Genomic DNA, 144,179 nt, shown 5'->3' on the forward strand with positions numbered 1-144,179 from the left:
TGCAAGAAAAACCTTAGCACAAGATGCTTGCGAGGGGTTTAAGCAACGACGATGTAAGCATAGAAACTGTCAGAAAAGATCCTGCCTTCTCCCGGGACGGCCCCTTCATCAGCAGCATTCACTGTGCGAGGACCCATTTCACCTCTCTGAGAGGGGGTAATTATTTCTTGTCAGTTAGACTCAATCACTGAACTCTAAACAGCTGGTGGTAGAGAACCATTTAGCCTCATTTACCACCGTGATAGCCTTTTAGCTCTTCCACATTTCACACGGTCTCTGCCATTTCGCCCATAAATTCTCCTTTAAAAAAAATCATAAAAATTTATGAGGGGGGAAAAAAAAAGGCATAAAATGGAGGCGGCTAAGAGAAAAGGTACTAAAATTTTCAAATGAAGATGAGGTTACGTACCCCCAGCTGTTTGAAGTGCAGTGATTGAGGGTCTCGCTGATGAGGGATGATTACATTCCTCCTGCTCCTCACCCCCATTAAAGGCGACGTGCATCCTCCCTTTGGATACGGCTGATTAACAGTAACGCAGGGAAGACCTGGGAACAATTGCACCTTCCCTGTTTTGATGCAATCCATGAATTTTCCTGACCTTAGTGAATGAAAACAAGCCCTTTCGAATAAGCTAGCACCTTTAAACAGTCTGAAAGGTTTACAGCGATAGGAGCTGTAGGTATCACTTTGCAGAGGCCAGTTTGTGGCTGCCTTTAAGATGGAGAATATACAAAGAAATGATCTCCTCATTCAGTTAAATGGGGTTTGGCTTCCAGGACTGGGTTTAACACACAAGAATCCAGGCTAGAAATAGAAACAGACACATTTGCAGTGCAGGGGTTCTCAAACAGCACCCTGGCCTCCATTGACCACATCCCAGTTATTTCCCTGGGACCCAGATTTTGCATCCAGCTATGTTTGCAAAAGCCTCAGTTTCAATAACAAGGTTAATAATAATAATAAAAAAGCAAGTGCTAGGAAGTGACAAAGAATAGGCAGATATCAGGGCCACTGAATATCTGCAAAGAAGTCTAAAATCCAACCCAGAGCAAACTCACAGCAGCCCCTGTGTTTTATGAAAGACCTATCTAAGCACAAAGTAGTAAGGATTCAGATGAAAAGTGTTCAGAGTGTTATCTGTAATTTGATTTGCTATCAATTTGTCTTAAAGTGTTAAATTTCAAAAAGATATTACAATTTTTTAACAATTGGGCCACGTTAGTGAACTAGATTTTGCCTGTGTGCAAAATACTCAATGCCAGCCTCCACTGCTAACGCAAGTACTACCCAGAGAGTGCCCTACGCTCACGAGTACCGGACCCAGGACCATTTGCTCTATACAGCGCTAAACAGACACTTCACACTTGAGAAGGTGCCCCAAATCCCTGTGATCTGCCTTGGAAAAACCAGCTTGGAGCCCCCAGCCTCCCCTGTGATAAGGGCTGTAGGGGTAGCCAGGCATCCCAACCCCTGGATACCTTTTGACCGCTATCAAAACAAATGGAACTGCTGCCTTTTACCTTTTATTTTTTGAAGTTTTTGGCTATTTCTCCAGCCCCCAAGCCCTGCAGAATGGGATCCATGCTGACTAAGGCACAGAGCATGGTGTCGTGCACCTGATTCACTGCATAGATGCACGAAGGAAAACACCTGCAAAAAAGCTCTCCCTCCATTCTTACTAGCTTTGCTGCAAGGAAAAAATGTGTGAGGCTGTACAGGAATATCTCAGTTTCAGAATACGCAACCTAATTTGTTAGTGACTCAAGAAACAGGACTGGAAAAGGCTGCTGGAGCTATTCAGTCCATCCTCTGCTGTTGACTTAAAATCCTTCTTATAGAAGTAAAATCCTCTCATCAGTAATTTAATGAAAAGTGGTTAATTAGCTAATGACGAGCGGAATGCAGGACCAGAATCAGAAGAAATGCAAACGCTCAGCTCCCAGGTCCTTTCTGAAGCATCCCCAAGGCTGACCACACGCACGGACTGATTTTCCCGGGTCAGCATCTTTACCTTTTCACCAGTTGAAAGAGTTCCTTCCCCTGGGATCTTTTCAGAACAGCACGGATGGGTGAAAATATTTAATGTATATTCAGTAGTTACCAAAACTGACATTTGCAACCAAGGAGCAGTGGCACCGTGTGACCAGTCAATTCTCACTGAACCCATCTAAGGATGTTTTCTGTAGCTTAAGCCCTGGTTTTTCAAAGGCTGAATGTGTAGAGCAAAAGCAGAGGAAATCTTTGATAGCTGAAGCATTAAAAAAAACCAACAAACCCAACTCCCTAAAATAGATATTCACAAAGGGGTTTCTACCTAGGGCAGTAGGGAGGTGGATGATTGGGTTGCTATTTTGAAGTCCAGCACTAAATCTTCATACTACACATATTCATAGTTCAATTCGGGAAGTGCCTGACCCATCCGCCCTAGAAAGGCAGTAATCTTTTTTCTCATAGTTCACCACATCCATAGATCAGCTATCTGCAATTAATTCACTAGTCTTTCTCTTTTCCCAGTGAGTCTTACAGCAAAAATCCTTATTTATTAATAGCAGAGCGCATGCTCTTGCACTTTGCAAGATTAAATTTAATCTCTCCTCCATTATTCTAATTCTCCAGCTCATCCAATTCCTCTAAGATGCCCCGATCCTCCTCCGCATCTGAGCCCTCCCTCGCACGTCTCCCAACACGCTTGGTGAGCACGCTCCAACTCTTCCTGCCCAAATCATTACAAATTAATTAAGGTCAATCAAGTCCAATTTTTGAAGCGCTCCACTAGTCATCTCAAAATTTGATTTTAAAGGTTTATTTGTACGTCCCTTGGTCACTCCCTTTCCATCCTTTCAATAACTAGTTTTTAGCCCCATTGATTTCCTCCATCACTTTGCAGTTGTCAGCCTTCTAATTCTCAAAAATCTAATTCTCTTACACATTTTATCAGCTCGTCAGCTGGAGACTTTACCTTCTATAGACCACGTGGACTCTTATGCCTGATCCCAACCTGTGCTCTTGGAGAGGAAGATTGCTTTTCCCCGCTGCTGTGCAATGGTTAATCTGTTCAGTTTATTGCAAGAGTGGATGTTGCACTCAGTGGTGCATCAACTTCACTAAAATACAACTCGTGCCCCAAGACTGCAGATCCACAGAGGCAGGGAAAGGTACAAAGAAGCAAGGAGAGGTAACGCATCAGGTTGGGGTTTTGAAGATTTTTGTGAGGTTTATTTCTGCTCAGAGCTTTCTGTAGAGGAGGAGGTGTGGGAGAGGTGATGCTGCAGCCGGACGGATATTTACAGTGTGCTCCTATTGTTAATTCAAAACAAAATCACAAGTTGAAAACCAAGTTGGAACTTTGTAAGCAAAGATGGTTATTCTTACATTGCTCACTATAAACAAAGCCTCTGATGCAGTGATTTTTTTTACCTCAGTGAGCTTTCAAAGGTCACTAACATGTCCTCTGTTGGGGTGCAAGCAGAAACAAAGAACTTGGATCTATCATCAGTCTGCTCAAGGTAACGATGTTCTCTTGAGAGCTACCCCCAGTAATGATGCGACACGCTCCAATGCTTCACTGAAAATGTATGTGCTGGATCACAGGTGGCCACTTCAGGTGATACCAGGGCAATAGTGGGAATTTTTTACATTTAACTTTGCGAATAATTTTAACAAACTATTAAAAAAAACCCCTACGAAGTGCAAGGCAGCTGATTCTGACCTCTTTTCTTGATGCATAATACACCAGTGGAATTAGCCTTCGTTTATGTTGACATAATTGTGTTCAGAACACAATTGATGGTGACCATACCGAGCTTGCTGAGAGCTCCTCTTTGTGTCGTAAATTAAGATAGGCAATATTTGAAAGTAGAGATCTTTTATTAGACGTGTCAGTACGGCTGAAGAGCAGCCAAAAGCTTTTACGCTCACAAGTTTTCCTCCTATATGTGTATTGGGAGATCCTTGTTAGCCTCCAGACCCTCTGAACACACCAGCACAAGCCCCTTTTACCATCCCCTATCCTCGGTCCCTTGTTTTTCCATCTGGGGCACCTCTGCACAGCTCTGAAAGAGCCCCACGCTACGATGCTGATACAGAAGTAGGGGCCTAGAGATGCTGCCATAGCATTAATGGTAGAATAATATGGCATGAGAAGGTTTTTCTGACAAGTTTGACGTTCAAGTTGTACATCAAGCAACAACAGAAGAAACATGATGGAGATCAAGTTTTATTAACATGTTTTAGGTACAATAAATATATTTACATGTTGACATTTTAAACATGGAATTACATTTAAAAAACTTGTACATGAGATCGTCTTTGTGTTTCAATTTTTACATTCACTTAAATAGGTACGACAAAGATCTCTTATGTAAGCGGAGGGTTTGGTATAGTTCAGTATTACATTCAAGAAATCGGTAGCGAACACCTTGTGCAGATGATGCTGTAGAAAACATGACGCAGACGAACTCCCAGTGGAGTCAGTATGATACAGTCGGCTGTTGAATTTACATCCTGAACTGCTAATAAACAAACTCTGTAATCCAGATTAGAGCAACACATTTGAAGTGATTCTCAGAACACCCAAATATATACAGTGTTTAAGACTTTACAGGTTAGGAAGGATCACATTCAGTAATAGTAATAGGAGCTAGATTCGTGTCGTCAGTGTTCCTATTTCTACGTGGCAATAAAAAAAAAGTGCTATTACTATCACTGAATTCAAGAACAGAACTCCTGAAAAAGTGAAAAGGATAAAAGAGCTGTTAATCCTGTTTTGCCTGGCTTGCCACAAGTGCTAGAGCACGTAAACAAAATGTTTTACTTCTCCAACACAGGTAAAACTGCAAAGCAAAACCATTAAGTGATGCCTCTCCAGCACTTCGGGATGGGCAGCATCTCCTAAGGTGTGATACCTGTAAAAAGAACCTCAACTTTATGTACCCAAGTCTGCAAAGAAAAAGTACTTTCTGCAAGAAAAGAATGATGTGCTTTCAGGGTGGGAGATCTAGGCTTCAGGTATCCTCAGAAGAGCTCTAAGAACAGAAAACAGAGCAAAAGACTGAATGCAGTGCACTCAGGGAAAAGTCCAGAGAGACGAACAGAGAGTGAAAAGAGCAGGAATGTAACAAGGATACAAATATCCTTGTGGGAATGGAAAAATGGGGGCACATGAGATGGAAATGAGGTAAAGCAGAGGATAGAGGCAAAGGGTACCGCAGGAAAAAACGAAGTCGACTTATTCTAAGGGCCCTTTGTATCAATAAAAATTCTGCGCAATGGTACGGAAGATCAGCTGTGAATGAATGAGCGTTAGCATCTTGTCTTTGCTGTATCTGTAAGCGAAAATGTGTATTAATTAGAAGTTAGATCACTGAAAGATGTTTCACCACCTGAAAAAGAAATCCTGCAAAAAAATGGTTTTGTTATTGCATATATAGAAATAAAACTGTAAGGTTCCAAAGTCAGCCTGACAGACCCTAGGACAAAATACAATGCATATTAAAAACCATTAGATGCACACAAAGAAAATCCTGAACCACTGAACAAACATAACATTAATACAGCAGCGCTTTAAATTGTGATCTTGCAAGTGACTACACACAACATTACAATACAGCTATGTTTAACTGTACACAGGTTCTTTTACAAAAAATATTCTTAATCTGTATCACTGTGTAAAATTATTTAGATGGTAAAAAAATCGCTTAACCCAAGTGCTGTTACATTAAATAAAAGCAGTGTAACCTGTTGAAACACAGTGGGTATATATAAAGCCCATTTCCAGTTAGTCCGAAAAATCAGTGCATCCAACCAAGAAATGAGAAAGCAACACAGGCACCTGAAAGACCCAGTGAGAATAACTTTCCCCTGGAGGTTTCCTTTAGTGCAATAAGGACCATACTTTCCACCAAAATAAGCACAGAAGTAGAAAATGGAAGTTGGTTTTTTTTTTTTGTTTAAATAAAAAACCCAACCCTGCAAAAAGCAGCATTATAAAGAACAAAATGATCCTTCCCAACCATATTATACCAGAAGATGGTATACGTGAGGATCCAATATGAATCAGTGTTTTTGTACACAAGACCCTGTGCTCATGCGCATAATAAGTCATCTCCATGATTAAAAATCAGGTTACAAAAAAACCTTACATAAAATCCTTAGGATTTGATACTAATTGAATATAAAATACTTTCAAGTATTATATTTATGAATTAATTAGAGGTTAAGGCATGATTTAAGGTAACATTGAAACAAAAGCCTTATGTTACCCTAAATGACCTTTATAACATAGCTAACTTTCTGCAATCTGTTCAGTATTTGTTTCCTTCACATTTAATTTCTCATCTGACATGCTGCTAAAAAAATAAATAAAAGCACAAAAAAATAATATAAAAAAAGTTTTGTGTCTCATTGAACAAAAATGCCTTTTGACAGTGAACAGGTGAAGCCAGATTTCTACCTTTGAGTATCACGACTCACATAACAGACACAGCACTACGCGAAGGACCAGAGCACAACAGTAGGCCAGAGAACAAATCCAGGGTATCTCCCGACTTAGACAAAAAACAGGCAAAAAACACCCAAAAAAACCAAACCCCAAGAAATGACACTCCGCACCCTCCCGCCCACCCTCTCACGCCAGCTAAGGGCAACGCACCCACACACACATACAGACACGCAGGTATCGTGTGCAACGATAGGAAGCGCCTACAGCAGCTTCCAGGAAAATGGCACAATTTCAAGCTAAACAGATAAAAGATACGTTTAAAAAAACATACTAAAAAATTAGCATCAAGTAAAAGGTTTTTTCTTATTCCGAGTAGCTAGATAATGTTAAGAAAAAATTATGAAGACCTTTAAAGGTTATTTTGAAATAACCTACAGGTTTATGAAAAAAAATCTCGTCTATATCCTTGCAGTGAAAACCTAACATCAAAGAACTAAAACGCTCAGTCCGCTTGGCATTTTAATGGCTAGAAGGACTTTTTTAGCAGAAATTTGGAAATCTGAAGTGCATCTTCAGATTTAAACTGGGAGGAAGTACAACACTAGGTATCTGAAGATGCTTTACAGAGTGGGTGCCAGTATTTACTCTTCTTTACCAAAGCCATATCGGAGATGTATGTGGGCCAAGAATAATATCCTTATCTAAATTTATTCTCTACCACTACTTAGAGATAAACATTTGCATGGCAGCTCCTCCAGCAAGGACGATGCCTCGGACCTGCCCTCCTGCCTGGCACCAATCATACCGAGCTTTTCGAACACCGCACATCGTTCCATCATACAGTATATGTGCCACATCAGTTGCTAACATTGTGATGAACCAATGCGTTACACGACCAACCTGAATTACGTGTAAAACCAAAATATCCCAAACTTTTGAGAACAATATTACACGACAGACCTAATTTGTACTTGTACAGCACAACGGAACAAACCTAGAAACCCCATCCCTTGGTCTGACAGTGCGCTGTATTTCCCCATAAAAGTTAAAGGACAAAGATTTATTTTTTTAAATTAAAAAAAGTAGAACATTCTACTAAAATATGACAGATCATATGGCCAATCCAATCTTTTAGTCAAGGCAAAATATGATTTGTTATAAAGTGAATTCATCAGATGAAAACAAACTAATTTGAAAAAAAAAAGTTGGCTCCATATAATCACCTACTGGAGTTTCCTATGAAAATCATTATAAAATTACGCTAATAAAAACTGTGAACAAATAATACACAGATCAGGATATATGTATTGACTTACTAGCATCTTTATAAAAATTTGAAGATATACACAAAAACACATCAACATTTATGGAACTGTATCCATTAAACTTAGATAAGACAACACAAAAAAACTAACAAATAGCTAAGATGTGGTTGACTGTAAAGCACTTTGAATAACATTTTAATTTTAAAAGGTCAATATTTACATACTACATTAAATGCTTTTTTTTTCTCTCGCATTTTGCTTCGTATTTTGAATGCATGACAAAGAAAGAACAAGATAATGGTTGCAACAGATCTTCCAAGAAAATTAACTTGATGCTCAGATTTAACTACGTGCTGAAAGAGAACATGGCAAGGACACGACCGCCTAGCTTTACCTCTAATTCCTTTAGGTTTTTTGGGGAGGAGACAACAAACGGATCTAAAAGAGCTGTATCGTCCAAACTGGTAATTGCCATGAGATCCACTTTTAAGTTAGGATTTGAGAACTTACAAAACACAAACATTTTAGGAAATGACTCACCTAATTGCTACTTTTGCTACTGAGTTTTTTACGATATTAGAGAGAGATGGTGACAACACAGGGTGTGATTATGTATGTATGTCTATAATAAAATGCATATAGACATACATACATATAGTAAGTTTACACACAGTGATAGCCAGGTACTGCAATAAGCAGCTAAAATCACCATCAGCGATCCGCCCGTACTCTGTCTATGCACAAGCAATAGTCTACTGCAACCGCTTTTAAAGAGGATGCATCTAGTCATTAAACAGGCATTGCTTACGTTGCCTCCTACATTTAAATAGATCTGAGGCGATTTCATGTCTTTATTCCAAAGCCACACATTTGTCTCAAAAAAAGTTTTTTTTAAATAAAAATTGTTAAAACTTAAGTTGGCCGAACCTCAGCCTCTTTGGGATGGATTCAAAACCCAAAGCAGGAGCATTTCTACAAACTTCTTTGACTTTTGAATCAAACCCATATTCTTAGGCTCCAAGAAACCCTCTAACCCCAATAATGTTTGCTTCTGACAGGACAGCTGATCAACTGCAGATGTTCCTACTGCTGAACTCAGCTGCTGGCCTGTCTGGCATTTGCATCTAACCCAGATTTCCAGACACGCACTATTATCGCTCCACTCCGAGATGCCTTCCCATCCTTCTCGTTACAGAGGAGCTGCTCCCTAACAGTGGGGTAAATAACTGTTTAATGACTTGTTTTAAAGATAAGCATTTCTTTCTTAAAAATAAAAATGCCATAACCTGAGGAGGCAGCATAGGGGTCCCGCTGCTCACGGTGTGAGGGGTTAACCAGCACGTGGCAGAGCCAGTCACCGCGATCAGCTCGCGCGAGTCTTCAGGGTTGGCTCCCACTGGGCACTTCCTACCTGCGGCTCATCCTCTGTCCTGGGCTTGGGTCTACCTGAAGCACTAACCGCACTTTATGTACAGCAATTGTGCTGGATGTTATTAAGCAAAATGCATAAATGGGGAACTACACAGACGGGTGTAAAACTCACTTCCACGCAAAAATTCTCATGATGTTACTGCGTCTCATCACTAAGCTGTAAATGGGCTTAGAGTATTCTTTAAATTGCTTCTCCCCCAGTGCAATATTTCCAAAGTACCACATTATTGTCTACTATTTCAATGAACAAAGAGCTGTTTTATCTAGAAAACTTTTGACACTATTTATTATTCAATCATTATTTATAATAACTTCTACTTAATTGAAAATCTGGACCAAAACTGTAAGAAAGCCAATTAGGTCTTTGTGACTTGGTTACCACTAAATCTTCCAAAAAACCCCCCAAAACCAAAAACCAACCCAAAAAACCACACATCTATGCTACTATAAGCTTGCTTAGTTCATCCTTCCACGCTTGGCATGCCTATTTTGGACCCCATTCACAGCTGCTGCATTACATACCAATAGTGTTCTTCTGCGGTCACTCAGGCAACAAACCTATAAGGTTTCTGTAAGTCCCCCCATTCAAACGTAGGTGGAGTGCTTAAGAGTACTCCTGAAAGAAGTGGTGAAGCAAAAGCTCACAGTCTAAAAATTAAGGAAATGTTCATAAAAACTGGAATCCAATATAAAGATGACATTTTAATAAGTTTATTCAGAAGTAACTGAAAAAAATTGTTCCTTTGGCAACACCATCTAGATGGTTCTAACCAAAAGGAAATATTACGGAATTTACTTTAATGAAATATAAGCTCCTTAAGGTTTGCAGGTAATTTTTCGGAACTGCCACATTCACCAGCAGATTCACAATGTCCTTACAGTCCTGTATTTATCGGGAACAACACAAACCAAGTCCTTTTGGTTACGGGTTTCTTATGGTTCAGCATTAGTCACAAAATAAATCTCAAAGAAAAAAACTAATCAAAATAAAGCATAAGGCAATCATGAAACGCTACCCCAAGAGAACTGTTAGGAATGTGCCACTCTTCCTGTGTAACATTTCTGAAGTGAGCCACCAAATATTTCTTTTTCCTTGTATCTGGCAACATCATTTAAAACAACCTAGTTACAACTCAGAGTTCACTACCCACGATGCTACTGAAGGGCAAAGATCCTTGTTTTTAAAAACCAAGGGAAAATACAGCGATGTTATTCCTACCCCGGGTTTTATGAAATAAGTGGAGCTGGAAGGAGAAGATGGAAGTCTAATGTTGGAATAAAAAAAAATATGCAAAGACAGACTTCACTTATTTACAAAGATTGAAACTACAATTTTCCAGTGTCACCTCCAAAGCTTCTCAGCGTACTGCTATTCCGTGAAGTAGACCACATTTAAATCTATGCAAGAATACCTTCTGTGCTCCCAGATATACAATGTAACTAACGTGTTTTGTTTAGAAAAGTGAGTTTTCATTCCAATACCTCGCACTGAAGATAAGAGCAACCATTATCAAATATTCTTTGCTATGAAGAAAGTTTTTAAATCTTTCGATGTAAACGTTCTCTCTCAAGTCACTGCGGTCACACAGTAGGATCCTGAAGAACAGTGTCTACATGCATTGAAAGCATTTTGAAAAAAATCTGTAGTTCCACGTGGTTGCAAGAGAACGTGAACAAACTGAACAGAAATTCCACCTTTGCAGATCCTCTCAAGTTCAGCTCTTCTGGAGGACATCTTGCTGCTTTCTGTAGCTCAACACAGCAATTAAAGACTAAGCTGAAAGGTTTCACAGACCGATGGTTTTGCCACTGCATCTTGTGTAGCTCCACAGTACGCTTCTGTTAGTGTCAGGGTTTCTCTCAGCAGACATCACTCAACTATCAGTGCCACATTGATGTGGGACAGATCTATCATGTGCCTGTTAAAAGTTAAAAGAAGTTTAAACCTGGTACTCAGACTGATTCTAGGCATGGGGAACAGACAAGGAGGTTCTATGAAGGTCACTAGTGAACAGATGCTTGATTGGCTTAACAGAAATATTGAGCAGATGAGACTGGTTTAATCTTTTGAAGGGAAGGGAGGAACCGAGGCAGCAGCAGCGCTTAATTATTTACCTGTGGAATTTCTGTTGAAACGCTAAAGCATGTGCTGGCTCCTTAAATTTTGCTATGGCTTTCCGTTGTTGAGGAAGCATCTGTAAACTCTGCAGAGACAAAAAACCAAAACATATTTTTAGATTCACTTAACGGTCCCTTTAAAATAATTTTACATCAAACCCATTGAAATTTTGTCATATTTCTTTTCTCAGAAACACTTATTAGTATCTGGAGAATGGAAAGAGACCTTTGAGATCGCAGTCAGGGACCCAGCTCAAGGTGTTTGAGCTGGTTCATTAAGCAACTGTACTAACTGGAAAATCCAGACCATCATGGGTTAAGCAAAAGCAACAGCTCTTCAATTCAATCCATACAGATGAACCAAACCCTGCAGCCAAACTCCCACCAACTGAATGAGAAACATTCAACTGGGCAGAGCTCAACTTCACACACAAGTGCCTGGGAGTCATTCACCTGATGTACATTAAGGGATCAGGGCTTTCCACAGGTTAAACAGGACAGAAACAGGGAAAAAAAGAGTTAGGTTTTGATCTCTAGACTGTATATCCTCACGCTATTTTAACAAAAACAGGCGGCTCGCTTTCGACAGACACTAACAACCACATGACCCCATTTCATAATGGCTTAGGTCACCACTTCCAAGTCCTCCCAGTAATGGGAAACCATGCAACACACATCTACCCAGACAAGTCCATGGGATACATGCTTCCCACACCATGAGAGCAGCATTTCACAATGCTGTAATTATCAAAAAAACCCCAACAACCTGTGTAGTATTGAGGTCTCCAAAACTATAGCGTGCCTCAGCCAGGGCTTTGGAGAACTCATGTCCTTGCTCCCTGTTGCAGCAGAAAAAGTCCAGGCAATGCCTAGATGATCATGGAGAGTGGTCCTATGATTCCAGTATCTCACAGCACGTTTTGGATGTTTAACGGCCTACCCTGCAGCACATTCAAGGCAGAGTTGTTCTGATTCAGCATCCAGTTTCCAACTGTTCTTATGGCTTTGGATGCAGAATTTAAAAACTCCTATCATCTCTTTTCTGTGCATAAGCTTCTACATAAAGCCAATCCAATTTTGTACTGAGCTTTATATCTATATGTACATATATATGTACACATACACAAATATATAGGAGCCTTAAAACTTCTACGTTTCATTATAACGTCCTGGTGGTTATGTAAAAACATAATTCTCTGCTCCTGCACCTCACCTGGGACTCAACAGCACCCCCCCCATTTGGATGATTCCAGCACACTGATGGTCAGTCTCCAGGATTTTAAATTTCACCTGCAAAAACTCTGTATCATCATCTGCATTATTGAAAAAGGTACCACATATCTTTACACAAACAACTGTTCCTTGGGAAACTATGTACAACTCCACTCATCGATACACTTTAAGGGTGCCATACTTTGAGATCTCTCAGTAAAAGAATTTAATTCAATGAATGTGTTCCCTGTTCATTCAATCTAATGCAGCATTTCGAGAAATATGTCAAATGCCTAGATGAAATTTGCTATTAAAAGTACCTACTTACATATTTTTTGAACAGGTAAGACTTTTGTTGATAAGATGCTTATCATGGAGCCATGGTACCCGATAGTCATACTTCTTCATTTCTAAGCCTGACAGTTCAGCTCTAGGCTCCTTCTGTAACTTATCCATCCGTGATTTTGAAATCATTAGTTTTGGTGGTAGCTACCTTGCACCTTCTTGTAATTGACAGGAAACTTCCCTCTTGCCAGGAAAATCACCAAAGTTTAATACTTCCATCACTCCTGTGGTTTCAAAGTGAAAGCTGAGGAAAAGTTGAAGGATTCAGCAAACTTGATAAGCCTCAGTGGGTTATCTGCACTATATAGTTTTTGGAAAGCCGCTACGAGGGAAAGGTTTAGCTAAGTCACTGCAACTTCTTAGTTTCTGAGCTTGTAGGAATGGGATTTGTCTTTAAAAAAACAACACTTGGCAGATTATTTTGTTTTTTAATCAGAAAGCTCTTGACAAGGTTAAGTACATTTTACCAACAGGAGAATATGGTCATGCTGCACAAAGCACCAATGAAAGACCTTGGACAAAGCTCAGTTCTGGAGATTATCTGCTGGAGCGGGTGAAGGAGGTGTTGAAGTTTGTATTCTCCTCCTTGACTGATGTCTACGATTTATAGAACTGTATCTAATACGCATTCTCTTGACGCCACTTTTCTGGCTAGAAAAGTACTAAAGACTAAGTAAGTCCTAGCACTAAGGACTAACTTTTGAAGACTAAGAATTAATCACAGCCATTAAATAATGAGATTTAGAAACAAGAGACTTGTAAGAGTTAAAAAAAATCCTGAACTTCAATTAAAAAAAAAAAAAAAGTGAAGAGAAGTAAATCTGGCTCTTGTTCCTTTCAAAGAACTTGAAACTTTTAGTATGAGAAAAACCTGTTTGAATCACTGAAAGGATCAATATTTCAGAGAACAGTGGGACAAAAGGAGCTCGAAAATGTGAAGGCACATCCCTTCGGCTGTACCCTGCACATCCTGCTATCACCTGCTTCTCTCCCCTCCTGAACCACCACTAGCCCTCCTGCGGACAACCTATCCTCCCAACAACGTCAGATCTCGCTCAGCTACCACAGGAGAGTCTCACAATGCTTTATGCTCCAGTCCCCTGTTGTGCTCAACTGAAGACGAGGAGCTGTGTAACTTTTTCCACAATGATTGAGCTATTATTGTAGTAATATTCTTGAGATGCACAAAAGCAAAGTGTGATTTTGTAGTTTATACACAATAATGATAAATTATTAAGCAGCTGCTTGGTAATTAGCCTATTAAAAAATTGACTAGAGGAAGAATTCTCGTAGAGTGCAGACATTAGCGAAATTAGGCAAAATATCTAAATCTTATCATAGACAACTTATACTTTCAGATGAATTAATAAAGTTATTGACTGACTAGTTTGGATATTATGTCACAGCCTGTTCTTACATTGTATTACTGCCTTATTTTCCAACAGAAAAAAAAAAAGCAAAACACTAAATACATTTTAATAATTGCTTTGGCAACAAGGCATCAATTCTTGGTTAAGTCTACTGGAAAGCATCTTTATCAGATTTAAGTTCACTTGTCAATACAGACAACTGTGGAAACAAAAAGCCAACCTAACTGATCCTTTGCTGAACTGCCCGAACACCACCCATCACACAGCCCAGGGCTGAGGCAGTAACTTCTAGCATCAGGATCTTCTCAACCACTGCAGTTACACATGCCTATGCTTTAACAAGAGAGAGTTGAGGACTGCAAAACGAAAGGGTAAACTAACACTACACAAAGGACACTTCTCCAGTTGGAAACTGTCCAAAAATTTTAATTCAAACAAATTCTCAGCCTCCACTGTGCTCAAACTATGGTAGTGAAAATGATGCAGAATCACATCATGTTTGTTTAGGTATATTAAGTACACACACCCTATTTAGGTATAAAATAAATCTGGTTTTGCTTTAACAAGAACAAAAGACAATCACTACGCTAAGTGATTTTGTTGATATGACCACCATAAATCTTTGCTGACAAAGATTTTTAATATCTTAACATAAATGCTGGGTCCAGTCCTGTTCAACGTCTTCATCAATTACCTGGATGAAGGGACAGAGTGTGCCCTCAGCAAGTTCGGTGACGATACCAAGCTGGGAGGAGCGGCTGATACACCAGAAGGCCGTGCTGCCATCCAGCAAGGCCTGGACAGGCTGGAGAGCTGGGCCGAGGGGAACCTCATGAAATTCAACAAGAGCACGTGCAAGGTCCTGCCTCTGGGGAGGAACAACCCCATTCACCAGCACAGGCTGGGGGTGACCTGCTGGAAAGTGGCTCTGTTGAGAAGGACCTGGCAGTGCTGGTGGGCAGCGAGGTGACCCTGAGCCAGCAACGTGCCCTTGTGGCCAAGGGGGCCAGCGGTGTCCTGGGGTGCATTAAAAGGAGTGTGGCCAGCAGGTCGAGAGAGGTTATCATCCCCCTCTGCTCTGCCCTAGTGAGGCCACATTTGGAGTCCTGTGTCCAGTTTTGGGCCCACCAGTTTAAGAAGGATGTGGAACTGCTTGAGCAAGTCCAGCGGAGAGCTACCAAGATGATCAGGGGACTGGAGCATCTCCCTTATGAGGAAAGGCTGAGAGACCTGGGTTTGTTCAGCCTGGAGAAGAGAAGACTGAGGGGGGATTTCATCAATGCCTATAAATATCTGAAGGGTGGATGTCAGGATGATGGGACCAGGCTCTTTTCAATAGTCCCCAATGACAGGCCAAGGTGCAATGGGCACAAGCTGGAACACAGGAAGGTCCACCTCAATATGAGAAAACACTTCTTTCCTGTGCGGGTGCCAGAGCAGGGGCACAGGCTGCCCAGGGAGGCTGTGGAGTCCCTTCCCTGGAAACATTCAAACCCTGCCTGGACGCGTCCCTGTGCCCCCTGCTCTGGGTGTGCCTGCTCAAGCAGGGGGGCTGGACAAGATGATCTCCAGAGGTCCCTTCCAACCCTCACCATTCTGTGATTCTGTGATCTGTATAGTCTTTTCAAACAAATTCTGATCTATCGTGTCTTGCAAGAACGAATATTGTTCATTCTGCTAACGAAGATCTCTTGAAAATTCATGTTCTGATTTTGGGACACCACCTACTCACTTGCATTACTACTTAAACCCTGAGTTTTATGCTTAACAACATTGATTGTCAGGCACAGAACAAGGAGGTATGATTTTGTCAGAGTGTGTGGGTCCTGAGCTGCTGCTATTCCACCCTCAACAGATAGGTTACTGGCTGGGCATACAAACTAGCGTTCTGCATCAGTGGAAAACTGAAGTAAAATGACTGCATACTCATCCTACTGGATCACCTCTATCTCTTTGAATTCAGTGCAATATGCAGATTCTGCATTTAGGTGATGTTAACAGCTATGATCTGAAGAAAATAATTTTTTGTGTGTAGGCTGTGGAATCTTATTAGCTCAAAATGTTGTTCAAGACACTATCTTAAAGACTTACTTCACCAGCTTCTGCTTTTGTTGATTCCAAATAAGTGTGCTGGGAAAATACATACAAAATTAATTAATTTAGCATATCTTAATCATTTTACCTTGCTAGTTTAACACTTACATTTTTCACCTTTTTTGAATAATTTGGCTGCCATTTTGTGCAGTGATAACATTCAGTATTTCTAGCATCCAAAACATTCCCAGATAGTTTGAGTGCTCGCACAAGGTGATCTTGAAATAACCTCCTAGAAAGCTATTATTTTTAATCACACTCTTTCACCAATCAGACTATCCACTGTATTAGCCAGCTTACTTGTAACAAATGCTCTAATAAGCTTCCAAAATTATTGGTACCACTGTCTAATGTATTTCCTTGATGTAAAAACCCATACATGTGCAAGCATTCATCTTTCATTTTTAAAGTAAAACCTGAAGTATTGCATTAGCTATCATAGAGCTTGCACAAAAACAGATGCTCACCTGTGATGTTTTCAGTATTATTTTTGTTTCCGCACAATATATCTAACTTGTATTTCCAACACAATACTGTACATCATGAGAGATTTAAACTTCTGTAATTTCTTTTCATACTGCCTAACTACTTCTGGAGAAGATGTTATAACAAGTTGAACAGAAGTTCCACTGAACAAAAGCTGCTTTTGCATGATTCTCTATATAACTAAATCAACTAATCTAGTATTTGTACATGATCTATTGACCTTGTTTACTTTTGAAGTTAATGACAAATATTTGAAATTACCACATGTTCAGGAACAAGGAGTTTTCTAGTTCATATCTAATGTAATGAACAGAAACTACATGATTTTAAAGGAAGTAGTTAAGCCTTATTTTTGGACTATAGACCTCAATGGCTGCTAAAACTTCCATCTGAAGCATGAAATTAAGGATGTCGCTCCTACAAATCACCATACGAGAAGCTCTGAAGCAAGAGTTAACTGTAACAGCAAGAAGCTGGAAAGATCACTGCCAAAGTAAGGCGAAGAAAAAAACACAGATCTGAGAGGGAAAAGAAAAGCCCTCAGTGTGTGACAACCGGTAGGAAGCATAATTTTTAATACAGAAGAAAATACTTCTGCTTGGCAATGTTTAATATGGGCAAGTTTTAGAAAATTCTAGTTTGCTCGGAAAAGGTTTTGTCCGTCATTTGAACCAACAAAGCCAAATGGACCTACAGCAAGTCTCTGCAAAATTATCAGTCCTTCGTGAGAAGTGCTAGCCCTCCTGCAACACATTTCCAAAAATACCACAAGGATTGCTACAGGGGACTGTGCCAGTGACCTCTTGCAGGCTCAGGTCCCTAACAGCAAGTGCTACGGCTGATAACCAAGTGCCACAACACTAATGTCTTGCATAGTATTGATGGTAAGTTGCTTTTTTCTTACAAAATCTAGATGTTTTCTGGTTTAATGTCCTACTACATGCATAACTATGTTACTTTGAGACAGACATGTTCAAATCTCTATTAAATATTACTTTCCATAATGTTCAGATAGAGTGAGCACCACAGATGAATGGCATTTTGTGGCGGGTTGACCCTGGCTGGATGCCAGGTGCCCACCAAAGCCACTCTATCACTCCCCTCCTCAGCTGGATGGGAGAAAAAAATATAATAAAAAGCTTATAGGTTGAGATAAGGACAGGGAGAGATCACTCACCAGTTGCCATCAGGGGCAAAACCGACTCGACTCGGGGGAATTTACTTATTACCAATCAAGTCAGATCAGGACAATGAGAAATAAACCCAAATCCTAAAAAACACCTTCCTGCCACGCCTCCCTTCTTCCCAGGCTCAGCTTTACTCTTAAATTCTCTACCTCCTCCCGCCCAGCGGCACAGAGGGACAGGGAATGGGGGTTGCGGTCAGTTCATCACATGTTGTCTCTGCCACTCCTCCCTCCTCACTCTCCCCCCCTGCTCCAGACAGTCTTCCATCAACTTCTCCAACATGAGTCCTTTCCATGGGCTGCAGTCCTTCAGGAACAGGCTGCTCCAGCGTGGGTCCCCCACGGGGTCACAAGCCCTGACAGCAAACCTGCTCCAGCGTGGGCTCCTCTCTCCATGGGGCCACAGGTCCTGCCTGGAGCCTGCTCCAGCGTGGGCTTCCCATGGGCTCACAGCCTCCTTCAGGCATCCACATGCTCTGGTGTGGGGTCCCCCATGGGCTGCAGGGGAACCTCTGCTCCACCGCTAACCCCCATGGGCTGCAGGGGAATCTCTGCCTGGAGCATCCTCCCCTCCTTCTTCACTGACCTTGGGGTCTGCAGGGTTGTTCTTCTCACATATTCTCACTCCTCTATCCGGCTACTGCTGTGCAGGTGTTTTTTCTCCCCTTCTTAAATACATCATCCCAGAGGCGCTACCACTGTCACTGATGGGCTCGGCCTTGGCCAGTGGTGGGTCCTTCTCGAAGCCAGCTCACGTTGGCTCTATCAGACATGGGGGAAGCTTCTAGCAGCTTATGACAGAAGCCTCCCCTGTAAGCCCCCCGCTACCTAAACCTTGCCATGCAAACCCAATCCACACTTCTGAAAAGGTAATTCAGTGTGTTGGCTTTAGACCTGAGGTAGTATCACAAAGAAGCTAAGAGCATCAGACAGCTCTTCGTATAGTACTAATGACAGCTATTCTCTCACTTTCAAAGAACACATAATACTAAAGCAATCCTTAGGCTTATGATTTCCATTACAGGGATGAAAATATGAGTCTGTCTTTCCCAAAGTATCATGCCTTATTAGGCATTTGATCTGAATTTAGTATTATTCCTTATCCTACTGATTTTGAAAGGCCAGTCAGGGAGGCAGGGAACAACCAGCCACGCAGCACTGCATCTGGAGGCAGGCTGGTTCTACCAAGCATCACCTGACTTCCCATTTAATGGTGGGACACTCATGTTTCCTCCACAGGACACTTCCCTGTTGCCACACTATGCTCCACTAGAATCTCCTTCTATCATAAATTCCGAAACTGAAATATCACAATCCTCCCAGATGTCACAGCTCTGAGCAAACAACTTCATTCACATCTTCTCTTTAAGTTGACCTAGTCAGATGTTCACCAGAGGATGAAAACCCCTTCCCAGATCCACCCAGGTGTAAAGGATTGACAATACACACAGTAACTTCCAGGGTTATTTCAAATTACTTTATGGATTTGGGCACACAGATCTACCATACGGCACTTCCCAAGACCAGCCTGAGATCAGAGGTCTTCTGGGCATGTTCCTATTTGACTCTGGAGAACAGAGATTAAACTTTGACATATTCCCAGCATTAAAAACAAACAAAAAAATGGTTTAGACTGAGGAGAAATATTTTATATGGAAAGGACTTAGGCAACATAGAGCTCATATTGATCTTGATTATCTCCTTTTTCTGCTTCCTTAGGCACTGTCGTGAGAAGATGCAGGTCTTGTGTTGATGGAAAATGCAACAAAACCAGTATTTCATGGTCATTCATGCTTTTGATTGAGCACTTGACTACAAACTATTTTAAAACATATTACTTAACAACTTAAAAAATCAGCAGCTCTGGCTTTTTCTGCAGCTGAACTCTTACCAGGGACTAAAGCATACGTATCATGAAAAGACCGCTCCCTCTGCAGATCCACACTCCACTCAAATTTCTCCCTTACAGACGCTCTGTGATTAAATCTACAATTTTACAATATCAGGGAAAATAATATTGAAATAACCTGTATGATAATAACAGCACAATGATCTCTGGTTAAGCTTCACTGCAAAACAAAGAGCCTTGAGACATGTGGCATGACATCCATGCGTAGTAAGTAAGAGATCTCTTGCAGAAAGCAAACACCTTTGACACCAAAACTCTCAGAGGTTACACAGAAAGGAAGAAGTTTAGGTTGGATGTTAGGAAAAACTTCTTCACCGAAAGGGCTGTCAGGCATTGGAAGAGGCTGCCCAGGGAGGTGGTTGAGTCTCCATCCCTGGAGGTATTTAAGGAAGGGTAGATGTGGTGCTTGAGGATATGGTTTAGTGGTGGACTTGGCAGTGATCGGTTAGCGGTTGGACTCGATGATCTTAAGGGTCTTTTCCAACCTTAACGATTCTATGATTCTATGATAAGTTAAAAGGCAGATAACTGAGCACTGGGAAATGGCAACCAAGCAGGCAAGAGTGAGACTAGAGCAAGCACTCATTTCAGTTATAGAAGACACATGGGAAACAAGTTTCCTCCTTCACTTAATTTCTTTCTCTGAAGTAAATGGATTACCTAGTAGACTGTACATTCAGTTCATTGGTGAGTTTGGGACTAGGAGTGGCAGTCTACACGAAGCTACTATAAAAGGTTCTATGCAAAAATACAGTGTAAACTTTCCTAACCAACATCATCTCCAGTGTGTGACCCAACCTGCTCTGCAACAAGCCGAACAGCAGCATGGCAGGCACTTTCTAAAAAGAAAGATCGGATTCTATCTATTCTTCCCTCCCATCAATAAATGCTGACAGATTTTTATTATCGTCACAGTCTCCTGATACCTGAAGCATCTTTCCTGAGAGCAACACTTCCTAGCCATTACCAACAGGCACAGAGGCTAGGACAGAATGTGTTTTTTCATCCTCAGCTGTTGCAACTGATCTCTCCCACCTTCTGTCCCTCGTTCCTGCTTCTCTGCCACCTTTGACTTCCTACTATCTGCCTTTAGAAGTGCTCAGCTTTCCAGCTCCATGTGCAAGATGAGATGAGAAGAAAATATCATCTATCTTTGAGACAAGTGCCTCTAGATCCCATGCTGCTTTACAGCAGGGCTGTACTGGACAGGCTCATTATGGACCTGCTCATGTCTTTTCCCAGCCCCAAGGACAGAGCAGGACTGCCGCACTCGATGGAGCTGGCAGAAACTCTTGGCTGAAAATGTTTCTACAGTTAGGAATACCACACAGGTCATCACACCAGCCCTGTGCACCTCGTGTGCTGCGTCACGTGAAGAACTGCCCTGCTGGTCCTGGAGGAGCACTCATGTTCTGGGCATGCTCATCATTTCCACTGATAAGCCTTTAAATTAAAAATAAATGTTTCTGTTTTGATTACAGTGTCAGTGCAGATAGGTGCCTTTACCCTAACTGAGCACTAGGTAGCACTGTTACTCTAAGAAAGTGAAGAGAAGCACATCAACATGGCAATTGTTTTTCCCTTCTGAGATCAGAAAAGAAAGGACTGCGTTATCAGAGTAAAATGTCCATTTGTAAAACTACTAGTCAAAACACACCCATGATCGCAGCATTCTCATCACCTCCGATACACAACAGTGGAGTTTTTAGAGATTTTCTTTTACCCCCCTTTTTTTTTTCACCTTCAGAATTTATGACCTTAAATCTTCACAAAGCAATACTGAGATTTTTGCACTGATGTTTTATGTTTGCAACCATTTGATGGAAGAAAATATTATTAAAGATGATGATGGAACACTTCCAAAGAATAATCATTCAGTAGCCAAGTTATCTGGAGATCAGGAAAATGATCCCCTCTACCTACCACCACTTAAAAAAAAAAAGTAACTAGCAATAACTAGCTGAATGCAAGCCTCTTTAGACAGTATAAACATTAAACTTGGATACAAGAACAACAAAAAAATGTGCTGGGTTTTTAATGATCTTTGCAACTTGTTAGTAATCTACTTTAGCAAGTGTTTCTGGATGGATGCGTCCTAAATGTCACTGCTCCAGCAGTCTCCAGGAGGCTCTATTTTGATGGTGTGCTCAGAAATCTCCTGTACTTCCAATGCTCTGGAATGCACAAGTTTATTTTAGTATGTAAATATTTTTGATTCAGCACTCAGATTTTACTGTAGGTACATTATTTGTATCTGAAAGCTTATCCTCTCTCCAGAAAGAGTCTGACAGCAAACCATATACTGAAAGGAAGTACTCTTCCTGCTAATTTAATCATATTTAGGTGGTAAAATGCATCTATGACTAAGGGGTTGTTCCTGGAGCCCCGAAGATTTTCTTCTATTCAGTCTCTTGAGAATCTTGATGGTATTTTTTCTCCTACATTAATAAAAGTGCAGCTTTAATGAAGGAAGGGTGAGAATTAAAGAGTCTTCAGAGATTAGGCAATAGAGGGTATTTTGAAGCTCATATGTGGGAAAAGATAATTTTCTCAGTTTCTAGGATATGGAAGGGAAAAATGCTGAATTTCCAACTTCAGCTGTAAAAGTCTCCTTCATCTTCTCTTACACATGCACAGCTATTCCCCCAAACCCTGATTCACAGAACCACCACCTCAATGCAAGCTGACGGCAAAGCTACCATCACTGAACATCATAAATTGAGGTAAGTTTTCTACTTCCCAAGGTTTATGCAAGGTACTTGCACCTCAGTAATGATACTGACATGAGAAAGCTAAAAATAAAAATACAACCCTTTTGTACCCAGAAAAACAAAGTAATCTCTTCCTCCCCATTCACCCCATGGATAAATTATAGACTGTTTCCATAAATACATTAAAACTTTTTGTTATGCCAGTGAAGATCCTGTTCCTGAGTTAACGCATACAGGATGTGCGCACTGCAACAAAATCAGGAGCCAAACTATATATTTGAAAATAGGAGCTGGTGCAGGATCAGTTGCTCCACAGATGCACCAATACGGAAGGTGCAGATTAAGCAGAGTTCCTGTACCAGGTGGGACAAGTGCTCACGATCTATATTCTTGCTGCCAAAGAGCAGAGAGATCATTGGGAAGTATCCCTCTCCCTCCTCTGGGAGCTATGCCCCAGTGCGGCCATTCCCATGTTCGTGTCTTGACTGCATCACAAACTGACACACAAGAGGCAACGTTCAGATTTATTGGCTGCGTTTGCACGTCACTTTGAAGCAAGATGCTTGCTTACCATTACAGCCATATGTCCTACAGCTTGGGAATTTTACTTTAAACCAGGGATTTGGGTGTTAGATAATCGGCATGGTTAGATAATGTGTCATTTCAAGACACCATCCAGGCAGGAGAACTCCTTAAGTTCCGATTCAGATTTGAAATTTCTTTTGTAATTGCAAAAAATAGGCATGAGTGACACACAGATCCTTCCCCCACCCCCCAGACAAATAAAATTCAAGAAACCAAGGTCTCAGATTTCAGCTCATTAGGGAAAGTTTTGCTGAATATAGTCAACAGCTAAAGACAGGATATTCTATACCATAAAGACGGAGTCAGCTACAACTGACTCACCTTTCCCTCTTCTCACTGCCTCTTGAACTCCATCTGAACCAGCTGAAAACCTGGGCACCTTGCTTCATTTCCAAAAAAACAGCTAGAATGTCTCACCTTGCTGTTTTCTCACAATAGCCATCTCCCCAAATCCCTGCTATTTCAGTTCATCAAGCTGTAATGCTTCATCTTAGAAGATGAGAGCTCGGCACTACCCGAGATCTCTGCTCTGGTCATGGCCGTGACCTGTCCTTGCCTCTCACATGCTGTCCTCATGCATGAAACCTCCAAATCCTGGCAAGGAACCCCTCCATTCACTACTCTGCTCTCTTCAGTGGCTCGCTTCTGCACTCCTCATGGCAAGTCACTTCTATGAAATGCACTTTCAAGGAAGAATGAGGAAATAACCAAGTAGAGTATCCCTTCAGTATCAAGCCTCTTGACCATTTCCAGTTCCAGAGGATTCTGTACAGCGCTAAGCACAAACACTACTAAAAACAGTAATTTACAGTCACAAGAAAATCCACTCTTGCACTCTGGGATATTGATCTCTTTCAAAATCCAGCACCACCTGTACAGATGTGATTACTGTGATGAAGGAGAACACAGACCTTTCAAACATTTTTAGTTCCTGTCTTACAAGTCACTTAAAACACTGATGCCTCTTCCTCATTTCATGTGTTAACACTTCTGTGGTACATCATGCTACCATGAAAGAAAAACAAACCAAAAAGACCTAAATATTGCACATGATGGTCCCAGTCCCATATTCTTCCCACGAAAGGATCACCTCTCCCCTGTATATCTCACTATCCACATTTGTGAAACATCACTCTCAAACAAGCCAGGAAACTTCTAGCCTTCTACAAGTCAGACTTGAATTCAAGTGCAGAATCAGCACAAGAGCCTTCTGCACCTTTAGCCAAGTTCAAACATCTCTTTCAAGTACTACTTCTAGATCTCTGATAAAGTAAAAATAGATGATGATTTAGAAACCAGAGTTTCCAAAGGTACAGCTGCTGCTGCTGCAGGAATGCAGGTTCTGTAGGACACAGGGATGTATCAAATCCCACTGGAAAATCAGTTATCACTTTTTTCCTATAAGCACACACTTCTAAATTGGTCTGTGACACTGAACTGGGAGACCAAAGTCTGGAGTCTGTTATGAAACACGCAAGTACTGAAGAAATTTTTTAGCACATTCTCAATAACTTCTCTCAATCGTGAGTACTTCCTAACAGGGTTTCTAATAATCTCCTTCCAATATTCTCATGCAAGATTTAGCAAGTAAACACTGAATAAATATGCTTTGGAACCATATGAATAATTTCCTAGAGTACTTCAGACATGAAGGGATGAAGTATTTTGTGAGAGTATTTTTGCTTTCACACACAAATTAAACCTCTCTGAATTGACGACGTAAATAATGCAGCATTATTGCATTTACTAAATTGGGAAGAAGTGAGGCAGAGTGTACATCTTTAGGAGATCAGTGTGTTTTGCAACAGAGAGATGATCCCACTCATAAAGAAGTCTCAAAGAATAGCTCTGATTCATGCATTCCATTTGTCTGAAAATGTTGATCCTGCCAAAGGGAGCACCCAAAACTGGAAAAAAAATAAAGGAAAAAAATTCTCCTCATCTCTGTTTCATTATTCACTGACTGATATTTTCAAATGTACTAGCTCCTAAGCCCTCCAGTGCTTTGAAAACCTCCTGTTTTCCTGAAGTCAGTTTAACTGATATATCAGTTCCAGGAGGCAGTTTATGAACAGAAGCTTCACAGTGTGACTGTGTTATAACCTTGCTCACAGGCCCCTCCTGAAGAGAACCTTCTAAAAAAACAAAGGATAAAGAAAATCCTTCAAAGGAGACCATGTTTTCATCTGAAAAAGTAGATGGTGCTACATGGTAAAAATCTCCACTGGGTAGTGGTCATTAAGTGCTCCTACCCCCGGACTGCAATGACAGGAATCAGTAAATGTTAATGCAAGCCAACAATAACAACAAGGACAGCAACCAAAAATATACTCGCTTTGATCTGATCGCTTGGTTTTAACAACCTCACGAATGGACATGCTGGTATCACTTAAGAAAATAACATAAGGTACAAGCACTCCAAAATGAAGGAGACTCTTTTGCAGCAGGAATGTGATGGTTAGCAAAATCCTGCCGTACCTCCCGTGTCGCAATACCGTCACGTGCTTGTCTTTGCTACCAGGTGTAGAGTGTGCGGGTGGGGGTGCCTTCAAACATAAATTACCAATAAACACACATTGTATTTAGTGTCAGGGAATTAATTGAGCTTTCCGGAATGAAAGCCTTTTGGCACAAAAATGATAAACCGAGGTTGACCTACCTGAATGGGTCCCACTGACATCAGCAGGTTTTTCAGTTGGACATCAGTAGTTGATGAAGAAAGCCCTTCAACTGACACGATACAGGGCTGAGGTTTGCACTCCACCACTCGCAGGTTCTGTTTATTTGGCATCAAGCGTCCTCGGCCCATCTGGCCTGCTACTCCTCTGCCTCTCCCGTGCATAATGACCTGCCAACAACAAAAGTAACAGTATTTTGATTTACTTACCTAGTGCTTCTGCTCACTGCATTTGACAGATGATACAAAAGTTGGCAATTTACTTAAAGACTTGATTAAAGTACGCACTGATTTAAAACAGCTCGTGGCTGTTTGCCGATTTGAAAGGCCACTTATTAACATATTCATCCACTGCTTACACAAACTTGTTTTAGAAGCATAGCAAGTTATATAGGTTATATAAAGGTTTTATATATTTATATATGATTTTTTTCTTTTTTTCGCATTGAGGCTAAAAGCCCCAGCATTAGCACAGATCAACCAGGCAATGGAGGGTGTCAGACCAAAATAGGTAACCTAGTTTTCAACACTGCTCACATTAGCAGCATGTGTTCACCTCCCATATTTTGAGTCTGGCCAAAAAAAATGATGAGTGAACCCTCTCCCTTTTTTCTTCTTAAACCATGGGTAAATTTAATGTACCCACAAGACCAGCAAACTGCTTCAAGTGCCCCCAGTCTCTATTGCTACCAACTCTTGGGCTGTTATCAGGATGGAGTACTCGCATATGGCAAACAACTACAAAACAATTTTTTTTCAAAGTTCCTTTCTCCCAAATCCTGTAGGATCTGGCACCACAGTATCCTCTGGAGCAGGAAATGTGCGTATTTAATTCTTGTAAATTAAAGGTTGAACAGTTGGAGAAAGGGAAAACAACAACGAAACAGGGTAACGAACATTAAACAGAGTTAACACTTAACATTGAGTTAACGCTCAACATGGTCTCTCGATTCCTACTTGGGAAGCCTATGGAGGGTAACAACTTTTCACACCCCTTCACATCAGCAAGGAAACTTTATCCTTACATGAAGCAGGAAGATTATGGCCAACAGTTCAAAACCAAGACGTAACATAAAGCCAAAATACCAGCTATTTTCAGGGGGCATGAGAGTTTGCAAATGCAGAGAAGGCAAACGCCAGTGCCACCCAAATCCTCTGCCTGCCTCCTCCCAGTGTACGATCAGTGCGAAAATCCATTTATGAGATCAACTATTTTGAACAACACCAACTTTGAGGATCGACTGAAGAGTATCCTGAAACAGTCACTGTGTGCTCCTACATATGCAGGAAACAGCCAGAATATAAGCTTAAGCACAACTTCAGAACAACTCTTGGTTTCAAAGCCAGAAAGCACATTGGATACCATCTCCTACGGCAGCTATCTTGGGACACACGCATTTCCCGCAGGGAGTACTGTGCTGGCCAGAAAGCCAGCAGATGAAACAACCTGCAGGCATCTCCAGTCTGTGCTGGGTACAAAGAGGCCTCTCTAGATTAAAAGCTTTATATGCAACTATGCATCTCCTGGGTCATGCAGCCCTGCGCTAGCAATTGACAAACAGAATGCTAGTTATTAATAGAGCAACACAGCTAGACAGTGAAACTCCTAGCAGCAATATGCATCTAAAAATCACCTTTTTGGGTTGATGGATTCCCTGGATGTTTTTGACTCCTTGAGGAGCTGGTGAATGGATCTGTGCCTGCTGCTGCTGTTGGTGCTGCTGCTGTTGCATTCCCTTTGTCAATGTGACCTTCCGCACTGGCTGCTGTTTCGGCTCCGGGGGTTGTTGAGGCCGCTGGGGCTGGCCCTCTGGGTGAAAAAAGCCAGCATCCTCTCCCCCCTGCTGAAATCAACAACACAACAGGCGGCTCAATGTCCAGGCACTGCAAACCCTCAACCTGAGCAGCCTCCTGCCACATCCAGCTCGCTCAGTGCGCAGAGAACGCCCATCCGTTTGCCTGCTAAGGCAAACCAGCAGGCGTGTGCACGGGCTCAGCCTGGAAATTGTGCTTCAGCCCAAAATAAATCCATGATATCTGAAGAACAGTTTACTTTGTTCAGACTTTATTATAATTACAATGTCCAATAATGTCTTTTCATGTACAAAGAAGCAAGGTGTTTTCACTTCTCTTTCCAAATCATTCTTCCTTCCAGGGTTACACGGGAACTATGGTGTGTGTTATTTTTATTTATTTTTTTTTTTTCTTCAGAAGAAGGAGCAAACAACTGTGAAGGCTGGAAGGACCAGGAAAAATACTCTGCTCATCTTTACAGCTCCAGTCTCTCCTTAGCTAAAAAACTGGTATTTATTTTGAAGCGCACACTTATCCTGCCAACTTCTATACCAGCCGCCTTTTGAGCAATCTCCTTCCTCAAACACTGTCTATGCTAGGAACAGTTCTTCCTCAGGGTTTTTTGTTTGTTTGTTTGCTTTATAAAGCTCTTATTACAGATTTTTATAATCACAAGCACAACAAAACACCACCTCAGTGCCCCTCTCATCCAGTGTAGCTCTTTCCACTACATCTCTCAGTAAGTCAAGCACAGTAAAAGCATAAGCTGAAAGCACCAAGAGAGAAATGATTCCCTTCCACTGCTCTACCCAAACAGTTCAGGTTTTTTTCTACAGATAGGTGATTCTTGAATTTGTGCCCTGCTGTCCAGATCAGATCAATCACTGAAAAACACCCCATGGAGCAAGAGACAGCAGAGCCCGACAAAAGATCAGATACTTTTGCATCTATAAAGCTTACCGTATTATTGCATGGTTTCAACAGCAGTATCTATGCCTTGACTGGACTCTAACTTTAGAACACAAATACTAGTGGACATTAGACAGAGCCTTCCCCCTGCAGGTATAAGTCCCTAACCAACCTCAGGTAACCCTGCAAAATCTCTCAGGTAGAAGGCATGTCTAAAGGGGAAAAAAAAAGTTTATGAAGCATCTTTATTTACATGGGTTTCCCCCTCCCTTAAAATATTCACAAATCAAAGCTCCTTTTGCATCTGTAACATGTCACGAACCAGAGGGATTCTTCCTAACGGACAAGTTTCTTGCAGATAAGGAGACAAAATACAAGGCTGCAGAAGGAATAGGCTTAAGGTGTAAGAGTGAGATTATCTTGATTGAGAATATAAATTATTACCTCACTACCAGCATTAAACACACACCTACTGAGGACTGGTTACTAAGCCTTTTTGCTACCATTTGCAGATAAGTAGTCCGGTACAGGTGATCTGTAGAATAGTCTCATGTTTGCAAGTTCACTAGTCCACAATTCACACCCCTAAATCAAGTCCTCTGGATTACCAAGTATATGCAGGCAACAACTTCTCATGAACTCAACTACGTAAATCCCAGGCAAATCAGCTTCATCACCCCCTTGCACCATCTACACTTCAAAAGCACAATCTACCATAGTGAAAATCTTGAAGCTCTTCCCACTTAAGGGCTTTCGTCCAGCGTCCAAAGTGAGAAAGCAACAGAAAACTGCATCTAGTTTTTCCACTTCTAATCACATAGGGGTTTTTTTCCCTGCTAAACTGAACGGCTCCATGGCTTCGTAGAAAATTTTGTATATAAACCTTTGAGCAGTACCTAGTGAGAAATTATAAAGCTTTCCCTTCACAGTCTCTCTCATCAAGTAGTGCTCAAAAATGTAAATGCGACAGCTTTCCTCTCCTGAAAAACCCAAATGTATGCACACAACCAAAACCTTACCAGGAAACCAGCATTAAATCCTCCTCATTTCAGTATTAGTTCCAATATCAGCATCACCATAAGCCCTATTCCCTGATCAGATAATTTATTTTATTCAATCCTACAGCAGCTGGAAGATGATGAAACTAAAAGGAACAAAAAAATTTAGGAGTAATTTAAACACAATAGTTGGGAGTTAAAATCTAATCTCTGCTAACTGCCTACTGTGAAAAACAACCACAAATATTTGCAAGCATTTATTTCCAAACCAAAAAGCCATCCCAGCACATAGGAAGAACATCTGAAAGTGAAGCCCTCAGGTACAAAACACATCGAACATGCTCATTACTGAAACTTCAAAAGCAAATAATCATTTCCTATAAAAGGCCAGGATGGCCAGCAACCGCCCAATATTTAGCTACCAAGCCCAATTATCACCAAATAAAAGTGTATAAACTAAACACACAACTATAACAGAGTCAAAGGCATAAGCACACAACATCGGTTCACGCTGATGAAAAATTTGACAGTGTTTGTTCCCTGCTGGGGTCTCAAATGCCACCTTTGGTCCTCACTGCTAGCATGACGCTCCTGCAAAAGCTTGAAAAGGTAGAAACATCTCCAGTCTTTTTAATGAATTAATACTTTTCAGAAATAAGAAAACCTATACAAAACAATAAAGAAACTCTACAGGGTAAGAAAAGGGGATGGAGCAAGGTCTGCTTGTTCCCGCAACAAGAAGGAAGAAAGGGCAACTGGATCAAACCCTTTCTTTATACTACTGCTCTGAACATCTGCTGCTTTTGGAGATGACTTGAAGCGGGGAAGCAGAGATGAACCTGCGGCACCACTTCTCGAGAGGTCCACGAGGGAGTGACTTGGTGGCTCAAGGACTAACAGTGCTCCCTGCAAATCAGCAATACATTGTTTCCCACTGAGCGCAGCCCTGGCTTCAACTGAAGACAAGATTTGGTGGTTTTCTTAAGAAAATTAAAATCAAACATGACTCCTAGGTCCCTATGTGCCTAACAAGCACAACGACAGCCTCAGACAACATCTTTTAGCACCAATTCTTTTTTTCGCTGGTTAAAGACACATCAGAGCAAAACCAAGCACTGTCTGAGCCAAAATGAACAACCTATGTAGTATTTACTGGCAAATTAGAGTCACCACCAACATCATCCTTTAAACTTGTTATACAAGACAATTAGTGGCTTCTTCAGGTGTGCCAGTGAAGGACTAAGTCAAGCAAAACACCGACAAAGACCTTTTAACATCTGGACTGGAAGCTATAAAACCTCAGAACATTACTTATAGGTCACACGCTCATATGAGAGCATTCTGGAGGAAAAGATGTATGATTGTAAAGATGACTGTACATATGCTGACTCCTGACTTTCACTCAGATGGTATACGATCAGCTGTCACCCAGAAGGTAAATCAAAGCACGCAGCAAAGTTACAGGCAAGCAGATAATTGAACGGAAGCTGTATTGCAGAAGCTACCCAAAATTACGTCTAAATCATAGAAGCAAAAGTACTAGCATCTCTTCTGCTTCAAATGTCTCAGTTCTAGCTCACTTGAAATCAACTTTTGCCCTTCCTAAAGACAATTTCTGTATTGCCAGTTTTTCATTCGCTTAAACCACTGCCCTCCCCAAATTTAAACATGTAGCAACAGAATGAGGCATTAAAATTTTAAGTCTTCTCTTGTCAAGATACATTTTTATCTGATTTTTTTTTTCCTGGGAGGTACAGAGCAACACTAAATTTTTCAGAGATGCATCTATTCATCATCACAGCCTGCCTTATACAATTTGATGCAAAGTGCTGAAACCAGCTAGAATGCTTCTCAGTTCACCAGAGACTTGAGATTGGTTGATACAAGCTGATTTTATACTGCAAATTTCTTCTGAAGTCCTCTGCAGAAAGATTTCTATTCTTTGTCTGCAAACCAATAAAGGAAGAATGTTTTCCTGTTACTTCCTACTGCTAAATTTCTATATCACAAATCATTCTGACCTTCAAGCTCTGAACTTCCAAGTTCTGCCTTCCTAACATATGGCCAGGAAAGAGTTCTCTTGAATGAAACTTCTCCATTATTTGGTTCATTCTGGAGTAATAAAAATGCCTTTTTTTTAAGTGGCAGGAGTTCTGTTCAGGGGAAAGGATAAAAACTATCTTTCAAATTTCAAGCACTGCAAGACTGTTAGCAGTGCCAAAACAAGTTAATTTCAAAACCTGTGTGTAATTAAACAAAACTCAAAAGATAGAGGCAGAGGATTTGGTCTACATGGTGAATGGTTTTCAAAATTCTACTGTGGAGGAGTCGGCACTTTTTGATCCAAAACTGGACTAACAAAAAAAGAGACATGACACCATTCAATGGCCATGAATTTTAAAACCAATTCCCTGATACTTATCAAGGCTGTTTTTCAATAGTGAGGCTCTCTCACTATAGACACATAAATATATAGTCAGTATTGTGTTTTGAGAAACATAAAAACCGTTGTCAAATGAGATCACAAATTCTAAAAGCAGAATTTTATGAGGGACTCCTTGGATTTAGCAAGCTGAAGCTCTCTATCATAATCATTATGACAGTTTGACAATGAAGTTTATTTGCCACCAACATTAGCAGGACAAATTTATTTATAACAAATGCTTTAAAATGTACTGATAAAAATGCCTATTGATACTGTCAGAGCTGCTTGCAATTTGACAGATCAAATCTTATTTTCATTCCTAAACCCCATGAAGGAATGGTATCACCAACTTGCATTCTGTAGTGAGCAAATTGATTAATCCCCCTCTATAGAAATCTCAACTCTTGATTACACCTATCAGACGTTAAGCAGCATTATTCTAGAGTGACAACACTTGACAAATTCCCAAACCATTTTTCTCAGCCTTTGTGGCCCTGCTAGCTTGTATTAACCCTGATGAAAAATTAATTTTCCTTATCTTCTGCTAAACCCCAAAATCCAAATCCGCCAAACTGGCAACTCTTTCTGTAAAGGTATTATGAAAACCTCTAAAAGATTAATTGCATGTCTTCAGGTGACATTAAATTAATTTCTGTACTCGTGACAGACATTTGATACTCCGTACTGAGAGGACAGATAACATTGTCAGGATACACAGAAGGACAGTGGTGCAGTGTCCCAGGGCAGCCTCTTATGAATTCTCCTTTCGATAAGGCCATACTTCACTGTCATTGGCACTGTTAGTGATCTTGCAGCCCATAGACCTCACTGCACAGGTTTCTATTAACTACGACAATGCTGCGTCTATCCATGTAATCTTTATAAAGCTAATTCAAAAATCACCCAACAGTAAAGGGATGCGCATGCTGGATAAAGCACTTAAAGGAAATAAACTCTGGTTGATTTGTGTAAAAAAAACACAGAGAAGTGAAGTGTTTTCTTGTTTTCTTAGATGCACTATAACTCAAATTCTTTGTAGCATGATAAAGATAAAGGCTTAAATCTTGCAGAGAAATCTCAATCCAAAAACATCTTGTAATTGATTTCCTTTAGGAAAGGAGAACCCCCTCATCTGTTACCAGTTTAAGTCAGTTTTTCCAGTAGTTAAAAGGGGGAAAACCCATCCTTTAGGTTATTAAATTGATCTTCACTTCAAGGACAAGAAAAATTACTCTTCATCAGCTATATAGGTTTTCATATGTAAACTTGTATTTTACTGATACTGCGATTGACTCTAGTAAAAAAAGAGAGACATCTACACAGACAACTGTGATCCCCATGTAACAACAAGGGAAAAAAAACAGTAAAACAAAAACTACATAGAGCAAGAAAGACTATCACCTAGTATATGTATTTTCTCACTACAGTTATCAGAAATGTATATTAAAGGCAAACCCCTAGTAACTAGCTCTTTCTCTTTGACTGGTACTCCAAATACTTTCTCTTTGATATGGCCAGGTGGCAGACGGGACCTGGGAATGGGAAGCTTATCGCTTGACAAATATCCTACAACCAAGCGACATGACCAAGCACTCTTTCTGAACAGTTGAAGACCTGTTTTCAGTCTGTCAAATGCCAAAGAGAAACACCTGGAGACTTTTTTAAAAGGCTTTCTAAGACCTTTAAAAGTCTTCTTTTAAATTCAAGAATAGCATTACATAAACTCCTGCTGTCCAACCAGGCTATAATACTCTATGAATAGACAACTTACCATTAACAACTGGTTTAAGACATACTAATGGTCCAACTTCAACTCAGAGTACACACAGAAATAAGCAACATGAGGCTACAGAAGTGGCAGAACAACCAAAGCACTCCCCATTCACACCAGAAAAAAGACACTTCTGGTGCTGGCCAGTGAATTATGGGTTATTCTTCCCCAGCTTAAAACCTCTGCATGGGGCAAACTTACCTCAAAGAAGAGCACCCAGACTAAGCAATAAATAAATAAATAAAATGCAGAAACAGTTCCCTTCCTGTGATAAAAAGACACTGCTAAGCTGCTCCAGCAAGCCATAACGTGATGACTATCTTCTCTTCTGTGCCTAATGGGGTATGAAAAGTCACAACAGCAAGAAGAAAATGTGTTGTAAAAAAAAAGCAGCTAATTCTATTTAATCCTGTGTACTAACAGAATTCTTACCTTCAGTATCTCCTCATCTGCCTGAGAGGAGAACTAAAGCAGGGAGAAGGCCTGGCCAAAGAGATGTTGGAGAATCCTAGCCATACCTATGCTACACTGAAGTTTCATCAGGAGTGACAGAAACACAGATGATCAGACGTTGAATCACAACTACATGTTTTTCTAGTACAACCACCCACCAGATCATTATGGAAAAAAATACAACCTTGTGTCAAAGCTACAGCCAAATCAACCTTCTGTTGATTTTGACTGGCTATTTATAATCCTCTCAGACATACCTTCATTTTTACATTGCTGTCTGCAAAATACATAACATAGATGTCAATAAACATGTTTTTTGAGCAGTTTCATGGGTCTCTCTTCAGTTGCCAGTCTCCAGGATAATTTTATGTACAGAGAATTTCAGTGAAGACTGGACATACAGAGAAATAACCAAGAGAAGAGACTTGTCTTGGAAAATATCAGCAATCTATAACTTCTGATGCCCCAAGCTCCTGAAGGAATGTTTCTCAGCCAGACATCAGCCTTAGCATGAGAAAGCCAGTACTGAATATCTGGAACCAATACAACTGGAGCTTCCCTTCTTGTGTCATATCTAGCTCTTCTAGTTCATGTTCCTTGAAGCTTAAAACTAGCGGCAAGTTGAATCCCTCTGGGGTGTTGCCCTAAGCTCCTTGTACAGCCTTGACATGGACAACCCACATTAAGTGGTCGGGGGTGGGGTGGGGGGGTAGGTAAAGAGTCAGGATTTTCCCAAATCAGAGCCACACCTCAGTACTAAAGGTCTATTCCAAGTGGGCAAACCTGAAATACCATCTAACAAAGGATTTGTGACTTCTCAAAATATTAAATTTAAATCTGCATGTTTCCCTCCCAAGTTTAGAGATTGCAATCAACTAATTTTCATTTGAAAACTACCTTTTTCTCTTCGTAATGTACTTTAACAGTGTTACAGCTGCCTTTAGTCATCTCCCATCAGGAAACTGGGCTATTAGACACTCTAACACCAACATTGTACCAATATGAATTTTGCACTAACACTTACAATGGCAGAAAATCTCTCCTTTGAGACTTAACAAGAGCGACAAGCAATACCAGACGCGCCTTGCTTTCAGGGCGTTCTGGAGGAAGCAGCGCTCTTCAACATACAATTTAAAAGTCTCCTGAGGAAAAGGAGAAACCTGTTCTGCAGTCTACAATTGGAAATACTTTATTGCATTTTAGTTCCAAGTTATCCACAGCAAAGTTAAATTTAATTTAGGTAGATATGTCTTCCCCCTTCCAAGGATTTTATTGCAAACCTATAAAAAGTACTATCTGTGTCTGGTTTGGATGTCACCTTAAGTCCTTCTAGTTACTAAGTGTGACCACACATGCCCTTGTATTTCATTTTCTTTGTAACCAAATATGCCCCAAAGAGTACAGCCCAGCCCAGCCCACCTCACTACCCCCAAGCCATAACATATTCTGTCTCTACAGGGACCATCCTCACTGGAGGTCCGGGAGGATAGGGTTTATTGCTCATTTTCAGACATTCCATGAAAATACTATACCTTTTTCATAACCAGAATACCACAGGGCTCCCTGACTTCCTCTTTTTTTTTGGTCTGTTGTTTTGGGGTGGGTTTTTTTGGGTACGTTTTTTTATTTTATTTCATTTGGTTGTGGGTTTTTTGGGGTTTTTTTTCTTTTTTTTGTTGTGGGGTTTGTTTTTTGTTGAGACGGAAGAAAGACATTCATGTCCATTTGTGGGATACTTCTTGAGTGAAATCTTGCAGGTTGTGGCAGGCAGAGTCCTTTTCAACTGCATTTCCATTAGCACTGCTTCAAAGGTCTTGCCCATTTTGATACTGTCTAAATGACAAACGTGGTATCCGGGCATTCAGATACTATGGTTTCTGCAGCTCCTTCAGCCCGCTCCTGATAGAATACAGATATCGCTCAGACCTCCTTCAAATACTGTGATAGAAATAAACTGCAATGCCATTCTGCCTCTTAAGAAGTAATAGTATGGTATGCAGCGAGAGTTCCTGTGTGGTTTCTCGCAGCTGGTAGCATTGCAGAGCTGGGCTCCCTCAAGAACTTGTCATGTAAATGCCAAAAAATCTTAGTGTTTGTAATTCCTGACATATTTAGATGAAAGGCACTATAGAGCTTTCAAGTCAAATATTTTAATTAAACTTGAACATATACACGCAAGTAGAAACAAGTACAAACATTAAGCAAAGTTGGTTGATAAAGTTACATTATCAAACACGAATCATCTCAATCAGTATCTTTTTCCATATTTAGAACTCCATAGTCATCTCTTACACTTCTCAGTTACTCTAAATATGAATAAAGTTGTCTATCTTCCATTCCAATTCTTTTTTTCTTTTTACAATCCAAGGACATTCTTTGTGACAGGCTTTTCAAACAAAAAGAAATTGCCAAATCTTTCTTCTTTTCAGATGAAGCATCATCTCAGGTTTTCGGGAATTTTGATCACTAATAAGATATTCCTTCTAATCCAAACAGGGAACACTGAGATTCTTACGTATTTTTTTAATGTATCTATTTACGAAAAAAAGCTTATTGTGCAGCTTTCCACAGAGAGAGAGATTGGTGTGTTCTCGGTGCAGCATAAGAACCAGCATTTTCAGGCCTTTGGGACAGGCACACATCTCTTTGAGCATGGCAGGCCATTTTCTGGCTAGAGAGAAATCACCCAACAACAATATAAGATGACTGAACAATACAGAGATTAAGATATTACCACTTCCCAGAGAAGCTCCAACTAAATGAAAAAACATGTTCAGCACATTTCATATGATCTTAAGATATTTATGGCTGTAGCTGGCACAAACCTGTTTTTCCAGGACCAAAGACACTTCTAATATATTGGCTTAAGGAATTCAGTTGCACTTGGTACTGGCACTATTTACCACAGATTCGTTACTGAGAGCCCAAATGAGATTGCCACAAACCACCATGGTGTTAGAAAATATGCCCCGTCAACAAGGAGTGAAGACTATGAGTGCTCAGAAACAGTTAGGACATATTTTTAAAGAGAGATACAGCCACGAAGAGATATATAAATTCCTTCCTATGTCTCCTGAAGTATAATGCAATTTGTCACAGATTCAAAATTGCAGCATGAAAATGCGGTTTGGTCACCAAGAGAATTCTCCTAAGTGTCCTAAACGTACAGGTTAGACACTGGAATAGATTGCCAAAGAAATCTCCAATCTTGAAATCTCAGAAAAAGGTTTATTCCCTCTTTAAGACAGAATAAATTATTTCTATGGTCCTTTCACCCCTTTTATATAATTTTATGATCACGTTCTTAAGTGATTTATTAGGGTGTTTCATCCCAACAAACAACATTCTACAACCTCACTGAGTCTATTCTTACTTGTATCTTTAGGATTGACTTCAGGCTCCTCACCAAGCCAGCAATTTTCATATTTTCTTAGTAAAATATACTAGTTAAAATACTCAGCAAATATGCTGAACTCCCGTATCTGGAAAGGATGGCTCTGGAGGCATCCCACACAAACCATAGAGCAGTCCAGATCCATCAAAAGACCTTTGGGCCTCCATGGAAAAAAAACAACCACCAAACACAAACCTCAAAATTGATCTGCTAAACACTAAGCACTGCCTCATTTTCCAGGAATGTAACATCTAAAGGAGTAATTAAAATTGAAAACTATTCACTGCACTACCATTCCTGCATAAATTACAGGAGTATGAGAAAGGGATGGGAATATCAGTATTGGGGGGGAAGGGAATTTGTTTTAAAAAGCATCAAAATCTGATGACAATACCTAACATATGCTACCTTGATATGCAGACTTAGTCTGACATACAGGAAATGCTGCATCATTTTCTACTTCCCTTTTCTTTCAGTATAAAAAGCCATAAATTAAGGCATCTTATGTATCAGACAAAGTGTAAAAATTAAAATATTTCTCAGAACTTGAACAGTAATTCCATAAAAATACTTTAAAAGCAAAAGCCTCCCAAGACAGAATATTGTGGAAACAGACGAAAGGCCATTTTACCTTCTGAAGTAACAAGAGATACTCCTACCTGGAGGTCAGAGATCCTCAGTGGTACTGCAGTGCCCAGCAACACAGAAACACATAGTTAGAAGCTTAGACTGGGAAAGATATTGCCCTCAAGAGAAGAAACCATTCTCTTCTGACAGTTTTTGTACACCATAAATCTCACCAGTAGACCAAGAACATGTCCTTAAGTGCTAAAAGAACACCACCAGGAACACACCACCATTTAATCCTGTTCTATGGATGGTCCTACTAAATCTAGAACAATCCTTGCTACCAGCTCCTGTTGTAGGTCAATTTGCTTTAGATAGAGTTAGTATGGGTCTGGCCTCAAACAGTTTCCTCAGCTGACAGCTCTACTGTCGTGCTGCACCATGGCTGGCAGGCAGAAAGAGAAGAGACTTTCCAAGTCTTTACCAACAGGCATCAAAAGAGCTTCAAAAAGGAACGTGCATTGTGTCTAATCGCAAGCCATCTCACTGGTACATGGGTATTCAAAACACCTCTGCACAAAAGAGCTCTAGCAAGAAAAAAGGGTACAAGTGATTAGACTGAGAAAAACGGCAGGGCTGCTTAACTGCAGGATCAAGTCAGAGCATGTTGATAAGAGATACCAGCCATCCCTTCAGCCAACGGCAGGGAGTTAGAGGAAGCACAATTACATGCTAAGGAGAATGGCTAGGAAAAACGAGATTTGGCTGTTGCTTTATATTTAGGCTTAAGGCAAAAGTTGTGACAATAAATAAAGCATGTGGCAGGACTAAACACTAGAAATGGAAACTAAATGTGATCTGTGATCTTTATTGTATTTCAGTCCAAGCAGCTTTTAATTCTTCTTTAAAATCCTGTCAAAATAGACAAGATTGGCTCCCCTGCTGCTCAATTTTTTCTTTTTCCTTGTGTGGTCAAAGAAACAGTGTCACAGATTCAGCTTGTCACCAACTGATTAAAAGTTAATCAACTATCTTGATCAGTGTTAAACAGCCAATTACAGCGCTTACTTTTGTTCTTCCACAGGCGTAAAGAAAACTTAAAATTACCATGACAATATGAAAAAAGTAGCGAAGGGTACATGTAAAGAACCTGTTTTACCTTGCTAAAACCTTGGTATCTGAAAGTTATGGACAGAGCAAATCTGCTTCTGTATACAATCAAAGAGGGGTTACACGTGCATTTAATGAAGCTAATTGCTCTTGCTTACCACGAGACTATCTGGAATAAATCATTTATGACTTTCTGAAATACAGCATTATGATGAAAAACTATTTCATTGTGAATGCTGGTTTGGGCACTGATAACCATTTGTTTTGAAGAGCTGTATACAGTGGCGACTGGCATTGTTTTGTTTCACCACATAATAGAGAGTTGTGCATGATTGCTTTATTCAATTATTCATGAACAACAAACCTGCCATACCTCTTGCAGACCACTGGGATTCCTGCAGACATATTTATAAATAAATATTTTTAGCCCAACAGAAGCAATTTCTTTCAGCCTCTTGTACTTTATTCTCTGTACTTAAGTTACCATGTCTGAGGAATTAGACATCCTCCAAATCAGGTTGTTGTCAGCTCTATTTAGTCAATAACATTCTTTATGTTAATATTGTGAAAGACCACATGGTCACTATGCAATTCACAATTTTAAGTGTATTTAAGTTTTATGAGCTGTAGAAGAACATTTATAAAAAGTAGTTAAGACTTTGGCATTTCAACTTCCTCTCCATTTCTACAGAGTAAAGCCAGCCCCCAAGGCCTTGTTCAGCCCCTGTTAACACACTGTTCACTTCATTATAGATTACAGCAGTTCTGCAAGTTTCCCTAATTAACATTCTGAATAATTTAAGAAGCATTCTTCCTAAAAAGCACCTCCAATGTACCACAGTATTAAACCACATGACATCCTTCTTTCCTCCTCAGCATAAACCTGAGGACAGATTTCACACTGACACCACCATCTTGCTACATCCCTTCATCTCAGTTTCTTCAGAGCCCTAATAAATTAACTTGTCTTTTCATTAAGACAGAAGAAATGTGGTCGAGATACTTTCTAACCAAAGCCCCAGATCTTAAATATGCACACTGCCATCAAGACCAGCATTGTGAGTCCTCCACAACACTGGTGCTCAAGGGACACACTGCAGATAATAGACCCCTCATCAAAAGATAAGGAAATCTCATTTAGATGCAGCAGTGAAATGGCAACGTTTTAAACCCAGCCTCTAACAGAAAACATCCCCCTCCAACGTACTGCTTAGATTAGTTTCACAACACACTTCCGAAGAAAATAAAAACAATCTTCCCTTGAGTACCGAAACCACACTAACACCAGCACTTGCACACAACTAAATTAGGTGGCTTCAACTACTGAATAAGCAGGGCCTAGCTTTTTAACTGCACCTTAAAGACAGCCATCCAAATCCTTTTCTCTGACCAATTATCAGAACTACCAACTGTAAGCAGAAGGAGCTCAGCTAAGGAACCTTTCAGGCACAAGTTGCAACGAACTTAAAAGAAAGGAGTATTATTTCAATGTGATTTCAGTGATAACTGTCTGACAGTAAAGCATGACAGCAAACATTGATTTCTGAATAACTGCTAATAACTCACAGTTCTGAAAATATAAAATATGGATTATTAGGTCTGCTAAATCTGCTACTGCCCTCATCCGCTTAGGCCCATTTTTTATTTTGGGATTACACGGAATGAAACACACAAAAACAAACCATGACGAGACACACACACGAGATGAGCCTTGGAAACTTACCCCTCCTGACAACTTAATCACCCTGACTTTGCTGCCGACATGGGGCCCATCTCCACTACCACTGTTTGTCCGCTGCATGACAGTCCTTTTCACGCCAGGTTTCAGTTCCTGGGGCCTTGCTTGTGCTGAAGCTACTCGAGCAGTCTGTGTCACGGGCAGCGACGCTGCAGCAGGTTTTGTCTGTAACACTTTCTGCGGCGCCTGAGGCTGACTCGGAGGTACTGTCCTTGTCTGCCTCAGCTGCTTCACCGGCTTCAACTGCTGTCCTTGATACTGCATATTTGCGCCGACCTGTGGGAAATCTGTGGGTTTGGGTTGGATATTTGGAACTACCATATCTTGCTTTTTAACAAGGAGTCTGTTTTTCACATTTTGCCTGGTCTGTAAGCCAGAGTGGGGTATGTAAGGGCTGCCATTGGTGGGGAACTCGGAGGAGTCGTCCTCCTGCTGCATGTAGGACTGCTGCGTAGAAGGTTGCTGCTGCTGCTGCTGCTGCTGCGCAAGTCTTTCCAGCAATTCTCTCTTTCTAGCACCAGCCTGCTGCTGCCGTCTCAGCTCCTTTTGTTTCAGAATTTCTTCTCTTAGACGCTTCTGCTCTTCTATCTTCAAACGATACAATCTAGTTTCTTCATCTTCATCTGGATACTACAAAGGAAAATACAAATTAATTTATAAAATTCTCAACAAATGCCCAGTTTGGTCAAAACAACATTAAATTGTTGTTTCAGATGTTTTAAAGCTATAACTCTCCAAAGAGCTTTTTAAATTATCTCTGATACCAAACTAAGGCTATTAGTTGAGTATATCTGCTGCTAAGGTTTATTTGCTATTCATTACAGACAAACAGCTCAAATCAGGTTTAGAACTTCCTGGATAGAGAGGGTGGGAGGGTGGGGAAAGAAGAGCTTTAATACCAGTTGAGAAATCTTATCAGAATACTTAAAAAAGTTTTACAAATTGGAACTCATTTAGAAGTTTCTAAAACCAATTAAACTATTAATATAATTCAAGATATCAAAATATGTTTCAAATGGAAAGTAACAATACGGAGGCAACCCACTGTCACACAGGTTTTATCTTGCTCTTTTCTGACAAAGTAACAAAAGGTAGGGTGGTAAATGACCTGAAAGGCCCTGATTAGAACTATTGATTTTTCTCACAGAATTTTCAGCCTGATCTCAAACTCATTTGTCACACAATAATTGGTTATAATGAACAGCACAAGTCAATCTCTCTGACCTTGAACTCGTGCACTCTCTTCAGAATCAAAATGTTGCCAAATGCAGTGTTGGAATATTAATGGTATATAGAGAATGCCTTTAATATTCCAGCCCTGGGCCCTTCTGAAAGTACTACACACCATCAAATAACCTTTCTAAAGATTCTTCAACTTTGGCACAGCGGGTTCTTATGAAAAGCTGTACGAAATGGGCAAAAGTCAAGGAAATGAAGATTCCCAATATCCTAAAAAAGAAATCAAATTACTCCTGTGATACAAACACATACATTTCTCAAAATTACAAAGCATACTTTTTTAATGTATTTTTTATTTTCAACCGTTTGAAGTATTAAGTTAGAGACTTGTAGAGACTGCTTACAGATAGTAAGGAGCACAGCATTCTAACTCAAGATATATTAATCACCCCTGACGAAAACAGGCTCTCAAAGTAACAATATTTTGCATTTGGGTGAATTACAGCATAAAGAATGCAAAAATATTTCTCAAATACTGGGAATCCACGATGAAGTTATTTGCTTTGTAGTAATTGGGTACAAGCTCTTGTCAACACAAATGCCATTTTAAGACCCAAATGTGCAACATTTTTGCTTTTACTTAATTCAAGTGCTTTTATCCCTGGTACATCCCAGGATCCTCCCCAAGCAAAGGGGGAAAAAAAAAAAAGAGCAGAACAGATCCAACCATACAGTTGGTTCACAGATATAAAAGCCCACTAGAGTTGTATTCGTACTCGTAGAATCCAGATGTACAAACCTTGAACACTTGTTTCCTTCAGATATAACTGCTTCTTCCCTGAGCACCTACTGATAGGGATTATTCCCACAGTGACTAAGAAATAGCTGCATGTCTCACACTAGAAGTCCAGCCTAGTCAATGGCTAAAATAAAACTTACAAAACTGGATTTTTGAATTAATTATATTTTTTTAGTATGGCCTTTAGTTCTGAGATGAGCTCTTTTTAAGAGAGTGCTTCATATACTGAAGGGTTCTAATCTTCCTCTATACTCTTCAGACTATGACAGTGGTGATTAATGCCTAATCACTATAACAAATATATTACAGTATTCAATGATAGATGGTAACAGGAATATACTTCCACAAAGTAAAATCGGCAGTGGTAGGAAACTCAAGTAGTTAAAAAAAATAAGGCCCTTACAAAATACAGTAAAAGGGTAAGACCCTTAAATACAGTTTGCACAGCATGACAAAACACAGATAAGCTCCAGATGGAAGGGTGTGCTGTTATGCAGATCCTGATATAAAGAATAAAATTTTCAGTCATTTTCAGAGACAGTAAATATCTCAATTACCAAAACTGTCCAAACTCAAAACCTCTTCCACTTAATTTAATAAATTCGTTTGTTCACTTGCTTTGCTTTAGATCAGAATATTCTACATTTTGTCTAAATGGGTTTGATGGATGAAAGCAAGCCAGTACCAAATTAACCTATGGAGGTAGCGCTGTATTTTTTATTTCCTTTATGTTTAATTGAAGGTGTCAATATGAGCAAGGATCTGCATGAGACCAGCTCTTCTAGCAGCTGTCCTTTATTACCAGGGACTTGTCTGCTCATATTATCATCTAACCATTTCTGCAGGCCTTGGAAGATGCAGATCATGATCTAGTAAGCACAAAACACTAACTCAAAGGCTGCATATAGCAGCACAAGTATGCATACTTTGTGGCATGCTTAAATGAGTCTTGCTAGCAGACAAGGAGTGAACATCCTGAGGAACTCTGACCAATACATCTGTGCAGCACATACACGCTAGTTCAACTACGCTAGCATTAAACATAGAAGACAACTGACAAACTATATTACCAACACATATGAAGTTAGATTAATGCTTAGTAGAACCTTCAGGCAACTTGATCTCAAACATAATCTGGAATTTTCCTTTCAGGAACTCAACTCAATACTTAGGAAATCAGTACAGGTCCTACAAATTCAATTCCTTCTTAAAGGGTAAGTTTTGAAATCAAGGTCCAAGAGCTCTAAGGTTATATGACAACTGCTGATGAGCCTGTTAGCAGGCTATGGATAAACCTAAATCCATCATCATGAGCAAGTTGCCACTACTGGTAAGTTCTCAGTAAAATACCCTTGCAGCTAGAGTAGACCAAACAACATAATGACCCTGCAATCATTAACAAAATATTTGAATTAGGAGTCAGATTTAATTGGAATTAGTTGTGCAAATGACCCAACAGTACAGATTCAGAACGGGCAAACTCCTCACTAGGCTGAAAACAAGGGCTGTTAAATCCTCTGCTACTTAGCTTTAAGAGCACCCTATATATACTACACTATACTACAGTGTGTGTGCATATACGTATATATGACCCATAGTACATATAAATGAGCTATACTATGTAATAAGACGCTTCATCACACAGAACAGGCAAGACAGTACATTGGGTCAAGATGGAAAGAGTACACAAAGCCTATCGCTAATGATCTTTCGTCCCATTAGTTTAATAAGCCCAGTACAGATTTCTCCAACAAGCAGCAGCACTGCCAAAAACAAACTAAAAAAAAAAAAAAAAAAAAAAGGCAAGCAACTGGGAGAAAGCAGACACCCTCCAAAGATGTCATTAAGTTCACAGCTTGCCAAAAGCAACATTATCTGTAGGTGAAGTAGCAGAAGAACTTGAAGCAGCCTTTTTCCTAGATAAACTCTTGATACTTCACCTTTTTCTGTAGAAAACTCTACAACATGAAGAAACAGTATATTGTACACAGCTCCTTCTTTTACAGGAGGCTGCAGAGTACAAGGCCAGAGATGCAAAGCAGTTCCCTTAGCTTTGTGGAAGGTTTTTTTTTTGTTGGGTTTTGGTGGTGGTTTTTTTGTTTGTTGTTAAGGTTTGTCAGTTTGAAGTGGAGATTATCCTCTCCCTTTGAACAGTTCTTGAACACAACATATTTCATTGTAGTCTGAAGGAAAGACCAAGCCTTAGCTATACGTTTTCTTCTGCCTTAAGGTCCAAAGAGGCTTTGATGGAAAGTGCTAAAATAAAATGTTACAGGCTGCTTTTCTGAGTCTGAAGAGCAGCAGTAAGAGAAGCAGCAGTCCTACACATCGTTCTCCAGAACTTAGAACAGCACTGTTGACTGAGGAAAAGACAGCAAAGATGTGCTCTAAAACAAGCGTTTAAGTTTCCTACTGTAATTTAAGCCCTAGCATCAGTAGCTTGCCTCTCAGGCAGTAGATTTAAAAAACCAAATCCACACCTTTTTAGAGGTCTTCAGGCTTCATTGCTAGTTAACAGAATTAAATGCAGAGTCCGAAGAATCAGATACTGTAAGTGTTCTGGTTTGCTATCAAGGAACAAAAAAAGGAATCATGCAACCAGGCTCACTTGTGTCCCTCGGTAGAATGGGTGCAAGGACGAGCAATCAAAATGGTTTGATCTGTGGCACATACACAAATCAATTCAGCAAGTTTATTTTCATTTTTTCATTTGTAGCATTAGAAGCAAAAGAGGCTAGAATCATTTGTCCAAAAATTAATGACAAGTCTTCATAAAAGGTAAGGCCAGATCCAAATTACATCATGTGGCTGTTTTTGTTCAAAACCACAAAGTATCTTCAATAAAGGCCCATGCATACACATCACACATTTCACTTCAGTGATAACACATCAGCTCCTGAACCCCTGGAAGGTATGAGTCACCCTACGAAACACAGGTGCTGCTGCATTTTGGACAAACAGGAAGAGAATGAAGAACGAGGTTACACGTTAATTTGAGAAGCACGCTGCCCTCTTGCAATCTTCCAACTGGAAAAAGACTGTGATAAGAAGAATCTTCTAAGCACACAACAGGAGGCACCATTATAAAAATTTGGAAGTCAAACTTACTTATACTGGAGAAACCCCAAATTTAGACATTTTTTCAGTTTTTCAGGTACAAGTTTTTCAATTTTTCAAGTACAATTTTTCAGGTAGTTACTTTCAAAAAAAATATGAAGCAACTATTTTCCACATTGCAAATCTTTTTTAACAAAGCAACACAAAACCCAAAAACCCAACTTCAAAATTTACTGGATTTGGGAGAATGGAACGTGAAGGTTTCTTTTGGTACATCAGGACATGAACTGCAATAGACATACGGTGTCAGCATACCTATGATTATGCAGCACTCTACTAATTTCTCTCCTGTCCCGAGCTCCAAAATCCATTTCTTCTGAAGAGAGTCACATTACCTTTCTAGATTACCCCCTTCTTTAAACTCAAAAATATTTAGTATTGCCTTAATTCCTCTTACCCTAAACGGACTTCAACAGGAGTAAATTCAGGCCCACAGTCATCACTCATACTTTCCAATGTCATTGAAAAAATGATTTTTCAGACTAAGGATACGCAAGTCTAAATCTGGGAGAGTAACAGCTATTTGAAATGGACAAAGGCATTTAAAGTCAGTATTTTGCAGCCTCACAGGAACAGGCACACAAGCATACCATTAGTAAAGCAGAAATACAGTTTTTAATCTTCTAGTCACTCAGGTTGCAAACCTTTCAAACGTCTATTTTGAAGGTGAGCAAAACCTTTAATAGCCAATATTGCTATTTTTTTGGTGTTTCCTGAATGATAGGGCATTCATAAATATGGCCACTGACTCTTCGGGAAGAAGGATGCAAAGAAAAGTCTTAATAATTTTCCAGTTGAAGACACTTGCAAAATAACCTGCCCAATTCAGTTATGAGAAATACAGCTAGAACAGACAACAGAACTTAACTCTTTCTCATCTTCATAGGAAGCAAAAGAACAGGACTAAGCTCATTACAAGAAAAACACACAAAAGAGACTGGGAAACATTACAATCGGCCTACGGAGAGAAATGTAATAACCTACATTACAACAATAGTGAAGAATATATTTAAATGCTTGGAAATGAACAGTACTAGCGCAGCAATGTTGTTTCTAGGAGTGATAATAAGCAGCAGTGAACAACACTATCACAGCAGCCCAGCTGAAAAGGGACAACTGCTACTACACCACTGTTAGCAGAGCAAGGCTTTATTTCAAGTCCACTTCAAAAGAAGAAGGGTTCTGTGCATGCACATGTTCACACACTTTTTTAGTACTTGCTAAACATATCTACAAAGGCTTCACTTTTATGGTTAATAATAGGAAACACTAGGAGATACCATTTTTTCCAAGGTAACTTTTTTTAATCCTGTTTTGCAAAAAACTTACATGAAATAGGTATCAAACTGTTTTCAAAAGATAGCTCCAACACAGAAGTAAAAAGAAAGCTTTATTTGTAAAACCAAGAATTCACATGAGTAAGATTAGTTAATTTTACAACTACACGTTTGTTAGGATAAGTTTAAAAATTAAGATGGAGAGAACAAGAGGACTGCTTTGTTTGGGTTTTTTTTTGGTTGGGTTGTTCGTTTGTTGGTTTTTAATTCATTTGATTAAGAGGAGTGAAAAATATTCACTCATTTTTCTAACCAGAGATATTTTCACACTAATGCCTTAATTTTCATATGACTAAAGTGTGAAAGAACTTTAAGATGTTTCAGATGGGGAGGCCTGTAGCCGATCTGCTTCAAAACTTACCTTACTAATGTCCTGAAAGACACAGGCTTCTCGAAGAGGCACTGCATTTTCTGTGACTTAGATTATTCCAAGAGACTGAATTGAGGGGAAGGGGATTACTTAAGTAATTTTTCAAAAAACGAGCAAAATTAAAAGCTGAAAAAAGGAATTTTTTTTATATTACCATTGAAAAGCAAGTGCACAGGAGGTCAAACTGCTAGCTATGGGTTTCTTTTGTGCCTCATTTGTGAAAATTAGTTATGACCATCCCTAATTCAAGAACATGATGAAAAGCTAATCATGAGCAGCTTAAAGGGAAGACAGTATTATCACAATTAAACCTTTTAACGGTTGCTGAAGAAAACCTGGTGCTTGAGACAAGATTCATGGTCAACTAAACTATAAAGATTTACAGTTCTGCTCGGAATAATAACTTGACACTCAGAAATTATACAGGGTACATTCAGCCATCATGTTCCTCTCGTATCTCCTGATGTTCAGGATTAACAGTACCATCAGCGCAATCCTACCCACTCTCTCAAACTAACAGAGCTCATGGAGAGTCTTCTCTACTTTCCAGGAGGATTTGTGCAGGGAAATGGTCATCTCTTCACAGTGCATGATCCAGTAGAGCCCAAAACATTGGCACCTCATTTTTTGATTGTGCAGAGTACCAGCAGAGCAAACAGCATAATTTTCTCCAAAATGGAAAACTTGAGAGCATCTCCTATTTTTCCTCATATCACAAGGTTTCATGAAAGAGATTTTCTTCTTCAAGATCAAGAAGCTCCATGGACAATGCAGCTGCAACCTCCTGTGTGAGTGCTCAAGACCCTAAAAGAGACTAGGCAGCCTAAAGGAAAACAGCACGAGGAAGATCTCTCTCAAATGGCCCTTTTTTTGGGCCATAAAGCATCACAGGGAATGGAAGACGTTTGTTGACTTAGAAAGAAGTGATTATCTGAAAAAAACCTATCATAATCTTGGAAGACAAAAACGGGCATGAAAAAAATGAGCACAATGGGTATTTCAGAGACTGTGTCATTGATGACCTTTACACAACCTCTGCCTTTTCATAGAAGAAATGACGACGACTCCTGCAAAACAGACTCGCCACAGCCCTGCCAACCTTCCAGACTTCTTTTTTATCAATGGAGACTGGGTTTGCTATCACATTAAAGAGGAAAGTGCAACTCAGAAGGGAAGCCTTTAGTGGCACCAAAAATATTAGGTGAATAATACCTTAAGTGTGCTAACAGTTCACAAGTCAGACTAGAAAACTTTTTAAAAGGTGGGAGATTTTTGTGGTTTTTTGATTGTTTGTTTTTTTTAAAAAGCCTTACCTCTGTTTCAGATTTTACTTCTGGTTTTGCTTGGCACACTGGTGTGATTGCTTTAGCTTTCATCTCAGGCCTTCCCTGTGAGTTTCCAATGCCAGGTACAGACTTGGTGGCAGACATCGTGCTGGTAATGGGTTTGACCTGAGCAGCCGGGGTAGAGGGTCGCCTGTTGTTGCTCATTTCCATAGCATGTGACGGTGCTATCGGCAATTCACGCAAGTTACTATTTCTTGGAGCAGTTGACTGGAGCTGCTGATTTGGACGCTTGACAATATTCTGTGATGGGGTGTTCTGAAAAGCAGAAAATTAAGAAGGAAAACCATGCAGACTTTCACTACCAACCAGACTAAAGTGTTTCATGTTTTATTTAGTTAAGTTGGGAAAAAAAATGGTTTTCGAAGAGGCACAATATATTCCATGTGAAAAGAAAAATTACAGAAATGAGAACATTTTAACAATGGTTGTATTTTTCTTTAATTAAAAGCAAAACTGAATCTCACTTGTTAAACATCTATCTCAGAAAACGGCTTCACTGTAAGATTTATTTTCCTAATAAAGCCATTATTCTGAACTACAGTCAGGTTGTCTTGAGCACTGCTTCAGGCTGCTGTGCTACCCCAACCTACCGAGCAACAGAATATGCTGCACTGGAGTGAACTCGCAAGACATGAGTGGCACGATCTGAACCAGAAAGCTTAAGAGCAGTGGAACAAAGAGGTCCTCAGGTTGAAAGACAGTGTCAGAGAACTGGGCTCCAACACAATCACAGGCTACCAGCAGTTCTAAAATCTTACTAAGCAAACCTATCTTCCAAAAACCCCTTACTGCCACTTCTCAAGCAACTACATCATCTCTTACTGGACCCAGATCCAGAAAAACACTGAAGACTGGAGGAGAAAAGAAAAGGAGAGGTACACATGCTATTTTTGGATGTAGGATATAGGCAGAGAAAAAGCAAGAAATGGCGAAAGAAGTTGACAGAGCAGGACGGAATAAATGGGACTGAAAAACCACGCTGGTTAGTTTTGAAACCTGGGCTTACGTGCCTGTTCCCCATACAGAGCTATGCAAGTCAACACCAATGTACGTGGTACTTACATGTCTTGGCTTCATTGGACCCTGTCGCGGCTGACACTGCATCCTGTTGTTATTTGGCTGCTGCTGCGTGGCCTGCATATGGGGCCTGAACTGTGGCTGGTTCATGGGCATCAAGGGCTGTGGTGGCCCTTGGAGATGATGATGATGTTGCTGCTGCTGCTGCTGGTGATGGTGTTGCTGCTGCTGGTGATGGTGCTGCTGCGGCTGAGGTTGTGGCTGAGGCTGTAATGGAGGATGCAAGGGACCCTTCACATGAAGAGAAAGATGATTTGGTTTTAGTTTCAAGGTAATAAACTTCTGAAAAGTAGCTCCAGCCTCCCAGGTCCTCAAAACATCTGTAAGGAGCTATGGACCAGTCTAAACCAAAAATATACTGAGTAAAAAACAAACAGAAGCTGTGCAAAGTGGTTCTACACTTAAATCTGTCTGAGTCAACAGCTGACGTGGAAGAAGACAAACGCAAGGATTCCTTCCCTATGCTCCCTTTTCTAATGATCTCTCTGTGTTTTGGTGGGTTTTTTTCCTTTTGCTCCCCACCCCACAACATCACCAGACTTTAGGATTTCTCCACATTCAAAACACAGACACCATGAAAAGATCTTGCACAAAGCCCACCGAACGCGCAGGGCCTTCCACATCATCCTGCACATCCCCAAAACATTTACCTGCTCAAAGCTGCGACTGAGCTTCCTCCGGGTTTGCGGGAGGACCCCGGCTCCCTGCCGGCCTCCGCAGCTGAGCGGCAGAGGGCGCTCCCGCCCTGCCGGGGACCCCACCGCACCCGGGACCCGGACCCCACCGGGACCACTCTCCCTACCTCTGCGGAGCCAAAGCAACTTAAGGAGCCAGGGCCAGGTTGCGGGCTCACTATCAGAAATACGTTAGTGCTGGCAACTGGGGAGAAAATTAATCACTACGAGGCACAGCAATGTGCCTCATACTGTAAATCTCAAACAATTCCACTTTAGTCACGTTAGTCCTATAAGCCTGCAAGGCAGCACCGGGCCACTTCACACATTCCTGGTAACCCCTTCCTGCTGCGGACCTGTACCTGCATGCTGGGCTGCGTGTGCGCGGCAAGGAAGGGCTGTCCCGGAGCCTGCAGGAACTGCTGCCTCGGAGGGATGAACGGCCGCGGATTTGCTGAACCTGGCTGGTTGAAGTGGAGAATCCCCACAGGACCTTGAGGCTGCATGTTGGGCCGTACTGGCCGCTCTCTGGGAAACACCGGTTGCTGTCCCTGCTGATTAAACGCTGGCCCAGGCTGGCTGAATGGCATCGGATTTTGGGTAGGGACAGGGTGTGCGCTGTTGAGAAGTGGTGGAGGTGGCGGTGGTGGGGGGCTCCGCTGCTCAAACAAGTGATGGCTTGGAAACCTTGGATCTGTGGGAATTGGGTAAGTACTTAAACGACACAAACACACCTTCAAAACACAAACCTCTACTTTGATTTGGGAAAGTAACCCGAAATTTGTAGAAAGCACAGTCATACAAAATGTTTTAATTCTAAGAGCTACCCTCAAGGTTACATTTCTCTGGCTTCTGCCACTGTGTATTGAAGGAATTGATGCTTGAAAGATCAGCACAATTGGTAATTCTCTGGAATCAGGAATACCTTTTAGAAGTTCTACTCTAGTGAAATCAATGAAGGATTCCAGGGATTAGAGTTTAAAACATGCAAGAACTCACAAAATCTTGATGGCATTTGCCAACCAGATATTTCACAATTTTTTATCTAATTTTTATGTGTGTAAAATATCTATAAAATATACATTATATGTATGCACATTACATACACATGCATGCCTGTATATATACACACACACATCCCCACCTATTTTGTTTGCTATGCTGTATCATTTTAGCTAACCTTAACAGATTTCTTACAGTGCACGTACAGTCCAGGCAGTCTAAAGAGTTACTAGTGGAAGCCAACGTGCACGGAGAGTACTAGTTAACTAAAATGTAACAAATAACAACTTTATTGCAACAATCATTTAGATAATAATTTTATTTTGTACCTGCATAAGTACACAGGTTGATGGTAGTTACAGATGGAGACAGAAGATTACATCAGGGAAGGAAAAAGATACCAGACCACCAGAGTTTTTGGCATGTACTAGTCTGGCCACATCAAACAGGATCTTCTGGTCTTCAGGCTCTTCCAAACACTTCATGTTATATGATACACACTCACACTGCATAGCCGCTTTACAAAAAGCGGATTTTGCATGTAATGGAAATAGAAATGCTTACCTGCTATGAAGAAAGGATCTCTTTCCTGAGGAGGCGGAGGAGGGAGTGGTGGTGGTGGTGGCGGCGGCCCTCTCCACTGGTCCTGGATTGGCAGCCTTGGGGCTTGGGAGAAGTTGGTAGGAACTGGTCCAGGCGTATGCTGCTGGAAGTCTGGAGGGCCCTATTTAATAAGACAGAACTGAAATTAAGACTACCATCCAGGAATTTACCTATTGCGCGCAATAACTTTTTTCTCTTAAAAATACAATTGCTTTATGAGTTATCTCCTCTCACCTGTACAAATTGGCAGCCCTTACTGAGTCATTCTTTTACAATGGAAAAAATATTAAATCCCAGTACAGTATCTTGAAATGAATTCACAATGTTTTAATAATCACTAGCACCACAGGAATGCCATTTCTCCTCAAGCTTATTGAAATCCCTGCAATTATTGACCTTCTTTCCCATTAATCCCAAAAATCTGAATGTCTACTTTAGAAGACATTCCTGACATTTATCTTCTTAAACCGTGCTATTTTCACCATTAGTTTAGTATAATGTAAGCTACAGAAGTGAAGCAGCTTTGCTTAAAAAAAAAAAAAAAAAAAAGGAGGGGGGGGCAATTTATGGCATCCAGAAAATTAAAGAACTCATCTTTCAAAAGAAATAACAGGAGTAACACTTCTGTCTATTCACAGCCTAGCATCTGAAGCATTATATGCAAGAGTGCAAAATTATCTTTCCTCCATTAAGTTTTTTTTAAATCTAAAGTGAGCCTTTACACATTGCAGAAAGCAGGATATTAATCCAAAAGCAGAACTTTGCAGAAGCCACACTTAATTGAGTAATTCATACTACAATAATTTTTCATTTTATACCTAGAGTTAACAAAATATGTTGGCAACCTCTGATAGCTGGAAGAAGCTATTCTTCACATAGATTATTATATTAACAAACACTTCCTTATCATGTGTGAGTAAATCAAATAAGTAATGAAAATAATGTAAGAACATCCTTGTCTTCCTCTTTATATGGATTTTGAAATCAGTAGTGGTGTCTGTTCTATCGACATTTGATGCTCACCTTAAAGCTTGCCATTGCTGAAGACAAGCTGCCCAAAACAGATTTCAGACCAAACGCTCCCTGCTAGACTGAAACAGGACCAAACAACTAAATTGCAGTGGCTTATCATTTATCTATTGACCCGCCCTCACCAACAGTAAAGTGCTGTCTCACTCTATCCTGTCTATGCTGCAGAAACACTAGCACTTTAGGAAAAGAACTCACACAGCAAAAATGTGTATTTGCCCTGGAAACTGAAGTCCGTTCACTACCGAAGTAGCACAAAACAAAGCTGCTTCACACCCTCTACCAGCACAACACAACTGGGGGTGGGCAAGGCCCACACAAGTAGATGAGAGGGGCACTGAGGATCACAGCCATTATTAGATCTGTGGCCTTCTTGAAAACACCTAAACAGGGATATGCGAGATACTCAGACCTCTCATTTAGAAGTGAGGCTATGACTACTTATTTTATGCCATTATACAGCCATCGACTGTAAATACTTTATCATTCCTAGAGATTAAAGGGTCTATATCCCATTGCCAGTGCTCTTAAGTCAGCCAGGCTCCTGTGGGTATTTCGTTTCATGGAAAGGCATTATGTTACACTCAAGTATGACAGTCCTCATAACATACCTACTGTTTGTAGGAGGAGCTGCTACACATCTGCAAGTGAACAGCTACCAACGCAAAACATTCTTGCCACCTTGGAAGGGACTAATGCCTTTGAATTTCACAGGCTGCCTGCAAAGAACAGCAGCTGGAGGAAGTGGGAGCTATTTGGGATAGAGAAAGTGACATTTATTTGTCCCATCAAAATCCTTTCAGCTTTAGCTGAACAAGGCTGTTCAAATGAACTGCCCTTCCCTCGTGTTGAGCAGGACAGCACTGGCTGCCTGCCAAAAGAGCAACTGAACACAAACCTCGAGGATCCTGACCCTTCGCCTCCAAAACACACCTCTACCATCACCACATGCAGGAGCTGCCAGAGGTACTTTCAAACTAAGGTTAAACACATTCCCTCAACTTGGAAGCCTTGGTGATAACAGCCTATTTCTCAAAGCATTGCTCTTACAGCTACCCTAGGGAATACACAGCGCTTCTGCAAGCTGCACGGCCCTGAGGGAAGCACCCAACAAACCAACTGATATTTAGCTATTTAGTTATTAGTTTATTACTGCATAATGCATAAGGTCATTGCAACAGAGGTAGGGGAGAAACCAGTTCATCAGGGCAGTTTTCACACAAGATGGATTTGATTTTGCATCTTATTTACTGCACATGGTCACATGAACATATTTTGTACTTGGGGAGAGAAAGCAGTCTCAACAGACAACCTGCTTTTTCCTATTTTCTGAGAGCTTGACTCGGAAGCTCCGAAATTCTCCCTGTATTTTTTTCTCTGGATGCAATATAGGCCTACATATATCTTAGTTATTTCTAAAATAGCTGTTGAAAAACAAATTATATGGAATCTTACCGAGTCCTGGGCTAATAAAGCAGAAGTGTCACATATTTGCCACCCAAGCCGAAGAACTGGCAGCAGTAGTGACGTGGCTGGGCATGTTTCCAAGCACCAAATGGCACTGCAGTAACCATAAGTCTCCTCTACCTCCTTCTTCCAATCTTGATGTATTCTGCCCCGGTCGAGGTAACAGATCCTTATCAGTCTCTCCCCTCACTCCCAAACTTCAGTTTTAGTGCTAGGCTACAAAATACAGGCTTAGGCTACAAAATAAGTAGGCATCTCCACGTCTATGACCAAATTTGTAACCAGTCTCAAGCACCTTCCCTAATACTGTTTGTCCATTTAGCCTTACTGTTCTCCCGATCCTTCTTGCTCTTCTGATAAATTTTCTCATCCCCACCATGTCTTTCACTCTGCCCTCTGGTTCCTACTCCCACCGTGGACTGAGCTTCCCCGCTCCCTGACTCCAAGCTGCTGGTCTGGTCTTGTGGCAGCCAGGCAGGAGCTCCTCTTTGCCCCACCCAGACCCTACCTTTCTTGCCTGCACACTTTGTCCAGGCAATTTCCCCTCCTTTTCCTGCCCAGGAAGGAGAAGTAAACAAGAACACAGGCTGAAAAATACCCTCTGCTTGTGTTTTAAACGAACACTTCTTCGCACCAGCTTTCTCTCTCCTGCCAACCCATACCCTCGTTATTACGCCCAGATCTACCTCACCCCAAAGCAGCCCTGAACTGCAAATGCATGGGAAGTCCTGTTGAATTTCACACAGCTTTTATACACTGAAACATCCTCAGTGCTGCCAAACTCAATTTTCTTCCTTGGAAAATTGAGCAATAAAAAAAATATTTTTAAATAACTCTGGTATAACAATATTTTTCCACCGTTCCTATCTCAGAATGAAAGGGTTTGGAAAATTTTAAAGTTCTTCAAAATGAGGCAGGCAACCAGCACATCATCTTGGTTCAAACCACAAAAGTTTGGTAGCACTACACATGCTGAGAGCAGCTTTATATTTCCCTTCATAAGGAAACTTTAAACTCTTACAAAGTAAGCTTCAGTTAAGTTTTAGAACTAAGTCATACAAGGTTATTTTAGATCTAAGAAAGGTCACACTTAAAAAAATTAGATAATAGTTTATTTACAAAAAAGTTACAGAAACCAATAACCAGCAAGATATTTTACTGTCAAAAACATAAGCAATACTGATTTCAAGCTACCTTCAGGACCAAAGGTGTCCATCCAGCTTAATTTAAGAAGCAAATATTTATTGTCCTCCAGATATTTTCATTGTTATCCAAAAGCCAGTATCCACAAATCCCAACAAATGCCCACCAGGATACATTGTGAAAATATTCTTTGCTCTAGTTTTATTAGTGGTTTATTTATATACCATACACATATATATATGAATAGTATATCCAACAACACAAGTTTGAGTCAAAGTAACTCCAATACACTCCAACAAAATCAGAGTAAGAAGGAAGTATTTGAAGTTTGGAACTCTTCCTGTTGGCCTCTCTCCTTCTTTTCCATCCCTCACAGTTCAGAATTCTGGGGCTGGTTTTTTTTTCACTTTTTAAGTAAGATTCCAGTTAAACTTTCAGGCTGAGAAGTTTTTAAAGGTAACAAATATTTTCCAATCCTAAAGCCAACCTCCTTTGCTGTTTTGCATTTAAAGTAACATGAAGATCCTTTTTGTATCATGCAATAAACACGAGTCGTCCCTCAATGTCAGGATTCATTAGTGGTGAAACAATGACCCTTTCCCTGCCCGAGCTCTTACTCCATCCACAATGGCACAGAGGGTTGGGCTTTTTGAAACCTAGAAGTTTCAAAAATGGCAAAACTACAGAAGTACAGCTGATATAAATCACACCACAGTAGAGCTAGGTGCTATACAGATAGCTGAGTGTTGCCAAGAAATACCTATTTATTTGGTCACTGAACAGATTTTAACTTCATATATATGACATTTTGAAGAACTACTAAAATATGACTGATCACATTTCTTGGCTGATAACCAAAGGACAATCATGCAGAATTAATTGCAAAGATATTTGTTATTTGAAAAAAAAAAAAAGAATTACCAATATTTGCTTAAAAAAAAATTAGTTTGATTCTCTTCCTTCTAACATCTGTGGGAAAGACTGACCTTCACTTTTTTCCTAATCTAGCTCTGCTTCTACTATCCCTGAAGAGTGAAACAAAATTCTGCCCCCAAAATTATAGTGATGTGGGCAGGGGGAAGCTTGTATTTTCAGACTTCACATTGCTGAGATTTTTCTTCTGAAAAAGCTTTCAGGACAATTCCAACAGGAGTTTGATTGTGTGATGGATTAATTTCACACACTACATGTGAAACTAAAACTCTAAGGTTCAACCAGAGCTATTACTTCCAGACCAGATGAACTTTTTTGTTTGTTTTTAGAGAAAATATGTAAACTACAGTGGATGTTTTTCTAAGTTATGAGGTGCTTGTCTATTATTCTGAAATACCATTACAGGTTTTGTTTTTTTCCAATTTAATAGGAATACAGTAATACTCCAACTTTTACTTCTGCCAAATTCTAATTTTCCTAAAAATAATATAAAGTAACATAACAGTTCTCCATTACTTGAAGTTTTTGAGGGTGGGTGGTGGTTTTGGTTGTTTTTTTTTTTTTTTTTTTTTTTTTACTTAACCATAGTTAAACTATAATTCTAGAAGTGGATTACTTTTCCATTAAACTTTATATTCAGCAAGTATTTGCTGCTAAAAACCCCCAGGCGCCCTCTGATATTTTGTAGAAAAGACCACGCAGAGCTATTTAACTTCAAAAATTAATGAAGAGCAGGTGCAAAAGCCAGTTTTCATAATGGTCTATTTTTGATAAAATAAGCATACTGTAACATAGATGCATAATAAATCTTTATATGCACAGTAGTTACTCCCATTTTTCATGGTTTTGCTATCCGGACAGTTTCAAATTACAACCAACTATTCAGTACACACATCAACTGAGATTCCCTACAAAAGATAATTTTAACTATTACTTCACCATTACTATACTTTTTAGGAAAAATTCCATACTTAATAAATCTCAGTCTTCAAAATACCTATTTTCAAGTTAACAGGTTTCAACCAAACAAAAGGAGAACTGCAAATTCGTATGATCAGCCAAACCTACGAAGTTCTACATTTCAGTCCAAGGCTGGGGCCAACTGTGACACTGGGGGAAAGGACAGAATATTTACGTGCCTTTCCAGTGAGCCCTCCCCAAGGCTGGATCACATTCATACAGACAACAGTTCCAAAGACTGAGTTACCAAACGTCCATACAAGAAAGACCTGGCAGAGCCTATGTGGTAACTCTCTGGAAGAGTCTTCGCCCCTTCTCACTGTTGTCAGATTGATTATTGAGTAATATTGATTTAGTATCATTATTATTGATTTAGTATAATTACCAAACTGATTATTTAGTAAGAGTGCACCAAATTGCAAGGAAAGACTACTAAAATAGAATTTTTAGCTAGATTTAAAGCTAGTTGCAAAAAGAGCCCAGAGTCAGAAAACAGCACAAGACCTGAAGTGGAAGTACCCCACCATGTCACAGTCTGGCCTAGAAATCCTTAATCAACCGACGCATACCGTGTCACAAAACTGCAACTGCTTCAGCACTGTAGTTCCTCCTAAACCACGACCTGCAGCCCTGGTGCTCATGAGTGTTTCAAAGACCTGAGATATAAATTGTAATTTCTGAAAGCTGGAGGGCTCTTGAATGGTCTTCTCAGTAAGGCTTTGTGGGCCATGAGGGGGGACTGCTCTGGCCGTTCTTATCTTCGGTGAAAACCAAAACATACCAATGCCTGAACACTAAAAACAATGTACTAAACATCAAGATTTTTCTGAAACTACCAAAGAAATTATTTTTGGTCTGTACTATCTCCTGTTTTTCAGGAATGTGATGAACTCTCACTTCATTTATCCTCTTACAATTTTATTTTGAAAATTTTTTTATTTTTTTTTTTTTAATTTTTAATACAAGAACTGAGGTCTAGAAGGAAATTACATTAGGGTTCTGTTGTGGATTTCCAAAGAGACCACAATCACAGATGTTTTAGAAATACTTAAAAGGAGAACATAACCGCACACTGAAGGGCTACTGACAGGTATTTTGTCTTAAACCCTTAATTTTGTCAAGTTTACTCTGACAGAAAAAAATTTCTACTCACTCTTCCTCCCCCAACACTGTTAGTCTGGGGTGCTGTAAAATACATTTTTATACAATTCTGCATGCCTGCAGGTTGCATATTTCCCCTTTTACTAACTTCCATTATTCAATATAGCTAAGGCATAACTTACACCTTATCAATCACTTTTGGAAAAAAATGCAATGCAAACTTGTGTCTACAATTCATTAGAGTTGTGAATAGCTCATTGAACATGACTTTCACACACTCAGGCAATCCCACCTTCTGAAAGAACATGAGATAAGGTTACTTTAATCCTTTCAAAGAACTGCACTATTTTGCCTTCCTTTTATCCCTTTAAATATCCTTACTAGTTAAGAAATTAACATTCTCTCTCATAAAATTCTTACAGAAATTGTACTTTTACTTTTCTGCATCTCTTGTTAATTACATGATGTTATCTCCAATAATCTATTCATGAAGCATAGATAACTTTAGTTACCAATAAAAGGGAAAACTTAGCATAAATTGCTTAGCACAAAGTTAATCTTATAAAGCAAGGAATAAAGAGGATCTAACAGCTATTATATGACTTATCAGCTTCTCTAAAAGGGTCACTCCACTTTTTTTCATGAGACTAATTAAATACCTTAACAATGTCATTGAAACTTCATGAATCTTTCAATAAATTACACCCTGCCTCTACAACATGTTTTCATTTATTAATCTCACTTAAAATGCAAAGAGCTAGGAGAAACCTATTGACAGTTAAGCAGGGCCACTCAGTTAATTCTTCTTATATGGTTTAAATGCAAAGAATAATGACCACTATAACCTATGACAATTAAAACTATAGCCATCTGTCACAAGATGTTAATCCTCTTATTTCAGCAGCTACTAGACTTTTTGAAAAGCTTTCCTAAAATGCCTACCTTCCAGTGCAAGGAACTGGCTTTCCAACCTCTTGTATAAGAAGCCCTGCTTCATATATCTTAGATATTGTTCAAAAAATTTCAAATAGAAATGTATACATCCCACAAAGCATGGCTTTTCACATTCAAGTTTCACAGCATTCTCATTTACTGTGCACAACATACAGAAATGGAATGAGTCATGCAAATTTCATAATAAAACATGTTTTAATATTTCCTTAAATATAGTTTAAATTACTCAGTGTCGCTGTGATGTCTATGAAAATCATGTAATTCCATCAAGGTGACCTAAAACCTAGCAAGCACCATGATTTTCCCAATGGATTTAGTATTATAAGACCACCTTATATAGAAATTCAAGCCTTATATACATTACAGTCAAGAAGGAGAAAAACTAAAGTTCAGAGCAATCATAAAACTCAAGACAATGAATGTATGCTACCCATACTTGAGTCTTTTTAAAGCTTCCAGAATATATTTTCTGAGGAGAAAATGCAAGGAGACAGCAAGTGCTGGTTCAGGTATATAGACTGCACACCTCCTAGTATTACAGGTGAATTGAGTCTGAGAGAGAATGGGTTGATATTTTCCTCAACTGAGCCTAAAGTAATTTTTAATATTAAAATGTTCCACATAACTTGGAAAAGCTTCTCTTTGATACTACGCAACTCCAAGAGATAAGTAAGTGTGTTGGGACATGAAAGTACAAGTCCAGGTTATCTGTAAGAGAAATCACCAATGCCCGATTTCACTGTTTAAGGTCCCAAAATGGAATTCAGCCAACATGGAAAACCAGTATAAGCAAGGAAAGGCATGGAATCCCTTGTTATTTAAGCCAGCTCATCAAGTAGCTAAAATAAGGACACAGGAGATACAGAAAAAAAGAATACTCCCAGAACATTAAAACAAGCCCAAACACTTCAAGAGACTAAAGCTAAAAATTAGATCCATTGTATTTTAAAAGTATGCCTTTTCAGGAAGTTTCAGGGCACACACCCCCCTTACATCAAACAGGAACATATTAATGTTGCAGATGGAGACAAAAATACAGAAACACACTGAAGTTGTGAGTATGAGAAGCAACAGAGCAGAACAGCCCACAAGCAAACAGTACTACACAGAAAGATTGCTTCAAAGACAGGTTTCTTGGACCTCCATCTACTCTACCATCAAGGTACATATGTTAGGAAAGAAATACCTGCAGGACAAGTGGTGCCGTTCAAGAACAATTCTCAGAAAACATTCCTAAATTAAATGCAGGCATAGGAAAGATATTGTGAACTAAATCCCAACTCTAGCTTTAAGTTCCTAATAGTACCAAGGTACAGAAAAACCATGCTCCCATCTGTCATATGTATGAAGAAAGAACGTCTCCAGCAAGGGGAGGCAGGCCGTAATAATAAATAGCACGACAAGCTGTAGCAGCCTGCACTACCTGAGGGAAGAGTAAACCCAAACCTCTCAGATTAGAGCACAAACCTAAGCAATTTCTTAAACAGGTGTTTTAAACTAATTAATTTGGAGATTCAGTTTTACTTCAGTTTGTAATCCTCTTCAGGGGTGTGGTGTAGAAGAGTAGGTGATTATTTTAGTTTGGCACCCTCTAATTTTTTAAGATTAAGTACAATATAGAAATACCACAAATAGAAACTGGATAAAAAGTGCAAGAGACATCAGTGCCATTCGGAATGATGAACTCTCCCTTGAAAGAAGAGAATTTCATGATCATTTTAGAGATGATAAAATCCTTCTGCATATTTTTGTGCTGAAAGCTAACAGTTTTAGGGACATGTGAAAAAATTAGGACCCAAAAGTTTCGAATCTCCCCTGCTTTCAGAGCCACTGAGGTAGAACAACTAACAAAATCCATACCTTATCCTTAGACTTGCCATAGACTACTCCATGGAAATACTATTACAGTGTTTATTGACCCAGTGTATCCTGGTGACCTGCAAGTCACTGATAATTAGAAACAGTTCTGAGGTCAGAACTAAACTGGATCGTGAATATCAAATTCAGGATTTCTACATTACACTCTAAGCTTGAAGGTGCAACTATAGTTAATTTAAAAATAATCTGAGAATGTCAAAGATAAATACATGTGACTTGAGGATGATGCCTCTCCCTTCAATGAAAAATGCTCAGATTGCTACAAAGAAAAAGTCAAGGAGCAGCCAGCTTTACAGAAGACAAATATTAGAGCTGCTGCTAACCTGGACTTCAATCTATTACAGAAAATGCCATTTCAGACCCAGCTGTTTAGTAGTTAAATTACCTGATTCCTGATTTTTAACTCTGTAACTAAATGTCATTTTGAAGATGTTTTACACATCTCTGACCCTGCACAGACTTTGATGCAAGAACTTTACATATCCAGAACTCCCAGTGTGCCTGCAAGTACTACACGTGTTGAGTATGAAGGACTGAATGTTTTTTCCTTTTGGGTATCCTACCATCAACCCATAACATTCCTCTAAATTAACTCATTTTACTGTAAAAGGAAGTAAAACTTACTCTTTCATAATGAATGAAGCATTTTTTTTCCTTTCACATGCTAAAGAAACAGCAAGAACTGAAAGTGCAGAAGGTGAATGATACCAATTTATAGATTTTTTTTTTGTGTGATGACACAAGTATACTGAATTATCTTTAAAAGGATATTTTTTCAGCTCAGTGAAAATACCTGAAGAGAACTATACTATCATCTAGGACTTTATATTGTTGTACCAAATACATTTCTGTCTCCATTCAGTGTTTAAGCACTAGATTAGGTTTACTGCATTGTAGTAAGAGAACAATTGGATGTTTTAATTGGATTTCTTTATAAGATGAGTCTTGATGTCTGCAAAATATCTCTTTAACAGTGTCTAATTAATGGCTATATAGCCATATGCATAACACTTTTTCCTCTGCCTTGGTAAAAATTTGTGCTTTGCTCACACAAGGCTTTAAAAAGTTCAAACTTCATTCATACAAATACATAAAAATCACAGTATCTTTGTATATAAATATATAGCTATATCAAAACTTTTTCTGTGAGAGTGCCTGAGCACTGGCACAGGTTGCCCAGGGAGGTTGTGGAGTCTCCAGCCTTGGAGATATTCAAAAGCCGGCTGGACAGAGTCCTGGGCAACCAGCTCTAGGTGGCCCTGCTTGAGCACGGGGTGGGATAAGATGGCCTCCAGAGGTCCCTGCCAACCTCAACCATTCTGTTACTCTGTATTAAGCATGTACTAAAAGCTGAGACTGAAGAAAACGTAGCATCATTACTGGGGGGAGGAGGGGAATCTACAACTCTGGTTTCCTTGGCAGAGTTAAATGGTATTTACTTAACAGAAAGGTAAATGACAATAACTATGAAATACAAATGCACAAGTTCTGTTTGATTTTAATATCTACAGAGCATGTGCACACTGGAGCTAGCATGACAAGTTAAAGGGTTACTGCATTTAGAAACCATCTATTTCTTTCTTATTTAATAGCTGTTACCATCATGTTTAGCTGCTGCTGCTCCTCCTGCAGATGGGAATTCATTGATATGATTAAATTTGATGGTATGATAATGTATGGTAATCGTGATTAATCAGAAGCCCACTAGCAAATGGAGGATGTTGGGTATTATGTCACCTGCATTTTAAACTGCATTCCCTCTATGCCAGCCTGACAGTATTTGACAGCTGGAGGGATCTCATGGTGCATCTGCTTGCTACAACTTATAGATCTGATAAGAGAAGGTGCCCATCATTCCTTCACTATCTTAAGTGCTGTAATTATAGGGCTTTGCAGTCAAGTTGTGAAAACAGTAAGTGTTAAAACGAAAGCTTTTTGCTAGCTGCTGAACAAGCTCTGTCTCACATCTGCAAGGGCTATAATCTGAAAGAAATGTAATTTGATGCAGCAGTCTCATTCAAACATGATTTGCATGAAATGCTGTATAAAGCACTATCCAAGAAATGTCAATCAACACCACCTGATACCATGTATCCTGCTAAATGAAAACAAAATGCTTTCTACACTACCTGTGATCTGCCACTGCTTCACAGTAATAGAGTGAAAATTTCATTTACTGTTACTCATTACAGAAAAGCCATAGCTAAAGCAGAATAATTGTGAGGAAGTAGGAGAATCATTTTCACAAGTGGCTTTTTATTTCCATTAACAGTTTGTCTCCTACATACACACATACTGTTGCAAACATGTACTAGTTACTAAATATCATCACTTACTAAGTATCAGTTTAAAAACAACTGCTTGTACTCAGATGCAGGACTGGTTAAGTTGTCCTCACTGTGAGTAGTGGAGAATATGACCCATGACCTTAGTAACAGTTATTTAAACCCTTATTCACTTGTAGCAACTCACAACCACATTTGAAACCATGGAAAATAATTTTACTCCCTATTCGCCTTTCCCACAAACAGCAAACACTATTGCAAGGAGTTTTGTTTTCAAAAGCACCACAGATTTCTGCCTCTACATACTGCAAGAGGTGTTTAGATTAAGGGCACACCCACAGACCCAGGTACATTGTAACAGCCATTAAGCTGACCCGAGTTTGCTAAAATGGTGGTGTAGGCTGATCCAAGTCAGTCCAGGAGCCACTGTGGGGGGAAAAAAGCAGTAAATCATATTCTAATGTACCTTTTATAATTAATTTGTACAGTACTAATACACTGTTTGTCTAAAAGAAATGTTTCAAGCAAGTGGCAATGAAGGAAAGCGACCTCTGTTCTGAGTAACAACTGGGCACCTATTTAAAAACCTCACAGATTAAAGCATGAGGTGGTGTTTAAAAGCAGTTATGAGTGTCGAACAACACTTGAAAGCTCAGAATTTGTCAAATTAAAGCTTTCAGAAATGGTGGAAAAACTGAATCAACTGCCTTTCACAGCATCCATTTAAGGCAACACCTGACGTCCTGGAAATCAAGTGGAAGCATGTTGAATGGGAATATAAGGGAAGTTTACTAAGGTTTTTGCAGTTTAAGAAAGAAAAATCAAGTATTCTTTTGGGATAAAGATGATTTTGAAAAGAAATTGTAAGGTAAGTTCCAAAACCAAATCACACCAAAACCCCCTGGGAACTGAAAATACATGCAATGTAGAATAATCAAAAGGGCCTGAGGACAAGTTGCCCTATTAAAGTCTTATTTTTATACTGAATAAAACATAATTTATGTTACACAATTCAACTGTTTCAGACTTGAATTCAACATTTACCTGAAAGGTACCCAGTGCACTAAGATATCCTATCAGAGCAGAAAAGCTTTGTGCATTATGAAGTATCAAAGCCTTCCTGACATAAATTAGTCAGGCAGACATTAGTGCCAGTTCCTCTCGAGCTTTGTGCCACTTCAGAATATTCGTAATTGCAGCTCTGAAACACAAGTTCACTAAAGTTAATAAAATGCGTCTGTGGGATGTACACCTGCCCAGCTTGCACTACACCCAGGGCGTCAGGTTAAGGACAGGAGCTAATGCAGAATTTCCTGATAACTCTCCTGGATCAAGATATACAGCTGCGTTAACAGGCTCTGCTCTCTCAGCAGCAGTTCCAGGGCAGAGAGAGGGCGAATGGCCTCAGATCCGAGGAATTCCTCTCTTCTGCCTTGAGCAGCATGAGGCAGGTTCTCCAATGTCCTCTTCACTCCAAATGCCCCACTCCAGCCCCAGATTTGGAAGCTAGGGATTCTTCAGCCAGAAATGGTGAAGTACGTTGGCAGTAAAAACAACTTCCCTCTGCCCCACTCTATCCCAAAGCGGGTATGACAACACTCGTTCCACTTTCATGTGTCCTTAACACATGTAAGCATTACTTCAGTGTTCACTAAGTTAAAGAAATGATGTTTGAAGCATAAAGTCTTTATAAATTTTTCTTTGGGCAAACACTGAAATGTTTCAAACATAGAATGTGCTGGTGGACTCAGCATAAGGGATGAAAAGATCAGGACCATCAACTTAGCTCCCAGTTTCATATGAAGTAATGATCTGGCCTCTGTAATAGTTAGCAGCAGCCTACATATAAAGTGTTTAGAAACACCTCTTCCATTTTCTGTTTACTTTCTTCTTCCCTTGTTTTACCCCATCCTTCTTCATAGAACACAGGAGTCAAAAGATAAATTAGCCCAGATAAACAGAGGACAGGAACCACAACGGTCCCTCTCATGTAACAAGAAAAACCACAGGCTTCATACCCGCACTGGGGCACCCGCAAGAATTTCGTCAGAAAACATGGGAAAAGTTCAGAATGCCTGTACAACTAGCTTATGAATAAAGTCTTCTATTGCTGTCCTTCAGTCCCCAAAGCAGGCTGTTACTTGTGAAATACCAACTGTGACACTGAGCCCTATCCTGAAATATTAAGAGTTAGAACCAAGGTTAAGTGAATTTAATCAGTCCGAACTCCAAGAAGGTTCAATCCTGATCAGCGTTACCCTGATTCAGTACTACATTACTTCTTATAATTTAGAACTCTCACCAATATGCTAACATGCTCATTACAACTTTGCTCAACTCTTCAATTACATCCTTCTGCAAAAGGCTGTAAGAATTAACCATTACATGGTTACAAGTCACTTCATTAGCCCTAAATTAATAACACCTGGTTTCCAATGGATTTACGACTTGCAATTGATTAGCTCTGATTGAAGCTCTTCCCATGTTCAGAGCACACACAGGCTCTGCGTGCCAAGAGGTTTCTCTCCTAGATAGGGTAGGCACTCAGACAGTTTTTCCTTCAGTTAGGGCAACAGCCACTTTTAGGTCTCTCCCTGGCAAGAATTTCTTCACCTTTAATGTTTCCACCTCTGCCAAAATCAACCAAAATAAACCACCCAGTTCAAAGTTAAAGGGGAAAGCAGGCTACAGATATTTAACTCTAATCCCACAGTTTGTTTTTTTTTTAAACAAAGCAATCAGAAAAATCAGTTGACTATTATGCTTTGATCAGGCAATCCTAAAACCAGGAGCAAATCCCAGTTATTACTTATCCAGAGATTCTTTCTACAATGAAGAAAAGGATGAATGAACTATAATCTGGAATACTTCTTTGATCTTTTTCAAATGGCTTGTCAAAATTGTCTAACCATCGCTATATTGCTATAAGTCAACATTTATACATAAACAAGTGAATTATAACAGCACAAAGACATCTGACATGTAACAGAGCAAAAAAGGTAGTTCTGCAAGATAAAACATTCAAGTCGGAAAGTAAATTTGTCTTCGGCTCAAGAGCTAACATACTACATTTAATAAAACAAACATGAGATATGTACACAGTGACACTTAATTCCTAATCCTAATGTGACTGATAACCTATGCAAAATTTATAAAGTACTTCATCAGGGAAGTCCATATTATACCCATTTTATAACTCAGTGAGTCATGGAAAGATTAAGTAACTTTCTCAGGGTCATACAGCAGGTTCCTAGCTGAAGTAGGAAAAATCAACAGAAAAAACCTCAAACCATCACTCAGGGCAACCAAATCACAGTACTGGATCCTCTTAGTTAAGCTAGCCCTCCTCCTCTTTATGAAAAAAAGAATTACACTGGCTCTTTGCTAGTGCATTGCTTACGTAATAAGGCAGCAAGCCGTCAAGTATTTTCCTTCAGGCAAAGGCAGCAAGAGTCCTACCAAAAATGTTCAATCTATTTTATTCCCAATTAGAAACTGTTGCATGCAAGACAACTTGCAAAACCAAAAGTGAACAAAAATTTTAATTTAATTTCAGTCAATTTAAAAAAAAAGATTGATTTGCAATTTTTCTACACTGATGTAAACATACTTCAAAGATGTCAATTACAATGTCTTTACAGATATTCTGTGCCCTCCAATTTGTGTTATTGGCAAAGCAACTTAGTGTCCAAGGAAAACAAAAGCAAGATACAGGTTTTCTTAAAAAAAAATTATTTAAAAAATGTTAATAAGGTCCCCACTCAACCCTAAAGGGTGCTGAAGAGAACTATTTCCTCAGAAAACTGCAGGCTTTTTAATAGAAAAATACCTCTGGTTAAAGTGTTGATGATGAAATGATATAATGTGAATTTACATAATTAAACTGTGGTTTTACTTTCTTATACTTCACAGAATAAACCTGGCAATTTAAAAACTCAGTTACTGTATAAAATATGGACATCACAATTCCTCAGCTCCACGTCCTGGACAAAAAATATTCTGTGTCAAAAACAACCAGGTATGCACATGGCAATCAAAAGTCACAGCAGGTTTCTGAAATCTGCTTCTTTCAAATACATCTGATCTCTGTGCAAGTAATTTACCGTGTGATACTACACAGATGTTCACAAACATCTTGTTTCCTCCCTCAACACTGCATGCACTAACAGAGGATAATTTTTGTGTGTTTTATTTGGGAAGCATAAGATATGGGTATTTATTTGAAAATATTTAACGCAATATTGCATGAACTATTTATACTTTTGCTTATTTTTGATACTCTGCAAACCACTTGAACTAAAAATTTAGGACAACAAAATTGTGAAGTGATGATCTAGAAGTATGTGCTCTGTGCATTCACAGAGCCAAAAAAAATTATCAAGTAAAATTAGTCATGAAGCAGCTAGGTGCCTTGTTTGGTTTGCAAGTTAGAAACATATGAGAAAGCAAGGTCATGCAATGCCATTCCCATTTTTTATATAAAAATAAGAGGACGTTTAAATGCCTGAAGTAATGATAAAAATGAAATTTTGCTCATTTTTACAATAAAAATATATACTGCTTTTTAAACTTAGGGATTATTTCAAATAGCCTTTTATTATATCAAATAAAATAAGGAGTCTATTTATACAGAAAGAGTCAAGTAATAAAACGAGGCCCATATTCCTTAAGACAAGATGCATTCATGCCTCTCCCACTGGAGAGACTGGTTCAACAATTTTACAGTTAAACAGAATTAATTCTACTCTCAGAAATCCATTGACCTTAAGCTTTTAACAAACATTTTCAACTGCAGAGTGTATTGTCAATATTTACAAATCCTTAAAATTATATTTCACTAGAACAGCTTTTATTTGCTATATTAATATTTCCTTGCAAATGTATGCTTATCCATATCAGAGAAGAAGAAACAGCTGCTACTCACAGGAAATCTCTGGGGTCCTACAGCAGGTCTTGGCTGGGCTGGAACTGGCAGCAAGGGCACTGAAACAAGAAGCACCTTTTAACACCATTTGTTTTACCTAACAGTTGTTGCTGTTATTTCCAAAAGCCGTTGCAATAAGAAGCCATGATTAAAATCTGCTACATTTACCCTCACGTGTCACAGTTCCTACAATTAACTTCAAGCAACCATTCCCTCCCTTGCAACATGCAACAGGGCAATTAGGATTCTCCTAGTTAATTTACATAATTTAATTCTGCATTTTCCAGAATTAAATTACTCCTTGTTGCAGGAAGGAAAACTAGAATACGTATTCGGCCAGAGACGCCTCTTAAACAAAGCTGACAGAAAGTCTAACGGTAATTTCATGTTTCAAATAGAAGGATACACGATTAATTTGCCTTCTCAACCTCATGCCCCTCCATATCTGCTTGGTATCTCCCAGCCTCACCACCAACCTCCCACAACAAGCATGGGCATCAGAGGCTCTATTTGTTATAAATCACTGTTCACAGGAGGATAACATGAGGCAGAGAGTGGCAGCTACAAGGAAGCTGGCCTTGCCACCATAATGGTACGTGCAACCGCGATCACTGTGCTGACCTCAGATGAAACAGTGCAATTTCATAAAGAATCACCGAGAAGAATTAGGAGACCCTCTGCCTCAAAAATAGCCTCCAAAACTAGGATTTCAGGGGCTTTAACCTGGATGACTTGTCCATACAATTGCATTTCAAAGGACCAGTCACAAAAAAAAAAAAAAATCCCAAAACATTCACTTAGTAATATGGCATAATGCACAAAGTATCTACTGCTGGATCACCTCGGGGACTGACTCTCTATTTGAATCCCCAGTACAAAATGTAATGACAGATTTCCCATTTTCCAGTGCAGTTTCCCCCCGCCTTCTTTGAGTTGTCTAAGTGTTAAAAGTACAAACATTCAATGTTAAACAGAAGGCCTGGAGTAGTTAAATAAAGCATTTCAATTAAACAGCACTGATTGTGTTTGCTTATTTACTAAAAACTTTCTGTAAGTTTATTTTTCTTCAATTTGTTTTCAGCATTTCTGAAAGTGACAGGGATAAACATCGACTTTGTAGACAACTACTGTATTACACTTCAGAGCAGGAAAGATGTTAAACGCACCCAACTCCTCCCTGCTGCACTTCCCAACACGTAAGATGCCTCAAAAATCCTTTTTTCCTGGTAACTGAGGCACAAAAGAACTAATGCATTAGTGGTTATTTTTAGTTCATGTCAGTGTCTGGCTTCTCTCCACTTTTGTTAAGTACTTGCTGTTTACCAGTTCAGGGACTAACAGGGTAAACTAATTGCCCCAGTCTTTCAGCACCAAAGGATTGCGTGCAAACTTTGTATCAAGTTACATGAGAAAATTAGTTGGATAGTCTCATCTTGGCTTTTAATGAACATCTGTCGATATCAAACAGCCATGGACACCTGGAAAAAATTGACAGGGTGCTCTTGACAGACCTAGGACTAAAATAGCTCAGGTACTACAGGTCAGAGAGGCACTGAGAAGGGGGGGAAAAAAAAAAAAAAAAAAGAAATTGCATAAAGTGGGAAATGTAGAGAAATGTCAACTGAACGGGGCACTTGTGTCTATTTCAGTATCCTGCCTCTGGCAGTAGCATGTATATATATTTCTATATTTTAAGCAAATGAATTTAATACTCATGAAGGACAGTAGTTCAAACCCTGTGCCCTTTCAATCCTTGAACACTTGCTGAAGCAGCAAAGAAGTCTCAAATAAGCATTCATTTCCCTGATGTCAAATCTTCCATAGGTTTGAAAAGTATGTTTCAAAAATAATACATACCGTGTTGTTAGACAATATTTTAAGATTAAATTGCTTCTGGCTGTAAATTCTAATCCTATACCTGAAAAGATGAAGCAGCAATTCCCATATGGATTATTTAGGAGAATAACAACGTAGTTTTTCCCAAGACACACACAGTTTTTAAAAGGTAAATGGCATACTTATCTACCAAGCTATCGTAAACAGCTCATTAGTTCACGTCAATTTTGGCAGCAGAGTAACCTAAAGTGGTTATTTGTGGTATAAACGTTAAGGGGAGAACACTCAATACCTGTATCAGAGGTTGAATTTCTATTTCACAGTACGTCTATGTACAGTCCTCCAGTACTTGTAAATTGATCATACTCATATTTGGACGTGCATTCAGCCAAAATTTACTACTTAAAACTCAAAACTAATTTGTGTCCTATTCTGTAAAAGAGAAAACTATATGACAAGCAACTAAGAGACTTGAGATTCAAATGCCACAAAAGGCACAGCTGAAAGGCAACTGAACGGTACCTGCAGCAGGTATGCGCAGAGGCTCACATAACCGTTTTAGGGGCTTTGATAGACCGAGTCCTCCTTAACCATTTATGAAGCTTCAAAGACTAAAACCAGAAGAAGTTTATTTGAAACAAAACTGACTCAAAAGCAACTATTTTTTGAACCAAGATTCAAGGCTGGGCAGGGAGATGGCAGCCACTGTAAGAGATCTGTCTTTAAGACAAAGGAATAAGCCAGCGATAGGATCCTTCAAGAGTACTTCAACTCACTTTTAGGCTGAAGTAGCTGGCTCTAGAGTTCTATACATGCTATTTTATTCACATGAAAATTTCATAACAATTTACAGAATGTTTGAGTCTTTTAGAAAAGTGATATACAACACATTTCAAGACTAACTCAAACAAAAAAAAAATTGAGAAAGAATATTTCTATGATTTGCAGTTAGAAAAAGCCTCGCTGTGCTGACAGTCAGAAGTATGTGAGCTTGATCCTGCCATAAAATTAGAGAGTAAAAAAAATGCCAGCCTACACTAAAACGTGGCAGCACACCATTAGAATTACCAGAACCTACGCGTGCCTATCATGCACTTCCAGACACGGCATTTTTAGCTTCCAAGCATCACATTTTCAACAACAGACTCCCCATAAACTTCGCATCTGACTATAGTCTCCAATGTGTAAAAACCCTCATGTATTTGGAAATACATTCAGCCAAGAAGGCACAAGACATCATCAAGAACATAAAGTCAGTCTGATCTTTCATACTTCCTGTTATCTTGAAATACATGATGCTGCATGTGAGACACGTCCTAATGTTGTCAACTACCAGCCTCTGCCTATTGGGGCCTCAAGCAGATGGATTAAACTGAGGAGGACTTTTTAAGAGGAAGTTTAGAACAGCTCTCCCTATGTTGGAGCTTGTCTACCGTTTGCCTGCAGTGACTGCTTAAAAATTCATCTTAATACGCAAATGCCATTAAAGATTTTAGAATTATGCTTATCTTCCCTGAAGATGACTACTAATTTCCTACACATTTTCCTTAAGTGTGCAAATGTATACTTTCATGTAACCTAACTGGCTAAGAGACTGAGACGGCCACTACTCTCAGCCACTGCAGAAGAGATGGCTTCCCATACATGCTCTCTAATCAAGATTAAAATTGTACAGTGATTTAAAAGGTTGCATTTAATAGTATGCTGCACACCTATTAGCAGAAATATTCAGTAGTCTTGCTGAGGATTCCTTCAGTAAAATGGACAGCACAAAAATACTTCATATGAACCAGCTGCCATCAATTCACACAGCAAAGATCTTCCTCACTGAAACACAGGTCTTACACCATTCAAAAGAGATCACTCATTCCCCAGGGCTGCGTATTCTGAGAGGACAACTAGGCTTACCAGGGAAGAAATGTGTGTGCACACAAAGTCAGCAGGTATAAGAACTTAAAAAAAAAAGAAAAAGACTACAAATCCAATATTGAAGATCTAACATGCAGAAGGTACACAACTGTCTTAAAATGAGGATCTGCAAATAAAGACAGGAAAAAAAACCAAAAGACTATGCTCAAGATAAAGCAAGGCCCCTGGAACACTCACAGTGCTACAGATGTAGTGGTAAGGCTGAGACAAGCCTGGAGCCACCTCATAATGTGAAAATAACTCAGACAAAAGGAAGAAAATATACTGGTATACTTTTGACATTAGGCAAAAGCAAAAATCCTCAGTAGTCATTGCTGGCATCAGCAGGAAACTTGTTCACCTAGATGCAGAAAGTTTGTTCACTGTTTCACAGGGGGAGAGCAGAGAGGCATCTAGAATAGTCTAAAAACAATTTTTGCTTTGCACAAAACAAGAACTGTTGCTTTGGAAATGTTAGGAAAATGCACAGAATCCAAGACTAAAGGACCTTTTGGACTGCTTCAAGATAATCTGTCCTGATGCACAATTTGGTGGGAAGCACTGATTTTATTAGACAGGAAAAAGTGAAATAATCTCTGCAATGCAGCTACTGGGAAGCCGTCTGTGAGAAGCCTAACAGATCTCTATCAACTGGCAATATCCTACCCTGCCAAATTCCTACCTTTCATTGGTCAAATACATGAACTAAAGACAGCACTGGCTTAGAGTTCTGCTGATATGAAGGGGCAGAAATACAGAAAACCTAATGGTAAATATGTAAAAGTATATTTGCATTTCTTCAATTTGTCTAGTCCCAACATAATAAAAAGTCAGATCTATATAGATGCCTTTTTCTTTATCTTCTTAGGGCTTAAATACTTCCCAAGTAAGTAGAAATGTTAACAGCTCTGTTGAGAGCTGCCCTAAGAAGTGTAGCCCAAAGACCGCTTGCGTTAAGTTACAGAAAATGCGTACTTGCAGGCTGCGAATCAGTCACAAACGCGGCACTGAAAGAACTGAGGGCATATATCTTGTCAGGTAGGATAGCAGCTGGTACTTTTCACAGAGCCATTACAGTGCAAGGAGTGCCTCAGTGTACTCTCACTGAAATAGGTGGGTGGTCATTCTGTGAATGCTTGGCTGAAGCTCAAATGATGTGGGAAATTATAAACTGCAGTACCTGCATAGTTTTGAAAACTGATATTTGCTACTTCAAAAATCACATTCTCTCTTCAGTTACCCTTTTTACTGCTCTTTGCAGGCTTTTAGGTAGAGCAAAGAGAGACAATGAAGAAGTTGAAAAGCCTTTACTATGACAGCTGGCCACAGTCCAACAACATTGTCTTACTTTAGGCAAAACATTTGTTTCAAGCTTAAGGAAAGAAATATCAGCCTGAAGCACATTTCCATGAAGTGATAAACAAATTTTTGCGTCCCTGGCAAAGAATAAGATGAGTCACACTTGCATGACTGGGAAGCTGTTCAGAAAGCTCACCTTGTACAGGCGTTACTACTGTCCCCTTGAAATGCGGATTTATGTGTATGTTCTTCGGTTGCTGAGGTGTCACTGGAGGTGGAGTCATCATTATTCTAGGCGTTTCTATCTGAGGGGGCATATGTAGCCCTGGAGGAGGAGAAGAATGATGCTGATGCTGTAAAGGAAGCAGAGATTGTAACTGTTGCTGCTGCTGCTGCTGTTGTTGCTGCTGCTGTTGTTGCTGTTGCTGTTGTTGCTGCTGCTGCTGTTGGTGCTGCTGGAACAGACTCCTAACAGGTTGCTGGTGTGTTGGAATTAACCTCTGTGAATGAGTCTAAAGTCAGACAAAAGAAGAGAGTCAATAGGCTTTAAAGTTAAAATATTCTGACATAAACCAGCACAAAACCAAGACCTTTGGAGAACAATTAAGGCCAAATATGAACAGAAAAACAAATTTACCATAGCATCAACTGGAACTGTTAAGAACCATCAGCACAGGAAAGCAAAGGAACAATTGAAGACATCCATGTGAAGGAGAGGACAGAGAGCAAGAAAACACACAGGGAATGCAGACAATCATTCGCTTATTTGTAACAGTGAAACTGTCTAGTTTTGTATGTAGGGTTCTGCATATGCAACTGGAAACTGTCATCAACTGCAATAAGGTATATGTGATGATCACTAGAAATCTGAGTCCTAGTATCGAAACAAATCCACTAGCTTTAGCCTCATGTACAGAAGAGCCTCTCTGAGAAAACAGACCTAACAGCAGTAAAAGTCAAAACAGAGATTAAGCTAGATTCTTACGATACCAGTGCAGCCCACCTATCCATACTGCTTGAAGAAAAATTACTTTAAAGATACCTTTCAAGGGTACCTTTCAAACACAGAAGAAAGTCTCTTGCTGCTCACTCTCAAACACAAGTGGCCAAAATCAATTATAATTAAAAAATTATAACGTCTCTCTTTAGAGACATTCTTCTGCTTCTGAACTCACAGATACTATTTATCACTCCTAGCCCAGTAACTTCCAAATGGAAGTGCAAGACGAGTCCCAAACAGACAACCTTTTAGTAACAAAGAAGTGACACATCAGTTTTTTCAGCATCCATATACATAAAGCAAAGCAGCTACAGAGTATGCATAAGAAGATATTGTGATGAGCACAATGTTTACAACGTTGAAGGTTAAAATAACTAGCAAAGACTGCAGCAATATAGAAAAAAAATATTCCACCTTCACTGTTTTAAAAGCATGAAATATTCTACTGCAGGGCTCTCAGCCGCTGAGATATCCACCGACTCCTGCTAGTGATCAGCACCTAGAGTTACTGCTGTTGGAAAAAATCCCCTTTGTTTAACACAGATGACCTTGTCCTGCAAAGACATACACAGGCTTTGTTCTACAATCTCAGCTTCCAGTACATTTTATGGCAGTTAAAAGCAAGCATAGGTTACCTCTCGATCACACACTTCTTGGTGGTTTTGTTTGTTGGGTTTTTTTGTTTGGGTGTATTTTTGAATTTTCTTTAAAGTATCAGCAAAAATATTAGTTTGACAAAACCCAAGAAATATGTTAAAGAATCATATTTTTTAAACTGAATTACTATTGATGATGTGGGACTGAACACGTTTCCATGTTGCATGCAGAGGACTTAAGAGGAATTAACTTTTTCCTCCACCTTATGCAAACCAGTAGGTAAGCCTGACTGAGTTTTATGAGTTGAAATCCTCTTTTTATTTGGAGGCCTCGACATTCCTCAAATTGAGGCTGGTAACAAGATTAAGCACATAATTCACAATCACCACATTACGCAAACCCCATCTTGCCTAACAGTGCCCTGAAAGAGCAAGAAGTGTACACTGGAATATATATTCCACCTTTATAAAGATTCACAATTTAAAATGCATTCCTCCATAATTTCCTGAAAGTATGTTCAAAGAATACTAAGGATTAAAAGGTACCATTGTCGATGGCTGGTTTGGCAGCAGGGCAGGCCTGTGATCCTTCATTCTTCCCCTATCATTGTCTCTCCTTTGTTCTCCCATTCCGTGGCACATAACCGAGCCTCCTCTTCGCCCTCCTCTCCTTGAGCCATACCGTCCCTGTTTAAGCTGCCTTTCCCTCTCTTCAAATTCAAGTAGTGCTGCTTTGGCTTCTGCAGAAAGTTCTGTTAAAAGAGACAGAAAAAAAATATTTTAGCTTCACGCTGAAAAGATGGAAAATGTAATAAACACCACCACTGCTAGAACTATAGAAGCATCCCTGCAACTAACAGAATTTGCAGGCACTTTGTTCTCCTTTAGGTGGCATGTTAACATTTCATTAAAGACATCTTTAAAAGGAAAAAGCACATGGATACTTGGGTCTGTTGTTCTGTCAAGAAAAGCAGCAGGTAGACAAAACAAGCATAAATGAAAAGGTTTGGGTTTGGTTTTTTTTTAAAATGCTTTTCAAGTTTGCTTTACGCTGTAAGAGGATGCTGTGGCTCCTCTCACATTTGTGTTATCTTGATCTGCAGAAATATCAGGCAGCACAATGAAATCCCCAGTAAACTTTACTGTAAAGGATATGTTGAGTCCTCCATATAAACAGGTTTTACAGACTCTTTTACACATTGGCCTGTTCCAAAGGAGGACTTTATGGTTGCTGAAGTGTTTTGCAGTATGTAATTACTTAATATTTTATCTATTGTATGTGTGGTTGAAGAACCAACTGTACTTTACAAGTGATAATTCCACTTAGAGAGCACACACTTCAAAATCTGTGCTCAGTTCAAATTAAATACATGGCCACTGATAACACCCACTCAACTCACATCACAGGTAAACACCAGAGAACAGACAGTACTCAATGAAGACTGCCAAATTTGCTTGAAACCTGGGACAGTGCTGGTAACATTAGGAGAAAACCATGCAGTAACAGGCTCAGGTAATCAAATTACTTGGAAATACAGAGAAAGTCTACAACAAACTTCAGGAAGCACACCATGACAGTATGAGCAGTGCCGCTCACCAGGTTTCAGTACTTAAAGGGGATAAATTTAAACCTAAACATGCAGCTGAGGGTTTTGCCACATGCCAGTCACATCCCTTGTTACCTCTAAAATTGACTTCTGCCTCTAACAGGGCAAAATTAAACTATTCTACAAGAAACACAATTCTGACAAATTAAAACATATTTTGAATTCATATAAATGGCAATTAGTGCAAGAATTCAATTTTTCCATGTAAAAAGTCTGCTGTTAAAGGAGACTGGGTACAGGGACCTCTTTTCAGGACAAAGTGGTTTTACTTGCTAATACTACACATAATGGCTACAATATCTGAAGATCAGAATAAAGATAGTTTGTACTTGGCAGTCAGGACACTACTACAACATCTCCACGTCACTACATGTCCTCCATCAAGAACACATAACTAAAGCAATTATAAAAGTATTAAAGTTTATTGCAAGTCTAGTAGCCAAAGCTACTTAAACTACCACCTTAAACATCTTCATAAGTAATCTCAGTTAGTCTTTGAAGTTGACGATTGACAGAAGGGCAGAAAAGGGCGAGTGCTATGCATTCCCACTGAGGCAGTTGTTCTTGGCTACAAAAACTACCTGCACGACTGAGCTGCAAGGACTCCAAATTTGCATGTCTGAGTTTTCAGAGGTATTCAGCGCCTCCAGAAAGCCAGGGCTTTTTGATTAAAAAAAATGTTTAGAACTTGTGACTGTCTAAGAACACAGCAAACATGACAGACTCCTAAAGCTCAGGGTCTGCTATATAGTTTCCTATTTGATTTCTGTATGTTCGTGACAAGACAAGATTCTCTACCTCCTTTTCTCTCCCCTCTCTGACACCACAATTAAGTGGCATAAAGCCTTAATTTACAGTCACACCAGGTATTCTTATGAAATGCTACCTTTGCCCTAGCACCTGTCTCAAGAGATTGACAGAGCCCAAAACAATCAGGCTTTATCAGGAAAATCTCAGTGTGCTTAGAAAGGGGCAAGGAATCACACTCCCTCAAGTCTTAGTATGTGCACACTATGGATTTCTGAGGAAAATTAAGACAAATGTACTCTTTTCCAAAGCAATCAGAAGCATTAGATGTGACTAAAACAACCCTGTTATCCATCTTTAGCTGTCAGGGATGAAAAAAAAGGTTTAATGGGAAAAAATAGAGCTCTGATTTCAAGCCTCCTTCCCATCCACACCTGAAGTTCAGTTTCTTCATAGGCTTGCAAGCACCAAAGAGCTAACATGGTCTTTCAGTTGGTCTGCAGGAAAGAGACAACTTGCTCCCATACACTTATGGGAAGAAATGGTGCCATTACACTGCAAAGCAACAGCTCCCCTCCCTTTAACCAGAGAGGATTCAAATCCTGCAGGGCATCCTGGGCATGCTGCTGGTTGGGAAAGTATTTTTTTTCCTTCCAAGAATAGGACAAGCAGCTCAATTTCTCTGACATCTTCCACACTACAGCCCTGAACTCAGCAAGGTAGCTTGGGAAGCGAAGTTCAATCATTGCAAAAAGTCCCTACCACTGATATTTATTCAAGAAGTTACTTCCTACTGAACAGATTAGAAGTCACATGTGAGGAAAGCAATTCTTAATGAACCTGATTATAGAGCTAGGCTTCCTACAAAGCCAGATCATGTCTGAGTCTCTCTGCCTCTTCAGCACATATTGAAGGACACTGAATAGAAACAGCTGTAGAAGAAAGAATGGGCTGCCCCAAACAAACTTACGTCAGAGGGCTGCGCTGATTAAGCCTGGGGAAGGGATGAGAGCATCCAGGGCAAAGTCAGTCCTGATGATCTTCAATGTGCAGGTACTTTTTGCTCTCTTTAAAATGAAAACTAACAAATTGTTTTCCTACTCACTTTACATAGAAGTTCTCAAACTTCAAACGCTGTGTCTTTAAAAGCACAGTCCACATATTCAGGTTTTCAGCCAGAGAAGTGAAACTGTGTGTAACACTGACCTTGGAAAAAATATCCCAACCAGAACAACCCGCCCCCATTGAATGCACTGCAGCAAGCATCATTACATCATACCACATCTATGACCACAGAAGTACAATATAACCATTTGATTTTATAAAAAGGTAAGATTACATTAACATCAAGCATACTTCCCCCACAACATGCCACTGAAGGCAAGTGTCCTACCTGTGAAGACTTTTGCTTACACACAAAACTGCAAGTTCAGAGCATCAGAGAGACTGCGAAAGTGCTCATCCAGTGAACTAAACTCATGAACACCTCAAGTGCTTTATACTCCTATCAATCACCACACAGCAAAACATACAGTCAGCTCAATTATTAGGTGGGTTATTTATCAAATTTGAGAGCATTGTGCCACACGTACAGAGGTCAAGGAGAGGAGACAGTGTAGAAGACAGTTTTGCAGGGAAGGGAGCAAGGAAAATAGTCCCTGTCTTCCCTGAAAGCAAGATCAGACTGCTAACTAGAAAAGAGGTGACAAGCCAAGGAAGACGACATCCTCTTTCCCTCCCTAGACTCTTCCAAAGCACAGCCAGGTATTCACATGAAAGGCCCACTGCTCTTCCCCAGCTAAGAGCTCATGTGCCTGGTGACCAAAACACACGGAGCCAGGCTGGATGCTGCCATGCCCCCGGAGAGCACGTGCAGGATGCTGCAGCGCACGGCCACCGGCTCCTGCCTACACCAACCCTGAGCACAGGTCTCTGCAGCTACATCTGTCTTGGGTGGCTCCCTGAGAGCAACAGCATTTCAAACCCCCAGGTTTGAGAATCCCAGAATCCCTATTATACTGGATAATGAAGAGATTTACAATGTAAATAACACTCCAGAACAGTTATTCAAAAAATATACATATGCTTTTACGTATATGTGCAATCTAAGTTGAGAGAGCAAATATTCTCATTTGTTTTAACTTTTTTTCTCCCCATCATCCAGACTTGCAACCCAATCACTCTTCTGCACACAGTGCAACAGGACAACAGTGAAACCATTAATTTTAATTTGCTAGTCTTGTCTGAAATCTCAGCCACTAGTTATCAGAGTGCACATAAGCCAACTCAGCAGGACATAATCAAAAGTACCACCACACCCAGTAACTCTGCCTAAGTGCAAGGTTTGTTTTTGTTTTTTACATTCAGTACAGAGATAATAGTTTTGTGATGCCAAACAAAGCCTGTTTTCTTCACTTTCCTTAACAGGTAATGACCATTCCAACCGTGGGAAGACTTCAACTACATGCACTGAAAGAAGTCAAATATTTCTCAAGGATGCTAAACCCAGTATCTCTAGAAATCAATTGCATAGTTGTCCTACACCCCCTCTCCTTTAAACTCTTCAAAACCACTACTTATCTTGGATAAAGAAATGTTTAGGAAAGATCTCAGCTACATTCATTAGAATACTCTATATTTTTACATATTTTACCAGCACAGAGTTATTCTCATCTTGACAGTACAGTTCTCACACACACAGTTAATGCAGTGAATCAGCAATTATTTTTCTAGTGTCTCTAAGTGTCAAGATTAATTTCACTATTGCTGGTAATAAAATGGTTTCAAATGACATCTTTAATCAGCAAGTAAGAATGCACTCCTCCAATAGAGACAAGCTGTCACAAAAGGTCACCAAAATGTGACAGGATGGAAATTACATTTGTAACTTCAACTGAAATGTTAATTCCTCTTTAAGTGTTTTCTCAACTATGTTCAGATTTTAAAGTAAGGAGATGTTTAAAAATGAAACTTCATTGCAAATCTACCAGCAGCATCTGCAAAAATTTGCTCTATAATCTCAAAAGCAAGCAGATATTTATACGCAAACAACAAGTACTTTTTGCTGTTTAACTTTCTACCACATGGTTAACCGTTTGGTCTCTTTATCCATAAATTAACATGAAAAACTAGTATGAATAGAAACCATTTCATAACAGCAAGACTGTATTTTTGCCAAACACCAGTTTCAAAAAAAGCTCTTTCAGTTTATAGATTCATCCACATTTGCATCACCTTTTCGTCGTATCTCTGAGCTACATCCCAAATCACTTAAAATTACACTTAAAAATAAGTCAAATTTCAAGTCACTGTTCCTTTAACAGTCAAGCTCCACTACACGTTTTCTCCTCATTGGCTGGTCTTGTCTTTATATTAAACTATAGGGTAAATCCACAGATACCCAAAACAGCATGCAATTGTCATTGACCTTGCAATTATGTGCAGAAATTTAGCTATTCCAGTGCACTCTTATTCTAAAAATATTGTTTTGTAAAGCCACCAGCACCTTTTGTATAAATAAGATATGGCCTGTATGCGGTATGTAGAAATACAGAAGAAAACACATTTGAAATGCACCTCAGCTAAAATATCCCTTGCCCATATAGACTGCTCTGTGCCTCCAAAGGGTCCCTTTCAGTCTTATTCTAATCAGAATCAATTCCTGATTATTAAAACAATGCTGAATAAAGGCCCTTAATAAATGCTTTGCCTGAAATTGCAAGTACAAGCTATCTGCTAAATACAAACAACAGATAAGAAAGATCTTGATTCCAAATCATGCACTGATGTCTCTCTCGCAGCACAACATGGCCCGCATGAATACCATCGTGAAAGTCTGGTTCAGCCTTTGCAGCTGACTCCTTGCTGCTCACAAGTCCTCTTAGCCACAATACCTTTGTTATGGAATTAAGGCTTCTCAATTATTGCAGGTATAGTAAAATCCCAATTCCTTGAAACTGAATTGAAGAATAAGGAGGCTAGGCAAGTCAACAGAAAGATCCTTAGAAACAACATCCTTTGCAAAGCAAAGCTTTTAAGGTAAGAGGGAAATTTCATCAGGACGAGTTCTGGCAATCTAGGTACGTGCTCTGGGAATGTAATTCAAAAATGCCCTGTTGTCCCGAAGACAGACTCATCTGGAAAGAATGCAGAAGCACCCAGCTACCAAGCTCACACTGCATGGCACCCATCTTAAAGCAACCCTGCGTAAAGAACTCATCCCTACAGTCTGGCAAAACTTGAAGTATCATCAAAAAATACATCTTCTCCCAGTGCTATCTGACAATTAGCCAACAGTATCTGACAGTTTGCTTTCATTACCAGTTCACCTCTTGTTGCACATCTCGATTCTCCTCAAAAGATCAGGGCTTTTTCTCCCTTGTTTGAATCGATATTTTGGTTCAGTAGCAAAACTATGATAATGGTACATCTTTCTGAAAGCAAAACTTCATTTCTGCCCACCTCCCTAATATCACCTTTCTAATCGGACTTTTTATTATTACCACCATCACAAGGCCAACACGAAGAGGCAATATAGTTATTCCCAGTGGGGCAGGTACAACATCAGTATCAGATACTTGAGTAGCCAGGACACACAAGGGGTCTTGATGTTAACTCTCAAAACCATAAGGCAATGAGATTTTATTTATAGACTAAAAGAGAGCAGCTGCAAGAAAGTTGCAAATCTACCACGACTTCTGCATTAGCAGTGGCAAATTAGCTACACAGAGCAGTGTTCTAGCAACAACCACACTTGTGTTATGCTACTCAAATACAATGAAAATGTACCCTTTTAGACTCTGCCTAAAGATTCAAGAAGGTGGTGTAAGAGATACAGATCGTTCCATGCTAGAGAACCTGAACCCAGAGAACAAGGGTTTCTGTATTTTTCTCACACACTTCCCAGCAAGTTACAACTTCTCTAGGCCAATCCAATAGCAGGCACACAACAGATTCACAGCATGCTTATGTTCCTGGGGCAAAAGAGCAAACGTGCAGGTATTTCACAGCAGAACACAAGTAATAAGATTCGTGTTATCAACTGAAAAATCTTCCAAGGATGGAAGTCCAAAGGAATTCCTTAAAATGTATTCCACCACAGTACGTAGTGAAGCACAGATCAAACAGCTGCTGCTTGAAAACAGGAAAGCTTTTACAGACATCACAAGTCTCAGTGAACAAACATTGTGCTGGTTTTCAAAACATGATATGCTTAAACATTATTCCCAAGGAGACAGACCCTACACATGCTACAACAGCCTACATATGACTTTGGACAACCTGGATATAAGCCAGAAGATGACTGTTCTGTCTTTTGCCATTACTGTTTTCTAAAAGTTTTGGCAAGCCTGCATTTTACTTTCTTTTTTAATAGCCCTTCAAAACAGACCATTGCCACAAAACCTCACCCAAAGTTTCTGGAATGTTTCTCCTTTCTCTTGTCACATCTGAGAGCCTAATTATCGTTCCTTCTTTCCGTTCAGTTTTGAAACGTAATCGTCCAGACTCTTCGTCATCATCCTCCTCTTCATCAGATTCTTCTTTTGTTTCTTCTTGAAGTTCCAGAGATTCAATAGCTGCCTGAATCACAAAATACAGAGGACACGCAAACTGAAAATAATCTACTTTCTTGTGATCAGTGAGTGTCAAAAGACAAAGCTTTCTTTAAAGGTCCCATTGTACAAATTTTGCTGGCATTATACATTAAACTCATACATAACTCAGTGAACATTTAAGAGCTTGGTGAATTTTTAAAAAATATAAAGATGTGAATTATATAGTAAAATCTATTGAGAAAACGCATTTTGCTGCAATATTTAAGGGAATATGGAAACTCCAGTTAGAACTACCATCTGATTCGTAGCTACTTTTGCACCCACAGCAACATTTTATCACTGAACTAAGACGCAAACCTGGGATACTACCAGATTTAAGTAGAACAAACATCTAATTAAATATTTTTTTTCATTTGTTAACATCTGTCAGTAGCATGTTGTTAAAAAACCAAAAACTACCAAAAACCCCCAAGTAACCTTACATCTCAATTTTGTTCCTCTACGTATGTATATCTGTACTTGTCTTTTTCTACTCAATGAACACTCTCCAGTTTTAATTCAGGAACTAAGAGAATGGAGAACGGGATAGGATGAAATTTGGATATACTTAATCTGTATATTGGAATGGCACTCACTTGTCATTATTTACTTTCTAGTTCTCTCTATAACAGAGAACATTTATTCAGATGAAACAATGTCCCAAATGAAAATGGATCACTCTCCCTCAAATTGAAAAAAAAAATATTTTAAAAAAAAATCAATAAAAATCAATTTCATATTCCTGTGCTGGCATGATAAAATTAATGTTCAGAATGTTACACAAGTTATATTTGTTTTCTAGAGTTAAAAATCAGAAGTGTTTTAATATAGTACTATTTTCCATAAAATATTTGTTTACTGTGTATTTGGTTATTTCTTATACAAACCTACTTGCTCATTTCTTAGAGCCTGCACATGCATTTTAATTCTTTGCAAAGCCACTAAATAGATCTTAACTTTTATGTTGCTTGAGGACAGTTAAAAATGGGTGAAATATAACACAAGAGCAGTTTAATCTTGTAATTAACCACATTGGTGCAGTAATTTATATGAAAAAGGCACAGCAAGCGTCTGTCAGGTGGACAGATACTAAGGCAAAGATCAAGAATAAGAATTAATGGCAGAATAGTGCAAGGGATTGTAAATTTCCTTATCGAGGAGCCTGACTTCATCCAAAATCAAAAAGAAACATGGGAAGCAAGATCAGTGACAGGATCTGGCAAGACAGTTTCTACTTTAAAAGACAGGACACCATATGAACTCCAGCTCAGAGCTTCTCCAGCTTTGGCCTGGTGAATAAACAATCTGTATACTTAGTTAGGGGGCTTTAATGGGCTACTGATCTCAAGTTATTTTCATTTTATCATCTCCTTATCTCAGAATGTTTTTATCCATTCCAGTCAAACATTCAAGCACTACATTTCCTGACCTCATAAAAATGCTTTAAGATACAGCTAAGAGAATAGCTGAAGTTTACAGAAAGGTTTACGGCTTATATTTTAAAAAATATATTTACTTTTATATGATGCCTTTATCATATTAAAAAAAAAATGCAGCTACAAACATCAGACAGCAGGCCAAAAAAAAAATCTTTCAAGACTGAAAGAAATCCAAACCTCAAAAGCAAATCCAAATCGAGCACAACTGGTCTGACTAACATAACCATGTTAATCAAAGCACCTCTGAGGACAGGCAGCTGAGGCTCATGGAACAGAGGGGGGATGTTAGCAAAGAGATGCTAACATGGTTTAATAAAAAACAAACAAAACCAACTGAGAGACAGGGTTAGCATTTTACTTTCAAAAGAGAGACTCTAAAGAGAGGGAAGAATAGCAATCTCTCTATCAAACCTATGTTTTTAAATATCATAAATCCAATAACCATACTGACCCAATGATGTCTTTAAAAACTTTCCCTTCAGGATCAGGATTTGGAAGTCAGAACTGGAGTGGCTGTTTTGTGAGACATGCTCTCTCACAACACCGAGCCTCCTGCTCTACTTTAGAGCATAAATCCCAGACACATCCACTCTCTATGTCCATGCCTCTGAAAAGCTACACTGGAATTCCAGGTTTTTATTCATCAAAGACTGGTCTCAGTCACGTAATCTCATCAGTGAGTGCAAAACTTACTTGCACAAGGCTCTACGTGTGGCTCAGACTGCAGAATCAGGACTAGAATGGTTAATGCAGCCTGCGCTGTCCTGAAAAATTTTGCAATGCTTTAATGAAATGCTTTAAAAATATATGTGCGGAAACTGTTACCTTTTGATAACACTTCATTCTGGGAAAAAAAAACCATATCCATTCTTAAAAAAAAAAAGGCAACTTGTACCAGACTACAACTACTTTCCTGTGCAACAATAAAATCAATTTATCAAACTTTTTTAGACCAGCACTATTCTATTCTTACCCACTTATACCAATTCTGTAGCTTTCTGGGTCTAACTCACTTTAGTAATCACCAGCATAACGCTCATGCCACCTATTAACAAACAAATATCAAAGACAAAAAAATATCAAAGGAGCTACTGAAAAAGCAGACACAAAGGCAGCGCTTGAGAATGCTAACTGACCCATGTCCAAGTCTGTTTACATGTATTATTGAAAGATTTATATTAATTGTGATGGAGACACAAATACACCTGAGCCAACTGTATGTTCTCTACATATAGCTCCAGGAAAGGTTATCTGAGCTGTGTAGGAGCATACACCCTTACCCTGCAATTTATTCAATCGCTGTAGCATGCAAGACTTTAGATCATTGTTCCAACTTCCAGCCTAACAGGATGTGCTGTTTTGCCAAGATTACAGTATACAAATGGACTCTACGTTTCAGCAGAAATTTATATAGGAAAAGACACAAGTCCAGACAGAATTAATACACACTAGTACTTACAGGATTCTATTTAATACTTGCTAATCATGAATAACTTTGAATATACATAAACAGTCCTTGAACAGCCACTTGAGGTCACCTGACTGGCCTAGCCAGCCAAGGCTTCTTAGAGCTCTCCTCAAAGGGAGCTTAGCATTTCCCATTATGACACCTTGCACAAAGCTATCAAAGAGCTTTACTGACTCTTCCTTATGAAGAAAAATAATGACCTTTCTTCTATCACAAGGTCAGAGTTTTCTGCCATCCTCATTAAATAATTATGCCATAAATCCCAGTCACTGACCAGAACTCCCCACGCTGGGTTATGATCAGCTACGGAGCAATAGCAAGTGCTCCTGCTCCGAACACCCTGCCACAGAGTTGCAGGACTGATAACAGACATAGCCCAAGGAAAGCAGAAGAAAACACTATTCAGCTTGATAAACACTGACTTTAGCACAGGATCCTCCTAAACACAGGATTGTCAAGTGTTCTGGAGAGCTCTGTGCCTGAGGGTGCTAAGATGTACAGAACAGGTAAGCACTGTAAAAGCTAAATCAGATCCCTTCCATGTGAAACATTATGAAGGTGAAAAAAAAAGACCTTTTGTTAACTAGCTAGAAAATAAGCAGTGGAGACTTCTACCAGAGGCTAACACTGAAGCAGCAGCAATTGCTCAATCCTAAGGAATCAAGAAATAATAGAGCAGATAAAAGGATGTTACACCTATTCCAAGGGCACCTCCACTTCAAAGATGAAAAAAAGGGAATAAAAACACAAATCTAAGAGCTTCTAAATATGTTTTAAAACCTGGCTGTTCTGATTTGCACTCTTTTAATCACTTTCCTAAGTCCTCATCGCTTCTTTTCAGCATAATCCAAGACATGATTTAAATTTATGCAGTGAGAAACCCCCACCGCAGACTTCACAGGAGATTCGTTCCAATATAAAACAAAGAAATTAATAATTCTAATTTTAGGAGGTTACATTTTTGTGAACATTTCGTAGAAATAATTAGTAATATTACTACTCTAGAAATATTTAGGACATGATAACTCATGTAACTGACAGCTCTACCACACCTATTTCCTGCTAAAATTTCTGGGTATTGGTTTTTGCTTTGTACCTTCGGACGGCAAAAACATTTCCTGAAGCATTGGTACATTTTTCAAGGCAGCATCACAAAGAGCATTATTTATTCAAAATCCACATTCTAAGCACTGTTTCAAATGAAATATCAACTGAAAAAGTGTGCCTTGAATCTGATCTGGCCAAGGACACAAACTGTTCCTGCCTCTTCCTCACATCTCCCACCTGAGCAGTACCACTCTTAACAGGTCTCTCACTTCCCTTATTCACCAGTTTCCCCCATCATGCTCCAATTCCCCAGCCAGCCAGCTTTTCTCTTGCTCTACAAAATTTCTTCATGCAACATAATAAGAGGCTTTATTTGCTTTTAATGTGGAAACAGCTTAAAATACAACACTACCAAACAGTTCTGTCAGATCACTCTCAGTTATTCGGATGTCAACTTCCAATCAAGTAATAATAATCCTATTTATTTGTACCATATCTATTACAGCTCCATTCTTGTGTTGCATTTTCTACAGGAGTATGCCAACAATTACCCTTGTTTACAAGCAGTGAATGTTATGAGATATAACACTCAAATAAAGAACAAAATTATTCAGAGCTGGAGGCATGCATCTAACCACGTAATAAACAGAAGTGCATACTCTACAAAGGTTATCGCTTTTGGTGGTATTCTCATTTGGAGAGCGCAATTGTGAGTCTACAGACAAATGTAAATAAGCTACATATGAAATAATAAAGGAATAAAAAGATAGTACTATTTTGGAAACAAACCTGCAGCAATCTAAAGCCATCAGAATAAAACCAGAATGAAGATTAATTGAATAAAGATGTGGCCAAAACGTTCACATTACATGAACAAATTCTCTAGAAGCTCTGTTAACAAAATCAATTAAAAACTTGCATTAATGTGATCGTTTGAATGAAAGGAATTTAATTCTGAATTGCACAAATTGAGGCAACATGATTATTAAAGAACTCTCACTAGTTCACACCCTAAAAATTAAACTGTGCTTTTCAAAGCAGTAAGTTTGACAGTGAATCCCAGCTAGGTACTTCATTTTACATGATGTGCAGTCCTTTCATCATCCCATACAGACTACGGCTACAGATAGCACAAATGCGTCAGGTTGCTTTTCGAACACCAGAAGGAAAAAGTGTACGTAATCCAGTGAATGAACAGAGAGTGTTGAAGTGTTTCACATTTCTTTGGAAGGGTAGATTTAATACTTAGGAAATTAACTACACTTAAGGTGTATTTTGTGTAAGATATCATGCTTGCAACAGCGAAGACTGAACAATGCAGGTGGCCCCTTTCAATGCATCTCTCAACTTATCAAAGAATGTTGTTTTGTTATAACAAGTTTGATACAACTAGAGAGCATCACAGCACACCTATTCGTTAGAACTCATAGAAGAACACTGCTGTGTCTTTGAGGAATTAATTTCCTGATGAGTTAAAGCTCCAAAGAGGGAACACACTCTGACTACACTTCTCAGCAGGTAATCCATTCAATCCTATTTAATTAAGAACTGGAATAAAAGTAAAATTAAAGCAGATTGCTAGTGGGGAAAGGAAAAAAATCCCACATCAAAAACTTGCTGCAAATTAATAACAGGTATGATACCACTGTTCCAGGCTATTACCAGCAAATGTATACTTGACAGTTTTTGGCATAAGGTTTCTTCTTGCAAATGAAGGAACTCATCCTTTTTCCTAATCGAAGAATTAAGATAACTTCACAGGAATTTCAGTCTCAGTACAGCTTCTTTCAAAACAACAAATAAACTGACCTTTGCCTTTCTAGCATACAGAACCTTCCATGCTCACGGTCCTCCTCAAAGTGGGATACCTGAGAACCTGTATCTGCACTCCCAACAGCAATAGCCTTCTATGGTGGCATGACTGGCTGGGTCGACAAAGGGAGAGCAGTGGATGTTGTCTACCTTGACTTCAGTAAGGCATTTGACACTGTCTCCCATAATATCCTCATAGACAAGCTAAGGAAGTGTGGGTTGGATGAGAGGACAGTGAGGTGGACAGAGAACTGGCTCAACAACAGAACTCAGAGGGTCGTGATCAACAGGGCAGAGTCTGGTTGGAGGCCCATCACTAGTGGTGTTCCCGAGGAGTTTGTGCTGGGTCCAGTCCTGTTCAACATATTCATCAATGACCTGGATGAAGGGACAGAGTGTGCCCTCAGCAAGTTCGGTGATGACACCAAGCTGGGAGGAGCGGCTGATACACCAGAAGGCTGTGCTGCCATCCAGCGAGACCTGGACAGGCTGCAGAGCTGGGCCGAGGGGAACCTCATGAAATTCAACAAGAGCAAGTGCAAGGTCCTGCCCCTGGGGAGGAACAACCCCATTCACCAGCACAGGCTGGGGGCTGAACTACGGGAAAACGGCTCTGCTGAGAAGGACCTGGCAGTGCTGGTGGGCAGCGAGGTGACCATGAGCCAGCACTGTGCCCTTGGGGCCAAGAAGGCCAACAATATCCTGGGGTGCATTGTAGAAGAAGCGTGCCCAGCAGGTCAAGGGAGGTTATCATCCCCCTCTGCACTGCCCTAGTGAGACCACATTTGGAGTCCTGTGTCCAGTTTTGGGCCCACCAGTTTAAGAAGGATGTGGAACTGCTTGAGCAAGTCCAGCGGAGAGCTACCAAGATGATCAGGGGACTGGAGCATCTCCCTTATGAGGAAAGGCCCTGGATTTTTTTTAGCCTGGAGAAGAGAAGACTGAGGGGGGATTTCATCAATGCCTATAAATATCTGAAGGGTGGATGTCAGGATGATGGGACCAGGCTCTTTTCAATAGTCCCCAATGACAGGCCAAGGAACAATGGGCACAAGCTGGAACACAGAACGTTCCACCTCAATATGAGAAAACACTTCTTTCCTGTGCAGGTGCCAGAGCAGTGGCACAGGCTGCCCAGGGAGGCTGTGGAGTCCCTTCCCTGGAAACATTCAAACCCCACCTGGACACGTTCCTGTGCCCCCTGCTCTGGGTGTGCCTGCTCAAGCAGGGGGGTTGGATGAGATGATCTCCAGAGGTCCCTTCCAACCCATACCATTCTGTGATTCAGTATATTTATCAGTAGGAAATTATCCATCTGGAAAGTGAGGCACCATAGCTATCAGCAATTTAACAGACAGCATGCAGTATTACTATCATTCTCCTACCCAAAAAGGTCCCTGAAGTTTCTAATGTTGAAGTTAAGATTCAATATGGACATTGTGAGCTCTCCCTTATGATCTTCATTTCAAGGAGAAGAGCGTATCTGATATATCTGAAAACACAGATGCTATCACAATTCATCTTATACAAAGAGTAACACCACCAATAATTCAACACTGGTGAAGCTGCATCAGTTCTTATCCAGCAATATGGACAATTCTACAAATTCAAATTCTGAAACAATCAGTTATTTTAAGTTTCCCTTCAATTCACGACATACCTCTTCCGATTCATTTGTTATTGTCTGGGATTCTTCCAGCTCCTCCTCAGCTGTATATTCTTGTTCATCCATTCCTTGCTCATTATATGATTGCATGTAATCTTCATCCTGATACAATAACAGAAGAAGGTGAAAAGACACAGGCCAACTTTACAGAATCGCAAACCTGTTAAGAGGTGGGGTCTGTATGCATTGTTACCGTTTCCAGAACTGGAAGAAAAGCATTATTATCTATCAGAACTGTCAATTGTAAGTGACATATCATAAGGCTCTATTGGGTTTGCATGGCAAGGTTTTGGTAGTGGCAGGGCTGCAGGGGTGGCTTCTGTGAGAAGCTGCTAGAAGCTCTGCTATGTCCAACAGAGCCAATGTGAGCCGGCTCCGAGATGGACCAACCACTGGCCAAGGCCGAGCCCATCAGGACAGCGGTTGCGCCTCTGAGATGATGTATTTAAGAAGGGGGGGGAACCACAACCAAAACTGTGCAACCGCACCTGGAGATAGGAGTGAGGTAGAGAATTCATGAGCAAAGTTAAGCCTGGGAAGGGAGGGGTGAGAAGAAGGTGATTTTAAGATTTGGGTTAATTTCTCATTACCCTAGTCTGATTTGATTGGTAATAATTTCCCCAAGTCAGGTCTGTTTTGCCCATGACAGTAATTGATGAGCGATCTCTCCTTGTCCTCATCTCAACCCACAAGTCTTTTGTCATATTTTCTCTCCCCTGCTCAGCTGAAGAGGGGAATGATGGAGTAGCTTTGGTGGGCACCTGGCATCCAGCCAGGGTCAACCCACCACAAAGGTATAACAAGCAGGGCTTTTAACTAGACAATAATTTCAGTATTATCAAAATCATAATCAAAGCAGTTTTCATTCAGATCCCAGAAATGTCATCATAAAGATCCCATCTACTTCTGTACTCCTATATCCTTTGATTACAACTTCATGAAGCAAACACTGCAGTACTTTCTTACCAAAGGAAATAGGCACCTACAACATATACACATTAACATCAGATTTTACCCATCTAGGTTATAAACATTCTTAAAACATTCTGCAAGTGCTTACACATGAATGGATTCAATTCTGAACAAATATGAACAAAAAATGAGAACAAAACCTTTCCTAAGTACCTTTACTTGTATTTTAAAACATCTCATTGATCACATACTGTTTTAATTTAGGTTAAATATTTCACTAGCAATTAAAGCCAGTGCATGTTCTCTAATATGCTCAAATTATATTGAATTATGCAGGTGACATTTTCCAAACTAACCTCCAATCTCTTTATTCAGGTTTAGACAGTTCTCAGTTACAAAAAGGATGAACGCAGGACATCAATCACTTTGGGATATTAGCACCTTAAAGATGTCTTTAGCAGGTCAATAATCTTTTCACCTTCGAAGGACTTTATCAGATCTTGTCTAAAGCCTGGATAAAAGCTTTTGCATTAAGTACTTCTAACAATTGGCAGCGTATCTCCACCACACAAAGCTGTTTTCTTCCTTAAGGATACAATCCTCAAGGTCATGATTCTCAACTGCCTTCCAGCATGACAAAGGAGCATTACCTACCGCCAAACAAGCTGTCAACACAAACTTTGTCACAGCCTAGATAAAGAAACTGGCAGACAGTGATAATAGGTCTAATTTCCCCTCCTCCCTAGGGAGGTAAACAGATTTCAGATCAGTCTGAAACCCTATGCACGTGAAGCAGTGTTATCTTTGAAGATACAATAGAAAGAAACTCACAGGAAATTCATCTAGGGGTTCATTGATTTCAAGGTCTAGCACTTCATCATCTTCTCCAGGCTCTTCCCCATATTCTATTTGGTCTTCTGTCAGTTCAGGATCATTGCCTTCATAGTGTCCTTCCTCTGCATACTCTGAGGCATATACTTCAGGTGCCTCAGATCTGTCATAAACAATTTCATCTTCCCCTTGGTCATACTCAGACTCATGTTCTATTGATGGATCGTTGATGGTCTCAGAGAGTTCATATGATGTAAGTATGCCAGATGTAGCATTGAGGCTAACTGTGACACCTTGAGAACTATGGTATAGGGGGAAAAAAATTCAGAGGTTGAAGCGTAACAGTCAGCTACTCAAAGCTTCAGCAAAACAAAGCCAACGAATAGAGATTCTCTAAGTTGGTGGACAAAATTATACCTCTCACACTATTTGATTCCATGCCATATTCTTATAATGCATACTGTACTGCAGCTTATCACCAGCTGCAGGCTATTTGACCATGGGAATCAAACCAACCAGATGGTTTAGCAGGTCAAACTGGCAAAAGTCCTGCTTGGTAACCAAAGCAGACTGGATTCAATTTTAATTCAAAGACTAACAAAGAAAATACACAAAATTACAATAACTGCACCTGTTTTCCTGATATTTCAGAATCAGCTAGTAAACTATTTTTTATTCAGCATATTAAAATTGTTCCTTCTTGATTATCTTGAATTCAAACTTACCTTTTTATGAAAGTCTTTATGTTCTACTTAAAATATTGTAAAATATGTAAGTCAAGAACTGTCATCTAAATGTCTAAGATTTATTCTAACTTAGTAATACCACTGGCACAGACACTAAAAAAATGCAATCAATACAAAAACTGGCAAGTTTATAATCTGGAGGAAAAGCAAAACTCAGAATTTACTGTTTACAATAGCTAGTGCCATCAACACAAAAGCGACTAACCAACCACAGACTAGTTAGAAAAGCAGGGAGGGAAAAAGCTCTTTTTGATTTGAGGGCTCCAGGTACAAGGAAAACAGATTATTTTTTATTATTATTACATTCCTGTTATTAACTATTTTCATAAGTTTGGGGGAAAAAGATCCAGGCAGCTTTGAGCTATTTGCATCTGTAAGACAGAGAAGATTTAACACAAAAATGAAGACATTATGCAGGACTACCATTATCCCCCGAACTATAGAGCATAAAAGAGTTTGACTGGAAACAGAGGAAAAGCGTAACGGAGTGGAGCAACACTCCCTCTCAATAAAACCGCTAAAAATGCAAGATTTGTCTACAGAAACCTGCTTCCACCAAGCAATACTATCACACTTTAGATCCTTTTTCATCCCTTGTGCCATCCCTGCTGCCCAGGGCTCACAAGGAGGAAATCCAGAGAAGAAACAGCAAGGACTGTAACTGGGATTCCCCATTTTGAAGGGAACAGTACAGTCCTCACCCTTGCAGGGAGGAAAACAGCAGCCAACGCAGAGATTGATGGTCTGAGGTATTTCACCACACCCTCATCAATCCAACACAGGGACAGGACTCCTTATCCTAATTCCAGCCAAGGATAGAACAGAGATCTCAAAACAACATACACGTATATGTTATACATACATATATATATTTTTATACCCCTTCAGATGACATGCCTGCATAGCACGCAACAAGGAAAAGCTGGCAAAACACAGAGGCCATTAAAAGCAGCAGTGGCACTGCATCATTGCTGCATCACAAGCATGTTCCTTCCCCTTTCAGCCCAGCATGAAAAGTAAAAGCGTCAAGAGACTCATTTTGACTTGCAACGTCAATAATTCAGTTGTGGAGCTGTATCACCACAGGGTATTCACAAGGCAGGAACCTCAGGAAACTCCCACGGAAGCACTTGCTCAACCCTATAAACCCTGTACAAAAGTTTCTGCTGTGTAATTGTGTAAAAATATTTAAGCCACAAATCAAACCTTAAACTATGAAGCTCCCCTTGTCAGGGTTTCAGGAGTTAAGATGTATTTTTAAAAGCAAGATGGCAGAAGAGGAAGCCTACAACAATACCAAGAAGGCTCCAAACAAGAGCTCTGTAAGTGCACAGGGGATGACACAGTTTCTTCTTTACAAGGTTTTTTCAAGATTTAAGTTAAATTTCTTAGATTCAGATAAACAAAAAAACGTTTTACTGAAGTGCTAACAATGCTAGTGAACACATTATATACACATCATTAAGTAGCTGGCTAGGTAAAAAGCAAAACTATTTTAAGTATATACCAATAACTTCAGTTTAGTAGTTACTAGTTATCAGTAGCAGTAGTCATTAACAGCTTAGAGTTATTCAAAACACAAGACTTAGAAAAGAGATACCGAAATTCTTGTTCCTCTTCATTGTCACTTTGCAGAAGATCATCATTCAGCTCTTCATCTGACAAGTCTGACTGATTCTAGGTTTCAGAAAAAGTCAATCATGAACATAAAAAAAGCATATAAAATTTTAACTAACTAGGTACTGAAACTACTGAAACTTCCGAACACGAAGTATTTTCTTTATGAAGAATGCATCCCAGACTAAGACCATATCTTCAATGTAATTACCTAATTCCGTGAAAAAAAAAATACACGGCACAAGGCAACAAATAATAAAAAAAAATATGTTTGATAGTCTTACAGAAATTTACAAGACTCAAATTTGCCTAGCTATCAAGACTTTTCACTGATGCATTCCCAAATATGGCCAAAGATAACAACTCAAGAAATACCAGGAAGAAAGGTTAGCTTTAGTGCTCTTGTTTAACTGCCTTGTGACCTCAATGCATTAGGCAAGTCAAGAAAAACCACTAAGTTACTGCAGTTTCTAGAAAGCAGGGATACTTAGGAGACTGAAGGAAAGGATATGATGATATTAAGAAAATTAAAAAACCATAATTAATCTGTAAGTGAAGAAAAAACAGAAGAAAATATCATGCCTTTTCTGAACTCCTCCTAATTTGTCTATCATATATTCAGTTTTGGTTTGGGTTTTTTGCGTTTTTGGTTCTTTTTTGTGGTTGGTTGGGTTTTTTGTTTTGTTTTTTGTTGTTTTTTTTAATGATTGCCCACTAGGAAGAGATAACTGCCGTTTTGCTCAGCAACATTATTTCCATCCTCTAAAGTAACTGGAGCAGAAAGGTTATACAAGGGTAGATTTATCTAAAAGTACTGGGATGAGATTAAGTAGTAGGAAGTTTAGCCTAAATAGCTCAGGGAAAACTTCCTGAGAAATCTATTATAACTCCACCATATGAGCCCATACCCGCAGATACTGCTCAGAGCCCCGTAACATGGCAAATGGCAAACAAGAATAGAAAAAGTACAAGAACACATAATACATGGGAGGAATCTAATACTGGTTAGTATTCATACAGCTAATTTTTTTTAAGATAAGTTAAGTAGCTTTATCAACACGTTTTAACTACAGATATAAGCAGTTAACTTTGCATACATTTTTGATAACCGTGTAACACACATCTGCACACTCTATCCCTGTCCTCCTGGGATTTTATTTTATTTTTTTAGACCAGTACATGAGACAAAGGAACGTCCTATCTTTAATAGGGACTACTTACAGAATAATTTCAAGAAGCTAACTTCCAACATTTCGACTATGAGTTTTGATTTCCCAGAGAGAAGCCCTGTCTTCTGCAGGTATCTGGTAAATCCAAACACACATTTAGTTCTTTTCATAAGAGTTCAATTCTGGAAATCGGTATCAGAGCAAGGAACCTAGAGCAGACATGGGTGAACTCGTTTACGTTCTCCAATGCTAGCTGCTCCCATATTCTTCCCTCACTGTAGAAGGGGAAATCCTCTGCCTACTCAGACAAAGTAGTAGTGGATTATGCACAGTGAGTGGATCTTTAATAGACACCACTGATTGCTTTTTTATTTACTGCCTAGTAAATACTGATAGGATTTTGATTAGTAACTTTTAACAGCGAGGAAACTGGCAGTTGAATGCTCTGAAATGCTGATCAGCACTTCGCAGGTACATTTGGGGGTTTTGGTTTTTTAATTGTTAAGTCAGTATGAGCTACAGAGAAACTGATTTTGAGAACCATCTCCTTTTTGAACTGTGTGTTATGAGAAGAGATACTATGTCAGAAAAAAAACCCCACATTTTTTCTAGAAGTTTTATTTTAAAAAGCCACACTTAGAGGTACTTCACAAAAGGAAACAAGCTCTGAGTGCAGAGCGCTCTGGCAACAAGGCACACCTCGGGTACCCATGGCTGTCAGGCTTTAGGGAGTTGACTTTAAAATACATAAAAGGCCCTACCAAACAACTCAAGCGGGTAAGATGAACAACGTTCACATTTTAATATCTGTAACCATTCACTTCAATGCACATCTCTTACCTTTTTGCCAGTTAGCAAATCCTCTCCAAGCAAGTCATCATCAAGTTCACTGAAAAATATTAACAAATTAAAGAAGTTGAATCTTAGAAAACAGAAACAAACACCATACAGGGTATACATCTTTACAAACTAACTTGGAGGAGAATTATCTTCAAGTCTGCACAAAGCTTTTCTTTCAGCAAAGTGTTCAAGTTGAAAAGGGAGGTGTATAGTTTAAATGAAACAATAGATCATACATACTAAGTAAGACTACTGTTGCGCAATCATTTCATTTCCGTATGCTTTCCTTTTCTTGTTCCTCCAACTATAACACAGCACATAAACCTAGACAAAGTGTAGGCATTTAAAACACTGTTAGGTAGGTCCCAGCTCTAGATCCTTCACTTCAAGCGTGCTTGGGCATATTGTGCAAACTGCTGTTTCCCACCTCTCGAGGGAAGAAGCAAGTGAAACAGTAATGTCCTGTGGACAAGACTCAAGTCTCCAGGCCACCATGTGGCCCAAGCTGCACTTCAGCAAGGAAGCACTGGGAGGCCAGCTGGCTTGGGAGCTGCTTAGGCCTACATCTTTCAAAAATACTTTATTCCTTCCTCCTCAAGTTGAGGGTAAGGTCAAACAGACATTTGTAGGATGACAAAAATCAGTTGTATGTTTCACCATCTTTGTCAGCATGGCTAGGGAGGAAGCAGAGAAATACCTGGGTCACAAAGCTTCTGCCATCACATAGCATCTCTCCCATGAACAGGATGCAACACAAAGAACTACAGTTCAGATTAGTTATGCTTTAGGACAACTGCTTAATCTCATTCTTCCTTCAGTGAAAGAATTATCTAGTGACAGCAATAAACAGATTCCCCTTTAATAAACACTTATTACTGACAAATGGCCATATTAGAACATGGAAATGAATGGAGAAAAGTATGTTGAAGAACTGAAGAGGCACCAAGAGCTGGAGAAGAATCAGCTGGCAAATATAACTTTGCTGTTTCAGGAGATGAAAATATGGAGTGTCACTTCTAGGACAGAAATCTGAAAGATGGCTCTAAGTAGAATTAAATGTTTAAATTTCACTGTTAAACTCTGAGAATGACCTTCTTGGTACATTTCTGTACTTTATTAGGTTCTTTAAAATTAAATAGACCTGTGATACATATTCCACATTGAATTAATATTCACAGGCCAAACTAGAAACAAGCTTGTGTTTTCATGTCAAAACTATTTCTGTGTTACTTTCTTACCTGCTACCAAATAAGAGTATTACTTCTCTATTTAAATTTTGGATTAGTGTAGTGATAGGACAAGCGATAACAGTTTTAAACTGAAGGAGGGTAGATTTAGACTGGATATTAGGAAGAAATTCTTTACTGTTAGGGTGGCAAGGTACTGCACAGGTCACCCAGAGAAGTTGTGGATGCCCCATCCCCAGAAATGTTCAAGGCCAGCTTGGATGGGGCTTTGAGCAACCTGGTCTAGTGGAAGGTGTCTCTGCCCATGGCAGGGGGTTGGAACTAGATGATCTTTCAGGTCCCTTTCAACCCAAACCATTCTATGATTCTTTGATTCTGTGCATGTCCTAATACTAAAATGAGATGCCAGTGATTTGAAATATGAACCGTATTTCAAGAATGTGAACCTATTTCTACCTGCACACCTTAAAAAAAAAAGCATGCCTTACATACTACAGAAAAATTAAATACCCCAAAGTGGGAATGGGCTATATGAAAAGAATGGAAATATGTATAACAGTTCCTTAGGACTGTATAGGAAATACGCAAAAATAGGGAAGCCAGTCTCAAGACATAAATCAGTGCTCTTTCAGAGCTGGTTATTGTACAGATAATGCAAGAGGAGAATAAAAATATTGTGAGTTAGAAGAGAACAGATGATATTCCAAATCAGCACTAAGTAAGATGTCATCATCAGTACACAGTATTTGTTCACAGTTACTGATCTCAAACAGTTCCAGGAATGACTGAACATTTACAAAGAGCAATTGTTTTGTACTCACTACAATATTAAACAAAAATTGGGACACAAGATATATCATACATCCCAAAGAGCAAACTGAGTAGAATTTAAGCCCTTTATTTCAGAGACAGAAAACTCTACCTAACAGAAATGGTTTCAGAAGAATTTAGAGCCAAAATTGAAAGTAGGAAAAAGTTACCAATCTCTTCAGCTGCCAGGAATTTGACAAATGCACACAAAGACCTGAAAATATTTCCCAGCACTATGGTCCATCATTGACAGTTTTTAATAAAGATGCACTAGAGAAATTCCAGAAGACAGCAAGAGCACGTGTTACAGCAGCAAAGACAAAAAGCAAGTTCAGGCAGTAAAAAATCCAGATCAGGAAGGAATGGAAGAGAAAGCAAAAGGTTAATTTAACTAAACATAGCGAGGGCTATTCAACACATTACTAAAAAACATGCTCGATGTGAGTTTTTTTTAAAAAATATTAAGCATTTGATCAACAGATGTAATTGCATACATATTCTAGATTTTTAAAAGCTTTGGCTTATTACTTGACAACCAAAAATTCACACTAGCAAATAAATGAAGCTCATAACAGAAACAGGAGTGTTTCACAGAATGCCCCTCAGAACTTGATAAGATATTCAATGTAATTCAATATTTTCATTGATAAAAGGAAAAAAATCACTGTTGGCAACTTTTTGAATAAACAGCACAGTAAAGTGCACCTATCTGAAGCTTCTTTTAAAACTGCCAAGTCTGAAGTTACCTATGAGAAAGAAGACAACCAGAATTACCAGATCTGGCTATTAAAAACAAACAATAAAAAAACCCCAGATACTACAAGATCTTAGGTTAGCTGAGAAAAAACAGACAAAACCAAATGGTTGCGATCTGACACCACAGAAAACCATGCAATATAAATTAAACTGGAATAAAAGTACACATCTGTGATAGTTCCAAAGGCAACTCACCCTCACTGTCATCAAGGCACAAAGGTCTTTCTCAGACCATAATTCTAGGAAATAATGGTTAAGATAATCTAGGAGTTCACTGCTCTGAGAAGAGGCAGACCCATTTCTTCCCCTTCCTCAAGTCCCAATAACTCAACATTCCCCTCACTGAATAAATTCAGCTCACCAAATGAGGAAGAGAAAATAATAATAAAAAAGACAACAAAAAGTGGAAAGGTTTCTGCCAGTGTAGAGAAAATAATCTCAGAGAAGGGTCAGAACAAGCAAATTTCAGCAGAAGTCAACTACTAAATCAGCCCTGTCATCTCACAGGACAGCACGAGAACTGCATGTATTTCCCAAACACAAGCTCTGGGCTACTTATAGAGATAAATGTATAAATTAACAGCCCGTGATAAAGACGTCACACTGGCCCTTTCTGGCCTCCAATTTCATGAGCATGCCTCATTAGACATGAGCAGTAGCAGGGACACAAGTGTTTCAGGAAAAGAATTTGTAAAAAAAAGTAATGGGAAAAATTCTTCAAGAACAATGTTACATTTGTACTCCCAAATAACAGGAGCCTTCCAATTCTCAGTTATCACCCTCCAGTGTCTGAGAAAGGAAAGTAATCTAGAAATCCAAAGTGATTTAAACCTGGGGGATGGGACTCAGTTAAGCAGCAACACAGTAAGAGTTGATGGTTGATCAAGATGTATGACTAATAGCATAACGCCTTCACCCACACAAAAGAAAGATTTAAGTTGCAAAACAAAGCATGAAGGATTAAAAAACTCAAGTCTACTGTGCTCATTCAGCCTTTTTTCATCTTCAAACTGTGTCCTGTACTGAATTAGGCCAGCAGTTTAGAAAAATTCAAGCAATTACATTAGGCAACAACATATCCATGTACAGCGTTTGTAATTGCCCAGACAACCAGAGAACTTAACACTTCCAAAGATAGCTTGGCAATCTAAAAAGAGTTAATAATAATTAAAAAATAATAAAAATTCTAACACATGCACATAAAATAATTATCTATTAGATACAGTTGTAAAAAAAACATTTTCTGAAATGATCAGCAAGATGAAACTCTGGGATCTCCAGCACTGGACCTGAAACCAGTTTTCCTTAAAATTTCACTGAAGAATAAACAATATGATTTTTCATCATCTCCCAAATTACATGCAGCAAATAATAAACACAAACAAATAATTTTTTCTGAAACCAAATCCTTGTGTGCTTCAAAGTCTCAGCTTAGTGAAAATACTCTACAGCCTTTCTCAAGTCCTATAAAAATAGCTTTGCCACAGGGAGTTTACTGTTGGCAATAAGCTTACAACTTCCATTACAATGGCTGTTTGACTCCTCCAAATTTTCTGAAGTGACAGGAGTAGGACAGCTAAAACCAAATGTGACCAGCCAGCATCTAAGTCTCCACCTATTCATACCATGAAGTCAGCAAAGAAGTAGTTCAGAAAATATTTGAATACAAAGCATTTTGCCTGTAATACTAGCTTCAGTATTTCTAAGCACCCAGAGTTGGGGCTGGGAGGCAGCATAGTACAGTGACCCAGCCCAAACAAGTTATTTTAGTTACACTTTCAAACCAGATTGGCTCCTTGATGCAGTTCACCATCCAAGCCACAAACAGCTGTGCTGGCATGACAGAGAACAGACACCCCTCACCATCATACAGCAGAACACCCTGTATACTGAAGCTACTGTCCAGATTCCTTATTTGCTCTTACTCACCTCTTAGAGCAATGCAAACCACCCACTTAAACCTAGCAGAAAAGTACGGAAGAGGAAACTAATCCCTCTGGAATGATGATAAATGTAGATTAACCGATTCACTCCAAGGGCTCAGCTCAGTGGAAAACTCCTTAGGGTAAAATTTGTTTACTACAATCACTTGAATGATTATTAGAAAAGAAAAAAATCTGTCTGGAATGTTTCTTCCCCCTTTTTACAGTGAAAGCCACTGGCAGTCTGAACAAGTTTCTCATACTAAAAAGGAATAATAAAAGCCCAACCCCACAAAAAAGTTAAAAGTTTTCTCCCAGAAAATACAGACAAGTCTACCTAGCAGTTCGATTTGTCTTTCCCAGCTAGAGCACCTAACCAAATTCACACATATTTCTAAATTTTTTTCAACAGTCGTATTTTTTCAGTAGAAGCCCATACTTAGGCTCCATTACTATCCCACAACGTAAAACTGAGGTAGAACTTTGAGAAGAATTTAAACATCTGGTTAAAAAAAAAAAATTAAGTTGGGCAATTTCAAGTACTAGTAAAATCTAACTATTTAAGCCAATGAGATCTACTAAATATTTAAAAGGAAAACCAGAACATTAATTGCAAAGTTAATTACACACCACAAATACTTTGTATTTATCCAGTTTTAAGTGGTATCTCTTCATAGCGCTCTCTATATTCCTCAAGGCAAGTATATATTGCACAATCTAGCATTGGCTGACACACGCATAACAACCAACGACTTCATTAGTATCTAAATGTGTGCTGCTCTACATGTTAGAATACAAAACGCCAGAACAGAAAAACAGAGCAATGTAATTCAGCATACAGAAACTGAACATGACGATGTTCTACCTACCTGTCCCAGTCGTCATCTCCAGCTCTTCTTCTCCAAGACCTTTCTGCACCAGGCTTATCAAACTGATCAAAGTCGTCATCTGTAAAGAAGGTGACTACATTAAATAACTCTTACTGAAATGAAAGGTTTGAAGCAACCACTTAGGTGGGATTTTTTGGGGGGAGTGAGGGGTAGGGATTGGAGGGTTTTTTAGAAGATGCAAAAATCACTTTTTCTACTTTTCATTTTAACTTGAGGAAAACAGATAAACACCAACATGCTTCAAATGTTAAAAAAAACATAATGTACTATATAGTTTTCTTCTTCTCACTATTGAGATGACCCAACAAAAACAAGTAGAGCATGAGAAAAATCCCTGGAAAATGTTGCCAATGGAGGTCATCCCAGAGACAGGAAGGAGCTCCCCAGAAATTAAGGAAACTGAGGTGTAGTTGAGGTGAAAGGAACAACATCTGCCAAATCTCTGCTTGCCTTGGGGGCCACAAGCGCATCTACCCACACTGAGCCTGCAAAGGCACTTTGAAAATAGCAGTAAACCTCAGGTCAGCACAAGGCAGGATAAAAAGGGAAGGCAGGTGTAATACATCATCGATTATCTCAACTGGGGCATTAAAAACACTAGAAGTCATTGAAGCAGGTTACAATGTGTACCTAAGCGTGCCCAGGCCTTCCAAGATAAAACCGGTGCTCCATATATTTCTCTGAACAAGTACCCTCACTTTAGCCTGTCAAATCACAAATTACTCTTGCATAGCTTAGCTTGCAATGGTAATTTTGCTACTTAAAAAAAATACTTAAAACTTCCATTTATCTGCAAAAGAAATGCAAAGCTCATCTGCTCTGTTCAGACATCCAGGTGTCTTGTCATCCGTAGACTGGAAGCACATACCTTCAGAACTACTTAACCCTCACACTCCCATCCCGTGGCTACAGCCCTGCAGAGAATGCACACCTGGAATTAGTGTCTTTCACACATTTTAATGACTTTAAGAGTCAAACAAGTGGGCAAATAAAAGTTTCCCAACATGGGGAAATTGGCTGCAGTTTCATGGTCTGCAAAATACATGAGGTTGAGCAACCTAGTCCTTCCAGCCTTAACAGTCTGAATTGGTGAACACTAAGCCACCATATATCCAGTCATTCTCCTGACTCTGTCTGCACTCAACTCTTTGACAAATTACAATGCCAAGGATCAACTGGGTTTTTGTGTGTTTGTTTTTTCAATGAACCTTCAAAACCAAATCTGTCTTCAGCTCTTTACACTCAACCCAGTATCCTTTAGCAAATATTCCCCACATGCAATGACAAACCTATTCAATTCTTACTTCATATAATCAAAATAAAGGTGTTAGTGACTGACAGAAGTCTGAAAGAAGATAAAAACATTAAAAAGGAAGAATTAAGTTCTTGCAATGTCACTAAATTAAGAGCTTTAAAACCAGAAATCTGAATCATAAATATTTGTGAAAATAAGACTGCTCAGTATGAATTATGATGCAACACAAGCCAAATGTGGCATCTCTCTTGTTTTGAAACAGTAGGTAAAAACATTTCCCCTTGATCAGGTTCCCCCCTATACTCCCTACAGATACTTTTATGTTTTAATTAATCTTCTATATTTAAACTAATTTACATTTGCAGACATCACTGAAACAAACAGTTGCTTTACATTTCTCTGCTGAAACATCTATATCTACATATTGCAACCTCCTTCAATCCCAGTTCCTATTTCACTCACGGGGAAAGCCAGACATATCCAAGGATATCTTCCTCTTGAACACTAAATTATTCCATTTTGTGGTCTCTAAAAAAAAAAGTTGCTTTACTTATGGTCATTCAAAACCATGCTGCAGTGATTATCTTAGTGCACTGCCTTTTCAAGGGCACAAATATCCTGCAGTCGCATTGTTCTTATAGCTGGATTGCAGCAATCCACTTACTTGATGTAGCCACCTCCAAGGATTTTTTTTTTTTTTTAAGGTAATGCAACTGGTTTTGCAGCAACCCAAATTCTGAGTGCCCACATATTGACTAACACAGCTCAAGACAATGATCATAATCAGGAAGACAGTCACTTCTTTTTAAGCTATGCCTGCTTGCTTGCAAGATATTTTTCATGCCAGGCACCACTTTTAGAACTAGAGAGCTGTATTATAAATGAACACCATTTGAAGGCAAAATCTTAGCTCTTTAGCACACAATTCTTACACAAGATGGACTTTCAAATCAGCCAGGTTTAAATCTGGACAACACAAAGTTATGTGCCAAACACTTTTTCTCTGTTGAGATCTCTCTTCAGCGAAAAGAAACATTCTTCAGTGTAACTCATAGTACTTTTCCAGGCCAGATAGTTAAGTTTCACAGCCATAGAAGTGCTTCAGCCTAGTATTACTGCTAGTGAAAAAACAATACCAAAAGAGGGTCCAAGTTTCTGCCAAGTTTCTAGTGCAGACCTGGACCCCCACTCCACCAACATCACGAAGAGCCTCCACCCTCCAGTTCTTCCAATCTCTCCAAATTTCTCACGTCCTGTTCCTTATTTATGAGTGACTCCTACATAAATCCAAAGCTGAATTACATCCACGCAGAGCCCTTTTCACAAGTCCCTTCTAGCAGGATGCGTACAAAAGCCTCAAAAATGACTGGTCAATCTGTGTGTGGTGACTGCAGCTTGTAAGAACTGTTCCACATGTGTCCCCACCACCTCCCTGTTCTCATCTCTTCTGTCCCTGTCTCATCACACACTTATGATATAGAGATCTTTGGGACAGAGGGAGCCAGCTTTTCTTTTTTATGCTTATTTTTCTGTGACAGATGAGACTGACAACAAGCGTTACAAATTATGCCATTTTGTCATTAAGTGTTGTCAGAGCCCAAAACAGGTTGTAGTTCTCCTTTAGAAAAGGAGGTCACAACAGTCACACATCTACAAATAGCATTCATTGCATCATTTGTAAGATAGCAAGCATTGAAATGGACACATGCCATACACCTGCAGTGCAACGTGAGACCTAGCAAACCTCAGAGAGGCATAGTTTTTTTCCATTTCTGAAACTACACATACTTTCATTTTTCTTCTACCTGTGTAAACAATAACATTGGAAAATACCGGTGAACAACAATCAGCATAGCATTTATGGATGTTTCTCCTTGAGAAACTCTTTTAAGTCAATGTTTGTGTCAAGCATAGTTAAGTGCCTGTAAAACATTAACTTGTACAGAAAGAGGAAAACTCAGCATCAGCAGAGCACAAAACCACAGAGAGCAAATGCCAAGGATTTAATTTTTTAAATAATTTTCAGTACTACTGTGTGGGAGGTAAGGACAGAATAAAAAAGGGAGGGGGAAATCTATGAATGTAAGGTTTTTAAGCAGGAAAATGTCCATTCTGTGAGGTTTTGTACTTCTTCCAGCAGTATCAGTGCAGCCTAGAAAGGTAGTCATGCACAGCGACTGTTGCTAAGACATGCAATGAAATGGCTATGGCTCCTCCTCTCAATTCAAGGCTTGCATGGCAAAGCTTACCATGATGTGTGCACATTGGCTGGGTATCAACTGGAAGATCCTGACAGGTGAACACACTAAGCCCCCTCTCTAACTTCCAGGCAGCACTAGAAAGAAAATAACCCAAGACCTATCAAATAGCAAAAAAGCTTTAACAGAAAAAGTAAGCAAGACAGACCAGTTATACAGGAAAACAAAAGAAACAATCCACCACTTGGCTCTTCCTACTGCAGCTCTAAGAAGATCACCATTAACAAAGTGACAGAGAAGCTGTGGGATGCTGCAGAGACTAACACTGGCTGGTTTGTTAGACCAGCCTGCCTTGCAAGGCTCTGGCCAGCTATGAACCAGAATAAGCACCAAGACAGCCAAACACACTCAGTTCCCCACACTAAAATGTTCCTATTTGCTTTATACTCACCCTGGTGTAGCACCAGCAGTGGTATAGGCTGTTCTACGCAGCTTATTTTTTTATGTACGCCCAGAACAGTTATCTTTTTTTCCTGCTTAGTAAGAACAGATCATCCACACTAGGAACCCACAAAATAAAAGCCCTGTTTCCTCTCTGGCTATGCTGATGGTAGTTTCTAAATCTGCGGACATCCTTTCAGTAAAACCTTCACTAATCATTTTTCTATGTAAAATGGAAGTCCTAAGCTACACCATCAAGTCTCACAAGCACTGAAGGTGAATCAGCAGGAACACTGCAGAGCTCTTAGTGTCTTAAAATGGTACCAGCATAGCCTAAAAAGGTAGTCCTCCATAGCAACTGTTGCTAAGATGGAGTATTTTACTGCAATGAGATGGCCAAGACTTCTAGACTAGGAAAACATTTGATGACTGCATCGTTCGTCTTCCTAGAAATACCCCTGCACACTTTCTGGAACACTAGCCACATGCCGTCTCAAACCTCCTCAACAGTTCAAAATTTTCTATTTTGGTTCCCTTCAATATTACACCATCAAGAATATCAAACGTACTACTAGTTTTAGGCATTGAAAAAGCATCAAAGATTGCTCCTTCTCCAGAACAAGACAGAGATGCCACAATGATCCAATAGTTCAATGGATAAAAGAAGTACTACACACTGTTTACCCAACAGGTCTTTTAATAAAGTAACTAAGGTGTGCTGCTTTTGGGCAGAACAGGTAAGAAGAAGAAAAAAAAAACACCTCACAAAAACGTAGCAGAAAAAAGACTTTTACCACACGAAAAGAAGCCACTTGTCCATGCTTACATTTAATGCTGAACATAAGTCGATCTTGATCTATCCCATTCCCCAGTATCATATTTAAAACACTCAACATGACAACTTGACACCATTTCAAGCGCAAGTCTCCAGATTAAAAACAGCTTACAAGCTTATCTTTATGTAATAGTTTATATCTACAGAACTTTTTTTTCTTCATATTTCATTGCAAAACGTTACACAACACATACATATCGTAGAGCTTTGATTTTCAGGAACAGAGTATACCATTTAAAAACAGATCTATGTTTCTGCCTGATACTGAACTGAATTTGGTATCTCTTGCTATCTGAGGTGGAAGAATAGTAGGTTTCATGAGGAACAGCCATGTCTAAAACACAGGCTGGCAGTGTAACAGTACTATCAACACCAGCTGAATGAAAACTTCTGGTAAGAAATCGCAGCAACATCTAACAGTAAAAGCACACGCTCAACAGGAACTCCTGAACCTGAATCTGTGATGTGAAACTAACATGTTATGAAGCACACTACAAATCCAGACTCCTTTATTATAGATAATCAAGCTCTCCACGCCATCATAAAAAAAAAATCACATCCACTCCTACTATTGCATTGTGCACAAGAACACACATGCACAAATACACCACACTCAAACACTATAAACTGTTTAGTTTATCTTTTCAGGGACAGACATCATGGAGTCTTTATATTGGTAAACAATTACTCATAGAAGTCTTAATATTCAGTGACTAAGTATAACAATGTAACAATTGCATAACACGTTCCTCAACTAGTGTATTTCCTGTTTTCTTTCCAACTTAATCCTATAGGGTAGAGTTTAGTTTCCTCAAAGAAATAAGGTAGAAACAGGAGACAAGTTCTTTTTACCCTCTCAAAACCAACTTTTTTTAGAGTTTATCACAATGCAAAGCAAGACACTAGCAACAAGCAAGAACAGAACTAATTGAACAGGACTAATTACAATATGCTGCCTGGAACTGAAGTTCTCTAACCACTGCTTGAAAGAAATAGTTTTGTTTTGTTTTTTTGTAATCAACTACATCTAAACCCAGAACCACCAAGCCACAAAAAAACCCAGTTCCAAAGCCTGCTTGGACTTGAAAATATATTTGCTTTGGAAAAACATTTTAGAAATGTCACAGTCCTTGCCTCACAAATATGCTGAGCAGTGTATGAAGGCCAAGAGCGTAAATGAAATCCACATGAACTGAGTTACCAAATGGCTTTGGATACTCATGACAAACTGCAACTCTCCAGAAACTCTCCAGCATCTTTCACAGTCACCAAAAGCTAGAGTTAAAACTGAAGCTGCATTACAGCAGAATATAACACAGGACCAATCACATTACCTACCTGGAAGTTTTTTGGTCAAGTCAGTGACAACCATTATCATAAATTATTCTGGACAACAAGTTCTATCTGTGTGACCTCAAATCTGAGGTTTGGTATTTCATGTAATAAAGCATGGTTTGGCTTTTGTAAAAACAAGTGATACTAAGGGTATGCTGAATTTAGATGACCTGAAATGAGGAACATTCAGAAGAATATGACTTTCAGTGAAAGCCTGTCAAAGAAGCATAAGGAAATTAAAAACTGCTATGCTTTAAAGCAAATCTGCCTGCTATAAGCTCACAGAAGTAGTAATGTTTTTTGGCACTAGTCCTCAGCTGACACAATAGCCGATGATCATATATTTGTATTTCATGAATTGTAAACTCTATAGGACTTTGACACTTAGAGGAGTTTCAGTGTGGGCGTATTCCAATATAACTCTAAGTTTGAGTGACCAGTTTCAGCAGTCCACCTAATGAAGCAGAATGCAATACTCAGAGACCAAAATACAGCCAGCACTCCACCCACTTTCATCTAGACACAAATGCAGAATCTATTCCCAGTCCCTGTACGCTGCTGCCGAATAGCCTGAAGCACAAAGTCAATTGAATTTGTCACACCAGAGAATTTTTACTACATCTTTGAATTGGATAGTGACCCACAACTCAGAGAAAGGTGCTTGCTGTGCTAGCAGTGTAAGTTTTTTTTCCAATTTTTATCAGGAGCTTCACAAGAGGTTTTTAAAGCCACTACATTGCTGGGAGTACAGCAGCAGCCCTTAGATCAGTTAAAATGAAATTAAACTGATGACAGCTTAAATTCAAGCTGGAAGAATAATGTAAAGGGCTCCAAAGTAGAGAAACACCCATTCAACTACTCTTGGTATGGGTCTTCCAGCAGGAATAGGGGGTAGACACGTATAGATGGAGCCCTCTTCAGCTCCTCCTGCACCCCATCCCCTGTCATGATTCACACCCAAGAATATTTACACTCAAAGTCTTCTAGACCACTGAAGTTCATCAAAAGTGAATTAATGTGAAAGGAAGATAACTTACAATAGTTTTCCCTTACTTCAGTATGGCAGACAATCAAGGCAAAAAGTGCTCCTTGCTTTTAGTGATGGTTTGCTGTTTACCCTGTTACATTACACTGTAAGCAGATGACCACTAAACCACAGAACAGCCCAGCTGGAAGGGACCTCAAAAGACCATCTGGTCCAACCTTTCATGGGAAATAGAACATAGATGAGAGATTATCTAGCACCCTGTCCACTCACATCTTGAAAACCTCTGGTGATGGAGAATCTATCATACTGGAGGTTTTTCCAGTGATTGGGTTGTTCTCACTGGGGCGGGGGGGGGGGGAACAACACCCACCCAAACCAAAACAAACAACTTCTTTCTTATATTGAGTGATGCCTCTCCTGGTGCAACTTGTGACTGTTGCCCCTTGCCTTCTCCACATGGCTCCTTGTGAAGACAGGGCCCTTGCTCATTTTGTAGACACCCTTGAAGTAGGATTACATTACTCAACATTCAACATGTTTGTTCTGTTTTTATATGAAAGTTTGAATCAAAGTTTGGGAACCACTGACTTAACCATATCAATGGACTAATGAGCAACTATAAGCCCTCCAAGTCCCTCATCCCTCACCCATTAACACCCCCCTTTGAAAGTCTGTGTTTCAAACACAGCCATTCTAGAATCTGAAACAAGTCGAATCAGGCTGCATAACAAAGGAATTTGTGAAGTAATAGGAAGCTATGAATCACACCCAGAGACCTCACACACCACCACTTGAAAACTTTCCAGTTTTTGTTTGTGAAACCTATCACCAAAAGACCCTGTACCTTCATCCTTAGAAAGCCTGGCTGCACTAACACAAGTATCTGGTCACAAAAGTACATATGAATACTTTATTCCTACGAATCAAAACAGCATTTCCCAAACCTAAAGAAATTATAAACGACCAATGAGTCCACACATGCTGACCAACAGACAAGTCACCTTCCTTCCACCCCAGCAAATATATTTAAATATTCAGCCAACACAGCCATGTCGCATTTCATTTTTCATCCCTGCACCATATCCTTACAGAACATTTAAACTTTATTCTGCATCTTCAAAGCCAAAACTATCTCGTTTTGTCAACTGTTACCCTGGAATGTAATCACATTAACACATTATAAAAAATAAATGTATTTTTCCAAGGCTTATTTTGTACTATTTCATACTAATAATTAGAGTCTTTTTTTTATTATTAAGAAACCACTGGGCTGCTGTTATCTCCATATTTTGAAGTCTTACCCTCCCCAAAAAAATCCAAAAACTAAATCCAAAACATTAGTTCCTACAGTTAAAACTTTAACTGACCAAGAACATTTAAGCCAAATAACCACTTAGTCCTGGGCTTCTGTCCCGTTTGTTACCACTACTGACGTTGGACAGTAGCCCCTTTCCAAAAAGTGTTTCATATACAATCTCTGTAAGTTCTATGCCTTTTTAGTGGGGTTTAAAAGTGTATTTAACAACTTCAGGAACTTTCCTTGAGTAGTCATATGGGCACAGGTATGTGACACCTCTGGGTTCCTTCATTCAGGCAAGTGCTGCACAATGATGATCTAGACTAAACAGACGCTGTTTATATGGGGCAAGGGTATTTAATTGGCCACCATTTATTGATGAGCACAGTGTTAACACTGAACAAAAAACTGCTTGTGCCCACTTAGTACAAAAGGATCCTAATTAATGGCTGGACACAAATGGTACTCCACAACAGAAAAACTAGTCTTGAAACTAAAATTTCACCACTTAGTGGAAGGTTGGCTGTTGCATACACCTTTGTAAATGAAAGCATGCTCATTCAACTTGCAGCAGAGTTTTAAATACAAGAACTAAAACGCTTCAGAAGTGACACTTTCTTTAAATTACTGTCCTCATAATACCAGAAAAAACAACATCCAGAGATAGAACATGCATACAAAGTTACTTCCACATCACAAATAACTGATGGGAACCACAAAAACAGACATAAAGATTTTTCTAAAGTAACCTAAACATTGCAATATAAATAACACCATTAAACAATGCCCAAAATATTCAAATATTTACTGCTTTACCAAGCAGTGCTGTCCTTCCTAGTCTTCTTCCCAAACTCTTCAACTCCTAAATTTGGGTATTTCTTTGTAACATTTATCTTTATTAGGAAATTAATTGTGCTTATGTACTTTGTTACCAATTAAGCTAACAGTGGCCAACAGTCTGACACTCAGGTGAGTGATCATGAGGACGAGCCACACTGTTCTCCGTGACACCTACTTACCGAAAAAACACTGGCTAAAATAATCATAAGCTTTTGTAGAGTCAAGGACAAGTGGGTCAGCTGACAACTCTGACCAGTATTTAGCAAAACTGTCATTCCTAGTTAAAGCAAGGCCCACAGAAACAGATATCTGTATCTCTTGAACACCACAGTGTGGCACCTGTAAGTCTTTCAATCACTCAGCCAAATATTGTCGTTTTAAAATATGCTTAACACACCAAACAGAAATGCAGATGGTTTTAGTTGTTATTTAAAACGCTGTGAGAAGAAGCGTCCTTAGTGAAGATGAGCAGCAGCGGCGTGCCTGAGAGTCCTGGAGTCAAGCACTGACTTCATTTTACACTGTCCAAGTGAGACCTTCTGCTTCTGGGCAGCCTGTAAGATAAGTTATAACTACTCCCCACATGACAGGTAAGTTATTTCAACAGCTATAAAAACTACGGGAACAAACGCCTCTAATGAACACATCCATCTCACCCGGAGGACCCGCACCGAGGGACAAACTGCTGCCCCTTCCGGGCCCTGCCCCGGCCAAGGGCAACAGATCCCGGCACCACACGACGCCAACTGCCACTACCAAGAGGAGAGCCCCTGGGGCCTGGTGGAGCTCCTACCCCACCCCGGACGCGCCGGCACCCCCGGCCGCACAGACCTGGCTGCCCCCGCCCGGGCGGGAGGCAGAGAGCGGCTGGGGGCGGCGGTGCCGCCGCCCCGGGAAGGCCCCACAGCCCACGGCTCCCCTGCGCTCCGCCCCGCCCCCGGCCAGGCCGCGCTCCGCCGAGCCAGGCCCCGAAGGTCCCCCCGCCCGCCCGCCCGCCCCCCACGCGAAGCCCTCCGAGGCCGCGGCACCCACCTGCGCCTCCTCCCAGGGCAGCAGCCATGGCTCTTCTCCTCGCCCAGGCGGCGGCGGCTCCCGGCAGCTACCCCGTGCCGCCCCGAGGAGCGGCGGGGAGCTGGGGGACGGGGCAGGGCTCGGATTCGGCGCCCGGCGGCTCCCCCTTCCGCCGCCCCTCCGCTCGCACCCACCGCAGGAGAACAACAAACTACCACAACATGGCGGCCGCCACCGCCGTCGCTGTTCGCCGCCGCCCCCGCGTTGCACCATGGGACAGCGGAGAAACAGCCCCTCCCTCGCGGGGAGGGCGAGCAGCGGGCGCCGCTGGTTGGTTCGTCAGGACCCGGGTGCTCCGTGCGCCGGCCGTCGTCAGCGCCCTCTGCGCATGCGCCGAACGTCCTCCTCCCGGCGGCGCAGGGCGAGTGGGCTCGGCGCGAGTGCGCATGTCTCAAAGGGCTCACGTGCCTTGGTGCGCGGAAGGGGCGCGCGTGCGCGCGGGGCAGGGAGGCGGGGGCGGAATGGTGGCCGGGCCGCGACTTCCTTGGGCCTTGGCGCCCCGGGGTGCGCAGCGGCTCTCGGGAAGGGCCCTGGAGCCGTGCCCGAGCAGTTCCGCACCTGGACCGGGGTCCCTGCCGGTCCCCCGCGGTGCCTGCGCCCAGCCTGCCCCTAGGAGGGGAGCGGGTCCGCCGGCCTCCTGCCCTGAGGGGGCCGCTGGTCGCAGCCCGGCTCTGCGTGGAGGCGGCCGTGCCGGCTGCCCTGCCTTTAGCTGATCGGGACAAACCGCGGGGAGCGGGAGCGGGAGGAAGAAGCGCTGCATTTCAGCGCTCCCGCGCCTCCCTGGCGGGGATGTGTAGGTGTCTCTTGGCAGAGTGGGAGGCTACGCACGAGACCTCCGAAATGGCGGGCTCACATCGGGCTGCATCGAGGTTTCAGGAGGTTGTAGGTTCAGCTGCCTCCTGTATGGAAAAAAAAAAACCCAACCAACATGAGTTAATGCAAGAAGGGGACGGTTTGGGCTGTGTCAGGTAGATCTGTGGTCCTCCATCTTCTAAAGCTTGAGTATGTCTCAAGTTAGGAGTTAATGCCTCAAATAGGGGAGTTAATGCTTGCATAAACTAAAATGTAGTTCTTGCTTTTCCCTTCAGGCTTCACCCAGGTACATACTTCACAGGCTCAGTGTTGTAACATGCTAAATCCAGTTTCACTGCAAGATAAAAGTCTTTCTGCTGGTGCATTTTTTTAAGCGCTTCCCTCCTGGCTACTTAGCTATGTGCTCCCCCTCCCCTTTCAAAGGACCTAGTGATCGTGTGGCTGCAGAGTAGATCAGTTTGGATCTCTGATCCCACAGAAAAGTAATTCACCAGAGCGAGTTTTCCTTTTGAATTTTCTTCCCACTGTTTCATTTTGACAGGGGAATGAGGAGTTGCGGCATTCTGCCCAGACTGGGTTAAACGCAGGATAAAATTGTGCCTTGATGTAAAACAAACTTTCAGGTTACATTACTTGTGAGGAAGCTCAATCTGATCTAAAACAGTTTAATGGAGCCTACTATAACAAGACTAGTTCAAGTAAACGGCAAAACTTTCCCAGGTGGACAAGTCCTCATGGAAATAATTAACAATGTTAGTATTTAAATTATCGGCATTATCTGATTAAACGCTCGCTATGAGAATAGGGAAGTTCTCATGTCACTTTGTTCTGGGCTCCCTGCAGACTTATCTCTGCATTGCATTTGGTCTAATTTTTTAGCTTTTCTTCACAACTGTACTGCTAGAGATTTATTCTTTCCGTCTTCCTACAAACTCACAGCCAAATTCTGACTTTAATTTAGGAAACAGACCATCAGTAGGCGATGCTTGCTGATAATTTAGTACATAGTCCACCAGTCAAGTTCTGATTGCCTGACGTGGAGGCGGTGAAATGTGTACACTACTACTACTGGTAAAAAAACATGGTGATGTCAGTGGGCCCAGGATTTCAGCTATTGCTCCTTGGTATTGATCTTTCTTCTGGGTAGCTAGTTTGCAACACAAAAGGATTTCCTGACAAGGGAGGGAATTTTCTGGGCCTTTAAAGGGCTGGGTGGAGGAAAAGTGTGTGGGATGAGACTCAGCCAGTCTCAGCAGCAGCCTGTTACAATTCACAGCTCTCTTATCCTAAATCTCTGTATCTCTTCTGTTTGAGGCTGGGAAATGAAGTGTTAAACATAAGCAATATTCCCAGTGAGCAACTTCATGGTAGATCTGTAGAAAAGTGTATTCTATAGGTATTTTATGCTCTATAGTTCTGCTCATTTTAATAGCTGACATGATTTCAATGGTTGACAGTCCAAACACAAATCAAGTTACTATTTGCTTAACACACCAATCCAATACTAAATGGGAATAACAGGATAGTTCACTGTTACTTTTTTAAGTTACAAACCCTTCAGCCATTTTGCACAGCTCTGGTACAAAAATGTGGCCATTCCCAGATGTCTGAACTTCAGCAGGTGTGGAACAGGGACCTAAACTATGATGACAATACACACAAGTGCGGTGACTGTACCTGCCTTTGCTCCAGGCTTTCTGTGAGTTTTCAAATTCCAGGAACTATAGTTGCTCTGGATTCTGTATAAAGAACTCCAACTGTTTCTCAATACTGCCTAACTTATGCTATAAAATGCAAGTGTGCTTATGTCTTTTCTGTAAATAGGGGTTAACATACTTGCCTCTTCTGGAATCCATGAATTAAAATGACCTTATATGAACTAATCATCAGCAATTTATTTAAATACTTTTGGAAGTTCTGCATAAATAATGTATGTGCCTGTGTGTCTTCCAAAGCAAATCCAGCTGCAGCTGGGAATGCAACAGATTGTCTTGCAAGGAGATTAAATAACTGAGCCAGAGCTCAAGGAACCTGTAATCACTTGCTGCATTACTGGGGCAGGTTGCCTTGCATCTGCTGCCTCGGATTTCCCTCTCCAAGCTGGTGAGAATAATGCCAAACTTCTTTTTCTCTGATTATTTGAAAGCTTTTGGTAAAAATTGTTGTGTCCTAACTTCTCCACATTAAGCTGTTTCCACTGCAATATTAACTTTCGGTTTTATTTACACTAGTTTTGGATTTTAACATTTTTTCCCAAAATACTTAGTAGCTTATTTTTTGAGCAGACACATTTTTAGTCTTTTATTTATTTATATAAATATAAATTTATTTTTGCACAGACACTCAAATAATTAAAAATCACCAGTCAGGAGTGCAGTAACACAGACTTCCAAATTTAAATCCATTAAACACTTAAAATTAATACAAGGTTAGTAAGAAGAGTGTTATCAACAGCAAATGGCTCCTAATTCCCTAGAGAAAATGTGCTTCTGGCTTATTTTTTAACCATAGTTACCTCTTCGTGGGCTTTTATTCTAGTCCCATTGAACTCAGTCTGTCTGGGATGGGTGGTCCGGTCATGGGCTGGGCTCATAACCGTCTTGTGATGAAGCTCTCAAAGTGACATCTAACTCCGAGGCACCATCTTTCATTCTAAGTTAAGCCTGTCTTTGGACAAGTTCCTCCAAATCGGACACTAAACAGGTGTTGGGTTATTTCAGCAACATCCTGTGATGCAGCAAATGTTCTGTCACACCTGACAGGAAATTCTGGATTTAAGGTGCACAAATGAGGGGTACGAAAGCAAATTCACTCCCTTGTAGGTGCCGCTGGGCCTCATCTGTGAGCTACTGACAGTGGCAGCAATCTTAGGAGGCAGCAGCACCTCTTAAAAGATATACACAGGTGAAAGATGCTTCCTCTAAGTATATTTCCCAGAAGGACAAAGGCAGAGTAGGAAATGGGAAAGACTTTAATAAATATCTTACTTAAGGAAAGAGAACAGTATGAGGATTGAAACACTTAAAATACATGAAAAACAGTCGTGTCATAAACTTTGAACAGAAAATGTTCTGAGTGTGTTACAGCCTCCGGACTAACCGTAGGTTCAGAGCTGCGGACAGTGTTAATGTGTATCAGCTTTTATCACTGTAATTATTCTTTCTGTTTCCTCCCCCATTCTTGTTACTCATTTATCCACTTGATGCAGCTTATCTGCCTTGTTGTCTGCAATCCACTTGATGCATCCGGTTTCAGATGTAATTTCTTCAGAGCAACGTGACCTAAGGACCCCTGAAACAGCTGCTAGGGTGGAGAATAGGAGAGCTTGTGTGCTGAGAAATGGTCTAAACAAGCAATATGTCTGTCAAGTGTGTTATTAATGTATGACATGTGGAGTCCCTAGAAAGCTGGTCAGCCACCAAAGATCTAAATCTCAACGGAACGCATATATTGTTGAAATATAGTGTAACATTTATTAATTATTATCAGCCCAAACTGGCTGCAGGGAGGTTTGGGCTGTAGCTTTGGGTTCTGAACTGAGAGCAGAACACAAAAGCCCGGGTATTGCCCTGGACCCTAGTCTTCGCAGTATATTTTAGGTATCTAGAGAAAAGAAATCAAGAAACACCAGAGGAATCCAAGTGTTAAACATATTACAGCATGTTATTTGTTGGTTGTTTGGGTTTTTTTCAGTCTGGATGCTGGAAGTCTTACGGACTAGTCTTTGCTTTGTTTCACCAGGAAGCCCATCTGGTGTCAGGGGCAGCAGGGGAATCGGGATGAAGCTGACAAATGTGGATTAGTCCCTCCTTTCAAGAATAGCTCAGCATAAAGTGGAAAATGTCTAAGATGCCTCATTCTTAGGCAAAGGGAGTGGTACACCATGATAAACATATCAGAATAAGTAGAGGTTGAGTGTTTCCCAGGGTTTCCTGAACAAGGAGCCGATGTACGGCATCATTGCCCTTGTCTAAATGCTGAGGTTTGGGAAGGGCTTGCTTTCTCTGGACACAGGCCAGGCTATCCCCTTCCACTCTGTAAAGAGCAGAAAGATAGGTGATGGCTCTAGGCAAACCTCAGAGCATCACAGGCAACTTCTGTGGCCCAGGTTTTTGTGGCCCGTATCTGTGAGCAAAGCCCCACGCTCTGTGGAGCCCCACTGAACGTAGAGACATTGTGCACAGGTACCACATGTCACCTGTCATACATGAGCTTCCAGATCAGAGCTTGCATTCCTAAGAACTCATACCAGAAGGCTATAATCCTGTTAAAAGCCTCTGGGAACTACTGCAATGCAAATAATAGTAGCAATAATTAGCTCTGCTTTAATTGATACTGTGTATTCCTCAAATGTCAGTGAAAATTTACTTTGCTAAGCCAACAACTTCTCCCTTGGAACTCTGCTGGCTTTACCAGAATTACACGAGGGGTGAATTTGGATTGTTGTAGGTTCCTGGCATGAATTATCAGCTGTTGATTCCTTGCCCTTTAAAACTTGGCAAGCATACAGGAAGAGTTTGCCAGACATGTGAGAACTAGGTCTATGCATTTATGGGGAAATCCTTTGGGCCTATGCACAGAAAGGAGTACAGTTTGCTAGAAGTACCCAGCTGTGAAATCCAAGAACTCCTTCCTGCACACGGCTCTAGCAACTTAGAGCATATTTAGCCTGGCCTCGATACCAGTGGTTCCTGGAAGCAGTTTTTGTGCCCTCAGCTTTGTGAAAGCATGAAAGTGATTGTAACAAACCCTGTAAACGTGTGGAGATGTTAAATTTACAGAATAGCCCTAACAGGAATGATTTTGGTTGGTATAATCTAGAGTCGTTTTATGGTTACTCCTGTTTATCTCAGTGGCCAGGAGTTGTCTCTGCTCAACATTGGCAGTGTAGTTCTGGGCATATCAATGGCAAAGATAAGTAAAGATAACACACTTCAAAGAATCACCACCTTCAGTATCAACAAGATCCACATCTGGACCTTTTGTCTTACTGAGCACCCAAGAATTGCGATGCCCCATCCTTCATGAACAGACATCCGTGTCATAGCACTGCTACAGCTGCGTGCCTAGACACTCTTCAGGGATTCTTTCTAAGGAAAGAATAAATGTTCTCTAGTTCTAGTTGGCTAAAAGTTAGATGCCTAATCTAAGCTCGTTGTGTGAACCTCCTCCGTTGAGTTACATTAGATGGGCTGAATGGCAGCTCATAGCTGTGGAAGACCTGTCTTGATAAAAGTAAAGGGAAATAAATCCCAACCACAGAGTATCTATTTTGATAGTGCTGAGAAAGATTAGAGCCAGTAGCAGATCTCAGGTCTAAAATTTTCCACACTTACCAGGAGAAGACCCCTGGCTTGTAGAGCTTCAGTGCATATTGCAGTATCAAGCAATTTCTGTGTTTTCTGGGCCTAATGGGTTTAGGCGGTAACGGAGTCCTTCAGAGACTCAGAGGTACAATGCACCTGTTTTTATGAATTATCCATATGTACAAAAGTGTTGTTGTCAAACAAACTCAGGAACAGATCACTCCGGCACATTACCAGTAAGCCAATTAGTGAAATGAAGCATTGCGATTATTAGACTTCTTTATGCAAATATGTTTGTCTGTGTGGGAAACAGAATCATTTGGGCTGGGTTTAGTATTTAGGAAGACCTTGCCAGTATGATATCTGGTGATAGTTGCTACAGCTATTATTGACCAGTTTCTTTTTTCACTCTGATATATGTGGATGTAAATGCATTGAGTGATAGGAACTTTAATGAGTAAAAGGATGGTGAGGATTTAGACTTTATAATGTGTTTTTTCTAGTAGCTGCATTCGTTCCATGGCTTTCACAACATCTTCTAACATTAACTTCAGTTATACTATTTTTCCATACAGTGGTCGACAGCATCAGTATTTTATTTGGGCCAAAATCCACACATCTTTCACATTCAACTAATTTCCTTGCAAGGAAGACTGACAGAATTAGGCCCTAGATATCAAATCAGTTTCATCCGGGGACCTTACTTTATCTAGTCAATCCAACAGATTTATTTATCACAGCCTGTCCACATTAAGCTGGGCACCTTTTCTATAATGAGTTCCTTGCAGCCCAGGAGCAGGTTAGGGAACATGACCCATTACAGCGTGCTGTGGTACAGGGAACCAATAGAGATGCATTATCCAATGCAGCCACAGTCTGAAGTGCTATCTTGTATAACAAATTATTGACTTCATTGTACATAGTACTAGGATTTAATTAAGCGATAAGGCCCATCATAGTGGTCCTTTATCTAGCAGATAAGGATTTACCAAGCTTACCCAAGAGGTCTTTATCTGAAAGATAAGAAAAAGGTACATAAGGTGCCTTCTCCTGATTTTAAATTGTTAATTGAAAAGACCTTATTTTTTAAGTTCTAGGTTGTTGTCTTTTTTCTATGACTTAGCATTAAAATTCAGGTGGACTTCTATACAGGAGGTTGTAGCAGGGAAGAATGTTACCAACAGCCTTCACTAGATGAATTTAATAGGATTTATGTAGGTTTTATTCACAATGCACCAGCTTGCAGCTCAAGTGGAAATTCAGCCTCTGGTCTGCAGGAGATTTTTCAGTGACTCTATGATGCCGTGGCCATAAAAGAGATTCATTCATTGCTGATTTCAGAAGGCTACAATTGTAATTATGTTGTAAAGTTTAGGGAAAAAAAAAAAGAGATTACACAATAGGAGAAAATGGGGAATACATATAATTTCAAGATGGTTCTTTTAAAGATTTTGTTGTCAGCTAAGCTAAATGATGCCAAAACCCCTGGTCCTTTACTTGTGTGATGTAAAGACATAGAAGCAGAAAACATATAAAGAAATTAAGGCTAACAGAAAGAACTGGCACTTAAGATGAACACATTGGAAAACACAAAATAATACCACGGGCTAATACTCGGTGGAGAATAACACAGAAGAAATTCCAGAGAAAGGAGAGAAGATCGTATGGTTTTTGTGAGAAAGGCATGTAAGGGCTACTGTGTGGTTGAAAACAGGACAGGAGCTTTGGACTTAGCAGATATAATCCCTAGTGTTACAGAAACCTTTTTAATAGAATCCTTTCATAAAGGTTTGAGCTTTTTTTTTTAGAAGTAGCTGGGTTATTGCCTCCCCCTCCCTTAGAGGAAGGCTGTTGTGCAACATCCTTGTACTAAGAGTTACCTGAGATCTTCCAGTTTGCAGTGTGACTATATCCCTGTCCAATCCATACCCGTTTGTTCTTATGTGCTGACTTCTTTTAGCATAAATGGCATTTCTTCCTTGCCAGCAGTTTTCCTTCCCATCCCCATGTAAGCCCAGACAGCAGTAGCCTTTACTATGCTACGTAAATCAAGCCCCCCTTGGACAATCCTGCCCTTGCAGGTCCAGAAGTGACAACCATGAATTGACTCTGTACCGCTTCGGGGATCAGGGACATATCAGACGCGCTGTTCATTCCACCTCAAGTTGCTTTGTCTTGGCTCTGTGAAATTCTCCTGAATTTCCAGGCATCCAAGAACCTAAGCTGCCAGATACTGGAAATCCAGTAGGTTACTGCCGAAAGCAGTTGCCTACCACATAAATTGATAGCGTTGGCAGCTCTGTTTGTGAAAGACTCCCTGTTCCCCAGATTGTATTAATCATCCTGCTCTGCACCTGTTCCAGCGTGAATTCTTCATGCTTGAACAAGGGCAGTAAAGCGGGGTCTGAAGGGATCAGATTGTATTAGAAGTGCTTGGAGCAATTCAAGCCAGGACCAAGCAGCAATTATAATGAGAGATACCCTCCACGTTACACGAGAGGCAAATTGCCTCGGTGGTGAGCGGAAGTTTGTAGTGCTGCTCCGAGCCTGCTTTTGCAGTAACCAGGGGATTTAATTTCTATTGTTGACAATCTGACACCTTCTATGGGCAATTGATTCACTTTTTAAAAAGTATCTGGCATGGAAGCAATAAGTGAGCGGAAAGGTGTGAATTAAAATGTGTACACAGCTAAAGACGATTACTCAGATATTTGCTTAGTCCTGAAATCCCAGCTGCGAAGCTGGGATTATTCTCGCTTGCTCCAACTACCCTTCAGTAATTGCCTCGTGAGCAATTTTTCTGCTGTGTCTTTTTACTTATTTATTTGCAACTTTGAAAAACTGATTGAGCTTTCTGCCTCAGAAAAAGCTATAAGCATGGTCCCTCACCATATAGAGTTGCCTCACCTTGGTGTAGCCTCTCATGCCTGCAAGCCTTTGAAACAGGTTTCTGTTGGCTCATACCCCAGAGAAACCAACAGAGCTTCATCCACTGGCTTCAGCAGAATAACTTTCCCACCACATACTTCATGCTTATTTCACTCAGAAAAGGATTTTATCTGAGTGCTGCTAGCAGGCACTCTGCTGTCCTCTTCTTCCCTGACAACTAGGGAACAAAATCAACCCCCTTCACTTACCTGTATTTCAACACAAAATTATTTTGCTTCATACTTCTGAATGGTTATATATATCTTATAAAAAGGCATTTTTTTTCCTTCAAATCATGCTCCGGTGGGGCTGCCCCAGTCAGCACTGTTTGAGCTCTCGCTCTCTCTGTGTAGTTGCTCCATTAAAGTAGTGTGAAACTACAACTGTGTGCCCACTGTCATTCTGTATTAGAAGTCAGGGCTAAGGTAATGATATGCAAGCTTGATCCTTCTGTAATACTTTCCTTGGAAGTGCAGTTCTGCCGTTTCTGCTGTCAGCCTGCATTTAGAGTGCGGAGAGTGCTGCATGACTTGAAAGCAGCAGTAGGCAATTCCCAGTCTAAGCCTTAGACATTTACATATTTATGCTCACTTCAGCGGAGTAAATATGCTATGAATAAATCCTATTATGTTTAAGACTCTCCTTACAGTATAATAAAAACACACAGTACAGTGGTGCAATCTCACGTTTTCTTTCAGTGTCAATATGGGCATATATTTACTAAATTACGTATTGTTAACATGGTATTCGCCTTCCAGCAGCTGTTAGAATGCCTTGTATAATATGAGAAAATAATGAGGGAAAAGTCCTTTAGTTTTTAAACAAGAATTGAAGAAAAATCACTGGCTGCAGGTAAAACAGTTCTGCGGGAAATGGTCAGTCCGTAGGGGCTGACTTTACAGCTGTTACTTTTGTTATTATTGCTTTTGTAGTTGTATGTGTCTGAATGTGCCACACCAATGCCAGCGACTTTTTCAAAGAACATGGCCATGTATTGCTGAAACAATGTCGCGACGTTGCACGTCACAACCATATGTGGTGCTGTGTTCCAGAGAAGAGATCACACCATAGTAGGTGCCTACCAAAATTTCTAGGAGTTTCTTTACTGGAAATGTGGCTGGCTGATGCTTGGGTTTACACGGTAACCTCAGCGGTTACTTCAGCAGTATGCTAGGGTGGGGGATTCTTATGAGAAGAGAGACGGTGTTGGTGTTCTCTTCTTACGAAAACCCCAGCCACAACACCTGGTTTCTGTTCTGAATCTTGCTACTGACCTTTTCTGTGACCTTCCTCAAGACACAACATCTTTCTCTGCTTCCATTTCCTTCCCATCCTCCATGTGTAGGTTGTGAACTCTTCATGATATTATTATCCAAATGAATTTTAAATGCTTTCATTATTTCAAAGCAGTGATTTTTTGTGTGTGCAAGTCTTTAGCACCAGCCACACAGCAAATCGCCCAGAGGTGTCCCACAGAAACGAATAGGCTGCTCAGTGTAGGAGGCTCTATATTAGGCTCCACCTCACTGTGGATATCTCTTTGCTTTTAAAGCTTGACCCTAAATCTACTGAAGTAGGAGAGTTTTACGTTACCTCGCACAGACAAGCCCCTAATGTTTGCAAAGAGCCTTTCAGTAAAGCCAAAGATCAAGTCCATCTGCTAGATGGTGTATGAAGACTACCTGTCTGATTTGGAATAGTGGGAGGATTTTCCATGGTGTATTTCACAACATCCATCTAGGCTCAAGCTTTCACTTCTTCAGAGATGACCTGTGCTGCAGAGGGAACTTCCATGTTGAGAAGGAGACTCAGAGGAGCTGAAAGGATAAGTTTTGTGTATATCCTCCCGCTACAGGGTATGAGGAGTCTGTTATGGAGAACCTAAACAAAGGAAAAGATGCTTACAAGACTTGTGAAGTAAGGAGAGTTGAAAAATAAAACAAGGTAAAGAACAATAAAAACTGTAAAAAGAAGACAGAGCTCCAGCTAAGCACAACAGAACTGAGACCCTAGATAGTCATGTCAGGTTGTTGATGATAATTCAGGCTTTGCTGGACACAGGGATTTGGGCTGAATTCAGTAACATCTACTTGGCAGAGTGTAGGGGAATAGACAGGGATCGGCGACCGGAAGATCACGGGATGTGACGGAAAGACAGACTCCTCCCCATAGGAGTGGCAGGAACAGGAACCGCAAGAGCTATATAAGCGTGTGACACAGCTAAATAAACGGACATTTTGTATCCATCATATTGATGTCTGTGCATCACTGTCCCCAGGGTGGGTAGAGCCCTGTGTCCCGGAGATATGCGGCCCAAGATAAGTTCTCCCGTAGAAGCGTACAGCTACAGCAGAGAAAATATAAGAATATCACCTAAACGCTTGATATTTGCCATTGACACCAAAATGTTCTTCTTAACTTTGAGGGAAGAAGGACAAAAGTCGTTTGATGCTCATTTTCAGAAAAAAATATTATCTGTGAAATTTCCAGATGGCATACTTCTTAAGAAAGAACAATTTTAATATGCAGTTGCAGGAAGAAGTTTGTGCTAATGCAGTCTGCAGCCTTCATCAACTGTGCCAGTGCAGTGTGTGACACGCACAAGAGTTGCCATGACCTGTGCTTATCTCAGAACGCCTTTACGCAATGCTGAAGCGGCTGTGCTTACTTTAGGACATAAAACGTGCAACTTGCTTTATGTGGAGTTGGCATGCTGTGGCAGTGGCTGTTTCACTTCTCATAATTGCCTGTTTCTTTATGATCCTCAGGACTATTTTTTAAATATATTGTTTGTCCTGCTTTGTACGTTTACTTTGTGAGGTCTTTGAGGTAGGTGCAGTCACAAAAGCTAGGAGAAGGCAGGTCCCATTCTGACTAAGAGTCTCCAGGTGTAATGAAACATAAAGACCTCATAAGAGCCTCACTTTGGTCAAAGCTTAAAGATGAATGAGAATCAGTATGCTGTTATACTCTGAGCAGCTACTGTGAAAAGTAGTTCAAGAAACAGAAGACATGCCTTGTTTACTGCCTTTCATTGAAGTCAGGATCAAATTTGCTTGTATTTCGTTGCAATTTTAGTTTAGGGAAAATAGAGATTTCCTTCTGTTAGGTACCAGTACTGTCAGAAATTGTTGAGATTGCGATACCTTCACAGGCCATTTATTCAGCCAGCACAATCTCACTTCACACCATTTACCATAGGATCGTTATTTAAAAGCAAATGAAGAGAGTGGCTACACTAGAATCAGTAAAGAGAAGACACCAGATTACCCTCTGGCCCCAGGGATGAGTGGCTCAGCTCACTGAGTTCTATTAGCCCCAAAACAGGGCGGCCAGACTCACCTCACCAGTTAGCAGTATCATCCCCATTTTAAAATGAAGTATAAAATGATACTGGGGGACTAATGGTCTATAGAGATATTTGAGCTACCTCAGCTATTGCTGGAAGTCTGGTGTCACAGGGCTCAATATTGGCTAATGTTCCCGTCTTCTCAGGTCTATGACTACAGATATACCCTCAGGGTTACAATGCAGATCAGCGTAAAGATACCAGCATGAACCCATTTGGACTAGGCTCAGGACCCAGAAATAGGCCAGCCACAGCAGCATGAGGCTCCAGATACACCAATTCATCACAGTCAGACTGCTTCCCAGGCAGTGCAGTGTAGACCTTCACAAGGGTGTTGTCCAGGATCACATAAGAAGTTTGACCTTATGGCAAAAATGAATTCCTCTCCCTTAAATCTCCGCCTTATACAGGACTGTTGACTCATTGTTCCTCTCTTTAGGAGATTAGATTTCATTTCTGTGGCAAATCAAACATGAGTCTCCTGGAGACCTCTGTTCCACAGAACACAGACTGCTGGCAGTTGTTCCCAGACTTGAAGACTCATAAAATAAATTGTGTGGTTATCTATTAGGGGGACAGCAAGATACTTTTAAATCTGTAACAAATACATTTCTAGACTGAGTCTGTTACGACTGTAGTCAGTAGGAATTTTGCCAGTTATCAGTGAATATAGCCCTGAGAAATTCGAAAGCGTGAAGACCGCAAGTGAGTTTTCATTTTAGAAAACATGAGAAATGGTATGCGGAGAAAACTTTTGTACAGACTACAATAACTTGACAGATCTTCTGCTGAGGATAGAGCGTACCAGAGCAAACCAATATGTCTTAATTAATAATCCTGTCTACTCTACAACTGCAGTAATACTAATCATTACCTGAGAAGCTGTTGAAGAGTCTTGGCTGAATACAAAGGCTTTTTAAACTTCTGTTTGATTTGCTCTTTCAGAACTGTAGTGTTTTGAAGATAAATAAAAACTGCTAATGAATATGTATATGTTTCCTGATGTAGAGTATGTCAGTGAATATTCTAGGACAGTTTTGTAGTCTGCAATGTACATGCTCCTTTGAAGTTTTTACTGATTTAAAAATGCAGTCATTATGTTTGGGTCACACATCAGTTTACTGATTTAGTTAGACAAAGAAACTAAGCTTAGACAAAATATTTCAAGGCAGGAACACTTTTTAACCTCAAATAGCAAAGTACCCTGAAAATTCTTTTCAATAGCTGCAAGACAGTTAAAATTCTTTTAACGATATGGGACAAGTTTGATATTTACCTGTCAGATAAAATAACAAAAGCCACCATTTTCTCGTCTGGTTAAACAAGAAAAGTGGATGAGTTGAGAGACACTGGAGGACTAGAGTTGTCCATATGAAGGCTGTATAGGGGCTATACTGTGCAGTGCCTGCTGTCCAGCATGCTGGCTTCATGCCCTGCTGTCCAGGGAGAGCGGTGGCAGCTGGAGTCTAGTGGGGCAAGCACCCATGCTCCGCACCCCTGGGCAATCCCGGGGACAAGAGCAGAACTGGCTGTGTGGCCGTTTGCTCGGTGGCTGTTCATGTGGTCTCATTTCAGAATCGCAGCTGCAGGAATGTCCTTTGACTCAACTTTGATGGGAAGCCAAGGTAGGCGAAATGAAGTCTTCAGTTTTACTTCAAAAGTAGGGGAAAAATGAAGCACTTAGTACTTAACGCTAGATTTCCATTTTATCTTTGTGATTGTTAACATTCCGGTATCAATCAAAAGACTTTAGTGAGAGCATTATATTGTTGCATAGGGTACTGCACAAGCCCAGGATAACGTAGTTCCTGTCCCAACAAAATGACAGTCTAAAAGATAAAACAAGAAGATGGGAAAAGGAATAAGGGCTTGAAGAGGCAAGGTTGCTTACACCATCTTATAAGAAGTGAAGAATATGATGTGTCTTCCAGTCTAATTCACAGACTGGCAATAGATCTGTGGGTAGCAGCCTCACAGAATCACAGAATGGCTGAGGTTGGCAGAGACCTCTCGAGAGGTCCAACCCCCCTGTGCAAGCAGGGCCATCCAGAGCCAGTTACCCTCGACCACGTCCAGACAGTTTTTTAATATCTCCAAGGATGGAGACTTCAGAGCCTGCATGGGCAGCCTGCTCCAGTGCTCAGTTACCCTCACATTAAAGAAAGCATTTCCTCATGATGATGGAGCCTTCTGTAGTTTTGTGCCCATTGCTTCTGGTCCTGTCACTGGGCAGCACTGAAAAGAGCCTGGCTCTGTCTGCTTTGTCTATCACCCTCTTGCAGGTGATATGCATTGACAAGATCCACCCTGAGCCTTCTTCCCTCCAGGCTAAGCAGTCCCAGCTCTCTCAGCCATGTCTTATAGGAGAGATGCTCCAGGCCCTGCATCATTTTCACAGCCCTTCATTGGACTCTCTCCAGTATGGCCATGTCTCTCTTGTACTGGGGACACAATATTCCAGGTGTGGCCTCACCAGTGCTGAGTAGACTCCTGGATATTAAGTGAAACGCTCAGGGGACAAGCAATTAGGGCTACCTAACACTAGCATCTATGACAAAACGCAAGCCAGATTTATCCAGTGATCTCCTTGCATTTCACTGTGTGGAACATCTGGAGGTGGCTTGTTCTGAGCCAGTAGGGCTCTTTCATTTTTTACCTAACGGACACCTAAAATTGGATGACAGGGAAGACATCTTACTGCCTGAAATCAGCACTCCCCTGGTGTCAAAAGGTGAAGCATGTCTTAGCAATGTGTACTTGAGATTTGAGCCATGTCCTGTTGAAACATGCTCTTGGAGTCCCGAAGAGTGGCTCGCTAGCACAGGTCATAGCGCTGAGAAATGTGGTAACTGCCTTGCTTTGCAAAGACCGTCCTGCAAAGAGTGTGTGGAGCTGCCCGGAGACTTTTGCTCTGTCCCTCACCATGATGAGCTGCAGCTCTGCAACATGGTGCAGGGCAAGGTAACCACAGAGGGACATAAATACAAGAGCGAAGCAGCAGGTCTGGAGAGTGATGTGGATGGGCTGAGGGAGGAGCAAGTGGTAAAAGTGCCTTAGAGTTGATACTACGAGGATTTGTGGGAAGACTTGAATGTGCCCTAGGCACAGTATGCTCATGTTTGCAAATACTCTGAGGGTGCTTTAAGTATCTGCTGTGTGGATCTGAATGAGTAGTCCTCATGAATAAGCTAACAGAGTAACATAAACATGGACAGTGTGAACCCCAAAGTTAACTGAGGTCTCAACCTAGTTGCATGAACTCAAGATTTTCTAGAAGCCAAAATGCATAATATTTCCCCAACCAAATCCACCTTTCTAGATTAAGCTTTATTTTATGAAATAAATGCAGTAGTTAGTGCAATCCATCCACTTTGGTATTTGAAATTAACTGTATAGAATAGATAGTATTGCACACCCACTTAGATACTACATCCAGCCTCTCCCCAGTACAACCAAATGGTTTCAGGTATTACAAGCACCGTGCCAGAGTTACAGAGATGTTCATTTGAACTCTTGATAGTCTGAGATAAACAAAGCTGAGCTGTTTAGGTCTTTTAGGTGACACTTTCATCATCATTTTAGCTTCCTTAATTGGTTGCTTGGCCTTCTCTCCAAAACTGGGTGTGTCTGTAAAAATAGAGCATAGCTCATCTTCTGTATGTGAGAGCTCATTTACCCTTCCCATAGATGCTCGTGATTTACTTTTCAAGTAAAAATAGCTTTGACAACTTTGGGTATCTTGTGGATCTTGTTCTTTGTACCAGGAAAAAGGTTCCTAGATAATCTAGATTACTAGATTATGTCTAGTAAAATTAGAAAGATGAAACCTTTCCTTGCTCCTCTGTACCTCTCCAAATTGTTCTGGGCAACATAGCTCATTTGAATTGTTTTTTTCATGGTAGGAAACAATTCTGCATCCACCTCTGGAGAAAAAGGGATGGCATTGGTCCTAGAAGCACTGCTGATAGCTGTGTGCCAAACAGATCACCCAGATCAATCTGCAGTCATTAACATATGGGACCCCACTCCCTCACTCCACCCATTACTTAATGAGTAAGATCAGAAGTGGGCTTTCTATACATATTCCATGTATTTATTTCAGTTAACCACAGAACCTTATTGCACCATTCTTTCCTGGATTGGACCTTCTTGGGTCATTCCTTTTAGAATCTATAAATCTCTAAAAGAAATGTGCACACACATAAATGTACATATGTGTAATGGTTTTAAACGAAAAGAGGGTGGATTTAGACTGGATATTAGGAAAAATTTTTTACTGTGAGGGTGGTGAAACACTGGCCCAGGTTGCCCAGAGAGGTGGCAGATGCCCCATCTATGGAAATATTCAAGGCGAGGTTGGACGGGACTGAGCAACCTGGTCTAATTGAAGATGTCCCTGCTCACTGCAGGGGGGTTGGACTAGATGGCCTCTAAAGGTCCCTTCCAACCCAAACCATTCTATGATTCATTCTATGAATCTGTGTGTGTATACCTAAAAATGTGGTGGCTTCCTCATGAGCAGAAGTCTTTAAATCAAAAGTAGAATGTTTACTTAATGATATTTCTTAGCTCAGCCAGAAATAAGAGTCTCAGCAAAGATGAAACTGTTGCCTGTTCAGTGCAGATGAAACAAAATAATTGCTGCCATCCCTTCCAATCTTGGAGGCATATGGAAAGAGAAGCTGAGAAATAACCAATGTAAGAGGGGAGACAAGAAAACCTAAAACAGATAAATGCTACTAAGCATCATGTAGATATTTTAAGCAAAAACTTACACTTGATTTGAGTGAAATCAGAACAATTTTCCTGAATACGTAAATCCCCTGGGACTGCCCGCGGATGTGGGACCAGTTGCCTCCCCTCTGACTCCACGCTTTCATAGAGCTTGAACCCTTGGTTCTGTGCAAGTGTGGTGCTTCTTAATTGCAAGGCTGTGTGTTTTAGGAGATCTTGCATGACTGCCTGAGACCAGGAATCCGCACAGCCGTGTTCCAAGAGGTGTGCCTGCCTTGGACTTAGGGTATGTTTAAGCACAATGAGGAGACTGAAGTATTCAAATCATGAACAGGAACTGATGCAATGTAAGGTCATGGAAGGGACATCATTCAGTCACCAAACTTCTTGGTGCAGCTGTTGGTACAATCCCAAAAATCCCAACCTTAGCTACACCTTGAGGTGCATCATTGAATCTTGAAGTGGAGGTAGAGATTTCCAATATTTGTCTATGTCAGGATGTGCCATATACATCCCTTCACACACACATGCACAAACACACATATATAACACTGTCCAAAACTGCCATCCTAGCAGACCAGCCGCGTCCAACCATTTGGGTTGCATTTAAGGTTATTTTGGAAGCAGTGTTCACCTCTGCCATTGCATATGGGGACACTGCTTAATATGAGAGCATTTATAAACCTTAAATCACAGAGAGCTGATGTCAGCCACCAATGCTGAAGCCATTGCAAGCTGCAGCCCAAACCTCCTTACAGTCCTGAAATCCTTGCTCTGGATCTCTCTCGAGCAGACGTGGCTCTGTGTGTGTGCACGATACTTCTGTGATGCAACCAACCGGGGATTAGTGAAACCTTATTTTTACTGATGACTTAAAGCAGGATTCCTAGTCCCTGAGGGGGAGGGGACCGCTTCTCTAACCAGCGATGCTCAGCATCTGACACAAGCACTGCACTGCAATCCTGTAAGAAAATTAGCATTACAATCAGCTTTACCGCATCCCCCAGAAATCCTGTAAGGAGGAGGCCTCCGATAGGTCATTTCATGCAGGGTGGTTCACCATGGTAACTCCAATTCCAGCCTCACACTGGTGCTACCTGGCTGGAGCTTTGTGCTGGCAAGGCAGGAGGCTCTGCCACTGAGGCTCCCCCATTCTCCATTCATTTAGGCTCCTGGTGTCACCTCCCAGGGTGGTGGCAGTAGCGGAGAGCCCTTGGAGGAGACCCGTGACATGCCAGCAAGTGCTGCTTCTCTCCAACGTAGGCACCAGATTGCAGATGCCAATGGGAGAAAGGACACTTATCGGTCGGCACTGGGCTCTGAATGAGTCCAGGCTGAGCTCAGGTTGGGCTGCCTGCTCCCAGGCAGAGCCGGAGGGTTTAGAAAAGGTTTCAATTCCAGCTGATGAAGCTGACAGGTGTCAGGCTGCAGCTGCGGAGCAAAGGCTGCTCTTTGATGGGAGCTGCTGACCTTCTTGCTAATCTGGGGGAGAGCCGTGGCCGAGTACCTCTGCAGTTAGAGATTTGCAGGGAAAACTGCAGCATCTTTCTCCTGCTTGATGTTTTGTCTACATCAGGTTTAGCAACCACTTAGAGAAAAGATTAATTTTGTTGTTGTTTTTTTTTTCTTGACAAGAATTTTATGTTTAGTTATTCAGAAGCCAGTCACATTCCTCTCTTTCCAGCAGGAGCTATGCCAAACTACGCATTTGCTTGCAATCAGGAACCCACACCGACTGCTCCAGTACCGGTGGCGCTGACTTTGCATTGTATCTCCCAGAACCTGCTCAATTTAAATTGTCAGTGTGAATCAGCTCAAGAACAAATGTCTTGGACAGTGGCTGCACAAGTACCAGCTTGTGTTCGGTCCTTAAATTTACACAGCAGCTGTGAAGTGGTGCTAAACAGATTATTTCAGAAAGTGCTTTCAGACCATGCCAGGTATCCCGTAAACAGAACAGGTAGGTTAGCAGCGCTCATTAGTGCCTAAGTTTAGCAAAAGGGATCGTTTGCAGCAAGCTAAGGGAGTGCTGTTACGAAATGTTTCTGACTTGAAAGCCAGGCTTTGTTGAACTAAACATCCTGCCTACCAATTTGATCTTGTTCCAGCAGTTATTCCAAAGAGCTGACATATATCTAGTTTGTTACCATTCTGGCTGTAAAAAAAGAGCGATCTCTGAAACACATTGGACCAATTCTGCAAATTTTTATAGGGCAGATGTCTCTGGAAATTGTGGGTGTGGAAGCTCTGGCCAATAGAGATCAAGAAGGTCAACACCAGGTTTTGTCTTGTGCCTCCCAGGAGGCTCAACACAAGACAAGGGAGGAAAACGACTTCATGATGTCTTTGCGCTTCTGGGCCCCGGGACTGATCCAAGGGCTGGCACAGATGCCGGCCATCACCCCAAGCGTTGCTATAGCTTATAGATGCTGCCCACAGTTGCCCACCAGCTGCTATGCAACCCGAAATAGCCTCAGCACAAAGCACTCCAGGAAACCCCCTCTTCTTTTCGCTCCATAGTCCCCTTCATCCGGCACTCTGATGTGGAGGGGTTAGAGTGAAATGAAGAGGTTACCTCATGAATGAATTGGATTAATTTAATTCACTTTTAATGAAATAAAGGGGAAAAAAGCAGATTTTTTCTTGCAGATTTGAAATGAAAGGGCATTTTGTTTTTCTGATTGTTCTTGCATTTATTTTCCCTTCTTAAGATGATTTTAATATTCACTTCATCTCTTTTTGCCTTGTAGGAAATAACAAGAGATATTAGGGATTTTTCTTTTCTCTTTGCCATCTGCTTTTCCTCTTGCCACTCTGTAGCTATTTAATACGTGTCTGGTTATTACAAATGGTGCAGGGAAGAATGGTAAAAAAAAAAATTAAAAAATTTTTTAGATTGATGACATTTATTTTTCTTTTCTATTTTTCTCTTTGAAACATTTCCAAGCCTGGGAAATTTAGAAAAGCTAGGTCTTGATCCTACAACCATGTAAGAAGTTGTGTACCAGGTCAGAACAAAAGTCCATCTGGCACAGTATTTATCTCCAAGAATGACCAGTGAGAGGTACATAGAGCCAAGACCAAAAAAGGGAGCAAGAACAGTTTTATGTCCTCAAAATATTCTCCAGACATTTGTGGCTGGGGGACTAGAAATGATACCTTGGTGTGTAATCCTGTTTCACTCTCATCATTGCTGTCTTCCTTTTCACTTGGTATCCTTTGCTTCTGCTGCAAAATTGAAGCCATGAACAACCACAGGTGACCATTGCATTTGGAGGGAGTTCCCCAAAATTTCAGGTGAAATATTTATAGACATTCTTGGTTTCTAAATGCATTATGGCCATTCAGCACAGACTGGCTACAAAAGACCCGAGTACAGCCATGGTGCGGGATGAAAATATTTGTTAAATAGGCAATACTAGTCAAGGTCGCTGCTGGAATGCTTGGATGAGAAATTGATCTTATCAGAGCCAGTAGAAAAGGGAGAAGATATATATTGAGAAAAAATGGAAATTTCCTGAAAAATATGTTTAGTAATTTTCACTTCAGCCTCTTAAAAAATTATGGAGAAAAGCAAAAGCCGTTTGTTCACTTGTCCTTTTTTGTAGTCCTCTTTTCTCCTGGTGGTGTATTTCTTCCTGAATAAACTAATTTATTTCTAAAAGGTTTTAAACAATTTTCCTCTTTATACAGCATTGGTGTACACTACAGCATAGCCTAAACATCCCATCTCAACATCGCCTACATTTTGCTGCGGAGGAGGTGATCACTGATCTCCACGAGCGTACGTGACGGATGCTGCTCGGGTGCTTTGTTATGAGAAACCTTTACTGTTCAACTGATCAGCACAAGGAACCTTACCAGGGTGCTGATGGGTGTGCTGAGAGGGCAGCAAGGTCCCCTGGCCTCCCAGCCTTGATCGCATTTTATTATGATCACGGAGATGCTCTGCTCACGGAGAGGGCTTCTCACTCTCCTTCGCCTGTCCAGCTTTTGACAGTTTTTCTTTCTCATTGAACAAGATATCCTGCATCCTGCAAAAGAGATTATTTTAGCGATGTCTTTGAGGTGTGCGAATTGTAAGCAGGTTTTGCTGCTTTGAGTTAGTCTTTCATTCCCTGCCATGAAGTCAAGCGCAGGACAGCTCCTGAGGGTTACCCTGCCGTGCCTGCTGCTAGCATGTGTTTGCCACAGCTTTAAACTTACCTCTGAGATAGGAGATGAGCTGTCAGAGCCTGGATTTTTCTCTTCTCCTCTTCCCTCAGGTGCCATTGCTCTAGTTTGGTCGTCCGCACCAGGATGTTTATAGCTTTGCCCCGAACCAAAGGTTTTGCTGTTGACCCAGTGAAGCCATGTGAGGTTTTCACCCCTTGCTTCAGAGCGGAGGGCTGGGAGATGCAACGTCATGGTTTTACTCTCCTAGCGAAAGAGACTGTCAGGGAGAAGATGGGGAGGAAGAAGAATGATCCGAGGGAGCTTTCCAAGGGTATCTGGTCAGCTTTAAGGGAGAACAAAGCTGCCTTAACACTTGAGTTCGTTGCTGACTTTTAGGCTTGGAAAATTGCCCATTTGGCTGCTGAGGCAGCAGCCTGAATTGTTGTGCAACTTGGCTGTGAAGGGAATGCAAAGGGATTTCTCCCCCTTCAGGTTCACGCATCACTAACCATGCCAGGCGTGTTGCTCCGTACTGTACACCCTGAATGAATAAACTGCTTCTAATAAAGAACCGATGTTGCTAATATCTTTGTGTAATTTAAACCAAGGCTTTTTGAATTTAGCTCATTTGGGGAAGAAAAAAAACGACTGATGTTGCAAACGCTTATGCATCTGATTAACTCCACTGCTTAGCTTAATTTGCAGGATCAGGGCCTTAGCTATCAAGAGGCTACATGGCATTACAGCCTTTCTATACATCTTCATTAGAGTATCTTTCTTACGAATTTGCTTTCATGCATGTTTTTACAACCTCAGTCATAAACTGGATTGTATCTGCCAGCAGCAGTGTTTAACTATGTCAGCTCCTCAGTGCCTGAGCTAATCCCTTGTCCTTCTTGACAGGAGTCAGGGGGAGTGCTGTTTCCTAAGCATCGATGCACAGAAGTTGCCATGTTGCTGGTCATTTGCCTAAAAAATTGAGGAGATCATGAGTTTTTATTTGGGCCAGCATTTTTTCCCATGCAGGGGTTTTTGTTTGGGTTTGTTTACAATTTTCTGTGAGAACAGAATTGTTATTTCTCTCCAGATTTACTGATTTTCAGGATTGCAAGCGGGTGTTTTTTTCTGGCTAAACTTTCTCTTCTTTCTCTTCCTCTTCTTTTCATTCTGGCCTCTCTGCAGTTTTTACTCTTCCGTTTCTATTGTTTTCTATTTTTAGTCCATCTTCTCTTCCATTTCTATTTTTTTTTTCAGTGACATAATGGAAAAATAGTTCCTCACAGCTTCATCCAGCTGCTGTGGCTGCTTCATCTCGTATTTTCAGATTTTAAATCTGGCAGCCCTAGTGGGTGTCCATACGGGGAATTATACAGGTGCAGAAAGGAGCAAGTGTTTCTCCTCTTGAAGGTCTGCATTGTTGCTGCCCTTCCTGGCGTTGAAGGACATGCTCCCTCAACAGGCAGCTCCCTCTGAGGTGCTGTGACTCTTGGCTGCCCCCCACCCAAAGCACTGTGTGAAAAGCTTGACAGAAGCTGAGATATGAATGCGGATATTAAAACACAAAGCCTTCATTTTTTTAAGAGTTGCACCTAATCCTATCTCTTCTGGGGCCCTATTACTTGGAGTCCAAATATTTGTTACAGGACTTGTAACTTGTAGAGGCAGATGTAGCACTGGCAGCCTCCCAGTTGTAAGAGACATAGAGGAAAATTTCCACTACTTGGGGCTCCACATAAGTGCTGATGAACTTGGTCCATGGCTGAAGCATCCCCAAGCCAGGGGATCCTGCCAGCTGTCTCCTTGCCATGCCATCAGAGATACAGGTGCAATAGTGGGCACTTAAAATAAATGCGCGTGGGCATTCCCTGCAGAGAGTTCATGGCAGGCAGAGCTCTGCTGCAGGTTGCTTTAGATACAGGGTTTTCCACGCATATATGGATAGTATAAGATATCTGCTTATCTGAAAATTGAGTTGTTGAGGTTTTTTTGCACGGGCATGTGCAAACTTAAACTATGGCAGAAGTAGAGAAGATACCTATAAATTAATATATCCTTCCCATTAGTCACACTATTATATTAGAGTGCTTTAACTTTTTTATTTGATTACATCACTTGGTAAATTAAGCCCCAATCCTGCAGTGTGAGACAGGAGGAAGGAGCCTGAAGTCCACGCAGAGCACCAGTGAAATCTTTGCATGAAGCATCTGCCTTCTTGCTGCATGAACTGGACATCAGTCAAAAATTGCATTTGGTTATAAAAATCCAGAATGGGCAAGCGTTGATCATCTGGTGCCTCAGAACCACTCAGTGCATCTCCAGGTCCCCCACTGTCCCCAGTGGTTTCTGGGGTTGCCGCCTGGTTCCCCCGCAGCTGGGGCCACCTCGCCTGCCTCTGCTAGTCCACAGCGCCTGGCCAGAGTGCGTACGGGGAGCAGGAGCCTGCAGAGATTTGTAGAGGTGAGGGGCTGTCTGGGGGACTGTGTTCGCTGAGACCAACTGGGCTTTTTTAAGAAACTATGGGCACAAATACCTCCTGGTACCCCAAAATGCTGCCTCCCAAGGCAGCATCCCGGGTCTGAGCTTTGAAAGCAGGTTTGCAGAAGGGCTGAGCACCACCCGCAGCTGGGAGCAGGGCTGGGGGTGGACGGGGAAGGTCTTTCTAACACTGGTGGAAGAAGTTGTATTTTTTTGGTTCAGTTTTCAGACAGACTTTCTGGCATGCCCAGCAGCCTCAGAAGTGCTTCCTGATCCCCAGGGGGCTGCTTTGCTGCTCCTGCTGCTGACTTAGGTCTTCCTGGAGGACAGCAGCACTGCTTGCACTGGGGAATGCCACCAGGTACTGCTGCCTGTGTGATGGAAGTAGTGCCATGAGAGCAGGGCAACCATTTACTTTCCAGTGAAAAAAAATCTGATACCAGCTCCTATTCCGCTTGGGTGAAATACCTGCCCCAAAGAGACCAATGAGTGGAGGGTGATCAGAACAGGATGGTTTTGCAGTCCCCTCTCTGTAAAACTTTCCTTCTTAATGAAATCCCCTTTCTGTAAAACTTCCCTTCCTAGCCAATGTTCCCTTTCTGTAAAACTTCCAGTTTTCAATAAAACTTCCAGTTACAGTCCCCTTTCTGTAAAACCTCCCTTTAAAACTTCCAACCCGCAGGCTCAGGAACGGACCCAGTCACACTGGAAAAGTGTCAGCTCAATATTAAAAGGTGCGATAATCACCCCTGGAAAAAAGGAGCGTTACTGATGCTTAAGTCAATAGCTGCTTATAGCCATTGGGGGACTTGCTGCTTGCTTCGTGTTTGCTTTTTCCCCTGCAGGACTCGGTCGGTCGGTCAGTCAGCAGAGCACTGTTTCCTTCGCAGTCTGGAGCGCTGGAGATGTGGTGTCTAGTTAAGAGCACACCAAGCCTTCATTGAGAGCTGCGGCATCTCCACAGAGGCAACAGTTGAGGCTTTGGACTTTTTTTCTGCGTCTGAGATTCATGGTGCTGCTGCCAGACGGTGATCTGGGGTGAGCACCATCCACAGCCAGCCAACAGGAGGGTCAAATCTGCAACTGGGCCGCAGGCCATGTTGCGTGAAGCCACGTGACCTTCTCCTTGAGCTCCACTGCTGGAGTCATCGCTCAGTGCCCTGCAAGCCAGAGGGATTTTGGGGACCTGACCTCACTGGTGTAGGCTGGCTGTGTTTGTTAAGCTCGTCTGCACACCGTGAGCCAAGGTGCTTGGGAAGACCCATGCAGCACCCTTCTCCCCAGGCGCACTCGTCGTGGTGGTGATTCCACCTGGCTCCAGCTAAGCAGGCTTTGGCATATATTGACAGTAATGTGCACAGGGGGAAAAACTCCCCATCTGTGGTCGTGTAGCGGAGAGATGAGTGGCTGCATTTCTTAACAGATGGCATAACAAACTACACGAAACGCACATCCCCCTGAGACATATAACCTGACATCAGATAGTTTCAACAACATATTGAAATAAGTCCTCCCTGATGAACGCTGTGGCTTCAGATGCAGCCGTACCTCTCTCCCCGGATCCCTTGACAAGGCCGTGGGTGATGGAGGCACAGCAGTTTTGAGGGGTCCCACCCTGCTGCCTCCGCCAGCAGCAAGATTTGGGGCGGCAGGCTGAGCAGTGACTGAGACGGCCCCCAGATGCCAGGGACTGAGAAGCGGGGAGCTGAGGCGTTAGTACTTCTCTGTAGGTAGTAAGTCTTTTCAAGCTGAATAAGCTCTTTGTTCTGAGAAATGCTTATTTTAAACATCTGCGGTGGGAGTTTTAGCATTTTACTTTTAAGGATAACAGACTTGGGCTTGTCTAAATGAAAGGGGAGCAGAACCAACCTGAGGAACAAGCGCGTTTAGAAGTTGCTTTTGCTGTTGGGAAGCTCTATGTAGTGGAGCACTGCCCTAAAGCTGGCAGTGGGCAGGTCATCCGGGCCTTCATGATACTCTGGCCATGTGAAACAATGCTCAAATATGACCAAATTTGAGAATCTGGGAGCTGGAAATCATAGTGCTCAGCAGCCCAGGAGGACCCGTCAGCTTGGTGTGGCTGTAGTGGCCAGGGAAGGGCTCTTGTTCCATGTGTGCCCAGGGCTGGGGATGCTCCGTACCAGTACGGCTGCGATCCACGCTTCAACCATGTCCTTGGTGACTGCAGCGAGCGAGGAAGAGATGGAAACAGCCCGCCTGACATGCAAATAGCATCAGCATCAGATGGAGAGGGAGCTAGTGGGGAAACAAACATTAAATTAATTTAGTTCACAACTCTCCTGTAGGGTATGGGATCTCCCTGTTTTCCCAGGAAGAAGTCTAGAGAGATTAATGTCAAAAAGATCCACTAATTTTGATGACCCAATTTGCATGCCTAATGACCTGATTTTTCTGAACACTTCACGTTCTCTAGCACTTTATGTGCTGGAAGGACAGCGCCCTTGTTTTCTTTCATAGCAACGAGTGCTCAGCAGTTTTGTGAATCACAACTTGGGGCATTAATTTATGCATTCAAAAAAATAAAACCGCGCACAATTACCGAGACAAAGCTTTCGATGTATGGTTTGGATGACTTGGCAGTATCTCAGAGAAACTCTTCAGCAGGGACAGAGATAGCAGCCAGTTCCCCAGGACACCATTCAGCTGCCTTCACCATGTCTCCTTCCTCCTCAAATTTCCTGCATTGTTCACTGGGCAGCTTCCAGTTTCAGCAACAAATGAGAGGGAATTCAGTGGACACAGGGCTCTTTCCCAGGCGATGCTAATGCAGGCGTTTTCTGACTTCTGATATCCTGGTCTGCAACCTTAATATATTTCTGTAATTACTTCTGTATTTCACAGCATCTTTTTTAAGCTCTTTTGCGGTTTGGGACAGCAGATACCACCTCTGAAGAACATATAAATGAAGAACATCTCTGAACATATGGAGTATCTCTGTAGGTTCCTTCTTGGGCTCTGCAGTTATGCATCTACTTTTGAACCCAAGGATGTCCCCAAAGGCCACCACCTTGGTCCCACAGGGAGCACTGCCATCAAAAGGGGAAGGTCTGCCCTTCCCATCTCCTCCACTGCTGCTTCCACCAGTACCACAATTGCAGGTATGTGCTGTGTTGCAGGACAAGGGTGCCAGACCAGAAGACTGACCCAGGCTAAAACCAAGGCTGAGACTTCATCCACGGAGCTGAAATATAAAACATATTGCGATATGGACTGGCTGCTGAAAAGGAGCAATATTACTCCACTTCAACCTCCCACTGTTGGCTGCACGCACTGGGTGCTGGTCTGGCTCCACCATGGGCCAGTGCAGGGGGACAAATGGGCCGAAACCTCTTCCCTGGTATTTGCAGGGTATTTGCTGTGTTGCTTATCCCAGTATAACCTGTTCCTCATATGAGGAAAGCCTGCCTCATGTCAGGTTTGCATTCCCTGCAAGTACATACGTGCCTGGTGCATACTGTGCTGCCTGCACAGAGCTCTGCTGCACTATATAGAAATCAAGAACTTCAGGGTGAAACATTTAAGTGGCTGATCTGTACCTAGGCTCATCTGTATGACCCACAGAGAAGCTAAAATACATCAGCCTTCACGAGGGGTGGGGCAGGCTTTGGCTGTGACATGTTACACATGGATTCAAGACAGACAGTGAAGGAGAAGCACTGGCGGTTCTCTTGAAATCAAATGTCAAAAAAAATCAACACGATTTAATTAAAAGGAAAAAAATCTTTCCAAAAAATCTTTGAATTAGATTGAAGACTCTATCTCTTAAGAACATGCTGCAAGCTTAATTTTTGATGTTACAGTTAAAGAAAGACATACTTATCTGATTAGCTGTAATCCTCTCATGTTTATTCCTTGAGTCAGAGACCTTATAAAAATGTATCTGAGATTTAGAAGTGGGACCTAAGGACAGCCTGCACCTGGTCTCTGCGTCTGACTGCGGGGAGACATCTCTGCAGCGTTAACAACAGAAAATAATCTCCATTGTGCTCAGAACTGAAATGTAAAATAAACGTATTTGTCTGTCTCCTTCCACAGTTACCAGTTCTCACCTGACATTTTTGGATTTTCCCACTTTGTAATGAACTGGAGCATAGACTTGATGAAGCTCTAAAGACCCCCCATGGAGGGAGTTGAAGCTCTCCTCAGCCATAAACAAGAACCTCTCTTCCACAGCACTGATCCCCCAGTTTGGGCTCCCTAAAGAGGAGTCCTACAAAATGTCCTCACTTCAACCATCATCATCCTCACCAGCTGAGCACAAGGGCTTTGTTTGCTGCGTGGCGTCTCTTTGCAGTCCCACCAAGGCAACCTCTACCATGTGTCTGAACGGGTCACCCCAGCTCCGTGTACAGGCAAGGCAGAAGCCAGCAGAGGGATCGAGATCATGATTCATCCCATGCCTGAAATAGGTCAGACAGTCAATGGGAATCACACCCTGGATCTCGCTCCCCTGGCTGTAATGAGGATGTAGCTCTAGAAGTCTACGCTGCAGATGTCTGAAGGTGAAATAAAATGTATCCAAGGAGACTAATATTCAGATTATTTTCTGTTAAACTCATATTCTGGCTGTGGAAACGATTCAGGAAAATCTAGTTGGTAACTGTACTTTGAGACATTTAAAAACCAAAAGCCAAAAATGGGGTGAAGAACATTTTGCAGAATTTTTTCTGCTCTCTCTGCTCTGTTGGGAGTGACCGAGCTTTCCCTTGCTGCCGTTAGTGGGAGCCATAGCACAGGGCAGGGCAGGACCCTGCTCTGCTTGGGTTCTCGCTCCACTTCTGCACTGGTTGGGATTTTCTGCTGCAAGAATTACAGAAGCCAAAGCCTCAGAAAATTTCTCAGGTGCTTTTTTTTTTTTTCTCCCATCATTTAGTTAGCTTGTTTGTGAAAAAACGCCATTTCTGAGGACCAAAATTTCCAAAAATTGTTTGATTAAGAGTTTCACGGGTCCTCTGCCCACTCCATAGTAAATCTTCAACATCTTTGAATAAATTAGTTTGAATTTTCATTTTAAAGTGGTCTTTTCAGCCAGAAAATTGTCAGTGTCTGCCATTGACCATTATTTCCCTTTACACTTGTGTGCTCACAGCTCCTTTGGCTGTGAGCAAATGTTGCGTACTACTGCTGAATAATTGTTAGGTTTATGAATCATAACAAATGGCACACGGGATGGCTTTTCTCTGGACTTCGGTCTTTCCATCAGCTAGCCATTTTCTCAAGTTTTATATTTCCCTCATGGTTAAAATTCCATAATATATTACGTACATCAGACATCAAACTCTCGTAGGATTGCATTGGTAGCACCCATGGTAGGAGTGGAAACTGAGTTTCCAGGCCACTGGAAAAATGTTTAAAGAACACAGATCCAGCTGGCTTTCAATAACCTTTCCATTTACAGTATAATGGCATATGCAAAGAAACTGCTCTTCTCCATGGGGAAGTGGATCTGGTTGTGTTTCTTGCCCCTGCAAGCTGCTCCGCTATGATGCAGTGATGCTGTACCTCCTTGGGGAGACCTTTCCTTTCCCAGGGACTTGAGGAATGGTCTGACTTCCACTGAAGTCAGTGGCAGTGTCGTTGCTTTCGGAGGGGGCAGGATCAGGTCCTCCATGCTTAGCAGAACTTCGTTATGAAATCTCTGCCTGTGCTTTGTAAGCCATACAGACAAACAATCAAACAAAGCTTTTCTAACTGATTTGAGAGCACAGCTGTGATAAAGGTGTGATAAAAGGACTGGCTCCAAGACCTGTGTGATCATGGTGGTCCTAGTGTGAGTTACAGCAACATTTCAGATATCTGTTTATTTTAGTTAAAGAAGAAAAGTTTCAGTTACTGTAGACTTAACAGATTTTTATCTTGTATGAAATATGCTTAGCAGAGGACACGCTTCAGTATGGTTTCATTGTTAGCAGACCTTCGGCAGTTCGTGTCAAATATCAGTATAATGGACTTACACACGCTATTGATTTAATGACAACTATCACTGCGAGGAATTGATCTAATGTTTTCATTAGACTTAAAAAATGTTTTAACAACAAGTTCATTCAGAACTGGATAATTGCAAAGCCCTTCATGGCCAAAGATCACATTCTCTATAGAAGTGTAGTTTAGATGATCTTTCTAGAAGATAAGTAGATTAATAATAATAGAGGCACAGTTGAGGGAAATTAAAGCTAGTCTTCATGCCTTAAAAACAAATAACTTGAATTATCACCCATTATATTACTGGAGGGAGTGTTCTGAACTTTTGAACAAACCTTTATGAATATATAGTGGTATTTTGCTTGCTCTGATAGGCACAACATAACTGTTCTTGTGAGCCCTCTGGTTTTTTGTCTGTCCTTTTTGCTCCTCACCCAGTGGACATCTGCAGAGATGGGTCTCTTCTGCTTGGGTTGGATATAAAAGGGGTTTTTTGGTTTTAGCAGTGATAGCATCTTTTGCTGTTGTATGTGAACAGGCCAGGGAGGGGCATTTTGTGGGAGATTCCAGGAGATGCTGTCCTCATGGGAACACCAATGATGTTGGACTGTCCTCCAAGGAGAGCTCCATGTTACTGGCTGTGATTGAAGCTACTCTGGACTGCTTAGGGGCTCTGTACAAGGGCATTGCCTAAATACAGGTGGAGAAGGAGGTTTCCCATCTGACCTGGAAGCTGCAGACACATTTCCCCTATGACTCCAGGTGGCAGTGGTTTTCTTGCCAATCCATCTTCAGCTTCTGCTCTGCCTCACGCAAAGGCTCCTCCCTTCCAAGAACCATGGTCGATATTTCAGGTTTTGGCTGGCACTGGCCCCAAAGGCCACGCTGCATGTGCTCACTGCAATGGGTCATGGCTTGCACGTGCTGCTGAATGTTCCTTGGCATTGTGGGTTGCTTGCTGTTCTTTGTAAGGACTGCAGCTTTCAAGATGTACCCTGAGAGCCCATCCTGAGCCTGGTCGAATGGGCGTTTTTAGTGTCTCTATGCACCCTGTGCTCTGATTGCCTGCAGAGTCTGTGGCGCTCAGATCTTTAGGCCAGATGTCAGATGTCTTGCGGTGGATGTTTGAAAATAAGAGTAGACAATAATAGGGTCACTTTGAACATGACAGTCTCAGCCTTAGCTGGAATAAAGCCTGGGTCTTCTCTCTTCCCTCCCACCTATGGAAAGACTTACTTGCCCTAAATTGCATATGTCTTTTCCTACCAGCTTTACTTTAGACCACATTCTGGGGCATGTAGTAATGCAGGAAAGTCTAGAATAAAGAGCTTGACTGGCTATCAAACAGAGC

General features: G+C 40.6%; 1 protein-coding gene across 7 annotated transcripts; it reads right to left on the reverse strand.

The window, feature by feature from the left end:
* Window positions 1-7,485: 7,485 nt before the first annotated feature.
* RBM33 (RNA binding motif protein 33) lies at window positions 7,486-113,350 on the reverse strand. 7 transcript variants are annotated; one of them, XM_064445034.1, is made up of 19 exons: window positions 113,087-113,350; window positions 102,845-102,923; window positions 97,301-97,349; window positions 95,275-95,351; window positions 92,929-93,229; window positions 91,180-91,287; window positions 83,568-83,739; window positions 76,352-76,557; window positions 74,406-74,721; window positions 69,167-69,225; window positions 52,454-52,613; window positions 51,244-51,581; window positions 50,199-50,444; window positions 49,104-49,391; window positions 40,974-41,618; window positions 27,464-27,670; window positions 25,812-26,000; window positions 11,252-11,340; window positions 7,486-11,055 (listed from the first exon to the last, which is right to left on the reverse strand). In XM_064445034.1, the coding sequence occupies exons 1-19, from the start codon at window positions 113,112-113,114 to the stop codon at window positions 11,007-11,009; spliced, it is 3,606 nt and encodes a 1,201-aa protein (XP_064301104.1). In that variant the 5' UTR covers window positions 113,115-113,350; the 3' UTR covers window positions 7,486-11,006. The 7 variants fall into 7 exon arrangements, with proteins under 7 accessions (XP_064301104.1, XP_064301107.1, XP_064301106.1 ...); XM_064445037.1 differs by having other exon boundaries at window positions 27,464-27,673; window positions 74,406-74,562; window positions 113,087-113,349; XM_064445036.1 differs by having other exon boundaries at window positions 51,250-51,581; window positions 113,087-113,349.
* Between the last annotated feature and the right edge of the window lie 30,829 nt (window positions 113,351-144,179).

The sequence above is a fragment of the Phalacrocorax carbo genome, chromosome 2 (genome assembly GCF_963921805.1).
Source record: "Phalacrocorax carbo chromosome 2, bPhaCar2.1, whole genome shotgun sequence".
NCBI classification, from domain to species: domain Eukaryota; kingdom Metazoa; phylum Chordata; class Aves; order Suliformes; family Phalacrocoracidae; genus Phalacrocorax; species Phalacrocorax carbo.

Excerpts from the sequence above, each read along its gene's own strand:
- RBM33 (XM_064445033.1), bottom strand. The coding sequence starts at position 113,114 with ATGGCTGCTGCCCTGGGAGGAGGCGCAG. Across the intron at positions 97,350-102,844 it reads GGAGATGACGACTGGGACAG|TGAACTTGATGATGACTTGC; the intron begins GTAGGTAGAACA and ends AATATTTTTCAG. Across the intron at positions 52,614-69,166 it reads TAGGACCCCAGAGATTTCCT|GGCCCTCCAGACTTCCAGCA; the intron begins GTGAGTAGCAGC and ends CTTATTAAATAG.